The sequence below is a fragment of the Bos taurus genome, chromosome 17 (assembly GCF_002263795.3).
Source record: "Bos taurus isolate L1 Dominette 01449 registration number 42190680 breed Hereford chromosome 17, ARS-UCD2.0, whole genome shotgun sequence".
Lineage (NCBI taxonomy): Eukaryota > Metazoa > Chordata > Mammalia > Artiodactyla > Bovidae > Bos > Bos taurus.
In genome coordinates, this window is record NC_037344.1 from 69,885,888 (window position 1) to 69,988,944 (window position 103,057).

General features: G+C 52.8%; 4 protein-coding genes and 1 non-coding gene across 17 annotated transcripts; 2 read left to right on the forward strand and 3 right to left on the reverse strand.

The window, feature by feature from the left end:
• Positions 1-16,103: 16,103 nt before the first annotated feature.
• TRNAG-UCC (transfer RNA glycine (anticodon UCC)) lies at positions 16,104-16,177 on the reverse strand. The gene has a single exon. It is a non-coding gene; the product is annotated as a tRNA-Gly (tRNA).
• A 33,012-nt stretch (positions 16,178-49,189) lies between these two features.
• Positions 49,190-75,490, forward strand: SMTN (smoothelin). Of its 10 annotated transcripts, none has more exons than XM_059876045.1 (21): positions 49,190-49,285; positions 50,319-50,379; positions 54,499-54,629; positions 59,415-59,563; positions 59,877-60,030; positions 60,122-60,200; positions 60,299-60,396; positions 61,483-61,806; positions 61,896-61,968; positions 62,546-62,617; positions 62,701-63,189; positions 63,382-63,554; positions 66,607-66,759; positions 66,846-66,921; positions 68,014-68,178; positions 68,264-68,326; positions 68,539-68,605; positions 69,537-69,710; positions 69,858-69,975; positions 70,735-70,886; positions 75,183-75,489. In XM_059876045.1, exons 3-21 carry the CDS (start codon positions 54,579-54,581, stop codon positions 75,331-75,333), a joined length of 2,781 nt encoding a protein of 926 aa, XP_059732028.1. In that variant the 5' UTR covers positions 49,190-49,285; positions 50,319-50,379; positions 54,499-54,578; the 3' UTR covers positions 75,334-75,489.
• A 161-nt stretch (positions 75,491-75,651) lies between these two features.
• On the reverse strand, positions 75,652-78,458 carry SELENOM (selenoprotein M). Of its 2 annotated transcripts, NR_144761.2 has the most exons (6): positions 78,243-78,458; positions 77,053-77,146; positions 76,765-76,800; positions 76,533-76,567; positions 76,095-76,173; positions 75,652-76,005 (listed from the first exon to the last, which is right to left on the reverse strand). NR_144761.2 is itself a non-coding variant. In NM_001163171.3 (5 exons), exons 1-5 carry the CDS (start codon positions 78,360-78,362, stop codon positions 75,847-75,849), a joined length of 429 nt encoding a protein of 142 aa, NP_001156643.2. In that variant the 5' UTR covers positions 78,363-78,458; the 3' UTR covers positions 75,652-75,846. The 2 variants fall into 2 exon arrangements, 1 of the variants encoding a protein (NP_001156643.2); NM_001163171.3 differs by lacking the exon at positions 77,053-77,146.
• A 7,488-nt stretch (positions 78,459-85,946) lies between these two features.
• INPP5J (inositol polyphosphate-5-phosphatase J) lies at positions 85,947-96,735 on the forward strand. 3 transcript variants are annotated; one of them, XM_005218149.5, is made up of 13 exons: positions 85,947-86,687; positions 88,574-89,721; positions 90,074-90,190; positions 90,334-90,442; positions 90,654-90,770; positions 91,313-91,488; positions 92,250-92,361; positions 92,501-92,610; positions 92,756-92,939; positions 95,124-95,261; positions 95,419-95,496; positions 95,651-95,755; positions 95,973-96,735. In XM_005218149.5, exons 1-13 carry the CDS (start codon positions 86,505-86,507, stop codon positions 96,480-96,482), a joined length of 3,087 nt encoding a protein of 1,028 aa, XP_005218206.2. In that variant the 5' UTR covers positions 85,947-86,504; the 3' UTR covers positions 96,483-96,735. The 3 variants fall into 3 exon arrangements, with proteins under 3 accessions (XP_005218206.2, NP_001179295.2, XP_059731961.1); NM_001192366.2 differs by having other exon boundaries at positions 86,583-86,687; positions 88,556-88,614; positions 95,973-96,514; XM_059875978.1 differs by lacking the exons at positions 85,947-86,687; positions 88,574-89,721; positions 90,074-90,190; positions 90,334-90,442; positions 90,654-90,770 and adding an exon at positions 90,451-90,653.
• A 116-nt stretch (positions 96,736-96,851) lies between these two features.
• PLA2G3 (phospholipase A2 group III) lies at positions 96,852-102,790 on the reverse strand. Its single transcript, NM_001080910.3, has 7 exons — positions 102,167-102,790; positions 100,611-100,743; positions 100,221-100,355; positions 99,604-99,911; positions 98,817-98,946; positions 98,591-98,707; positions 96,852-98,010 (listed from the first exon to the last, which is right to left on the reverse strand). The coding sequence occupies exons 1-7, from the start codon at positions 102,678-102,680 to the stop codon at positions 97,797-97,799; spliced, it is 1,551 nt and encodes a 516-aa protein (NP_001074379.2). The 5' UTR covers positions 102,681-102,790; the 3' UTR covers positions 96,852-97,796.
• Between the last annotated feature and the right edge of the window lie 267 nt (positions 102,791-103,057).

Genomic DNA, 103,057 nt, shown 5'->3' on the forward strand with positions numbered 1-103,057 from the left:
ACACGAGTTCAGTTCAGTAGCTCAGTTGTGTCCAACTCTTTGCAACCCAATGAACTGCAGCACGCCAGGCCTCCTTCTCCATCACCAACTCCTGGAGTTTACTCAAACTCATGTCCATTGAGTCGGTGATGCCATCCAACCATCTCGTCTGTCGTCCCCTTCTCCTCCCGCCTTCAATCTTTCCCAGTATCAGGGTCTTTTCCAAGGAGTCAGTTCTTCGCATCAGGTGGACAAAGTATTGGAGTTTCAGCTTTAGCATCAGTCCTTCCAATGAATGAATATTCAGGACGGATTTCCTTTAGGATGGACTGGTTAGATCTCCCTGCTGTCCAAGGGACTCTCAAGAGTCTTCTCCAACACCACAGTTCAAAAGCATCAATTCTTTGGTGCTCAGCTTTCTTTATAGTCCAGCTCTCACATCCATACATGACTACTGGAAAAAGCATAGCTTTGACTAGACGGACCTTTGTTGGCAAAGTAATGTCTCTGCTTCTTAATATGCTGTCTAGGTTGGTCATAACTTTCCTTCCAAGGAGCAAGTGTCTTTTAATTTCATGGCTGCAGTCACCATCTGCAGTGATTCTGGAGCCCCCCAAAAATAAAATCTGCCACTGTTTCCATTGTTTCCCTATCTATTTGCCATAAAGTGATGGGACCAGATGCCATGATCTTAGTTTTCTGAATGCTGAGTTTTAAGCCAACTTTTTCACTCTCCTCTTTCACTTTCATCAAGAGGCTCTTTAGTTCTTCTTCACTTTCTGCCATAAGGGTGGTGTCATCTGCATATCTGAGGTTATTGATATTTCTCCCAGCCATCTTGATTCCAGCTTGTGCTTCATCCAGTCCAGCGTTTCTCATGATGTACTCTGCATATAAATTAAATAAGCAGAGTGACAATATACAGTCTTGACATAACTCCTTGTCCTATTGGGAACCAGTCTGTTGTTCCATGTCCAGTTCTAACTGTTGCTTCCTGACCTGCATACAGATTTCTCAGGAGGCAAGTCAGGTGGTCTGGTATGCCCATCTCTTTCAGAATTTTCCACAGTTTGTTGTGATCCACACAGTCAAAGGCTTTGGCATAATCAATAAAGCAGAAATAGATGTTTTTCTGGAACTCTCTTGCCTTTTTTTTTAAATTTTTATTTTATTTTTAAACTTTACAATATTGTATTAGTTTTGCCCAACATCAAAATGAATCTGCCACAGGTATACCCGTGCTCCCCATCCTGAACCCTCCTCCCTCCTCCCTCCCCATACCCTCCCTCTGGGCCGTCCCAGTGCACCAGCCCCAAGCATCCAGCATCGTGCATCGAACCTGGACTGGCGACTCGTCTCATACATGATATTACACATGTTTCAATGCCATTCTCCCAAATCTCCCCACCCTCTCCCTCTCCCACAGAGTCCACAAGACTGATCTATACATCAGTGTCTCTTTTGCTGTCTCGTACACAGGGTTATTGTTACCATCTTTCTAAATTCCATATATATGCGTTAGTATACTGTATTGATGTTTTTCTTTCTGGCTTACTTCACTCTGTATAATAGGTTCCAGTTTCATCCACCTCATTAGAACTGATTCAAATGTATTCTTTTTAATGGCTGAGTAATATTCCATTGTGTATATGTACCACAGCTTTCTTATCCATTCATCTGCTGATGGACATCTAGGTTGCTTCCATGTCCTGGCTATTATAAACAGTGCTGCGATGAACATTGGGGTACATGTGTCTCTTTCCCTTCTGGTTTCCTCAGTGTGTATGCCCAGCAGTGGGATTGCTGGATCATAAGGCAGTTCTATTTCCAGTTTTTTAAGGAATCTCCACACTGTTCTCCATAGTGGCTGTACTAGTTTGCATTCCCACCAACAGTGTAAGAGGGTTCCCTTTTCTCCACACCCTCTCCAGCATTGATTGCTTGTAGACTTTTGGATCACAGCCATTCTGACTGGCGTGAAATGGTACCTCATAGTGGTTTTGATTTGCATTTCTCTGATAATGAGTGATGTTGAGCATCTTTTCATGTGTTCGTTAGCCATCTGTATGTCTTCTTTGGAGAAATGTCTATTTAGTTCTTTGGCCCATTTTTTTGATTGGGTCATTTATTTTTCTGGAGTTGAGCTGTAGGAGTTGCTTGTATATTTTTGAGATTAGTTGTTTGTCAGTTGCTTCATTTGCTATTATTTTCTCCCATTCTGAAGGCTGCCTTTTCACCTTGCTAAAATGAGTATACTACCCAAAGCAATTTATAGATTCAATGCAATCCCTATCAAGCTACCAATGGTATTCTTCACAGAGCTAGAACAAATAATATCACAATTTGTATGGAAATACAAAAAACCTCGAATAGCCAAAGCTATCTTGAGAAAGAAGAATGGAACTGGAGGAATCAACCTACCTGACTTCAGGCTCTATTACAAAGCCACAGTTATCAAGACAGTATGGTACTGGCACAAAGACAGAAATATTGATCAATGGAACAAAATAGAAAGCCCAGAGATAAATCCACACACATATGGACACTTTATCTTTGACAAAGGAGGCAAGAGTATACAATGGATTAAAGACAATCTCTTTAACAAGTGGTGCTGGGAAAACTGGTCAACCACTTGTAAAAGAATGAAACTAGAACACTTTCTAACACCATACACAAAAATAAACTCAAAATGGATTAAAGACCTCAACGTAAGACCAGAAACTATAAAACTCCTAGAGGAGAATATAGGCAAAACACTCTCCGACATACATCACAGCAGGATCCTCTATGACCCACCTCCCAGAATACTGGAAATAAAAGCAAAAATAAACAAATGGGACCTAATTAAACTTAAAAGCTTCTGCACTCTCTTGCTTTTTTGATGTTCCAGGGGATGTTGGCAATTTGATCTCTGGTTCCTCTGCCTTTTCTAAATCCAGCTTGAACATCTGAAAGTTCACCATTTACGTATTGTTGAAGCCTGGCTTGGAGAATTTTGAGCATTACTTTACTAGCGTGTGAGATGAGTGCAATTGTGCTGTAGTTTGAGCATTCTTTGGCACTGCCTTTCTTAGAGATTGGAATGAAAACTAACCTTTTCCAGTCCTATGGCCACTGCTGAGTTTTCCAAAATTCTGGTTAGAATGGCTATCATCAAAAAATCTACAAAAAATAAAAGCTGGAGGCAATGTGGAGAAAGGGGAACCCTCTTGCACTGCTGGTGGTAACGTAAATTAATACAGCCACTATGGAGAACAATATGGAGATTCTTTTAAAACTAGGAATAAAACTACCATATGACCCAGCAACCTCACTGCTGCTGCTGCTGCTGCTAAGTCGCTTCAGTCATGTCCGACTCTGTGCGACCCCATAGACGGCAGCCCACCAGGCTCCCCCGTCCCTGGGATTCTCCAGGCAAGAACACTGGAGTGGGTTGCCATTTCCTTCTCCAATGCATGAAAGTGAAAAGTGAAAGTGAAGTCGCTCAGTCGTGTCTGACTCTTAGCGACCTCATGGACTGCAGCCTACCAGGCTCCTCTGTCCATGGGATTTTCCAGGCAAGGGTGCTGGAGTGGGGTGCCATCCTGAAAAAACCATAAATGAAAAAGACATGTACCCCCAATGTTCACTGCAGCACTATTTACAATAGCTAGGACATGGAAGCAACCTAGATGTCCATTGGACAATGAATGGATAAATAAGATATGATACATATATACAATGGAATATTACTCAGCCATAAAAAGGAATGTTTTTGAGTCAGTTCTAGTGAGGTGGATGAACCTAGAGCTTATACATGAACCTAGAGCTTCATGCTTGTACAGCATGAAGTAAGTCAGAAAGAGAAAAACAAGTTTCATATACTAATGCAAATATATAGAATCTAGAAAAATAGTACTGATGACCCTATTTGCAGGGCAGCAATAGAGATGCAGACATAGAGAACGGACTTTGAACACAGAGGGGGAAGGGGAGGGTGGGACAAATTGAGAGAGTTGCACTGACATAAATACACTATCATTTGTGAAATAGATGGCCAGTGAGAAGGTGCCATATGGGCACAGAGAACTCATCTCGGTGCTCTGTGACACCCGAGAGGGTGAGATGCAGTGGGGAGTAGGGGAGATTCAGGAGGGAGGGGACAAATGTGTACTTGTGGCTGATGCACATTGTAGTACAGCAGAAGCCAACACAATATTGTAAAGCAATTATCCTCTAACTAAAGATTTTTAAAAAGACACACACACACACAAAAAGAATAGACAACAGGTGTGTTTTCCTCAGATGTCTTTTTTTTTCTTTTTCCTACATGTAATTATCACTTTTATTGAACATTGTCTTAGAGACCAGGTTTTCTCAGTTACTTTTTTCTAGAGAGTTTGAGTCTTTTTTTAAGTATTTATTTTTATTCATTTATTTGGCTGCACCAGGTTTCAGTTGCAGCATGGGGGATCTAGTTCCCTGACCAGGGATTGAACCTGGGCCTTCTGCATTGGGAGCATGGAGTCTTAGCCACAGGCCCACCAAGGAAGTGCTGAGGATTCAGGTTTTAAACTCTGTTCGTTTCAATAAATTTTTTAAATGTATAGTGTGTTTATTGTCTATTTAGCCATCATACTTGTTTTCTGATTTTTATTCCACAAGTGACAAAATTTTATTACATGGAAATTTAAAGTTATACCAACTAAGAAAAAGTTCAACCAAATACAGAATGTTCCCATCTCTTACTATTTCGCAATCACTTTATAAATATAGAGCAGTTGGGAGGGGGGTGAAGGAAGATTTTGGTTTTACTTCCATTCTTTTTATTCTATTAATTCTAGGAAAAGTAATTAAAATATTTTAAGAAACTGAGATTCAGTATCTCATGTTGATGAATTAAGGATGATTTTTAAATTTTCACCTTTAGGCATTATGCTTTCTTATACATTTCTTTAAAAACTTAACCATGCATATGCATTATTTTTAAATCAGAAAAACATTGTATAAAAGAAAGCCAGATATACATGTAAAAGGTTGTTTATGATATTGTTCATATAATAAGAAACAATGACAGATGAAACAACTAAAATGTCTGTCAACAAGGGAATGGAATAAATTATTTATACTCCTTTAAATGATGTTGCCATTTGAAAAAATCAAGGTAGACATGTGAAAGGACTTGGAAAAATATTAAAGAAAGCAAATGGCAGAAAAACAAGTTCTCGTTTTTGTCGGGGGGGGGGGGTTAATTTTTTTTTTTTGGAGTGTAGTTGCTTCACAATGTTGTGTACCAGAAGTTCTAAGAGGAAGAAAGTGTCACCAGCAAAGCCCATTAACAGTTCCTAGGAAATAAAATAGAATCTGGGTAATAAAGTCTAACCTTTTCTTTTTCCTTTGTACTTAGTCTAGTTTTACTTGCTCATAGCAGGGCGGCATGCAGCAGCCCGCACCCACACAGCACTTCAGACAAGAGTTCTGATGCGAAATGGCTGCTTCAACGTCTCAGCTCAGCGGAAGGGCTGCGCGCCACAGGCAATTCAAGATGGCGGCGGCGGGCCGTGTGCAGAGACGCTGCACTCGACACGCTGAGCCCTGAGCTCCCCGCTTCCCTACAGATAAGAACTCTAGAAAGCATCCCCCTCGCAGCCTGAGAAGGAGCGGGAGCTACGTAGAGTCCAACACTCCTAGCTCTCAATTCTCCGATGGAACTATAAAGCTTTCCTTTGCTTCTGAATGGAATTCGATCTCTTTTTGGCTCCGAAGACATCAGGCCTCCGAGGACAAGTACCCTTGTTGGGAATGACTCAGAAGAATCAGTGAGAAAAGCCCATCAGTTAACAGATGCTGGGGAACAGACTGTTACTTTTAATGCTTACCAACATAAGTCTATGGTGCTTGAATTTGTTAAAAAAATTTTTTTTGTGAGTTCTATGTATTTTTCAAATACACGAATGTTATCCACATGTGACTAATAATGGATAGACACACTTCTCATACACAAAGAATTTTCTCATGTCATTATAAAACAATACAAGCATTACATAATTTTGCCAGTGATTTTATAGTGGTAGCTGTGTTTTCTTGATTTAATTTTAGATTTAAATGCAGGGCAATAGTGCATAAAATAGTAAAAGAAAATAAGCCAGAAACAAGTAAACAAGAAACTAAAAAAATTAATACATGGAGCTCAACAATTAGAATATCTGCATGCACAAGCCATACACAACATACAGCTATTAAATACTAACTTCAAATTGTTCATTTGAATTTCATTAAGTTGAACTGAATACTAACTTCAAATGACTGAAATGACCTAAAAGAACATGGCACAACATCATATTGTGTGTTCAGTTTCTTATAATGATTAAAAAATGGAGACATAAACTATAATTTTTAACAACCAACAAGGACCTACTATTCAGCACAAGAAACTGTATTCAACATTATGCAATAACCTATACAGGAAAAGAATTTGAAAAGGAATATATTTTTATGTATATATATGTATGAATTTGTCAAATTTATACATAATTTTTAAATTAGAAAGTTGTCTTTATATTATGAATATTACTTTTCTGTATATAGTCACATAACACTTGTTTGTCACCACACCATGTGGCTTTCAGGATCATACTTCCCGGACCAGGGACAGAACCCCAGGCTTTGCAGTGAAAGCACTGAGTCCTAACCACTGGACAACCAGAGAGCTCCCACATAACACTATGTTTTCCTTTTTAAAATGTTATTTATTTCCTGGTTGTGCTGGGTCCTCGTCGCTTTGCATGGGCTTTCTCTCGTTGCGATGAGTGCGAGCTCCTCTTCCTTGTGGCCCCTGGGCTTTTCGTTGCAGCGGCCTCTCTTGTTGTGGAGCACAGGCTCCAGATGCACGGCTTTTGGTAGTTGTGGCTTGCATGTGCTGGAGCGCAGGCTCAGTAGTTGTGGCACCCGGGCTTCATTGCTCCGTGGCACGTGGAATCTTCCCGGACCAGGGATTGAACACATGTCTCCTGCACTGGCAGACAGATTCTTATCCACGGCACCACCAGGGAAGTCCTAACACCATTTTTAATGGCTGCATAAAATAGGACAATTAAATCCTTTCTAATTTTTTATAAGTATAAACAGTCTTAAACATTAACCCTTGTTCATTTTTCCGTTTGATTCTTCTGTGAATTCATCCTAAGTTGGGGGGTGTAGGAGTAGTGGGGTCATATGCATTGTTTGGCAGTTTTCAGATGGCTCAGTGGTAAAGAATCTGCCTGCCAATTCAGGAGATGCAGGGGACTCCAGTTCGAGCCCTGGATCAGGAAGATACCCTGAAGAAGGTATTGGCAGCCCACTCCAGTATTCTTGCCTGGGAAATTCCTAGGACACAGGAGCCTGGCAGGCTACAGTCCAGGGGGTTGCAAAGAGTCGGATATGACTGAGCAACTCAGCATGCACACACATGCATTGTTTGATAATATTTTTGTGAGAATAAAGTAAAATAATGTTCGAAAAGAACATTACGTCCTTAATTCTTTTTTGCCACTGGGCTCAGACCAGATCTAAAGAACCCTGAGGGTTCAACCAATTAATTGCCAAGGCTTGGACTGACCCCTGAATGGGGCATGAACCCTGACCCTGACCTCAGGGAATTCACAGTCCTGAGGGGAAAATGGACACAAGTAATTACCAAAAATGCACCTCAGGTCACAATGGAAGGGCAGGGTCAGAAGTGGTATATGACACTTCTCAAAGTCCAGCCTGCACACAGATCCCCTGTGCATCTTTTGAAAAGCGGATGTAGATTCAGAAGGTCTGAGACAGAAATTGAGATTCTACATTCCTACCAGTTTGGGCTTCCCTTGAGGCTCAGCTGGTAAAGAATTCTCCTGCAATGCAGGAGATCCGGGTTCGATCCCTGGGTTGGGAAGATCCCCCTGGAGAAGGGAAAGGCTACCCGCTCCAATATTCTGGCCTGGAGAATTCCATGGACTGTATAGTCTATGGGGTCACAAAGAGTCGGACATGACTGAGCGACTTTCACTTTCACTCACTCACCAGTTCCCCAGTGATGTTCCAAAGTGTGGTCATTTGCAGACCACATTTTGAGTAGCAAGAGTATAAACAGAAGATAAGCAAAGCTTTCCAGATGCCTGAGCAGAATTTTAAAAGATAATTATGAATTTTCCAGGCAGTTAATGAGGGGACGGGTACAACCCGGCAGAGAGAACAGTTAATGCAAAGGTGCAAAGGCATGAAAGAGCATGGTTTGTCTGAAGCACCAAGTCCAGAGTGTCCGGGGCAGATTAGAAAGACTCTGCCCTTAGGAGCAGCCATGGTGATGGAGAGGAGGAGGAAGAGACATCAGGGTTAATTCACAGGCTGGATAACTGACCAGATATGGAGGAAGCAGAGGTGGGCACGCATGATAGGAGAAAGGTTGCCCCTTTCGAAAGAGTAAATAAAGAATTCAGTGCAGGTTTGAGGATGAAAGTAATGAGTTCAGTTTGAGGTTCAAGGAGTTGGAGGTGGAGGAGTAGGAAGCAGTGAGACACTAGTGAAGCCCTCTGGGTAAAGACCAGGGCGGGAATGGTCAAGTGGTCAAAGCCGTGGTCTGGGAGTGGAGAAGGATTTTCCAAGCCAAAAGAACGGTCCCTCTTTGAATCTCAGAACCACCACTTTGTTGCTGTTCAGTCGCTAAGTCGTGTCCAACTCCTTGCAACCGCATGGACTATAGCATGCCAGGCTCCTCTGTCTTCCACTGTCTTCCAAGGTTTGCTCAAATTCATGTCCTTGATTCACTGATGCTACTTAACCATCTTATCTTCTGCCGCCCCCTTCTCCTTTTGCCCTCAATCTTTCCCAGCCTCATTTCGCATCAGGTGGCCAAAGTATTGGAGCTTCAGCTTCAGCGTCAGTCCTTCCAATGAATACTGGGGGTTGATTTCCTTTAGGATTGACTAGTTTGATCTCCTTGCAGTCCAAGGGACTCTCAAGAGTCTTCTCTGGCACCACAGTTCAAAAGCATCAATTTTTTGGTGTTCAGCCTTCTTCAAATTTTTATATATATATATATATATATATATATATATATATATATACACATATGTTATGTAATCCTGGAAAAGGAAATGACAACCCACTCCAGTATTCTGGCCTGAAGAAGTCCATGGACAGAGGAGCCTGACAGGTTACAGTCCATGGGGTCGCAAAGAGTTGGACACAACTGCGCGATTATCATTCACTCCTGTTATATAATGGGCTTCCCAGGAGGCACTAGTGGTAAAGAACCTGCCTGCCAGTGCAGGAGATGTAAGAGACATGGGTTCGATCCCTGGGTCAGGAAGATCCCCTGGAAGGGGGAGCATAGCAACCCACTCCAGTATTCTTACCTGGAGAATCCCATGGCAAGCTACAATCCATAGGGTTGCACAGTCAGACACTACAGAAGCAACTTATTTTAGTGTTATTATATAACAATAGTATTTGTTATATAATAAATGTGTTTAATATGTGTATGTGTTATATATATGGAAAACATTTTTCGCTCTGTCAGCTGAGAGGGCCTAAAAGAAATGACACTCCAGAAACCTTAAGAATCTGGCCTAATGCCCAGATTTTGGATTCTAATGCCATTCCCCAATAAAAGGAACCAGGGCTCCTTAGAGCAATGGCTGATTCTAAGACTGGAGTAGGAAATATACAAGATGAAGATGAGTCTGGAGTATCTTGTACTGCTAGAGAGCAAGGAAGTGCTCCTAATAATAATACTATCACAGGAACCAACTGAAGGAGCTTTTAATGACCAAAGCTGAAACAATTTGAGCAAAAAGTTAAAGTAGCATTGGATTATGACTCAGAGTAAAAAAATCAGATCAGATCAGATCAGTCAGTCAGTCGTGTCCGACTCTTTGCGACCCCATGAATCAGGCCTCCCTGTCCATCACCAACTCGCGGAGTTCACTCAGACTCACGTCCATCAAGTCAGTGATGCCATCCAGCCATCTCATCCTCTGTCGTCCCCTTCTCCTCCTGCCCCCAATCCCTCCCAGCATCAGAGTCTTTTCCAATGAGTCAACTCTTCTCATGAGGTGGCCAAAGTACTGGAGTTTCAGCTTCAGCATCATTCCTTCCAAAGAAATCCCAGGGCTGATCTCCTTCAGAATGGACTGGTTGGATCTCTTTGCAGTCCAAGGGACTCTCAAGAGTCTTCTCCAACATCACAGTTCAAAAGCATCAATTCTTCGGCGCTCAGCCTTCTTCACAGTCCAACTCTCACATCCATACATGACCACTGGAAAAACCATAGCCTTGACTAGACAAACCTTTGTTGGCAAAGTAATGTCTCTGCTTTTGAATATGCTATCTAGGTTGGTCATAACTTTCCTTCCAAGGAGTAAGCGTCTTTTAATTTCATGGCTGCAGTCACCATCTGTAGTGATTTTGGAGCTCAGAAAAATAAAGTCTGACACTGTTTCCACTGTTTCCCCATCTATTTCCCATGAAGTGGTGGGACCGGATGCCATGATCTTCGTTTTCTGAATGTTGAGCTTTAAGCCAACTTTTTCACTCTCCACTTTCACTTTCATCAAGAGGCTTTTGAGTTCCTCCTCACTTTCTGCCATAAGGGTGGTGTCCTCTGCATATCTGAGGTTATTGATATTTCTCCTGGCAATCTTGGTTCCAGTTTGTGTTTCTTCCAGTCCAGCCATTAATTCATAATGATATAAATGATTGAATAAATTAATGAGGGCCAGAGACGAGATATCCCACATTGGATGGAGTGGGCTGAAGGGTGTGTCCCCAAAACTCAGGTCTCCTGGAAACTTAGAATGTGATTTTATTCAAAAATAGGGTCTTTGCAAGTGTGATTAGTTAAGGATCTCAAGATATACTGGATTCAAGGTGAGCCCCTAATCCAATGATTGCTGTCCTTTAAAAAAAAAAAAATTTGGCTGCAACGGGTCTTTGTTGCAGCATGAGAACTCTTAGTTGCGGCATGTGGGATCTAGTTCCCTGACCAGGAATTGAACCAGGGCCCCCTGCACTGGGAGCAACAAGTCTTAGCCACTGGACCACCAGGCAAGTCCCGACTGGTGTCCTTATAACAAGGACATAGAGATACACAGAGAAGATGACCAGGTGGCGGTAGACTGGAGTCCTGCTGCCACAAACCAAGTGATGCCTGAGGCCACCAGAAAGCTGGAAAAGGCAAGGAACATTTCCTTCCCGGTCCCTTCAAAGGAATATGGCCCTGTAGACACCTCGACCTCAGACTTCTAGCCTCCAGAGCTCTGAGAGGATACGTATCTGATTTTAAGCCATCTAGCGTGTGGTAATTCGTTATGGCAGCTTGAGGAAACTAATACACAAAAGAATTCCAAAGAATTCATGTAGCTACTCTACCCTCAAGGCAGGGGAGCATAACTCTCCCCTTATTAGGCCCAGCCTGTGCACTGGGACTTCTTTCCAAATTGTACAATATGGAGAGAGGAACAAAGTATAATTTGACGATGGAGAAACCTAAAAAACATTACGTCAGCCAGGTGATCGAGGCCAACATCAACAGTCATCAATCACATTGATAGCCCGTGTGCTTGATATGATGTCATGGAAAAATGGAGAGCTCTGAGGTTTCTCCCCACCCCTCCCACCCAAGCCCCCGCCGATAACCTGGTTTTATGAGAAAAACACTGGACAAATCCAGTATCCATTTTGGAGCAGACTCCAAAATACTTGACCGGTTCTTCTCAAAACTGCCAAAGTTGGGGCTTCCCTGGTGGGCCAGTGGTTAAGATTGTACTTTCAATGCAGAATGTACAGTTTCGATCCCTGGTCAGGGAACTAAGATTCCACATGCTGCATGGCAAGGCCAAAAAGTTTTAAGAAAACTGTCTAGGTTGCAAATTCCTTAGCGGTCCAGCAGTTAGGACTCCGAGCTCTCACTGCTGAGAGTCCAGGTTCAATCCTTGGTCAGGAAACTAAGATCCCACGAGCCATGCGGCTCAGCCAAAAAAAAAAAAAACAAAAAACTGTCAAAGTCATCAACAAGGAAATTATGAGAAACTTACAGCCTAAAGGAGCCTGAGGAGAAATGACAATTAAATGGAAAGTGGTCTCCAGGATGGGATCCTGGAACAGAAGAAGGACTAAGAAAATCTAAATAATGGGCTTTGAAAAGTGAAAGTGTTAGTCGCTCAGTCGTGTCCAACTCTTTGCGACCCCATTGACCGTAGCCCACCAGGCTCCACTGTCCAAGAGATTTTCCAGGCAAGAATACTGGAGTGGGTTGCCAGTCCCTTCTCCAGAGGGTCTTCCCAACTCAGGGATCTTCCCGACCCAGGGATTGAACCCAGGTCTCCCGCATTGCAGGCACTTTATTATCCAAGCTACCAAGGAAGGGCTTTAGTTAATAGTAATGTATCAAAATGGCTTATTGATCCTAAATGGTGTACAGTCAGGGGAATTCCTTAGATTCCCTAAGTTGGATCATAATTTTTTATACATTCTGCCAGTCTCTTTTATTTGGTATATCTACACCATTTACATTTAAAGTAACTATTGATGGACTTCCCTAGTGGTCCAGTGGATAAGAATCTGCCTGCCAATGCAGGGGACATGGGTTTGATCCCTGGTCCAGGAAGATTCTACATGGCTGTGGAGCAGTTAAGCCCATGAGCCACAGCTACTGAGGCCTGTGTGCCCCACAGCCTGTGCTCCTCAACAGGAGGAGCCACCGCAATGAGAAGCCCTGAGCGCTGCAACGCTCACAACTCCTCCCGCAGCTCCAAAGACCCAGCGCAACCAAAATAAATACATAAAAGTTTTAAATTTTTAAAAAAATTTAAAGTATCTATTGATGTGTTATGGCCTAAATGTGCCATTTTATACGTATTTCTATCTTTTCCTTCTATTTCTCATCCTCTGTTGCTTCCTACTGCCTTCATGTGGGTTACCTAAGCATTTAGGTATTATTTTTAGAGCTCCAAACGTGACATAGTTATAATATTTTTAGTATATTGCTTTGTATAATAAATGTATGTATGAATATACATTTATATACACATGTATGTATAAATTGGGGAAGGCAATGGCACCCTACTCCAGTACTTTGGCCTGGAAAATCCCATGGATGGAGGAGCCTGGTAGGCTGCAGTCCATGGGGTCGCTAAGAGTTGGACTCGACTGATCGACTTCACTTCCACTCTTCACTTTCATGCATTGGAGAAGGAAATGGCAACCCACTCCAGTGTTCTCGCCTTGAGAATCCCAGGGACAGGGGAGCCTGGTGGGCTGCTGTCTATGGGGTCGCACAGAGTTGGACATGACTGAAGCGACTTAGCAGCAGCAGCAGCAGTATGTATAAATGTATACATAGGGTTTTTTTCTAATTCTGGTTCTCGGTATCACTGTGTAATCCATCATAGCACACTGGTGTCGATGCTTACCACGCTGTGTGAAATGTAGAAACCATACTTTTTTTTTTTTTTAATATTTATTTGCCTGGCTGCTCTGGGTCTTAGCTGCGGTGCTCAGGATCTTCAGTCTTCACTGTGGCACGCAGGGTCTTTACCTGCAGCCTGAGGGGTCCCTCAGCCGTCGCATGTGGGATCTGGTTCCCTAAGCAGGGATCAGACCCAGGCCCCCTGCCCTGGGAGCCCAGAGTCTTAGGCACCGGACCACCAGGCAGGTCCCTGGAAACCATACTTTGGTTTAGATCCCTTCACCCTCTCACTTTTTAAATGTAACTGTCTTAAGCATTTCTTCTACGTACATTGCAGCAGAACCACTCGGACTCCCCTTTGTCAGTTCCTTCTTAGACTCACGTTTTGTCAGCTCAGCCTTCCATGTGAATGAACTGTAGCCTAACTCACCAAGGAACGTGCCCAAACCAGAGGAGTTCCCCATCAGCTTTCATCTGACCTGAAACCCGGAAGAGCGCCTCTCACTAACACAGATGGTTAATGGGCACGAGCCTCCTAGGGGTCAGAAAAACCCCCTGGTTCCCACTGGTGTGACTGTGCTTCTCGCTAGTGGTCATATTTCATTTGTACCTTTAGTAAAATTCAAATTTCCAGTACCCCTCAGCGGCCTGAAATATAGCTGTGAGTGCCTCTGATCATGCATCCGCCCAATCCTTCCTACCTGTATGTATCACAATAAACTTCATAATTGGACTTTATGGAGTTGCCTACTTCATTTTTCAGCCTCAACGTTCCTTCTCAGTGTGGAGGATATTATTCAATATCTCTGCCTCCCAATACCGCCACATCAGATGGCATTATAAATTTTGCTTCAACCACAAAATATGGTTTAAAATCGCGAGGTGAAGAATAGGTTTCTTCTATTTTTGCCCATTCCATTGTTCTTTCATTTCTAAAGGCTTCAGACTTCTTCTGTGATGATTTTCTTTCTGATGAGAGAACATTCTTTAACCATTCGTCCGTGGCACATCTGCTAGCAAGAAGTTCTCTTAGTTTCCATTCATATGACAATGTCTTTATTTCCCCCTTCACTCCTGCAAGATAGTTTCACTGGATCCAGCTCATTTTCTTCAGCGCTGGAAAAATGTTGTGCCATTTCCCTCCTGCTTCCATGGCTTCAGGCGAGAAATCTGCTGTGATCCAAGGTGGTATTCCTATATAAGTATGCATCATTTCTCTCTGCTGCTTTTTAACCTTTTTTCTTTGTCTTTGTTTTTTTTTTTAATGTTTAAATATGAGGTGTCTTGCTGTGGCTCCCTTTGAATTTATCCTGTTTGGGATTCACTTGACTCCTTGTATCTATATTTTTATGTCTTTCACCAAATTTGGAACATGACCAAATATTATTTCCTTGAACATTTTCATCCTACACTTTCTCCTCTACTTCTTTTAAGAAATATTTTACTTATTTAGCTGTACCAGGTCTTAGTTGTGGCATGAGGGATCTAGTTCCCTGACCTGGGCTCAGACCCGGGCCCCCTGCACTGGGAGCACAGAGCCTCAGACACTGGACCGCCAGGGAAGCTCCTTTCTCCCCTTCTGAAACTCCAAGAATACAAAGGTGAAGTCCACTGTTATTGTCCCACAGATCTGCAAGATTCTATTCAATTTTTTTAATCCTTTTTTTTTTTAAAGAACTGTTTTAGCTTCAAAGCAAAATCAAGATGAAGGAACAGGGATTTCCCACATACTCCATGCCCCTACACGTGCACAGCCTCCCCTATTATCAACATTCCCCACAAAATGGTACGTTTGTTACAACTGGTGAGTCCACGTTGACACATCATAATCACCCGAATTACACAGTCACCTTTTTGTTTCATGCGTTCTATGAGTTTGGACAAGTGCATGATGACATGTGTCCAAATTATAGCATTATTTTCACTGCTCTAAAAACCTTCTGTGCTCTGGCTATTCATCCCCCATCCCCCAAGTCCTCATGACCACTGATATTTTTATTGTCTCCATAGTTTTGCCTTTTCCAGAATGTCACGAGTGGAGATCATACAGTATATAGGCTTTTCAGACTAGCCTCTTTCACTTAATATTATGCACTTAAGTTCCCTCTATATCTTTTCCTGGCTTGACAGCTCATTTCTCTTTAACAGTGCATAGTATTCCATTGTCTGGGTGTACCATATTTATTTATCCATTCTCTACACAAGGACATCTTGGTTGTTTCCAAGTTTTGGCCATTATGAGTAAATCTTCTGAGAAAGTCTTTGTATAGGTTTTTGTGTGGACATAACTTTTCAGCTCCTTTAGGTAAGTACCTAGGAGTGTGATTGCTGGGTTGTATAGTAAGAACATGTTTAGTTTCGTAAGAAACTGCCATGCCGTCTTCCAAAGTCACTGTACCATCCTGCATCCCCACCAGCAATGAACAAGAGTTCCCTTGGCTTCACATCCAGCATTTGTTGTTGTCCATGTTCTGGATTCTGAACATTCTAAGTGTGTAGCGGTATCTAACTATTGCTTTAACATGCTTTATATGTGGACATATGTTGTAGAGCATCTTTTCATATGCTTCTTTGCCATCTTTATGTCTTCTTTGGTGAGGTGTCTATTAAAATCTTTGGCCTATTTTTTAATCAGATTGTGTTTGGCTGGTATTTTGTTTGTTTGTTTTTGGGTTTGGGGTTGTTTTTGGTTGCACAGCTTTTGGAATCTTAGTTCCCTGACCAGGGATTGAACCCTGGCCCTCTGCAGTGGAAGCACAGGAGTCCTAACCACTAGACCACCAGGGAATTCCCAGTCAGGTTGTTTTCTTATTGTTGAGTTTTAAATGTTCTTTGTATATATTGGGTAAGAGTCATTTATCAGATATATTTTTTTCGTATATTTTCAGTCTTTATTCTCTCTGTTGTGCAGATTGAATTTTATTGACACATCTTCAATTCACTAATTCTATTCTTTGTCATCCCCACTGAGCCCATCGAGCAAGGTTTTTATTTCAGTTACTGTATCTCTCAGTTCTAGAAATGCTATTTGGTTGTTTTTATAATTTCTGTTTCCTTGTTGAGATTTTCTGTTTTTTATGAGATTAGCATTTGACTTGTTTGTATTTATTTTCAGCTGGGCTGCGTCTTTGTTGCTGCACAGGATTTTCTCTAGTTGCGGTGCACGGGCTTCTCACTGGGGTGGCTTCTCTTGTGGAGCACAGGCTCGATGGTGCACAGACTCAGGAGTTGTGGCCCCAGGCGCTGGAGCACAGGGTCAGTAATAGAGGTGCCCAGGCTTAACTGCTCCAAGGTGTGTGGGATCTTCCTGGACCAGGGACCAAACCAGTGTGCCTCATTGGCAGGCGATTCCTTACTACTGGACCAACAGAGAAACATAAGATTTTCAATTTTTTAATTTGTCCTCTGGGACTTCCCTGGTGGCTCAGTGGTGAGGAATCTGCTGCCAATGCAGGAGACATGGGTTTGATCCTGATCCGGGAAGATCCCACATGCCCTCTCCTCTACCACCACAACTAGAGAAAAGCCCGTGTAGCAACAAAGACCCAGCAGAGCCTAAATAAATACATTTTAAAAAAATATCGTCTCCAGAGAATTTGTTATTATTATCGAAGCCTGTTTATGATAACTGCTTCAAAATCCTTATCAAATAGTTCCAACATCTACTCCATCTTGATATCAGCATCTGTTGATCTTTTCTTATTCAAATTGTGATTTTTCTAGTTCTTGGTATAAACTATGATTTTTTATTGCATCCTGGACATTTTGGTTATTTTGTTAGGAGATTCTTGAGCCTATTCAAATCTTGTATTTTAGAAATCACCCTTTTTCAGCATAGGTTCTGGACTATTTCTGTGGTCTTCAGTTCCAATGACAGCTTAATTTTTCCGAGTCCTTGTAATGTTATTGTTACCTGTTTCATTCTTCTCGTGATGCTGGGGCTTCTGCTCAATTCCTTTTGGTGCCACAGGTAGAAGATGTGCTATTCTGGGTCATCTACTGTCATTGAGGACCTTGTGGCAGAGGTCAGGGTGGGCAGAAGCTGCTGAGCCCTGTAGGTATTCGTATGCCACCGGGTAGAGAGCAGGGAAACACGATTTTGCTGCTGCTGAAGATCCCCTGCAGAAGGGAATGGCAACCCACTCCAGTATTCTTGCCCGGAGAATTCCGTGGACGGAGGAGCCTGGCGGGCTATGGTCTATGGGTCTCAAAGAGTTGGACACGACTGAGCGCATTCCACGTGTGTGCTGCTGCTGACACTGTGATGGATGGGCCCACCCAGTAGTGCCTGGTTGTGGAATGAGAGCTACGGTAGCCTCTCGCTTTGCTGCTGCTACTGCTGCTGGCAGATCAGGCTCTGCATAGACCCCAGTTGTGGACTGAGTTTACCTCACTTTTTCAAAACTCAAACATATCTAGTAGCAATTTAAACTCACCCTGGGAATTCCCTAGCGGTCGAGGGGTGAGGACTTTCACTTTCACTGCCACGGGTTCAGTCCCTGGTTGGGGAACTATGATCCCTTAGTCTTTGTGGCCCTGTGGACTGCAGCCCATCAGGCTCCTCTGTCCATGGACTCCTCCATGCAAGGATACTGGAGTAGGTCACCATTCCCTCCTCCAGGGGATCTTCCCAACCCAGGGATCGAACCCATGTCTCCTGCATTGCAGGCTGATTCTTTACCATCTGAGCCACTAGGGAAGCCCAAGATCCCATAAGCTGCATGGTAATGACCAAAAAAAAAAAAAAAAAATTGATAATAATAATGAACTTGGGACTTCCCTCACGGTCCGGTGGCTAAGACTCCAAGCTCCCAATGCAGGGACCTGGATTCCATTTCTGGTCAGGGAACTAGATCCCACCTGCCACAATTAAGAGTTTGCATGCTGCAACTAAAGATCCCACATGCCTCAACGAAGAGCGAAGGTCCCATGTGCTGCAACTAAGACCCGGCATAGCTGAAATCAATACATACATTTTAAAAAATAAATCTTTAAAAAAAATAATAAACACTTCCCAAAAACCAACAGCCATAATGAAATCACGAGTTTGGATGTCCAGTTTTAAATTTTTCCTCTAAAGCACATGAAATGATAGGGGAAAGTGTTTATCGTCGTTGCACCTGAAATCATTTTTTGGACACGGGAGGCCACTCTGGGGCATCACCCCTGCAGCACGCTGACTCACTGAGGCTCGGTGTGCCCGCCGAGGGCAGTGAGTAGCATTAATCTCCCAAACAGCCTGAGGCTATTTTGTGCTCACAATACTCCAGACTGGGTCTTAGATGTTGTCACTTCACCCGATGACAGGCCGAAACCACAATCAGACTGAAGTTCTGAAAGCAACCTTGGTACATACCAGTGCCGTGTCTGGAAGCTGCGTGTCTCTCGGCAAGCACACACAAACGCTCCCATGTTTGTGCACGTACCCGCTTACACACTGACCAGCCTGCACAATCACTTTTTTGTTTGCTGACTCTCTACAGCTACACACTTACTCCCTGACCTAGTTACTCAATTACATGCGTATAGTCTTCCCAGCCTGTCTGTTCACCTCCTTGTATGCCGCATGCATACCTTCTTGTGCTCGTGTCTTTTACATGCTTACCCTCTCAGGTACTAACACAGTCACATACTCACCTGCTCATCTGCTTACTCTCCCTCTTACCTGTGTAGCCACTTACACATTCTCCAGGCAAGAATACTGGAGTGGGTTGCCATTTCTTTCTCCAGGGGATCTTCCTGACCCAGGGATAGAACCCAGGTCTCCCACATTGCAGACAGATGCTTTAACCTCTGAGCCACCAGGGAATCCCACACAATTACACACTCTGACCCAATTACACATTATGACCCACTTACATATGTCCAGACCCAGACCCAGTGGAACCCCAGCTGCAAAGACACCCCGTTAACAAGGAAAGAGAGTTGGATTGCAGGGAAGGAAGGCTCTTAGTCACGTTCCCAGCAGCCAGGCCCGCTCTCATCCCTGGCTCCTGCCTCCTACCAGCCAGTTCTTGCAAGAGCCCCTGTCTACACGTCTGACAGCTGCCAACACATTTCCTCTGGTCTGAACATTTAAGTGCTTGTCGAGATGGAAGGAAAGCAAGCCACACTCAGGGCACTTGCGCGTTCCCAGCCTCGCACGTAGTGCCCTGTGTACACGCTCCTCCTCGGCTCCTTTGTTCCTGGCCTGGGGGCTTAACACAGGGCAGTCTGGGTGAGTCAGGGCTGACTTGCAACCAGCGGACGCTGGCTTCACAGGTGGCCTGTAAGGGATCTCCTCCAGGGAAGAGCGGCCTGAGTGTGGCTGGTGGAAGGGGAAGAGCCCTGGACTAGGAGTCCACAGGCCTGAATTCAGTGTCCAGATGGGTCTCTTCTGAGCTGCGTGGCCCTGTGCTCAGCCGCTCAGTCATGTCCCATTCTTTGCAACCCCATGGACGATATAACCCACCAGGCTCCTATGACCGTGGGATTCATCCGGCAAGAATACTGGAGTGGGTTGCCATTTCTTTCTTCAGGGGATCTTCCCAACCCAGGGACTGAACCTGAGTCTCTTGCATCTCCAGAATTGGCAGGCAGATTCTTTACCACTAGTACCACCTGGGAACACCCATGAGACCCTGGGGATATACACTTACCCTCTCTAAGTTTCTTTCTCCCATTTATATATATATATATATATACACCACACACACACACACACACACATATAGTGGCAATATATAGCGGTATATATATATATAGCGGTATATATATAGTGTATATATATATATATACACACTTACCCTCTCTAAGTTTCTTTCTTCCACATATATATATATATATATAAAGATATATATATATATATATACACTTTTTTTTAATGTGGACCATTTTTTAAAGTCTTTATTGAATTTGTTACAGTATTGCTTCTGTTTTATGTTTTGGTTTGTTGGCCATGAGGCATGTAGGATCTTAGCTCCTTTACCAGGGATTGAACCTGCAACCCCTGCATTGAAAGGCAAAGTCTTAACCACTAGACCACTGGGGAAGTCCCCTCCTCTCTACATCTCTGTTTCCTTATACAAGAGAAGTGAGTAACTGAGGGTGTTAGAAAGGCAGAAACTGGGTACTTCTCCATTTGTCTTCTATCCCTGATCCTGGTACAGGACGGAACAGTGAATGTTTTCCACTTGGAAGAAGACATCATTCATACTCCACTGAGCCCTACATGAGTGGTACAAAAGCCACGGAGCACCGTTATCAAAGTGGAGTTCCCCCCCACCTGCATCAGAATCATTACAGTACTGGCTCAATACAGATTCGGGGGCCCTGGCACCTCTAGGGACAGGATCCAGGAGTTAGCAATTTATTTAACAACTTGTGTAGAAAGAATCACTTGCATAAGGTGCACTAAACAACTTCCACCATCCTTTATCTACGCATAACAGGTTCTTATTCATCCTTCAAGTGAGCGCTGATCTCACCTCCACCACGAAGCCTTCCTAGACTCACACCAGATAAAATTAATTGCCTCATCCTCTGTGGGCTCATACATAAACTATCTTACTCACCTTTGTGTCCCCCAGCACCAGCCCAGGAGCACATAGAGGATGCTTATATTTTAAATAAAATCAAACCTCCCTCCCCTGGCCTAAGAGGCCCTCGATGATCTGATCCTCCCCATCTCTACCTGCCTTCCACACCCAGCTCAGCCCACCTTTCCCCTCCTGCCCCTTATCCTCAATGCTCCTGCCATATTTGCCTTTGTTCTGTTCTTTAAACAAGCCAAGTTCCCTCCATCCTCTTATCCTTTGCTCTCACTCTTCCTCTGACCAAAACATTCTTCCTTCAGATCTTTGCGTGACTGGCTCCTTCCTGCTCAACACTCAGATCAAATATCACCTTCTCAGAGACATCTTCTTGGCCCACCCAACCCACCCTGAAGAAGTGCTTCAATAACACCTATCTTCTCATTTTAGTTTCATCATACATTGATCATTCTATGATAATTTCTTTTTTTTTTTTTTTTCTCAGCCGTGCCATGTGGATGGTGGGATTTTTAGTTCCCTGACCAGGGACTGAACCTTGTGCTCTTGCAGTGAAAGCTCAGTCTTAATCACTAGACTGCCAGCGAATTCCCATTCATTTCTTTTTTCCAAAAAATATGTTTGTTGTCTTTCTCTTTCCCAGGGAAGGAATACAAGCTCATGAGATAAGAGGTCTTCATTAGTTAAGCTCAGTACTTCATAACCAGGGCCGATTTTTATCCCCAGGGGATATTTGGCATCGGCTGAAGGCACCTTGGGCTGTCACAACTGGGCAGGTGCTCCCCGCGCCTTGCGAGCCGGTGTCGGGAATGCTGCTGAGCATTCGACAATGCGCAGGACAGAACAAAGAACTATGCGGCCCCGAAAGACAGCAGAGAAACCCTTTCTACCTCATCTCTAAAGCCCCAGTGCCTGGACCAGCACCTGGCAAATCTTATCCTGCTCAAACATTTTTGCAGTGTGAACGAATAAAATGTTTAAATTAAATGTTGGATTTAATTTTAAAGCCTAAAACGTCCTTAGAGAGCAATTAAATCACGAGTTTTCACACTCAGCTTCTGGAAGCCTCAGGCTATGGGGCAGAGTTTCAGGAATTCTATATACTCTAAAGAATTTTCAGCTCAACCCTGCAGACATAAATTTCCTGACTATGGTCTGTTTTATATATTGGGGTCCCAATTGTCTGACAAGCTCTCCTGCTTAAGAAAAAAAAAAAAGGAAAACCACTATTCCAAACCAGCCTCTTCATTTCACCGAGCTGCAAGCCAGGACTCAGAGAAGCTGGGGGCTGCTCAATATTATTCCACAGAGAGCCAATCTTGAGTCTCCTGATGCCCAACTGGCCTTGGTCACAGGCTGGCCACAGCTCTGTCATGTGCCAAAGATACGATTCAGGAGCAAAGATGATATGATGTAACAATTGGGAACACTAGAGTCATATTGGGTGGGTTTTCATCTTGGCTCTGGCTCCAGTCAGCTGTGTGACCTTGGAAAAGCCACTTAACCTCTCTGAGCTTGAGTTTTCCCTGAGGATCTGTAAAAATGGAGGTATTAATAGTATGTACTTTATAGGGTTGTAATGCAAATTAAAAGAGTTAAAATGTGAAAAATGTTTAGAACAGTGTCTGGCACATAGTAACTGCTGTGTAAGGTTGGTGACCAACTCATCTTGGTTTACCTGGGATGTTCTTGGTTTTAGCCACTGAAAGTCCTGTGTTCCAAGAAACCCCTCAGTCAGAGCAAAGCAGAATAGTTATTTCTTTCAGTTGTATGTGTATGCTTGATTTTTTAGTTGTCTGCATTAATGTTTGTGCGCGCTAAGTCTCTGCAGCTGTGTCTGACTCTTTGTGAGCCCATGGACTCTAGCCCACCAGGCTCCTCTGTCCATGGGATTCTCCAGGTGAGAATATTGGAGTGGGCTGCCATGCCCTCCTCCAGGGGCATCTTCCCAAGCCAGGGATTGAACCTGCATCCCTTATGTCTCCTGCACTGGCAGGCGAGTTCTTTACCACCAGCGTTAATGCTTAGTAACTCTCTACATTAACGCTCACTTTGACTTTTCATTGCTAAATACTTTCCTACTTAGTCCGTTACATATACCGAGCATGAGGGAAGGCTTACTGACAAATTAATTACACAGATGGGAGAGCAGGGGGCATCTTTAGCCTACTTTTTTTTTTTTCCTTAGAGTGTTCCACATGCTGGATAAGATAATACATTAGGGACTTTTTTTTTTTTTTTTTTGATTGATTTATGGGAGTGATATTTCTTGAGTAGTATTTTTTTTTTTGCATTTTAATATTATTCCCATTTTCCCCTTAGTTTTATTGAGATATGCTGACATTCAGCACTATATAATTTTAAGGTGCGTAATGATTCAACTTTACTTTCTTTTTTAAAAAATATAATAGCCTCTCTTTCAGATGGTCTTTTTAAATGTATCCATATATATATTTATTTATTTTACTTTTTTGGCTGTGCCGGGTCTTAGTTGCAGCCTGAAGGATCTTCCATCTTTGTTGCTGCATGTGGGATTTTTTAGTTGAGGCACTGGGTTCTAGTTCCCTGACCAGGGATCGAACCTCTTGCATTTGGAGCAGGGAGTCTTAGCCACTGGACCACCAGGGAAGTCCTCCTACTTTCAAATAATGAAGTAAATGGTCATTTTTCTATCAGTTCTTGAAAGGAGGCCCACAGCACCTCTACTTGGAAAACGCTTTTATAGTAGTTGGTTTGTTGCTTGAGCTCCTCAAACAAGAGAACTCTGTTTCTTTTTTCAAAAAGTCTACATTCCAGCAGTTCAGCACTTCAGACTAAATTCTCCCCAGTCACACAGAATTTTAGAACTGGAAGGGTTAGGAAATATTTAGTACAACTGTGCCATTTCCCAGATGGGAAAACTGAGTCCAGGGAAGCCCACTCCCTCACATGAATCACATGTGAGGACCCCAGGGCTCGGGCCCAAGGTTCCCAAACTTCTGAGTCTCAGAGGTTCTCAAACTGGGTTCCACACCCAGAAGCAAGTTTAGACAGATGTGGGTGTCTAGGGAGTTAGAAGGAAGCCATTCCGCTGTCGCCCCACTCCTCCTATCCCAGAGCTCCACCTCTACCATTTGGACATTGAACTTCAGCTTAACCAGCCTCTGCAAAACGGTTCATGCTGAAAACTTATTTTTTGAGAGCCACTCAATTATATCACAAGATTGACATATTTTCTTCCCTGGAAAATTTGCTTCCATGGACAAAACTTAACTGTTTGACATTTTTTCTCCCTCTCTAATAGGTTTTCTGTGGTCGGAAAAACAGATGCAAGGGCCCTTTAAAAGCCAGCCGTTCGAATGAAAGGCTCATTCACTCACAGGAGCGGGCTGGGTGAGTTAGGACACTGGGAACAACCGACCAAGATGTGTAATCTCGTGCACATCACTTAGAAAATGTCGCTTAGGAAAATGCAGCCATTTGGGGCCACTCCGCAGAAGCTTAGAAGCAGAGCTCTGTACAGCCTCGAGGTGACAGTCGCCAGGAAGCAAGGTGGAGGGTGGGGAAAATGGCTGTGAAACCATCTAGGCTAGCACCCAGGATGAGCTGTTGGACACCGGCAGGAACCGCTGGCGAGTTATGCCCTCCCTACTCCTTCCAACATGATTTTAAGCAGAAACAGACACGCCTGGCTTTGGAGCCAAGAGAGCACCCTGGGTTGACTCCCAAGTGGGAGAAAGACAACAAGAATGGCAAAGCAAAATGCGTGCAGCCTTTGTCCATGACAGCGCTGGGCTCTCCCTCGAGGGAGGCAAGGTTCGAAGGAAGCGCAGGGAGCCATGAGCTGGCTGCCCAGAGCAGAGAAGCTCAGGCCTCCACACTCAACAGACCTGGGTTTGAATCCCTGCCCAGCCACTCGCCAGCTGTGCCACCTCAGGGGAGTTTCTTCACCTCTCTGAGCATTTTCTCATTGGTAAAACGGTACCTACCTTACAAGGCCAGTGAAGAATTAGAAAAGAGGAGGGCTCTGCTTCTTACAAGGCTCCTGTGCTAGTGCCAAGAAAACAGTTCCAGCTGCTGTTTATTAAGCACCTACTAAGTGCCCATCTCAGGGTGCCAGAGTTCCAACTCCTAGCCACATAGCCTACGGGGCCTCTGCCTACTGAAGATTCTCCTCAATACTGGAGAAGTTCAGAGGAGGGCTGTCTCCATCATAATTTGGAGCCAAAAGAGTTTGGGATCAGAGAACATCCTGGGAGACTCAGAGCTCATCAGTCTTTGCTGTGAATGATTGTGTTTGGCCAGCCCTCCCCACATAGTAAGGGGTCAAGAAATATCTGTTGAATGAGTGACTCAGTGATGGAAGAAATTAATGAAAGACCAAATATTGATGAATGTCTCCTTCTGGATGGAGGGAGATTTAAAAAAAAAATTTCAGGAGTTCATAACATAATGTGGAATGAAATAATCCAGATACAAGAGAATGTTCAGTGTGATGACATTTGTATAAAGTTCTAGACCAGGCAAGATAAATCTATGGTGACAGGAGTTGGAATAATGGCTCCCTGGGTACTGGAGGAAACAACGCTGTTCCCTGTCTATCCTGTATCTGTTCCCCTCTCCCTTACCATGGGTGTAGCTACCTGACAAAGTTCTGGTCCATAAGACGTAAGTGGAACGGTCTGGACACAGTGGCGGAAACCTTCAAGGACTGGTTCATATTCTTTGCCCTTTTGCCCCCTCTTCCTCCGTGTTCCTTTTTGAATATAGATGTGACAGCTGGATCCCTGGCTGCTCTGTTGGATTGAGAGGATTAGAGCCATATACTAAGGTTGGAAGAGCTGGTAACTAGATCCCTAACTTCTCCACGGAGCTGTCACACCAGCCCTGGATTTCTCGCCTGCTTATCTCTAGAGGTGACAGAAACAATTCCTGGGTAAGCCACTGTTATTTTGGGATTTTCTGTCACATGAAATTTTAACCTATTCTCCGTGCCCATCAGCCCTATGAGGTTGGTGTTGTTACTGTTGTACAGATGAGGACATTGAGCTACAGATTACATCCTTGCCCAAGGTCACATGGCTGGAATAGGGAGCACCTAGATGTAAATACAGGCTGTGAGGGCTGCTGAGGGCATTCCTTCTCTGGAGGCTACTGGGCACATGTCACTGCCCTCCAGTGCCCCGTTCCTGAGGCAGATTAGCCCATGATCACAGGATCAAGACAGTCAAAATCAAAGGTCCCAAAATTGAGCCCCACCCACATGACATCACTGATATCTCCCCACTGACTATGGGAGATGGAATCATATCCCCATTTTACAGCTAAGAGAACTGAGGCTGGAGGCACTGAATTTAGGCTGGAGGCACTCAGCATCATAGAGCTAGGAAACAGCAGAGCTGGGGTTTAAATCAAGGGTCCTTACTAGCAAAAATCTACCACATTCTTTGCCCCGCAGCCACACGGCTGTCTTAGAAGCCACGCAGCCCAGTTCCTTATCAGTTTTTTGTTTTTGGCTGCACTGGGTCTTTCTTGCGGCATGTGGGCTTTCTCTAAGTGTAACACTAGGGCTTCTCGCTGTGGTGAGTGAGCTTTCCTTGTGTAGCACGAGCGCTAGAGAACGTGGGCTCAGTCGCCATAGCTCACTGGCTTATCTGGGTGAAGCGAATGGGCTTAGTTGTCCCACGGTATGTGGGGTCTTAGTTCCCCAACCAGGGACTGAACCATGTCCCCTGCATTGGAAAGTGGACTCTTAACCACTGAGCCACCAGGGAAGTACCCACCCTACCCCACCCCCATCAGATTTTGAAAATTTCTTTATAGCCCCTGCCACATGGCTGGCCAGTCTCTGCATACCCTCAGCAACTGAGAGCTCTTTACCTACCTGCCCTGCAAAGGAGAAGTTTAGGGGGAAGGGTTCTAGTCCCTATACAAGCCTCTGCCTCCTCCTTCCTGGCCTCGGCCATCCTGGGACTGCCCTGTCCTGGGGACTTTTCCCCTGAAGCAGCCTTTTCTCTCCTTGTCCAGTCCCTCAAGCTCAGTGGGTGGGGTGGGGAGGGTGATATCTTTACAGTAGATTCTCTCTCTCTTTCATCATTTCCTGTTCATTTGAAAAGAAGGCAAGATTATCCCGGGGGTGGGGGGTAGCGATTTGTAAAAATGTAAACTGTACATACTCTCTGACTCAGCTCTCTTCTTGCACACGTGCCCAAAGATGGGTGCAAGAAGCAGCTCAGAGCAGCAAGGTTTGTGAGTTTGGAAACATCCTAAGCGTCCACAGATAGGGGACTGGTGATAACATCAGAATGTGTCCCGCCAGTGGAGGACACCACAGCGCTTTAAAAGGCTGGGAGTATCGTGTCCACCCAAGAGACTTGAGAGTACACGCCCACACAAAGACTTGGGTGCAAACATTTATAGCAATGTTATTCCCAATAGCCCCAAATTGGAAACATTCCAACTGTCCATCAGCTGGTAAATGGATAAGCAAAATGTCTGTACGATGCAAAATATCTATACAATGTCTTTAGAAAGCAAAATATCTATAAAATGGAAGAGTAGCCAAAAAAAAAAAAAAAAGACAATATACTCTCCAGGATGGATGAATGTCCAAACAGTTATGCTAAGAAAAAAAAGTCAGATGCAAAAAACAATGTGTTATAGGGACTTCCCTGGTGGTCCAGCGGTTAGGACTCTGTGCTTCCAACGCAGGGTCTCGGGCTTGATCCCTGGTGGGAGAACTAAAGATCCCACGTGTGGCCCAAAAAAAGGAAAAAAGAAGAAAAAAAAAAAAAAAATCAAGCAGGAAAAAGAAAGCAATGCAAAGGAAGAGGCCAGAGGCTGCATGCACTCCATCCTCCAACACCTCCTTTTACAATTATCAGGCCCAGGGATTTAGGAATTGGCATCTGTAAGCCGTAAGTTGGAAGTGTCTAGACTCAGGGTTTATGGAGTGGTCTAGTCCAGTTCCTTTGCTCTGTCGGTGGAGAAACTGAGGCCCAGGGAGGGTCTGGGTCCCTTCCAACGCCATAGCTCACTAGGCCCGGGCCCCGGGCTGAAGTCCAGGCTGCGGACGGAGCTCCCAGCTCTGCCCCCGCACTGCACTCTGCGTGCAAATTGCTTCATGGCTCCGGGAAAGGGGAGTTTATAAATTTGGCCACATTTTGGAACAACAGAGCCATAAATGGACATGCCCGCGGGAAGCTGGGAGATACCTGACCTTTGAGGCTGGGAGCCGGGAGACACAGGGAGCGCAGGGGCGGGCGGACCCAGCCATGGCCCAGATTCTTGCATTCAGGGGAAAATAAAACTGGAGAAAGGAGCTTGTCCGGAGGAGGCTGCCGATACAAAGTGGAGGACCTGGTTCAAAATGCCCCTTTTGCCCCTGCCTGGCTGGGTGACCTTAGGCAAATGCCTTTACCTCTCTGAGCCTCACTAGTCACCACACCCCGTGAATGATGAGAACACAGAGAAAAAGTGAAAAATCAGAGGGACCAGGCCCCAATCCTGACTTACAGAGAGTCAGACTCTTCCAGGATGGGGCCACTATATTTTCTAGAAGTATCCTGAGGTTGTCTGCATGGATAGAGAACTGCAGTGCAGGAGCTGATGACATCTAGGCTCTTAAAACAGACTTCCCAAAGTGATTATTTTTAGAGGTATTCGCTGGTGGTACAGCGGTTAGGACTCCACACTCTCATGGCTGAGGGTTCCGATTCAATCCCTGGTCAGGGAACTAAGATCTCAAGAGCCATGCACCGAGAAAAAAACAGATTATTTTTATTAGATTCTGTTGCCTATGGATGAAAAGTCAGACTACTTAGCATGGCATTCAAGACCTCCACAGAACAGCTTTGTCTCTCAGCTCAGCCACGCACATCCATCTCATTGTTTAAACAAGGTGGAGTGTCCTCCCCTGCTGCCAGGTCCCAGCCTTTCCTGGGCATCCAAAGAGGGAATAAATTAAATTCCACACTCCACAGTTCTCTCCTTTTCCAAACACACTCACTATCAGCTTCCAAACCTCTGCACTTCCTTCCAGGTAGAGAACCTCCTCCACCCCACCTGGCTTTCCTTTTGACGGAAAGCCCACCTCACATGCCCTCTCCTGTGAAGTTTTCTGCACCCCTCGACCGAGTCACTGTTCACTCAGGGCTCTCCCCTCCAAGTGGACAAATGCATTTGTTGTTATCGTTCAGCCACTCAGTCACGTCCAACTCTTTGCGACCCCATGGATTGTAGCCCACCAGGCTCCTCTGTCCATGGGATTTCCCAGGCAAGAATACTGGAATAGGTACTTCCTTCTCCAGGGGATCTTCCCAACCTGGAGATGGAACGGATGCCTCCTGCTTAGCGGACAGATTCTTTTACCGCTGAACCACTGGGGAAGCTCCTGAACAAGTGAATGAATGAGCAGAATTCCTGATTGAGTTGCCTCGCAGTCCTGGAACACAATTTGTACTCAATAATGTTAGTTGAAATACAGTAAAATCTGGCTTCTCTCAGCCAACTCTGATGTGAATGCAACAACCACTGAAAAACATTCAGTCGATTAGCACACATTAATTGAGTGCCTACTGTGTGCCTGGCATGTGTAAAAAGCCAGAGCATTCTGAATGGGGTTCAGTGTGATAGGTGCTATGAGAGAGCACCGTTGAGAGATGCCATTTCATAGACAGTGGCCAGGAAGCCCCTTGGAGGAGGTGGCATTACAGGTGATAAGTGGAGAGACAGGGCCAGCCTGCAGAGCCCAAGAGGTGTTGACCTGATTTGGGTCTGAGAAGAACTCTCTGGATTCTAGGTCGTAAGTGGAGATGGGGTGGAGACAGTGGCCAGAGCCAAGTGACGAGATTAACAGCGGTGTGGAGGGGGGGGGCTCAGCCACATGAAGACAGATGCCACCGGGGGCCTCCTGCATGGGTGGGACAGCTGACCTTCCAAACCTTAGATTCTCTGATTATGTCTTATTTATGTTTTAAAAGCACATGCCCATACACACACCAATAAAGAAAACAAAACCCCTCAGCGCCTCTGAAGTTGGCTAAAGCCCATAGGAGGGTCTGTTAATTCTCTTAAAAATGTTTTTTTTTTTTTCCACTGAATCTTCATCAGGGCTGTGTTCCCAGCAGCTGGCACACACCCAAAGGGACAAGCTTGCTGGGACAAACAGGCTTCCGTCCCCCTGTCATTGTCCTCTGGATCACAGCTCGTGGCTGCTAAGAGGGTCATTTCCTGCAGCCTCAGCAGGGCCAGGCCTTCCCACGGATGCAGCCTGGTCAGCTGCATTTCCCGAGAGGACACTGCTCTGGGGGAGAGGGAGCGGCAGCAAAAGACAGCCCTGGAGGTCAAGCAAGTAGCACTGGCCCAACAGTTCATTATTAAGTCCGTCCGTACTCGAGGTTTAACCAAACAATGTGGTGTGGTTCCCAGGCTAACCCATAAGGAAAGCCTAAATCGTTGATATTGGAGTCATGTCTCTAGATATGATAAGAGAGACCCGGGTCACCAGAGGACCTGGGCCGGCTGATTTCAAGACTCACCAAATTCGGGCCTTGTGACCCACAATCTTCTGAAGTGACAGGAAAGCCCCTCCCCCACCACAGACCAAGCAGGGGGCGCTGACTCTGGGACAAGGGACTCCAGACATGGGGCTCTGTGAACCCCATGACCATCCAAACCGCACATACACCTACATTCTGAGTTTCTAGGTTCGACCCCTCTTGGATAATCTGGTTTCCTTTTTTAAAAACATATTTTTAATTATTTTGGTTTTTTGGCTACACTGGGTCTTAGTTGCCACATCCGAGATCTTCAGTCTTCATTGAAAATGCGGCATGTGGGATCTTTGGTTGTGATATGCGAACTCTTACTTGTGGTTTGTGGGATCTAGTTCCCCGAGGAGGGATGGAATCCCAGCACTCTGCACTGGGAGCACAGAGTCTCAGCCACTGGGCCACCAGGGAAGTGTCTGACAGTCTGGTTCCTTAAACTGGTGCTCTGCGCCCAGGAAGAGTGAGGAGGCTGCCAAGGAGGTGTCTGGGCCATGCCCATTAAATTGTTCCCCAAAACCCGTGAATCTTGTCTAAGGATCAAGACACAAGCCACTCTTGTATCTTAAGCCATCTTCCTCTGAAGCCGCTCTCCCTTGCTCATTACCTCTAGTCACACAGGCTCGCTTTGGCTTCCTTCTTCCTGCTTCAGGGCCTTTGCCCCTGCAGTGTCCTCGGCCTGGATCACCAGAGTGCCCAAGGCACCTAAACTCTCTCCTTAGAGCTAACTGGCAATAGTGATTTGTGTGATGCCATCTTCCTCCCAGGACCACAGAAGACAGCCCACCACCCACGTCACGTGGCCTCCCAGGCCGCCTTGAGAGGGAAAGAGAAACAGAAGGGAACCTATAAGCTTTCAGTGGCCTAAGTCTGTGAGAGATGCTTGTCCCTTCTGCTCACATTTCATTGGCGGTAATTAGTCACATGACCCCTCCTAACCGCAAGGGAGGCTGGGAGATGTGGTCTCACTGAGTGTAGAAGAGGAAGACGCAGATGTTCAGGCAGACAGGTGCCTGTGTGGCAGTGGGCAACGTGGTTCCCCAGCATGAGAAGAAAGCGGTGACGGGGACCTGGACAGGCAAACGCCCCGACTACTGCACTGTACACAGCCTCCACATCCTCACACAGGGAGGGGAGGCAGGTCTCCTGGGCCTGTGTCTGTCTTTTCCTGCGAGTGTAAAACCAATTACTGTTCAGACCCCGGAGCAGACACCACCCATATCCCCCTGACAGCTGCAGGATTCAACAAAGGCTGCTTTTGGGGAAGGGCATTGTTCTGGACCCAGGAGCGTTTTGGAGGTCTGCATGCAGGCAAGCCCGAAGTGCCCTGAGAGTTGGCTCCTACCCCTCTCACTCACCCCACCCTCCACCCCCACACCTCAGAACTCAATCAGCAAAGGATGGGTATCCCAGCTCCCTCGCCCCTGTGTTGGACTAAGTGAGGCTCCTCTACCCTGTCTCTGAGAGTTCCTGAGCTCTGGTTTCCCATCACAGCAACTGCCTGGATAATGTTCCCTTTACTGGCTACCCTCCCTTCCTTCCCCTACAAGGATGCCCTGGAATTACCTCCAAGATAGGTTACTTGCTCTTAAATGCTTGTCTTAAAGTCCATTTCAGGGAGAACGCACACCAAGGCTGTTCTCAAGGGCAGGGACAATGACCCACGCTCTTCTCCCTACCATGTCCAGCCTTGTGCTTCATGGGTGCAGGTCACTTTTTTTATTACTTTCAGAAACGCACAAAACACATCAGCGGGTCGCTCCACTTGGCCAGGGCTGCTGCAGATTCACCAAGGAGAAGTCTTCACACACTTGCAAATAAGCCTCAGAGGATTTATCTACTCATCCTGTTTCTTTCCCACACACAGGAAATCCTGGGGAGGCCGAGCTTCCTGACCCCGGGGGAGCTCGCAGCACTGGGTCAAGGCTCTGCTGCTCCTGCGAGGAAATGTTTGAGTGGTTTGAGGGAATCAGCACTGCCTTCCTCGCTGCCCGGAGAAAGGGAAAGTACACAGTCCTGGGTTCTAGTCCTCACTCTGCCCCTCGTTTACTGAGCTGTTCCTTTTCCTCCCCCGGGCCTCAGATTCTATGTGATCTAGAGGCAGAATAATCGTGCTTTGGCATAGCTTAGAACTGCTGCATCTCCTCAGAACTCAGGCCTGGCACATTATTTCATTTCTAAAAATTTTTACGGGGTTCAGAAAGTCAAAACAGACAAGTATTTTGGAAACCAGTATTAGCAACACATAAGAAGAGTTAGAGTGATTTGCCCTGTAGATGGAATTTTCCATGGGAAATAATTTTAAATATATGCTTCCTTAATAAATTGACACTCCACTAGAAAACATTCTCTTTTTTCCAGGCTTGCTGCAATCTTGACATTGCAGTTCAAGTTTGAACCATGTTGCTTTCCAGCTTGAAACTCATCTGTGCGAACATGGTGACTCCTGCAGTGCTTTGCATGTAGCAGATGATTAATTATGGGATTGATTGATTTCCAAGCTATGGCCTGGGAAGATACCCTGGAAAATCTTGTTGGGGGATTTCCCTGGTGGTCCGATGGTTAAGAGTCTATCCTTCCACCACAGAGGGCATGGGTTTGATCTCTGGTCAGAGAACTAAGAAAATATCCCATATGCATGTGATGCAGCCAAAAAATAAGGGGAAAAAAAGCTGGTTATTACTGTATGAAAAGTAAAAGTGAAAAGGCTATGAGTGAAGGCTCAGAAAGCTTACCTAAGAGTAAGTGCTTGGTGTAGGCACTGTGATGCTGGTTTTGGTGCTCAGATGTCCTTTTCTCTCCATTTCAGATTCTAGATAATAAAGTCACTGAATAAAGTTACTCCCATTACGTGAGATGCTCTTGGGCATGCACATTCTATCAGTTAAAGATGCATCAAGCTGCAAGTTGTAGGACACAGTGGCTCAAACTACAAAAATATTTATTATTTGTGCTCAGTCGCTAAGTCATATCCGACTCTGGGACTCCATGGACTGTAGCCCACCAGGCTCCTCTGCCCATAGTTTGCTCCAGGCAAGAACACTGGAGTGGGTGCCATTTCCTACCCCAATATTTATTGTTTGCTTGTCTACAAATCTGGATGCAGGAGACCACAGAGTTGTTCCAGCAGCTTAATGATGTCATAAAAGACAGGGATTCTTCCTACTTTTTCACTCCTTCATCGTTATATTCGAGAACCTCATGGTCCCAGGATGGCTATCACTTCTGTAACCATCATCCTTGTAACCCTTCCCCTGAGTTCTCCTCTTCCTTCTGATTCTTTTATCAGGGAAGCTCCCTAGAAGCATCTCAGCATGTTTTCTCTTACGTCTCATTAGCCGGAACTAGGTCACATGACCATCTGCATTAGTAATCCACTGCTGTAAAACAAATTACCCAAAACCTAGCTGCTGCAGTAAACATCTACTATCTCTAGAAGTTTCTGTGAGTCAAGTATCCAGGAATGGCTTAGTGGGGTGGTTCTAGATAAGGATCTCTCAGGAGTGATCTGTGCCTGACTCAGTTTATAAAGGTAACTGTGTGCCAACATGGGGAAGTCAATATCATTGAAAGAAAAGTTTAATGTTACTTACAGTGCCCCTAGAAGCAGAAGGTATAGTGAGCCACGCAGGGCTACAGGTGAAAGCAGCAGTGTGAGTCAGGAGCCAGAGAGGGTAGAGAAGCTCAAGAGCACAGCCTTTCCTGGGGCTTCTGTGGAAAGGGCAAACCAGGGCAGAGTAAACAGCTTAGGACTGGCTAGCTTGAAAAATCCCAGTGGGCTTTGGGGGCGTAGGGACTGCCCCCTTGCTGTCCAGTGTCTGCCCCTCCCTGGGTTGACTTACAGCGTAGGAAATATTGGTTTGATATGTGACAGTTAGATAAGGAGGTAGTTGGGGGTATGGACTCAGAGTTGGTTGGTTTGTACATGAAGAGTAGGCTCACGGACAAGCTGTTTACTGTGTCTAGGAATGAGCTGGGCTTGGGAGGGGCAGTCTCTTCCCAGACACCAAAGTCCCCAAAGATATTAAAACATCATAAAACATAGAAAATTAAAACTATGATTAATACGAGTATCTCCCTGGGTCATGATGCAGTCAAAATATTGGCCCATACTGTAATCACGTGAAGGCTTGACTGGGGCTGGAGCCACTCACCCATGAGCCTGGCATGTTGGTGCTGGCTGTTGGTGGGAGGACTTAGTTCTTCCCACATGGGCCTCTCCACAGGGCTGTTGAGTGTTCTCACAACATGGCAGCTAACTTCCCCCAGAGTGAGTCATCAAAGAGAGCGGGGCAACAATGGTTTTTGTGACCTAGCCTTGGAAGTCACTCTTTGAAATGAGTCAGGAAGTCCAGCCTATATTCAAGGAGAGGGAGTGAGCTTCTTCTTTTTGAAAAGGAAGGTGTTAAGAAACTTGCAGTCACCAGATCATCCTTGACTGCAGGGGAATTTGGGAAAGCAAAGGAGACCAGAGTTGTCAGGACTAGCTTATACACATATGATTCATCGCCTGGGACCCAATGCAGCTCCAGACAAAATCAGGGCTCAGTTAATGAAGAAGGAGAAGGAAGGCTGATGGGAAGATGGTCGAGTGTGTCAGCCAGTCATGATGACAAGGATGAAAGAGAATAGGGCTGCCAGATAGCTCTCTGTCTCAGTATGCACGAGACAGGGAATTCCCTGGCATAGGACCTCCTCCTGTCGCTGCCAAGGGTGAAAGTTCAATCCCTAGTTGGGGAACTAAGTTTCCGCAAGTCATGCAGTATAGCAAAAAAAAAAAAAAAAAAAATCGCATGGGACATATTTGTATGAAAATACTACTTTTTGTATGTCTGAAAGTCAGACTTAACTGAGTGTCTTCTATTTTCATTTGCGGATACTCTAGCACCCACTCTGTGGGAAATAAGTCTTCAATAGTCACGAAAAGGAGGCCAATGAGAGTATTTCTTGGGCAAAAGGAGACTGGGACTGTCTAGGGAGAGGAACAGACATTTCAAAGCCTGGATGAGGTTTTATTGGGGAGGCAAAGTGGGTGAGGTTGAGGTCTCCTGTGTCCCAATCGGTCTTCTCTGTTCCCACCACCACCACCATCACCTCCACTCTAATCTCAAACATACCTAGGAAGTTTCTAGCCAGAAGCACCTCTCTTCTCAACACCCTGAAAAGCCAACGCACAAAACCAAAGTTGGGGGTGAGGGCAGCGCTGCAAAATGCGTGCACGGGGTGTGGGAACATGGAGACTTGCTGTGTGGCCTCAGGGAAGGCCCTGCCTCTCTGGGCCTCCCTTTCCTTGGTTGCATAATGAAGAGTTGGTCTGAATGGTCTCCAAGGGCCCTTTCACTTGGCCTACGTGTCTCCCTCCCAAAAGGAAAAACTAGAGGGAACAAAAGGACACGGGTGGTTTCTCTGGTCCCATCTCCAAGCCAGATTCAGACGAAAATGTCCGAGTGACATAGATTTAATATAAACAGTGATGCGTTAATACTTACAAATACCCCAAAAGGAGTCCCAGATGGGCTATTTTTATCCCTTAAAACACACACACACTCCAACCCTCAGCATCTCCACCCATGAGAGTTCCTCCAGTTGGTTTTTATAGGAAGACAAGAGTTCCAGTTAAGAGTGCTAATTAAACAGCTCTGACTGTGGGCAGCAGGAGGCTGGCAAAAACCTCCTCTCTGGGCATGATGTCACCGCAACTGTGCATTTCTCATGACCCAAGAATGTGAGTGTGTTTGCACTGCACGTCGAAGCCGGTGATGCAAGCACGGCCTGGTAAACAGGCCCCAGACAGGCAGGCCCTGCAAGGAGATGCGGTGCAGAGGCCTGGCTGAGGCCCAGGTGGGGCTTAACTCCTTCCTGGCAGAACTGGCTGCTGGGCCATGGAGGCTGAGCCAAGGAACCTTCTCTCCTCCGTCCCTGCTTCTCTCCCAGGCAGGGTCCCTGGCGGTGGCAAGCCCTAAATTTAGAGTCACTGAGGCCGGCATTCCCACCTACCATTTGCTTGCTCCAGGAACTTGGGCATGTGATTCCTCTGCCCTGTGTCTCGGTTTTCTCATCTGTATATTGGGGAGAGGAATCAGGTCCTTAACACCTACCTTCCACACCATAGTCCAGAACACCTAGACAACCAAGAGCTTTTCTGTAGCCTCCAGGAAAACTCATTTGGAGGCAAAATCTGACCCAAATGGACTGAAGCTGTGTAGAACTTTTATTTACCAATGCTCACACTTCTCACTACAGCAATATCTGTTGTTTGATTGGAATGAGTGGGCCCAGACCCCACCCCATCACCATTTAAGATTCCCCAAATTTCTGAATTCTGAAACCCATCCAGACCCAAGAGTATTGATCTAGCATTGTGGGCCTGGACCACCAGGCTCTGGTTCTTTGAGAGACTTACCGAGAGATTGCCTTCTGCTGGAAAGTGAGTCCTGGAGGACAGGGCTCAGCTCTCACCCCACTGTGCCCCCAAGCAGCCAGCTCAGTGCCTGGCACACCGCAGGCACCCAACCGATATTTGTTGAATTAATAGCTGAAGTTATTCAAACCCCATAAATTCCATGGTGGTGATGAAGGGGAAACTGAGGCCAGAGCCTCTAAACTGGCCTGCCCTGGATCCTTTCCCCATAGAGGGAGTTATGGCTTTCACCAAAAATGGTAGCTGCTCTTATTTCTCGGCTGGCCAGCTCACAAACAGCTTGATGACCCCCCTCCAACATTCCAGGGCAGCCTCCTCCCTGGCTGGCTGGTTTGTGGGCATCAATGAGTTTTCTTTGGCCAAAGTTTCAGCTGATTTTTTTTTCAAAGTGGGGGTCCATGTGGAAAGCTTGCGGTGGGGAAGGGATGACCATGGGATGTCTGGGGAAGATGGGATCTGGGGGGCAACCTGAGCTTGTGGATGAGACCCCCAGACCTGAGTTCTGAGGACTGTGAATGTATTAGTTTTAGCCCTAGGGCTGGAGAATTATCCAGACCCATGTGGAGCTGCCAGAATGGAAAAGGCCTCTGCAATGTGGTTTGACCCACCCTCAACTGCTGTGGGGCCCCAAGTAACTCTCTTTCCCTTTCTGGGCCTTAGCGTGAGGGAGAATCCAGCACAGTGGCTCCAAGCTGATGTTGTAGACACAGACTTGAGTCCATGCCCAGGCTCTTCCCCTCACTGGGCAGGGAGTTAGGGCGAGTCATTTTCCCTCTCTGAGCCTCAGTTACCCCATCTGTAAAATCAGTTCATTAGTTCATTTCATCTTCCCAACCTCTTTCAGATGGCTGCTAGCATTGCCCCCATATTTCCGAGGAGGAGACCGAGGTTCAGATAGTGAAGTAACTCCCACAAGGCTGCAGAGCTGGTTGGGTAGCAGAGCTGGGATCTGTCAGACTCTTAAGTATTTCATATCATGGCCTCAGGAAAGATCCAGCAGATAATTCACACTCCGTTCCTTGAAGCACTGAATTACAGGGATGTTGTTCTGATGAACGAGTCTGGTACACAGCAATGATAAAGGAATGTTAGGGACTATTACCCTTGGCCTGGATGAGCCTCCTGATCTGATATTCCATGTTATGCACTTATAACAATAATAACCTCATTGTCTGAGCACCCACTATGTTCCAGGCTACATGCTTCGCGAGCATTAGTTCATTTCAGCCTCCCAGCCTCTCTCAGATGGGTACGAGCATGCGTGCATGCTAAGTCGCACTGCCCCCGTGTTTCAGAGGAGGAGACTGAAGCTCAGAGAGGTGAAGTGACTCCCACAAGGCTGCACAGCTAGTGGGTAGCAGAGCTGGAATCTCTGTCAGACTCTTAAGTACCTCAGACCATGGCTTCAGGAAAGATCTAGCAGACAATTCCACACTCCATTCCTTGAAGCAAAAGATTTCAGGCGCGGCCGGGCCACCTCCTGATGTGCTGGGGCCATAGTTCCCCCAGCGGAACTATGAGGAAGGGCCTCCCTGCCCTGCCTCCCCTGCAGGGTGGAGGTGAAACATTGGTGATCTTGAAAAGGACTTTGTAGGCTCTGAGATGGGACGTGCATGCTGTGCATGCTAAGTCACTTCAGTCTTGTCCAACTCTTTATGACCCTATGGACTGTAGCCCGCCAGACTCCTCTGTCCATGGGATTCTCCAGGCAAGACTACTGGAGTGGGTTGCCATGCCCTCCTCCAGGGGACCTTCCCAACCCAAGGATCAAACGAGCATCTTATGTCTCCTGCATTGGCAGGCAGGTTCTTTACCACTAGCACCAACTGGAAAGCTGAGATGGGATAGGCATTCTCAACGTCTCAGTCAGGGGGAGGCAAGGGAAAAAAAATTAATCCTCCCCCAGCCACCCTGGCAAGCGTCAGACTACCTCTGGTCACAGAGGGGCTGAGTAGGGAAGACAAGTGAGGAACAGCTGCCTCCAGACTGGAAAGGCGCTGGATTAAGGAGACTACTCGAGAGCCAGGAGCGGACGGAGAAGTGGGCCCAGCCCTTCCCCAGAACCCAGGTCTCACCGCCATCCAGCCTTCCACGGGGAGCGGGCAGTACTGCCTAGTGGCCATGAATCTGGCCTCCAGAGTCCAACAGGTCAGGGTTCAAGCCTCACCTCTACTCATCTCTGTTGAGTCCGGGGTGGGGGGTGTATTTGTTTTAAATATTTATTTATGTGGCTGTGTTGAGTCTTAGTTTTGGCATATGGGATCTTTCATGGCAGCGCACAGACTCTCTAGTTGTAGCCTATGGGCTGTTGCCTCCTCAGAATGTGGGATCTTAGTTCCCCAACCAGGGATTGAACCCTTGTCCCCTGCATTGCAAGGCAGATTCTTAACCACTGGACCACCAGGGAAGTCCCCTCTGCTGAGTCCTTTGGACATCCACTGTCTGAGTACAGTGTCAGAGAAGACTCTTGAGAGTCCCTTGGACTGCAAGGAGTCCAGTCATTCTTAAAGGAATCAGTTCTGAATAGTCATTCAAAGGACTGATGCTGAAGCTGGAGCTCTGATACTTTGGCCACCTTATGGGAAGAACTGACTCATTGGAAAAGACTCTGATTCTGGGAAAGATTGAAGGCAAGAGGAGAAGGGGACAACAGAGGATGAGATGGTTGGATGGCATCACTGACTCAATGGACATGAGTTTGAGTAGGCTCCAGGAGTTGGTGATGGACAGGGAAGCCTGGCGTGCTGAGGTCCATGGGGTAGCAAAGAGTGAGACACGACTGAGCGACTGAACTGAACTATCTGAGTACAGTCTTTCCAACTGTGAAAAGGGGGTGATCATGATAAGAGCCTCACCAGGACTATAGTACGGACAAGACTTGGCCCATGGATATGAGTTGAACAATTATCTTCTACCTCTGGTCTGCAATTCTCAAGGAGCTTCTAGTCTGGAAGGAGTGACTATATGTCAAAATGCTTGGCACCTTGCAAGTGCTCACTGGATGGAAGGATGGGTGAATGGATGGATGGATGGATGGAGAGGATGAGAGATTTACTCAGGGTCACACATGTCCTGACAACTCACACTGGGCACCAAAGAATGCATAAGAGCTGGTTAGAGAGGGAGAGGAAGTCCGGGCGGAGAGGACTGTGTGAGCAAGGCTTGGAGCTGGGAATCACCACAGCACAGAAGAGACACTGGTCTTGCGTGTTCTCCTTCAGTAACTTGCTCAACAAGATCCTATGAAGAGGGGGATCTGGATGGGGGCTCTCCCAGAGTCCTCTGGGGCAGAGCCAGGAGGCTGCACAGTGAGCAGGGCCCCACAGCACAGAGGAGCAGGCAGGAGCAGGCCCAGCCTGGGGGTCGGACCTCCGAGGGCCTGGTCTGGCCATATTTGGTTTTCAAGGAACTGGGAGGCTTCTCACTGGCTCTGCTGCCCATGCACTGGAGCGAGGCCACCCACAGATGCTGAGTCAGGCCGGCAGCTGGGGTCTGGCAAAGAGGCCCCACAATGGGGTGACTGTAACACAGTGGTTCAGAGCCTGGCCTCAGAGTCAGGAAGACGTGGATTCAAATCCTGCTCGACCACTGATGGCTGTGTGCCTGGGCTGGCCGCAACACCTTCTCGGAGGCTCCATTTTCCTTATCTGTAAAATAAAACAAGAGCAGCAAGGACAAGCATCATTACTGAGTCTGCGATGTGCCAGCCTGTGCTAAGTGCTCTACATTATCTTGTTTAATTCTCATCACGATAGAGAAGTTTCAGCCTGGTCAAAGAAGTTCGTTAGAGTTTTCCATAACCAAGCTTTTTGGCCAAACCAATCTTATGATTGTCCCCTTGAAACGAAACACGTGAGACAAGTATTTCTTATCCAGTAATTCCTAACTGCAAGCCTTCCTCATGCAGACTCCGCCCCCCAGAGTGCTCCTCTCTCTCCAACTAGCTGTCTGCATACTTTGATGCCCTGTGTGAAGGATCAGGAAGAGTTACTTCCTGACAGTGGGACCTGGGTTTCCAGATAAAGAAACTGAGGCACAGAGAGTGAGGTCACATGCAAGTAACAGACAGAGCCAGGACTAGCTAGAAGCCCTTTGCCACTCCCCTGCACTTCCCTGAATTCCATTTCTATTTCTTAATCATTTCCCTATCCAATGCCCCCAACAGCTCCTGTAAAACAACGCTCAGTACCTGTTTCCTCCACATCCAATTCCCAAATTGCTGCCAAAGCCTTACTCAGCCCCTATCAGTCCTATACAGAAGGAAGACTAATATCATTCCCATTTCACAGATGGGGATACCAAGGCTCACAGAAATGAAGCAGGTTGCCTGAGACCTTCGGAGAAGGCAATGGCACCCCACTCCAGTACTCTTGCCTAGAAAATCCCATGGACGGAGGAGCTTGGTAGGCTGCAGTCCATGGGGTCGCTAAGAGTTGGACACGACTGAGCGACTTCACTTTCACTTTTCACTTTCATGCATTGGAGAAGGAAATGGCAACCCACTCCAGTGTTCTTGCCTGGAGAATCCCAGGGACGGGGGAGCCTGGTGGGCTGCCGTCTATGGGGTCGCACAGAGTCGGACACGACTGAAGCGACTTAGCAGCAGCAGCAGCAGCCTAAGACCTTGCAGCCAGGTGGAGGGGAAGCCAGAGCTGGACTACAGTGCTGTCTGAATTCCATTCCAGTGTTCTCTCCCACCACAGTGAGCTCGTTCTGAGCTTTCCTCCTAGCCACGCCATTCCTTGACAATTAGGATAAAGGGGAAAATTATCTGATGTCCACTTAAAAGGAAAAGTCAGGCAAGTCTAGTGAGATATTATGCAAATATATAAAGAAATTGGGGCAGGGAGGGGGGCTTCCCTGGTGGCTCAGTGGTAAAGAATCTACCTGACAATGCAGAAGACACAGGTTCGATCCCTGGTCTGAGAAGATGCCTCATGCCTTGGAGTAACTAAGCCACAACTACTGAGCCTGTGCTCTAGAGCCTGGGAGCCACAACTACTGAGCCCATGTGCTGCAACTACCGAAGCCCATGCACCTGGAGCCCAAGCTCCAAAGAAACCACTGCAATGAGAAGCCCGTGCGCTGCAACTAGAGAGTAGCCCCTGCTTGCTGCAACTAGAGAAAAGCCTGCACAGCAATGAAGACTCAGCGCAGCCAAAAATAAAATAAATACGTAAATTTTAAAAAATGAAGCTTCCTTTGAAAAATCATATAAGAATGAATGAACAAGCTGTAATAGTTTTAAATCAGATCATCTCGTCACAGGCAGGAGACCAGAACTGCTCTCTAAACCCATTAGCTCATCTCACTCATTTTTGGAGGCATCTCCTACCCTGCGCTATGCCAGGAGCTTCGGGAGGAGCCAGGCGAGGGCCCTGCCAAAGGAATCAATACCTGGACAGCGTTCCCCAGACTCTGGGATTTCACATCCCTGAAAGAGGCATACAGTTGCCAACACATTGTTATTTGTCGAAGAACATTAAAGAAAAGGTGAAATAGAGCATTACTTTCTGTCACCATAAAATTTAAAAAGGACTAATCTCAGAATTTAGTAATTTTTGAAAATTATCTTTGTAAGTAACTGTCCCAGTTTTCTCACCAGCTGCAGGCCAGGCAGAACTGTATCGAAGGTGGACATTTGGCGATCCCCAGATGAGAGGGAGAGGTAAAACATTGATGTAAATAACGCAGAGTAGTTATACTCTGAGTATCTTTCGACTGAAAGCCACAGAAAACTATGCTGGCTACCTTAATAAAGATTTATTGGAAGGAGATTTTATCAGAAGCTTGGATTCTGAGAGTTACCTAGTAGACAGCAGGGCCAACCAACCAATCAACTATTCCTGGAAACGATGGAAAACTTCAAGAGCAGATAGAATCAGAGTCCTCTCTTTGCTCTTACCAAGTAAGAATACAATTAGAAAGCTGCTGTCTCAATCCAAGAAATAGGCCTTCAGCAAAACAGCCATGATGGCAGCCTGATCTCAGACTTCCAAAATTGTGAAAAATTAATCTGCTACTTAAACAAGCAAACAAACAAAAAACCACAAATCCAAGCAAAAAAGCCAGATGGAACCAGCTCTCTCTCCCTCCTTCTTTTGCTGTGTTAGCCATCTTCTCTCTCTAGTTGCAGACAGAGTTCCTCCATGTGTCAGAGGACACGATGGCTAATGGCTTCCATATTTCCTATCTCAAGGCTCCAGGAACCAGGAACAGACCAATGAACTTCTCAGTTCCAGTGGGGGAGGGACTCAGTTCCCGTCCCCCTCTGGAACTAAGTGTCCGATTGGCCCAGCAGAGTCAGACGTCTACCCCCTAGACCAATCAACTGTCGCTTGGAGTGTGATCTGTAACAACATGGCGGCTCCTAGTAAGAACATCATGGTTGGAGTCAGGGAGAGAGGAAAAAGAGCTGGACAGTGGGGCTGGGTGGATGATGTCATAGATGTCCACCACGAGGTGATAAATGCCCTAAGAGAGGTGCCAGTAAGGGTCGTGGGATTTCAAGGGAGGAAGACGCAACTTGCCGCGGTAGAGATTATGTAGAGCTTCTTGGGAGAGGTGGCTTTCGAGGTGAGAATAATCTGGAATATACAGAGACTTGAAATATTCTCTCAAATTAGAAGAGAAAAATGAGCAGTGGTAGAGAAGGTGTCATCCAAAGGAGCTATATATTAATGTGTCACTTTGTCAAGACTTTTAGCTTATCTAATTTTTAAAAAATTTTATGCAATTGTAAATGTTACATTTATAATTATTACAAAACTTTAGCTATATTCTCCATGTCTGGTACAATACATCCTCAAAAGGTCTTACACCCAATATTGGTCTTACACCCAATACCACCCACTCCCCTATCCCTACCTTGTCCCCCAATTAGTACCCGCTAGTTTGTTCTCTGTATCTATGCGTCTACTTCTTTATTTTTTGTTTATATATACACACACATATATATACACACACACACACACACACACACACACATATATATATGTCCGACTCTTTGTGACCCCATGGACTGTGTAGCCCACCAGGCTCCTCAGTCCGTTGAATTTTCCAGGCAAGGATACTGGAGTGCTTTGTCATTTCTTTCTCCAGGGAATCTTCCCAACCCAGGGATCAAACCCGGGTCTCCCGCACTGCAGGCAAACTCTTTACTGTCTGAGCCACCAGGGAAGCCCCATTATATTTTCTACATTCCACATACAGGTAACATCATACAGTGTTAACCTTTGCTGGACTTATTTCACTTAGTGTATTGACTTCCAAGTCCATCCATGTTCCTGCAAATGAGAAAATTCTGTTCTTTTTTATAACTGATATATATAGATATATATCACTTGTTTTAAGGAGGTTTCTCTATGGTAAAAGGTATCTTTGTAATTAGTATCTGGTGGGAAGATACTTAAGACTATCTAAAAATGTAAAGTTCTCATCATTTACAATTCTTTTTATTTATTTTTTGGCCGCAGTGCACAGCATGTGGAATCTTTGTGCCCCCTGCAATGGGCACTAGACTGCCAAGGAAATCCCTACAGTTCTTTTTAAAGGTGCTATGTAATGCACACTTTCTACTTTTATTCAACAAACGTCAACTATTCACTCGTACAAGCACAGGTCTAAGACACATGGCTGGCTTAAGTGTAGCTCAATGACCTTGCAGGACCTTAGGATCCTCATTTGTGAACTGGGTGTGATTAAATTTTGCCACACAAGGCTGCTGAGGCTGGAGGAGGACCCTGCTTATGAATGTGTCCTGTAAAGCTAACTGGGGTTTTTCATTCTCTCTTCAAAGCACTCAGCGCCGTCCTCACCTCTGCCTCCTGGCAGTCTCCATTTCTGTTCTGCTTGGAGGTTTCCCTGGTGACTCAGATGATAAAGAATCTGCCCAAAATGCAAGAGACCTGGGTTCAATCCCTGGGTAGGAAAGATCCCCTGGAGAAGGAAATGGATACTGACTCCAGTATTTCTTGCCTGCAGAATTACAGGGACAGAGAAGCCTGGTGGGCTACAGTCCATGGGGTCGCAAAAAGCTGGACACGACAAAGCGACAGACTCTTTCAATACCCTTTTGCACCCATGCCTGCAGGCTTCTGTCTGTCCTCACTGGTCAGACTCCCTCATCCTATTTGCCAAGCCTTATGATGTCACTTAATAAGTTTTGGAGACACAAGGCAAGCCTTGTAGAGACTGACAGATTCCTCCTAGAGTCTGCCTGCAATTTGGGGAGCTGCCTCGTGGTACTGAGTAATGCCTGGGACCTGCGGGTGGCAGGCAGGAGATCCCTTCTCCAATGGCAGAAATGGGAGAAGGAGGAATTGGCTTCCTCAAATAGTGCTCTGGCCCTTAAAGGGAAACTCTTGAGCTCCAGAGAGTACTGAATAAACCTGCGTGGATACTTATGTCTTACTGAGAGAGCTACACAGGCATGCTTTAAATGAACAACTTCATAAATTGAAAGAATGAGAATGGACTCACCCCTGACCTAACCTCTTAATCCAACAGCACCTTTAATCTGAGAACAGGAGTTTAACAAACTAAGAAGGAGGTACAAGTTAAGTAGCAACACTCCTGGGATTGCACTTCACCCTTCTTTAAAGGCAGGAAACTTCCATGCTTGACTGGTGGTTTTGTTCTTTTTGTTTGTTTACATGTTTTGTATAAGATCGTTATGAAGATCAAAAACGATAAAGGGTGAACGTGCTTTGGAACTCCTACAGGGCCGAGTCAATATGGCTGGTCCCAATTCATGCTCTGAGGGCAGCTTTTGAGGAACTGCTTGCCTGGATGGGAGCAGGCGAAGTGAAGGTCCCAGCTCCAACATCCGCCCGGGCCACCCCCTGCCTTCCTTCAGCCAAGCAGATGAGCCTTTCAAAATAGAATCCCCCGGATGTCCATGGTCATCCAGTGGTTAAGACTTTGCCTTCCAATGCAGGGGGTTCGAGTTCAATCCCTGATCAGGGATCTAGGATCCCAGTTGCCTTGAGGCCAAAAAACCAAAACATAAAACAAGCAATATCATAACAAATTCAATAAAGATTGTAAAAGTGGTCCACATTAAAAAAAAAAGTCCCTTAAGTAGGAATCCAGCAGTGTATAGTAGATTCCCTCCAAAGTCCTGAGTCGTTTCCTCCTTGGCAGGTCACAAGCCAGGTTTCCCAGGCCCATCTGCTATGTGAGGAGCAGTCTGCTGTGGGCTGACTCCTCCCCAGCCAGCACCTAAGCAAGAATCAGTACAGCAGCCCAAGACTGCTGATTTCACTGACCTCTCCTCAGTGGACCCTGGGGAACATCTTTCTCCTGGAGATCACGGAGGCAGCAGCTCTTCTAGGAACATTCAGGTATAAGGGACACCTCCCCACCCTCATCACCCAGTTGATTCCTGTGGTCATGAACCCAAACTATAGTGTGCACATGAACCCCCCTGAGAGTCATGTTAAAATACAGATCCTGATTCAGTAGGTCTGGGGCGAGGCCTGAGATTCTGCATTTCCAACAAGCTCCTAGGAGATGCCAAAGTTGCTGACCACGCTTTCAATGAAAAGCTGCAAACCACAGGGCGCTGTTGTGAGGATTGAACGAGGGGATGCACAAACTAGTGGCTTCTCTGGTAGCTCAGCTGGTAAAGAATCCACCTGCAATGCAGGAGACCCTGGTTTGATCCCTGGGTCGGAAAGATCCCCTGGAGTGGGGCATGGCAACCCACTCCAGTATTCTTGCCTGGAGAATCCCCATGGACAGAGGAGCCTGGCCAGCTAGAGTCCTTGGGGGTCACAAAGAGTAGGACACAACTGAGCGACTAAGCACAGCCCATGCACAAACTAGAGGCATGATGTAAATGATCTACTATTCCCAAGCTGGGCTTAATAGCCAGCAGGTGGTATTGGTATCATGTCAACCAACCCCCATTTTACAGAGGAGAAAACAGAAGCTCAGGCAGGTGATGTGACTTGCCGGGGCCACACAGCTAAGGATCCGTGATGTCACCAGCATACTTAGGTCTGTCTTGATTCCAGAAGCCAAGGTCTTACTCTCTCTAGTATTAGCATCCAGGGTCTGAGTGGCCCCTTGCAGCCATGTGACCTCAGGCAAGTCCCTTTTCTCTCTGGATCTCATTTCTTTTCATCATCTAAATAAATGCTTATCTGCCTAGGATGCCTCATGCCTTTTCCTCAAATGGGAAAACACACGGAAAGTGCTTAGCATGGAGCCCAGGACGGACATGTGTGTGCTTAGCAGTAAGACGCTGTTATAACCATCAGGGGCAAGTTGCTTAACTCTCTGTGCCTCAGTTTCTCTATCATCAAATAGAGCCAATAAGAGTCTTATCTCATTGGGGTGATCATGAGGAATAAATGAGTTACCGTGGGCTGACCTTAGCACAATGCCTGGTACGTGTCCACTTCATAAGCAGTTGCTATTATTTTAAATATTCAGAAACCTGTTCCAGGCCAGCATGAGATGATGGGGGATCCCAGCATCCCGCTGGCTGTGGTTCCAGGCCCTGCCTTTGCTACCATTCTGCTTTTATTAGGCCCAGCGTTGTCATCTCAAATCCAGATGAGGAGCTAGAAGGGCGGGCAGGGCCGAGCCTGGCTGGCGGATGGCTGGAACGCTACTAACAGGCCGGTTCGATTCGGGGCCCCACCCCGCCTGCCCTCCCTCGCCTGCAGCGGGCCCAGCCGCCACGTCTACACTTGGCTCTGAGGTCCACACCAAACACTCCCTCCCACCGTGGCCGCCTCCTCTGGGAAGGTTCAGAGCATTTCTACAGCCTCAGCACTTTTCTGCCCGCCCCAGGGAGGCCAGGCCTGTGTGGAAACTATAAATTGGACACTGCTTACCTCGGGAGCCTGCAAAGGGGCCGCCCACCTCCTGTCCAGAGGTCTTCATGCCTCCAGTGAGGCTTCTTGGGTCCACCAAGGGATTGGTTCAAATTCCAGCCCTACCACCAACATGCTGTGTCAACCTGGGCAAATGATTTCCCTTCTCTGAGCCTCAGTTTCTTTCTTTTATTTAATATTCATTTCTTTTATTTGGCTAGGTCAGGTCTTAATTGCAGCATGCGGGGTCCTCGTTGGTCATGTGGAATCCTTCGTTGTAGCACACGGACTCTCTAGAGTTACGGCGCACGGGCTTAGTTGCTCCATGGCAGGTGGAATCTTAGTTTCCTGACCAGGGATCAAACACATGTCCCCTGCATTGCAAGGAAGATTCTTAACCTCTGGACCACCAAGGAAGTCCCTGAACCTCAGCTTCTTTATCTGTAAAATGGATATAATCTTAGCACATACCTCTCATGGCTGTGGTGATGATAAATGACTGAATGGCACATATAGGGACTCAATATGTGCTAACAACTACTATTTCGTGCATGGGTGTGCCAGGCCTTGAGAGGGAAACAAGGGGAGGGTGGGGATCTGGGGTATGGAGTAGTTCCACCTCCAAACTGTTGTGTGACCTGAAGCCTGTTCCTTGACCTCTCTAGGACTGATCACCTACCTAGACCACAAGGTGGGCATCTACGATTCTATGACGCCGTGATTCAGCTGCTGTGCTCACAAGCAGTTAAAAAATATATAAGGCACCATGTAGGCAGAGATCCCAATTGGTAGGTGGCAGGATACTGTGGTTAAGATCAAGGGTTCTGGGTTCTAATCCTGTGTGAGGTGCTGGTGTGGCTTGGCCTCGCCGAGCCTGTCTCCTCTTCTGTATATGATGGAGTTCTACCTCACGGGGTTCAAGCCATGAGGTTCGTAGTAAAAATAAAACTGCCACTCATGTATTTTCATGGTTCCAACCCACTGGCCAGCAGTTATACAGGGCCCCAGCGATAAGCCTAGATGACACCAGGCATCAGGGAACTCCCGGAAGTCACAGGAAGTCCAGGCTGGCCCATCCAGAAGCCTCTCCTTTGTCCGTGAGGCTGTTCTCCTGGAGTTCATCACAGCCCAGTGGGTGTCTCAGGTGCGCTTTGCCTTCACAGGGCTCACTTGCCTCCCAGTTTCCTATACTGAAGGGTCACTCCTTCCCCACCCCTCAGCACCTAGGCCCGGGCCCGCTTCTCCTCCAAGCCCGGACGTTTATCTGACCGTGTCACACAGAGAACACCACGGCTGGATGACATCACAGAGGAGACAGCCTTGCCAAACTGGTTTGCCAAACAGATCCCCAGCCCCACTCCTGGGGCTGCAGGCCATGACCTTGGCGGCCTCCAGTTCTGCCCAGGAGGAAGAGGGTCACAGCCCTTGGGTCCAGCCAACCCCAGCAAGAACCAGTTCTTCTTCTCCAGGGCCCCCCATGCTCCAGCCTCTCCTATATGACCTTTTCCCAGCAAAATCCTCAGAGTCCCACCTGCCTTCCTGTTCTCTCATGCCATACCCTCTCACCACCTCTTCCACATGCCAAACAGCAGGTGAGGGTTCTTTGTCTACAACTTTTATTTATTTTTTTAAAAAATATTGCTTCTGTTTTATGTTTTGTTTTTCTGGCCTCGAGGCATGTGGGATCCTAGCTTCCAGACCAGGGATCAAAACCCACACCCCCTTGCATTGGAAGGCTGCTGGACCACAAAGAAGTCCCTCGACAACGTTTAGAGTCCAAATACCGTCTCTCCCCCTACTCTCATGAGGCAGTGAGACCCCAAGAGCAGGCCCAACTCTGACCCAGCTCTAACCCCTTCACTCCTCCTGGTGCCCAGCAGCCTCGGGACCTCCAATAGGCTCATGGTCTTGGCCTTGACTGGACTTACAGCCCCTTGTGCACACATTCCCAAGGTGGGGTCTCCCTGGAAGTCTTGGAATTGTATGTTGTCTAGTCGATAGGGAGAGGGCTCAGAAAGCTCAGGCCACAAATACCCCACTGTGCAAATGAGGAAACTGAGGCTCCAAGGGAAAGAAAACTTTGCCTGGGCTGCAGCCGGGTCTAAAACCCATCACTCCTCTTGCCTCTTGACCCCAGGACTGGGCTTTCTCTGCAGGACCCCGGATTGGGGGAGGGGAAGCCAGAGAGATGCAGGGATCTGGCACTGCCAGCTTGGTAAAAATATTTATTTTCAGACTCAGAGACTAGAGCAAAATATTACCCTTGGCCCATGAGCTGTTCCAGCCACTGCCCACTCTGCCAGTCTAGAGTTGGACCTAGAGGAATCTGAACCCTTTCTGGGAGGGCCTGAAGTGAGCTGGGCCAAGACCCTCATTTTATAGATGGACCAACTGCAGCCCAGGCCGCCACAGTTTTCACCCTACTCACCTGGCATTTAGGGCACTTCACAAATGGAAGGTCTTCCATCCCCATTTCCTGCTCTATCCACAGCCTTTCTTGCCTCCTTTTCCCACTTACAAACCTCTGGCCTTATTCACACTGTTCCCTAGCCACTAATACCCTTTCACATCTTTCTCCCTCTTCTCCGTGGGATGGATTTCTTTGCACCCTTCCTCATGGATCAGTTTGCAACATCACCTCCTCTAAGAAGTCTTCCAGGATTTCCTCAATCCTAGTCGCAGCAAGGTAAACGAAAGAGGTTTTGGCATGGGACAGAATTCCACTCAGGTCTGAATGGCATTACCAGCTGAATGCCATTCAGCTGAACTGAATGGAAGTTCATTCAGTTCACTTCCGTGAACTTTAGTTTCCTCCTCTGTAGAATTTGGGTTAATACATATCTAGCTCCGTGGTCAATTTGCAACCCGGTAAATCCCATGTCAGGCATGCAACAGGTGCTCAGTAAACCCCAGGGTCCTCCTCTTGGGACGTTTTGCTCCTTCCTATACTGTGTCTGCAAGCTTCTCCAGGACCTCACGGGCCGCCCTTTGATCTTTATTTCACCACCATCTCGCCCCGCCCCTTTCAGATGGGAAGGGAAGGCAAGTAAGATTGGAGGAGGACCCCAGCCCTGAGGGCTTGACGGAGGGGCGGGACCAGTGCTTATCTTCAGTGTTACCAGGAACTAGTGAGCGCGTGAGTGTCACATAAAGTCCACACAGAGACTCACCCGTGCCGTTTCTCCCTGCTGGGGGTGGGGGTGGGGGCGGGGTGAGGAGCGGAGCTAGGACGAAGAAAGCCATTCATTGGAGAAGACAGCCGCCACTCAGGTGGCCTACCTGTGCTCCGCCCCAGAGGGCTATTCCAATGGGCGCGCGAGGTTTGACTAGGACCTAGTTGGCCTTGGAGGGTCCTGACCCTCGTCCTGGAGAATAAAAAGGCATCTAGGTTGGGAATTCCCTGGCAGTCCAGTGATTGGGATTCTGAGCTCTCACTGCTAGAGTGCCCGGGTTTAATTCGTGGCAGGGGAACTAAGATCCCATAAGCCACGTACCCCACCCCACCCCCAAAATAATAATAATAATAATGGTAACAATAAAACAAAGTTTATTTTAAAACATTACATCTAGTTTAACTAGAAAGAGAGTAGATGCGGCTTGCTCGAATTAAAGCGCCCAAACTGGGCTCTGTTTGCTCCTCCTCCCATGTGACCTTAAGGAGTCTCTTCCCTCTCAGCGCTGAGGTTTTCCCATGTGTAAAATGGGATCACCTCTCAGGAATGTGGGGGTGAAATAAGTTGACGTCTTTAAAAGAGTTTCAGAGTGGATACTGCCCCTCTGTCTAGATGGGGGTGAGGTGTGGTGGCGGATGGTCACAGAGGCTCTAGACAGTGGGGCTGAGTCTCCTGATGCAACAGGCTGAAGCCACTTCCGCATAATCCCATATCACAGTGGTTAGAAGCACAGGTTCTATACTCAAAACGTGCTGGTATGAATCACAGTTCCACTACCTATCACGTGTCCTCAACTGTAAAATGAGACGGTAATCTTGGGCTCAAACAGTCATCATAGGGATTATATGCCTGGTACATGGCAAGTACAAAATAAATGAGTTTACATTATTATTGTTATTATTTGACAGACAGGACTCCAGACACCACCTCCCAGGCTCCAAGTCCCTTTGGTCTCCATGGAGACCTGCGGAAGGGACCCTGATCTCTAGTAGAAGGGACTGAGTGGTTTTTCCCAGGGGGGTCTGAGCTCTGAGGTCCCCTTATTTATTCCTTATGTTGTCTTGGGCATGTCGGCTCTCTCAAGGCCTCGATTTCCTCCATTTACTGAATGAGATTCTGGACTTGGTGTTCCAGTTTAAAACCCCAGCGCTGAAAGAGGGCGACCCTGAGGAGCTTGGCAGGGAGAAGTGACAGATAAGGTGAATGTGTGTGCAAAGGTGTGTGGGTTGGGGAAGAGGTGTGTGATTGACTACTGCATCTGAGGCGGCCCCTGAGGTGCCCCCACGTAGGGTCAATGTGCTGCCGGCCACTTAGTCCCTGCTCTGAGGTGGCCTGGACCAGGTGTCCTGAAAGCAGCCTGGGGGCAGCGGCCAAGCCCAGGCACAGAAGCGAGGAGGGGGCGGAGCTGAGGGAGGGGACAGGGTCTCACGAACAAAGAGGAGGGCGGAGAGAGGCTGTCCCGAAGGCTCCGCGAATAGTACTATCCCGGGCCACTTACCCTGGCTTCGCGCGCCCTCCCCGACTTTGGCGCAAAGTTGCGTCCTCCTGGCGACGCCCACTCGACCAGCCAAGGTTGCAGGAGCAGTGGCCCCAAGACTGCAATCCTGTACTTCCAGGGCCCGCGAAGGGCGGGGCCTCCACTAGGGGCGTGGTAGTCAAAATTGAATTTCCCCAATAAGGCAGGAGTGTGGGCGGGACCCTCCCCGGAATTGGCTGGCGCGGGGGCTCGGGGCGGGGTCCTCGGGGCTGCAGGCGCGGCTGGACAGGCGGTGCTAGCAGAATCCCGGGGACGGTTGCTGAGCGGGCCTGGGATCCCGGTCGCGGCGCCTTCCGCCTGACCGCTCCTAGTCGTCCATCTGTTGGATTCCGAACGACCTAACCTGAGCCCGCGCGGGACGGGCGGACCAGACGGAGAGGTGGGTGTGCGGGGCCTCCGGGCGGCAGCAGGACCCCCAACGGGTTAGAGGGTGGCACCCGGATATGTGGACTCCCAGGGTTCTGGGACCCTCAGGTCTGGGAGCTCCCACCCATCCACGGGGGCGCTAAGCGACGGGGTAAAAGTTCTGAGACCCGGGGTAAAGACGCTCACGGATCTCCAGGAGGCTCCACGACCACCAGGGGTGTAAGTCTATGGGGGCAGAAACCCCGAGGAAGCTCCTCCGTTCCTCTGAGGCCCCTCACAAACTTTGGGGACCCCACACTGTGTGACAGGGAGCCATGGGACTGGCGTGGAGCAGCGGCGGGAATTCCTGAAGAGAAAGAGACTTCCCTAGGAGTTCTAGATTCAGCATTAGGGATCCCTGCCCCTCAGAAGACATGGGGGAACTCAGAGTATCCACAGAACCTAAGTCTGGTGACTGCTTATGAAGGACCGCAGCAGAGGGAGTTTGGGAGGTTGCCACCTGTCCGAGACTACAGGGATGGGGAAGCAAGCAGCGACTTGAACAGGCAGAGTCCCACGAACCCCAAGTGTGTGGACTAGGACACCCCCAGACCCATTCACCGGATGAGGTGACTCAAAAGGTGACTGTTCTGGGGAGGGGGAAGGGATGACTGCGGGATGAATCAGCGGGAGCAGGGGCAATCCTGGGACCATTTCAGTCACCGTACAGTAACTGAGCACCTCTGGTGTGTCAGGCCATGGGCCCTGGAGATTCCAGAAAGGTTAGGGCTGCGGGAGGAAGAAAAGAGTTACGCTGGGAAGCTGGGCCAGGATTTAGGGGGCCATTTTGAGAGACAGTAATAGGGCAAGAGGGAGTGTCCTGAGCCCCTGAGGGCACTTTGGAAGGGGACTTCAGAAGCTAGAGGTGGCCAAGTTTAAATCCTTTCCCTGCCCTCTGGGTCTTTGGGATCCTCCATCCTCCGTGACAATCCTATGGCCCTCTCCAATCCTGTTTTTCAAAGTCCAGGAGCTGGGCGGATCAGTTTCTGAATGTTTTTCCAGCTAGGGAACTGAATTCTAAGTGTGGGAATTGGCAGGAGAAGCTGGGTGTCCGGACACCTGGCTTCATGAAGTCAGGGCAGTTGGCATCGGGGGAGGGCGGGAAGGGGAGGAGTGGAGAGGGGTGTGTGCAGAGGGCTGTCCTCAAGCATTGGAAGACAGAATGTTACCTCCAATGGCTTAAGTTACCTGGGGAAGTGCGAGTGGCGCTAGAGCATCAAGGACTTGGGTTTGGGCTTAGTCCATAGCCAGAGGCTGAGCTTTTGGGATGACTGGGGGCTGGGCTGGCCCTGGGGATGGGTGGGTGGGGCAGGAAGCCATGGAGTGTGGCCGGCACCCCCTGGTGGTGAGCACAGCTTGGGTGGGCCTTGCTGGGCCCTGGCTTCACAATCCAGATCCCTACCCTCCCTGTTTGATGCTTAGATATGGCAAGGGCCCAGCTGAGGCCACACAGCAAGCTAGCAGTCCAGGTGACTGGAACTAGGGGCTTCTCCTCTTGGTTCGTTGAGTTTTCCAGCACACACTACCTGAGGGAAGAAGGCACCTCCCAGCCAGGAGTGACATCACAGATAAGAAGGATGGGACACCAATGGATGATCATGGGTTAGAGGGGGAAACTGAGGCACAAGAGCCCAAGTGCCTGTGGTTTCTGGAGGTCTCCGCAGGCCTGACTCACGTCTATCCACTGCAGAATTTCCTGAGCTGGCGTCAGGTGCCAGAGGCACTGGGGAACTCACCGGGAAGGGACGGACGGAGCTCAGGGCCAGCAAGATGGCAGACGAAACCTTAGCTGGGCTGGATGAGGGAGCCCTGCGGAAGCTGGTAAGTGGTCCCATCATCTCTACTATGAGGACAGACAAGCCAGGCCGGAGAGGCAGGGTCTGTCCAGGATACCTCTCAGGTGACGAGAGGAGGTGATGGGGGAGGGGCCAGAGGGAGGGCTCAGGGAAACAGGGCTAGGGCTGTTCCACGTGGCTGATGCAGAGGTTCTGGTGGCATGTGCCCATCCATGCCAGGTGCTGAGGTTGTTCCTCCCAGCCCCCCAGTGCCACCACCTGTTTAAACAGTAACTGGTGAGGACTTGCCCATGTGCAGCCACAGGTGTGGGGAGGCTGGATTTGCCTCTCCCAAGCAACAGCCTGGGCAGTATCCACCCCTGGAGGCCAGCCCAATGATAACAGTAGCAGCAATGATTAATAATACGCCAGGGAATAGCAGGGAGCAGGCTGGGCGGCTAAGCACACTGTCTCGCAGAATGGTCACAGCAGCTCCAAGAACCAGGAGGAGAATACTGTGGCTCGGAGAGGTAAAGTCACCTGCCCAGGGTGACTAGGAAAAGGAAGTCACCTGCCCAGCTAGGAAAAGGATTAGCCAGGATCCAAACAAACCCCCAAAGAGGATCATGGGAGACCAAGAGACCTGGATAAGTCAAGGCCAGAAGAGCTCATCAAGACAGGCCTTGGGGACCCTTAGGAACTCTGTGACTTCTAATCTATCTGTAAAATGGGAGGTGGGGGCAATGTGTGTGAACATAATATCTAGGTCCTTCAGCTGGCATGAGGATGGAATGAGGCATGGGCCTAGATCTTGGTGTGGAAAAAGATGGGCCCCCTATATCCCCTTTCCCTAGCTTCTTCTTGAAGCCCCTCCCCCAACATCGGTACCATGCACAGAGAGGTAGTGGGGCAATCGAGCAGGGCAAGTATGTGCCCACCAGCAAGGGCAGAGAGCAGTGGAACAGGAGAAGGGGCCAGAGCCCCACCCGCTCAGCCCCTGACCCATGTCCAGGGGGTAAATTAAAGATTTACTTTCCCTGGGAGAAGGCAAATGACCCACCCCACCCCCATTCCATTCCTTTGGAGGCAGGGGCTGGAGCCAGCCAGCTCAGCCCAGTCACTGCCATCGTCTGCCCAAGGTACTCGGCCTCGGACAGCACCTCAGACTCTGGGTGTCTGCCACTGCCACAGGCGGCTGTGTGCAACCTGAAGATGGGCTTCCAAAGTCTCCCACCTTGTCAGCTCGACTTCCCGGCAGGAAGTCAGAATCCTAACGCGGGTAGTGAAGAGAAAGCCAGGTCTCCGCGCATCCCCATCTCTAGGGGTCCGCCCAGGCTCACGGCTCTCAGCCGCCACCCCTGCTTCATGCAGGCTTGGGCACTGGAAAAAGGGTTTCGGAGAAGCTGGACCGTTGGCTGTACGCCGCTCATCCCCGACCCCCTCCCTGGGAGAGGACTAGCAAGACCTCGGCCCTCGTCTTGGACCCCGAACCCCGCCTTCCCTTTCCCTAAATCCTTCCCATTCCAGGACCAGGCCCTCCGTGGCCAGGCGCCCGCCATTACTGCGCCCCAGCGCTGCCGAGGGTCCCGCCCCGCGCGCGCCGGCCTCGTGGCAGGAACAGGGGGCGTCCCGAGCCGGGCTCCTCCCCGCGGGGCCGGGCCTTTTAAGGGAAAAGTTGACCCGCGCCTGAGCGTCGGGCCGATTTGGGGAACCCGAGATGCCCTCCGGATGTGCTCCCGCATATGCCTGCGAACTCGGAGAGGGGCTGTGCGGGAAGGGGGTGCCTGGGGCCACGAACACCACGTGCGCCTCCGCCACACACTGGGACGCCCTCCGCCTCGGTCCCGGGCTGGAGATCGGGCACTGACACTAGCTGGGTGACCTGCGGAAGCTGCTTAAGTCCGCGAACCTGTGTTTCCTCTCCATAGCCGGGGATGTTAAAGCAGGCGGCGGCGGGGGGCTTCCTGTCTGGCTGGCTCCGGGCCGGGCGCCTCGGGCCGGGCTGCTTGGGAGAGGCGTGGGCGGTGCGGGCAGCCGCGGTCGAGCGGCCCGCGTGCCTTCAGCGCCCTCTGGCGAGGCCTGGCTTCGCTGCCGGCCGGTCCCTCTTCCGTACCTGGAGGAGCCGGCACTGAGCGAATGCCCGCAAAGTCTCCCCCGTGGTGCTGGTGGGGACAGGCAGACGCCGGGGGCGCCCCCGGCAGCCAGAGTACAAAGTACTCGGAGGCCCAGCCCCCCGGGAGGAGGAAGCACCCTCTTTCCTCCCAGGAGAATCTCACCGGGCAGTTTCGGAAACCGCCCCATCTCCTTCCCTTTCCCCCCGGCGGACAATGGCGCTTTGTACTTCCTTCCCTCCCAACAACAGCCCCCTCCACTCAGGGCGGTGGGGCCGGAGAGGGCTGGCAACGCGGGACACACAGCAGGGACACGGTGGGCGGACCTTTGTCTCCAAGCCCAAAGGGACGGGTCATGCGCGAGGGTCACCAGTGGGGTGGGGCTGTCCATTCCCCAGCCCTGCCCCACCCACGGTGGGGAATCAGACAGAGGCTCCCATTTTCCAGATGGGGACACTGAGGCTCCCAGGGGTGGGCAGAAGTTCCCACATCAACCTTTCTTCAAGGATGAGAACCCCATCTCAGGATTCCAGGGGTTTGGGAAGGGGAACCCAGGAGACAAAGGGCTAGGGCTCATTGCATCTCTGAGCCTCTTTACCCTCTGCACAGGAGGGGCTGCATCAGCTGGCCTCCCAGGCCCACAATCTCCTAGCTTACCACAGAGGGCTTGGGGCCTGAGTCAAGGTCAGGACTGGGGGTGGAGAGCTGAGCTTCATTCTCCACCTGCTCCCGCATAATAGACTCCCTTAAACCCCGGGGCATCTCTAGTACAGGCTGCAGGGGGTCCCCAGTATAGTACGAGGGTCATCAAGATATTCACCATAGTAGACAGACAACAGTCACAGAGCTATCCTCAGCCCAGGGAAGGCCCCAGAGTCATGGTAAGTGAAAGTGAAGTCACTCAGTCATGTCCGACTCTTTGCGACCCCATGGGATTTTCTAGGCAAGAGTACTGGAGTGGGTTGCCATTTCCTTCTCCAGGGAATTTCCCGACCCAGGGATCGAACCCAGGTCTCCCACATTGTAGACAGACGCTTTACCTGGGTTCAAACCTGGGTTCAAACCCTGGCTCAGATCACTTTTCCCTGAGCCTCAGTGTCCTCATCTGTCAAATGGGAGTAATAGAGTGCCTAGGGCTTCTGTGAAGTTGGGACAGTTATGGGACTCAGCACAGGATCTGCACACAGATTCTCAGTAAACATTATAAATGCCTCTGGGGATCCTGTCCTCACTTCCCTCACTTTTCTCTCTCCCCTCTTGTCTGACTCTGGAATCAACCATACACAGCTCTGCAAGGTGGGGGACCCCGAGTCACCTCCTCTATCCCCACCCACTGCCCCGAAGGGGGACCAAGTGAGAAAGCCAAGACTAGAGAAGTTGGGGATATGATTCTGACCACCCAGCAGAGATTGACTGGGGCTGGAGCCAGCTGGTGGCGGGGGGTGGGGGGGTGGTTGTTCTGTCTTGAGCCTCCAGGGACCCTCCCAAAGCTCCTAGGGAATGTGAAGACTGAAGGTTCCCTGGGGGGCTCTGTCACTTGTCTCTGCTCTCTTCAGACTGGTACAAGTGAGCTCATGGCTAAGCTGGGCCAGCCACACCCCCCACTGAAACATCCCCAGCTCCCACCTGACCCCCCAGGGAGCAGGAAGGAATGATGGCGGAGGAAGCGGAACAGAATGGCAGCAGAGGGTTCCCAGGGCTGTCCCTTGGGGACTGGGGGCGGGGGGGTGGGCGGTATGGAGGAAATCACCGTGTGTACACTTGCCCCCACCTGACACAGACCCCACCCTGGAGGCCTATCTCTGCCATTATCGTCCTGGGGGCCCTAAGCCAGTCCTTCTCCCCTCTCCCACAGAGGCTCCGTGGGGAGGATGAGGGTGGGGGCAGTAGGGCTGGCTGACCACCCAGAGAAGGTGCCCTTTCCCGGACCTGGTTAGACCAGTCACCTTCAGTTTGCCAGGGAAGGACGGGCCGAGAAGCTGGTGGGAGCACCTGTCCCCATGGATGCCCTCTCTAGGGCCCTGGGTAGACCCTAGTGCAAGCTGCCTTATCTGTCTGGGGGGTTGGCCCTAACATTACGGGTACCAGCCCCTTTGCCTCTTTAATGGTGGCTGGATCTGGACCAGCGTAGGGAGAAAAAGAGCCCCCGACCAGGCAGGGAGCTCTGACTCCTGAGGGCCTGCCCCTGCCTCAGTTTCCCCATCTGTCCAATATGGATGAGGCTGCCACCCATCAGCAAGGCTGTGGTGCACCGGGACTGTGGGAGTCTCCCTTGCTCACAGCTGGACCCCAGCAGCCCGAATCACCCTTCCCTGCTGAGGGACGCTGTTAGGGGCCCTTAGGATGGCCTCTCTCCTCCTCCACAAATGACTCCGTGGCTCTCGGGGTTCGTTGAAGGGCTCTGAGAGGCAGGAGTAGAATCACAGGAAGGCATGCCTGACTTGGCATCTGGCTCAGGTGGGTGGGATGCCGGCTGCCCAGTCTGTGGATCACCGTGCATGGTGGGCCTTCCAGAAGCCCTGGCCATGATCTGGGTCTCCCCCTGAGACCAGGTTTGAGTGGGCAGGCAGGCACGTGATGGGCTTGGGGCAGAGGGAGCCAAGACAGACCATTCATTGTGCCCCAGGCCAAGCCGTGGGCAGCTGGTTGCCCGCCCTCCGCCCCTGGCAGCCAAAATGACTTGCCCCCCACCCCCCACTGCCGCCTCCGCCTGTCCACAGTTGGAGGTCACGACGGATCTGGCAGAGCGGCGACGCATCCGCTCGGCCATCCGGGAGCTGCAGCGGCAGGAGCTGGAACGCGAGGAGGAGGCCCTGGCATCGAAGCGCTTCCGTGCCGAGCGGCAGGACAACAAGGAGAACTGGCTGCAGTGAGTGTCGGTGGCGGGGAGTGGGGACACACGCAGGTGGGACCGAATGTGCCAGGGCTCAGTGCGTGTTGTGCAGGCAGGCCTGAGCCAGGTGTCTGCTGCCCATCTGGGTGTGCACACGGCCGCATGGGCACGCATTTGGGGTAGTATACAAGGATGTTTGCAGGCGTGGACCACGTGCCTGGCCACACCCGTGTGGTATTAGCACTCAGGTCCCTGGGCGTGCATGTGCCAGCGTGTAGCCAGAGGGTGTGCACAGCTACCTGCCCCTCTGCTGAAGTTCCGGGTACCCTGTCCTGGCCTCCACCCTCAGCCCACATCCTCCAGGACTCGGCCCTGGCCGCGGAGGTGACCAGTTATGGTGTCCCTGCAGCTCCCAGCAGCGGGAGGCTGAGCAGCGGGCTGCTCTGGCACGGCTGGCAGGACGGCTGGAGTCAATGAATGATGTGGAGGAGCTGACTGCACTGGTGAGGCCTGGGCCAGGGGCAAGGGAGGGGGCTGGGCCGGTGAAGACCTGGACTCACAGCCCAACACCCGACACCCACCCCTCACCCGCAGCTGCGGGGCGCCGCGGAATACGAGGAGCGGAAGCTGATCCGAGCCGCCATCCGCCGTGTGCGGGCCCAGGAGATCGAGGGTACGCGCCCCGGCCCTGCTGCACGCTGCCCTCAGCGACCCCTCCACCAACCCCCCGACCCCTTGGCTCTCACCTGACACTTCTCCCTTCCCTTCCAGCTGCCACCTTGGCTGGAAGGCTGTACAGCGGGCGTCCCAACAGTGGCTCAAGAGAGGACAGCAAGGGGCAGGCAGCACGCCGGCTAGAACCATGTGAGGTAAGGGGCGTGGGTGAGGTCCTGGGCCGACCAATGCCAGCACCACAGAGCGCCTGTGTGTCTCTCACTGTTGGGGGGGTGCCCAGCTTGTGTTTGGGGAATACTGGGGCTCTAATCTCAGGCTTCTGCCCCACTCTCCCAGGCAAGCTCTGGTGACATGTCCCCATGCCAGAGTTCATCTCTACCCAGGCCTCCTGAGCAAAGCCAGCTTATCTGCACTGCTCCCAGGCTCCTGTCTGTCTCCCATTACCACCCTGCTGGCCTCCCTGCTCCCAGGCCTACCTCCCACCCCCACACTAGCCATCCAGCCTCCACTCAGCAGACCGGGGATCTCCCTGAAATGCAAATCAGACCCTGGCTCCGGCCCAGCTTAGACCATCCGTGGCCGCCCCTCCTGCTCCAGACAGCCCACATCCTTACCTTGGCTCATCGGGTCCCGCCTTCAGGCCCCAGCTGTTCACAGGGTCTGTTCTCCAGGGCATGTGGGTGAGAGGTCGGGCCCTGCAGGTTCCCTAAGTGGCCGGCAGAGCCACTGGGCCCCTGGACCTGGCAGGGCTGCCCCGAGTGTTAGTCGCTCAGTTGTATCTGACTCTTTGCTAACCCGTGGACTGTGGCCCACCAGGCTCCTCTGTCCATGGGATTCTCCAGACAAGAATACCGGAGTGGGTAGCCATTCTCTCCTCCAGGATCTTCCCAACCCAGAAATCAAAGCCGCATCTCCTGCATTGCAGGCAGATTCTTCACCACTGTGCCACCTGGGAAGCCCCCTACCCCACGGGTTAACCAGGCTGAGGCCAGGGGTCAGGGGTCTCCACTCCAGGAATCTGTTAAGTCTGGGAGTCCCCAGAAGGTCTGCTGCTGTCCCTAACCCCTGACATCAGGAGCTGGTCCTCTCTGAACTTCCTGTGACCAGGCAGTGCCAAGAGGTTGGGAAGTGGGGATCAGAGACCGCTCGTGGTGCGCCAGCAACCACGCTTGCACAGGTGCACCTGCAGGAAGCCGTGCCCAGCCCCTCTGCTTTGCATGCCCTGCCCGGGGCGCTGCCAGCCTAGGGAGCCTTGGCCGCATCCTGTGGGCCTCCCGCAGGTGCCGAAGCCAGAGGAACAGAAGCAGCAGGTGGAGGTCCCAGAGCCAACCCCGACCCCCAGCAGCTCCAGCCGGGATGTGACCACGGTGACGCTCCTGCTGCGGGCCCCTCCCAGGGACACACCCAGCCCACCTGCCTCAGCCGACGGTTCGCCCACCACTACCTCTCCTGAGCCTCCGCTGGAGCCTGCCGAGGAGGCCCTGTGCCCTGCCCCCGAGGCTCTGGGCAGTCCCGAGCCTCCCCCAAGCCCGCCCAGGGCTACCAGCCCTGAGCCCCAGGAGCCTCCAGCCACCCCCAGCACAGACGGGCAGGTGGTCGACAAGGTGAGTCGGGATGAGGGGCGGGGTTGCCAAGCAGGTGAGCTCCCGGGTCTGGGAGTCAGACCCCTGCCCACACCGTGTCTCCCCTGCAGTTCCCGCCCAGCCCCACGGAGCCCCCTGCCGCCCAAGGCCCCACCAAAGGTCGCTCAGACACAAAGAGAGCAGGTGAGGGTTCCGGCAGCAGAGACAGCGCGGGCCTCCCCTTCCCTGCCTGCAAAATGGGTTGTGGTGCCTGGACGGCTCCAGCACCCTCGGGTCCAGGCCCTCTCTGACACTGCCTCCTCCCACTGCCCCCGAGGTGTCCCCGCCCCCCGCCCGGCCCACTCCCCCCCACCCATGGCCAGAGGCTCTCCTGCAGCCTTGAAAGGCAACGGGCCTCAGGCACATTCTTTTCCCCAAAAAGGGAGTGCACCCATCTCCCAGCTGCAGCCCTGGGCAGTGCTGGCCAGGGGAGTGTCCCCCTTCCCCATCGGCAGGGAGGATCTGGGCACCCTTCCTCCGGCCCAAGCCTAGCCCCAGCTCCTGGCAGTGTCCAAGTCATCCTGGGGTCAGCGGGAGGAGGGGCCTGTGAGAGAGAGAGGGACGCAGCTGCGTGGGGAAGCCGGGAGCTGTGGGAGTTGCAGGATGGGCTGGTAGGCTAGAGGGGTGTGGAAGAGAGGACTCCAAGAGGTGGTCTCCACTGTCCACTCTCCTTTCTCTGCCCCGCCTCAACTTGGCCGCTACCGCCTCCCCATGCTGCCAGACCTGGCTGACCCTCGCCCCTGCCAACTCTCCCTGTCTGTGCTCAGCCCCCGCCAGCCAGCCCAGAACCAAGGTACTTGCCTGCTTCCCCCAACCCTGGGCTCTGGGCAGTGCCTGTCCCAGCCAACCACTGACGACCTGCCCCGTCCCGTCTAGAGCCCACCCCCCTCGCCAGCGGACCTTCCCCGTTCCAGCGGGCGGGCTCCGTCCGGGACCGCGTGCGCAAGTTCACATCGGACTCTCCTATGGCTGCTGGGCTCCAGGAAGGCCCACCCCGCGCGGCCCTCGGCCCCTCGACCCCTGCCAGGCTCCCAGGCCCCTCCCACACCAGCACCACCCCTGCCGCCTCCTCCTCCTCCTCCAGTGGCCCCTCCTCGCGGGGAACAGCCCGGCCCCTGGCCCAGCTTCAGAGCTGCCCTCGGGAGGAGGGCCCCAGGGGGCGGGGCTTGGCCGTCAGGTCCCTTGAAAACAGAGCAGGGGGGCCCGTGGCCGGCTCAGAGGAGCCCAGCGCCCCGCTGCCCGTGGCCGTGGGCGCCGCCGAGCCAGGGGCCAGTATGAAGACCACATTCACCATCGAGATCAAGGATGGCCGGGGCCAGGCCTCCACAGGCCGGGTGCTGCTGCCCACGGGCAACCAGAGGGCAGGTAGGCCTCCCCTCTGCCTCCCCACTGCTGGGGGTTGCGTGCCTATGGCCGTCCAGCTCCGCACACAGGACACGTGCCGTGGCCAGGGCTCAGGGTGTCTCCAGAGGGTGCGCTGGAAACGAGGGGCGCCATCAGCCTGGACTGGCAATGCCCCCACCTCTGATCCTGACGGTTGTCCTTCTCCCCCTCCAGAACTGACGCTGGGGCTGCGGGCGCCCCCCACCCTCATTAGCACCAGCAGTGGGGGCAAGAGCACCATCACCCACATCAGCAGCCCTGGGAACCTAGCCCGGCTGGGCAGTGTCACTCACGTCACCAGCTTCAGCCCTGCCTCCCTGGGTAGCCGAGGAGGCTGCAGCATAAAGGTGAGCCCTTGCTCCTCACCCCGTCAGCCTCCCCATCATCGGCCTCACGTGGACGGCTTCAGGGTGTTAGGGCTCGCCGGGATTCTCTCCTACTACACACACGGGAAAACGAGGCCCAGACAGGGGAGGTGCCCCCAGCCCACAACCAGTTGGTGGCAGAGCTAAGGCCAGACCTCACCAATCAGCCACTAGGCGTGTCGGAAGCTCACTGCGTACCGGCCTTAAGCTTCCCATGTGATGATTTCCGGCCCCTACTCCAGAATTGGCCAGTGCATTCCTCATGAACAGATGGGAAAAGTGAGGTCAGGGAGGGTGGTGAGGGCTTGCCCCGCCACACCCACCCCCCATCCTGTAGCGGCCACAGGGGCCCTGCTCCGACCCTGCGCTGGACCTCAGCCCTGAGGTGCAGAGCCGCTCATCTGCTCATCCAAGATCAGCCTGGCCCGTTGGGAGACTGGAGATTAGCGATTGCCATCTGCGTCAGCATCTCGGGGGAGGGGATACTGGGCTGAAGCACCGATGGGGGCACAGGCAGGGGGGTGCCAGTCAGGTGAGGCAGCAGCCCAGCAGGTGCCGTGGGAACTGAATCCGCTGCAGCCTTCCATTATTCATCCTGGAGCCCAGCATCAGCTGGCTGGATGCTCTGCAGGGGAGGGAATCCCCAGTGAGCCACCCGGCTGCCCAGGTAATGGCCTCAGTGCTGCTCCAGGGGCTGAGTGGGACTTCGAAGTGAGAGAGAATAGAGCCAGCTTTAGGGGTGACAGGGAGAGGGCGGGGGCAGGAAGCACCCTTCCCCTCCCAGGTCGGCACTTAAAGCACTCTCTGCCAAGGAGGTGAGGACAGGGTGGCTGAGGCTCTGGGGGTGATGGGAGACACCACCGGGGGCCTGGGGATCTGAGACCACCAACTGGCCTCAGCGTCCCCCTCCAGAAGCAAAGGGAGGCAGATGGTGTGCCTGGGATGCACCTGCTCAAAGCTGTGGTTGGATCTGAGCACAGAGGCTGGCAGAGGACGTCTATCTCAGGGACCAGGCACTCGCCACAGCAGGTTGCGCGAAGTCCTGCCCCCAACCTGCTCGAGGCTTTCTAAAACAGCATGGCGTGAGGGCAGAGCAGAGGATGCAGGCGTCTGGAGCCTGGCAGGCTGGGTCCTCTCCGCTCATGCACACGGGGGCCCTGACAGGCCCGTTCCTTGCCCCCTCCCTGAGTCTCCCCACCCACGGGGAATAGGCAGTGCTTCAGCACCTGGGCAGCCTCGCTGTGCTGCCGGTCTGCGATCTCTGCAGGGCCAGGGCCAGGCCTGGCGGTCCGCCTGCTTGGGCAGGCTGCCCCTCCCCCCACGGCCCCCTTCCAGAGGGAGCCCAGAATAGGTTTCTATTTGGGCTACAGCCCCAGCTGGCGGGCGGCGGGCCGGGAGGCCAGCAGGGGCGGGGCAGGCCCGCTGCCCTTGCCTGCGCCCTCAGGACCAGCTGCAAAGCCCGAGTCGGCCAGCCGGGAGCAGCAGTCCCCAGCACAGTCCCTGGCGTCATCCCACCGCACAGCCCCCCACCAGCACCATGCCGGGGGTCCCGGGGCCGGGCTCGGAGCTGGCCGCAGCCCTCGAGGAGCGACTGGGCTGGGCCTTGGAGGAGCTGCGGGCGGTGGCTGAGGCGGGCCGGGCGGCGGTGACCCAGGCCGCTGAAGCAGCAGCCTCGGCCATGGAGCCGGTGGCCCGGGCAGCCGAAGAGCTGCGGGTGGAGACGGCCGCTCTGAGCCGGCGGCTGGATGCACTGGGCAGGCAGGTGGAGGTGCTGAGCCTGAGGATGGGGGTCCCGCTTGTGCCTGACCTTGAGCCTGAGCTGGAGCCCAGTGAGCTGCTCCTGGCCGCCGCAGACCCCGAGGCCCTGTTCCAGGCGGCCGAGGATGCCGGGACCCCCGTGGCCCACCCACCTGCCTTCAGCACCCGCCGCCGCTCCTCTGCCGGCCCTGCCCACAGCGCCAGTCTCGTAAGTCCCTGTGGGCTGCTGGGGGGGCTGGTTTGGAGCCAGGCTCGGCCTCTGCCGGAGGACCTTAGGGGTGCCACCACCCGTTCTGAGCCTCAGTTTTCCTGTCTGTACAGGGGACTGGGGCGCCGGTGCTCCCAGGCTAAGGCGAGATGGTGCCATGCCCCTGGCCCTGAGGCACGCGTGGCGGCTGCCCTGGCAGCCCCTGGCCGGGGCCCAGCCCCCAGCCCCACCCCCACTCCCTGCCCCAGCCAGGCCGAGCCTCCCCGAAGCAGCTGCCACCTCGTCTCTCCTTACCCTTACAGCAGACCAAGGGGCCCTGCCAGGAGGGGATGGGGCTGTGATAGCTGGGCTGGGGGCTTGTCTGCATGGGGTCTGGGGAGATGCCCTTGGATGGGTAGGAGGCTAGGTTGAGGCTAGAGGGGCCCCTTAGGGGGTGACGTGCTGGGAGTGGGGAGCAGGGGCGAGCTCCAGAGAGGACTTGGCTCTGGGCAGCCCTGGTCAGACACCTGGTCAGGAGCCTGTGGGCCTTGGTCCAGCTCCCTCACCGTGTGGAGGGGGGACACATGCTGCCTGGGCACTGGCCCAGGAGGACCCAGGCTTTGGGAACGGGCAGGACAGGGCACAGCCTGCCTGGGAGGGGGCTGGGAACGAAGCGGCAGAAGGAACTCGGGTTCAGGGGTTAGGCTTCAGCGCAGACGCCGGGCCGCGTCACACTTCTAGAAGGACTGGGGACAAGTCCCACAGCTGCCCTGAGCCTCAGCTTTCCCATCTGTTAGGAATACTCAGTGTTCACACAGTGCTCACTACTGAATGGAAATCACCATTATCGCCACCCTTAGTTGCATCAAGACAGTTCTGGGTACATGGGAAGCCCAGCAACAAAGCTCTCAGTGCCTCTTCCCTGAGCCTCACACCAGCGGGGCCATGCCTGGGCAGACAGTCCAGCTGGCTAGTGGTATCTCAAAGCCTGTGCCAGTAGCCCCAGGGCCTGGTCTCCTGTCCTTTGGAGGCACGGTTGGTTTCATCTACAGCCCTGCTTATAACCCATGCCCTTTCCCCTCTCTGCAGATGGAGCCAGAGCCCGCAGAGCCCCCCTCTGCCGCAGTGGAGGTGGCCAATGGTGCCGAGCAGACCCGAGTGGACAAAGCACCAGGGAGCCGGAGCCCGCTGAGTGCCGAGGAGCTGATGGCCATCGAGGATGAGAGCGTCCTGGACAAGATGGTATGGCTGCATCTGGTGGACTTGGGGTGGGCGGGGGCCCGGGCGGGCAGGCACCAGGTGGGAAATGATGGGGGCTCTGTCTGCAGCTGGATCAGACTACGGACTTTGAGGAGCGGAAGCTCATCCGGGCTGCACTGCGTGAGCTCCGGCAAAGGAAGAGAGGTAGAGAGCCCAATGCCCCCACCCCGCCCCCAGGTCAGCTGCCCCCTTCTCTGGGGTCTATTCATGGACACTCCAGCTCAGTAGCGCCTCCCAGTGTATTCTCTAGACTCAGCTTTGCCTTTTTGGGACCCGGCTCTTGCCTGGCCTCCTTCCTCTGGATCCAGCGCTTCCGTTTTCTAGATGCTTCTCTCCTGCTTCCCAGACCCAGAACCAACTTCTCTTCTCCCTCCTAGACCCCGGTTACTCTCTCCCCCAGAAACTCCTGCTTCCATCCGGTTGCTTCTCCAAGTTCTGTCAACTGCTCCTTCCCTGAATCCAGATACTCCTCCTTCCAGCTGCTTTTCTCTCCTCAAGGTCCACCGATGACCACCTTGGGCTCTGCCTCCTTCCCCAGGCACAGCTACTTCCCACCCCCGGACCCAGCTATTCTTTCTTCCAGCTTCTAGTCCCGTTTGCATCTCCAGATTCTCTCAATTACTCCCTCTCTGGATCTAGCTGCTTCCTGCAGAGCCCACGGATGGCTGGCAGCCTCTATGCCCACCCACCTGCTGCTTCTCTAGGCAGGGGTACGCCTGTGTTACAGAGGATGTTGGGGCAGTTACCCCCTTTGCCAGCTTCTCTCCCAGCTACCCCGTCCCTGGATCAAATGGCTTCTCAGCTACCTCCAAGGACTCCGTCTGTGGACTTCTAGTTGCTCTTCTCCCTGCTAAGACCTATCTGAAGGCCCCTGCAGCTGCTGCCCTCTCTCAGCTTCTCCTCCCTGGATCCTGCTACTCCCTCCCTAACTGGAGATACTCCCTCCCAGACTCAGCTACTCATTCGCACAGACACTCCCTTCTTGGATCCACATACTCTCCCCCTTCAAGTTCAGCTGTTGCTCATTTCCGAGTGCACCACATGCCCCCATTCCCTCCCAGGTTATAGCTCCCCCCTCCCCCTCAGCTACTCCCAGAGAGGGCCCTTGCCCCCGTGTCTTCAGTGTTGCTAACGAGTTGCCCTCCACCCCATCTGTGTGCCCCGTGTGCCCGTGCATATGTGCTGTGTGGGCGATGGTGACCTTTCTGGGCATGCGTGGGACCATCCCCCACCCAGACCAGCGGGACAAGGAACGAGAACGACGGCTGCAAGAGGCCCGGGCCCGGCCAGGGGAGGGCCGCGGCAACACGACAACCAAGACCAGCACGAGGCACAGCCAACAGACGGCTGACGGCTCAGCCGTCAGCACGGTCACCAAGACCGAGCGGCTCGTCCAATCCAGTAAGGGGCCAAGCTGGGCTCAGGACGGGACCACGGCCCCTCCATCCCGCCGCTCACACCCTTCCTCTCACCCCTGCCCATGCAGATGACGGCACACGGACGGCCCGCACCACCACAGTGGAGTCGAGTTTTGTGAGGCGCTCAGAGAGTAAGGCCACCGGGCGTCTCCGCGTGCCTGCCTGCCAGCCCACCTCCTCAGGCTCTTCCTCGAACTGTCACTCCAAACTTTCGTCTGTGTGTCTCTCTGTCCAGCCGTCACTTTCTCTTCTCTGCCTGTGGCTCCCTCCATCCCTCCGCCAGCCCTCCTGCCCCGTCTCCCAGCCCGGGACCTCACTGTGCTCCCCTTTCCCTCTCTTGCAGATGGTGGTGGCAGCACCATGATGCAAACTAAGACCTTCTCCTCTTCATCATCCAAGAAGATGGGCAGGTGAGCACAGGTACCTTCTCCCAGACCACGGAGGAGTCAGTGCCGCAGGAGACCTCATTGCATGCCCATTCTACAGATGGGTAGAGCAAGGTGTTGGGAGATGTTGGGCACACAGCCAGAGAGAGGTAGAGTGGGAGTCAGAACACTCCTGCTTGCCTTGCCATTTCATGTAATTCTCAACTATGCCAAATCGTTGGCGGAGGCCAACAATTTGCTTGGGGTCTTAGCGAGGCCTCCCCACCACACTGAGCTACCTGATGGCACTGCCACTTTCCAGTGTCTGCAGACCACGTCCCATGTCACAGAGAGCATCTTTACATCTTAACCCCGTGGTGGAGGGGTACGCCTATGTTACAGAGGACGTTGGGGTAGGTAGGGTCAAGAATTCAGGCTGGGTACTGCAGGGGTCCAGAGACTCTGCATCAGAGACTTGTGTTCAAGTCCTTGCACTGGTCCCCCTCCCCGTGCCCTCTGAAATCTGAGGCCACAGGCCTCCATTTCCTCATCTCCAGTGGAAGTGGTAAGCTCACCCCTAACCCTTGTGCAATTTAAAATGACATATAGAAAGGGCTCAAGAGACACGAGCTGTTATTATTGTTACCATTGCTGTTAGCACATCGGTGGTCATTATTAGTTGACAGTGCCTGGAATGGGAACACACCTGTAACCTGGGCCTATAATGAGCCTTGGAAGAGAACTCCCCACAGGCAAGTCTGTTGAAAAGAGCTTGGCTCCTACTTTCTATTCCTTTGAGCCTCAGTCTACTCTGTAAAACGTGTGTGATGGGAGCCCCTCCGTTGCTGGCCGGCATTGCCGGTGGTGGAGATACGGGAAGAGTGTAAGGTCTGGAGCGTGACTAGCCCTTGGCGAGTCGGGGTCGAGGCACAGGAGCCGCTCCCGGGGCCCTACCGGTCGCTTACCCACCCCTCAGTATCTTCGACCGGGAAGATGAGGCCAGCCCACGGTCTGGCAGCCTAGCGGCCCTGGAAAAACGCCAGGCAGAGAAGAAGAAAGAGCTGATGAAGGCGCAGAGCCTGCCCAAAACCTCAGCGTCCCAGGCGCGCAAGGCTATGATTGAGAAGTTGGAGAAGGAAGGCGCGGCAGGGTGAGTCGCAGTGGGCAGGGCGGGGCCTAGTGACTACATGGGGCGGGGTCTGGGCTCTGGTGGGCGGGGGCGTGGAGATCTGGCCTACTGGGTGGGCAGGTGGAGAAAGTGCCCATTGTAACCCGGCTCTCTACATGACTCCCGCAGCAGCCCGGGTGGACCCCGCATGGCTGTGCAGCGCTCCACCAGCTTCGGGGTCCCCAACGCCAACAGCATCAAGCAGATGTTGCTAGACTGGTGCCGAGCCAAGACACGTGGCTACGAGGTGAGCCCCAGGAGGCCAGGTGAGGGCCTCCCCACCCCCATATGTCCCCCAGCTGCAGCTGTACCCTTCATAGCCACTGTGTCTGGCAGGGACGATGGGAATTCCTCTTCTGTGACACATAACAGGCTGTGTGTGTGTGTGTGTGTGTGTGTGTGTGTGTGTGTGTTAGTCGTTCAGTCACGTCTGACTCTTTGCAATCCCAAGGACTATAGCCCTCCGGGCTCCTCTGTCCATGGGATTTCCCAGGCAAGAACACTGGAGGGGGTTGCCATTCCCTTCTCTAGGGGCTCTTTCTGACCCAGGGATTGAACCCGTGTCTCCCGCATTGCAGGCAAATTCTTTATCTGAGCCACCAGAGAAGCCTCATAACATGCCCTAGATTCCTGAATAAGTGATAAAGTTGCAGGGCCTAGAGAGGGCCCTTGGATGGTGGGCAGGGTTCAGGACCAGACCCCACTCTTGGAGTCTTCCCCCTCATTGCTCTCTCAATGCACTGGGTGACTATCTATACGTAAGAGAAAGAGTGATGAGGGCATGACCATGGCCTTAGCGGGGTGGTGCTGGGCCTCTTGGTCACTCTGGCCCATTAAGTAGCAGATACAGGAGTTAACAAACAGTGGGAGAAGGCACTGCCCACCTACCGTGCAACCTTGAGCAAGCTACAGGGCCTCTCTGAGCTCGGCTGCCCTAGATCTGGAATGCCAAAACACAGAGGGTGGAGGGCATGGGGGCGCTGACCAGTCCTCCCACTGCCCATAGCATGTGGACATCCAGAACTTCTCCTCGAGTTGGAGTGACGGGATGGCCTTCTGTGCCCTGGTGCACAACTTCTTCCCCGAGGCCTTCGACTACGGGCAGCTCAGCCCACAGAACCGGCGTCAGAACTTCGAGGTGGCCTTCTCGTCCGCCGAGTAAGTGTGGTTGTCGGCTCCTTGCTGGTGTCGGCCGGGCGTCTGGGGCTGGGCGATCTGCGCCAGGCCCAGCCGCTTCGAGGCTCCGTGGAGCCGGCCAGCCCCACTGTCATTCAGCAGCTGAGACCCACCCCCCACCTTCCCCAGAAAGCCCCCGTCCTCTTCCACCCCACCCACCTGCTGCTGAGCGTGCCAGGTGCCCGCCGGAACGAAGGAGCCGGAGGCCCACCTACCAGCCCGGGCCAAGGCCCACCAGGTGGCCCTGTCCGTATCCCCTCCATCCTCCGTCTGCCCCCTTCTCCCTCTCTCTCTGCCCTTTCTCTGTCCTGCTTTCCTCCCACTATCACCAGAGCTTCCTGCTCCCACGGGATCCCGGCTGGAGATTCCAAAAGGAGGCTCCTGGCCCGGGCACCGTGCCCGCCCAGCCTATATAGGTGTTGCCAGAGGCTTATATAGGACTTCCGCAAGCCCTCCACTTTGGAATCATTGCCCCGTCTGCACACCTCACTCTCAGCACCCTCCTCCACCTGTCTCTCCTCCTCTCCTTCTCTCTTTCTGGTTCCCCCCAGATTTCTTCTTCCTCCTCCCCCCCTCCACCTCCTCTCACGCCTTCCTCACCCCCGCTCCCTGGGGCACAGCCCTCCTCTCCAACCCCGGCGCCAATGCCATCGCCCCCCACCCCTCGTTCCCTCCCGCTTGCCCCAAGAGTTCTCTGCACCTGTGACTGATCTGGCCCCCACCCCTGTCTGCATCGCACACCATTAGTGATGGGTAGTTGAGCGGCACGTCCACGGTGGGGAGGGGGCATGCGGGAGGCTGGCAGACTGCGGCACTGAGAACGTAACTGAACTCATGTCTCTGTATGTGTGTGTGTGTGTGTGTGTGTCTCTGTTCTCCTCCCCTCTCTCTTCTCTGCCTCTTTCCCCCACCCCGCTGCCCAACTCGGGCCCGGCCCGCCCCACCCCTCCCCGGCCCCCTACCCTCCCCAGGACCCATGCGGACTGCCCGCAGCTCCTGGACACAGAGGACATGGTCCGGCTTCGAGAGCCTGACTGGAAGTGCGTGTACACGTACATCCAGGAGTTCTACCGCTGTCTGGTCCAGAAGGGGCTGGTAAAAACCAAAAAGTCCTAACCCCTGCTCGGGGCCCCACGGTGAGGAACGCCGCCTTGCTCGCCTGCCCTGTTGCGCTGGATCTGCTCGATGGGGGCTCAGAGAGAAGCCGGGGAGGTCGGAACAGGGAGGGGAAAGCAGAGGGGCCCCCTGAGAAGAGCCAGAAGGAGCCAGACACAGCCTGATCTTCTGGCTGCTCAGTACCTTGCAGATGAGACCATTCTTCTCAATGGGCAGTGATGACCAAGATGGGCAGGACAGAGCTGGAGGAAGCCCAGGAGGCCATGGGATCCCGGGGTTGCGGGGGAGGCACCCGACCCAGCCAGCGGGTCTGGGACAGCTCGCTGAAAAAAGTGCACACTAAGCTGGCATCTGAATACCAAGTTCAGGCTAAAGGAGGGAGAGGAAATCCCGGGCAGAGGGATCAGCCAAGTGCACCGGGGTGGGGCTGAGGGACGTGGAGGGCATGGCACACCCAGGCAGGGGAGGATGTTTGTTTAGTCTGGGTGTGAGGGGGAGGAAGGGGTCATATTCAGGAGTCCGAACTTCTTTCTGAAGACAAGAGTCATAAAAGTTTTCCAAACAGAGAAGGGATGTAGGTAGCATTTTAGAACAATCCTTGGGTGAGGCCTGGATGAAGGACAGGGAGGGAGGGGATGGACTAGCCAGCTAGAGAACCTTAACTAGAGAGATAGGAGTTCTGATGGATCCACTGGGGAGGGAGGAGGGTCCCAGGCCTCCAGTTGGTGCACTGGGGGGTTGGCTGTGCCATGCTCTAAGATGAAAGGCTCAGGAACAAGACCAGTTTAACAGGAAGATGTTTCTGGTGGAGGTCCTGGATCCCCAAACCAGCCGTGGCATTTCCTGTCTGGTCATCTCACATCAGGGTCACAGTAGAGAATTCATATCTTGAGCTTACTGCCCATTACATACCAGGAGCTCAGAGGAGAGAAGACAGTGGCGGACTCATCGTGTGCCAGGGGGTGGTAGGTCAGAGCCGGGGCTGGAAACGGGAACTTCAAACTCCCCACCTTGTGGCTCTTTTCCTGGCCCCATCCCTTTTCCCACCCATTTCATAGAGAGAAGAAAAGACAAAAGGCCCAGAAGGAGAAAAGGGATTGCCTAAAGTAATGTGAATCAGGGACAGAGCTTGCAATGCACCCAGATGCCCCTCAGGGCCTGGAGCCATTGTGAGGGGCCACCCCCACATGCACACATAGATTCAGAGAAGCTGTGCAGGTGAGGGGAGGATGGGCATGGCGCTGTCTCCAGGTCATATATGGACTTGGGAGCTGCTGCCCAGCAGGCCAGCCTGGAGGGAGAGGGGCCCAGTCCGCCCCGTTCCAGCTGGAAAGTGTGACTCAGCCGTGCTGTTGTTCGGATTGCCTGGTGTTTGGCCTGTCACTGGGGCAGCCAGAGCCCTGTGCCGTGAGCCCCGGTGTAAACAATGGCTTTATAAGGTCTCCAGGGAAGACACCAGAGGTGGGAGGGAGCCCCACGATGGGAAAGGCCAGGATACCCCGGGAGATAGCCGCAGCTGGAAGAAGCTACAGAGAGAGGCTGCCTCTTCACCACAGTACAGCTGGAACAGGCCCAGTCTGGGGCAGAGACGACCCCCAGGGCACACAGCACGTCAGCAACAGGGTCAGGAACCTCTTACTCATTCTCGGTGCTTCCAAGGACTCAAATGAGGCAAAGAATGACTATGCTGTTGTTGTAAAGATGGGGAAACTGAGTCACAGGGCAGGGTTTGCTCTAGCTTCCACAGCTGGCCGGGAGTAGAGCCTACACTGAAACGGGTCCCCTGCTTTCCTGGCTTCTTCCCTGAAGGAGTCCTGGAGAAAGGAAAGTGGGCCCTGGCCCTTACATGGTTTGACCTTGAGGGTCTGACCTTGAAGGCGCAAGATGGCAGGTAGTCCTGGGCCCTTGGGTGTCTTGGGAACAGGAACAATTCCTTTCCTCATGCCCCCCCTACCAAAGGAAACTCACTTAACAACAGTGACAGTGTTAACTGTATGCCAGGCGTGGCGCATGGGAGGCAGGAGAGGTCTGGCTCCAGGAAGGGAAATGGAGCCAGGGAGCGCGCTCTGTCTCTGAGCCCTGGGGCTGTCAGTTATTTAGTAGCCGCAGCCCACTCCCCTCAGAGTGGGGCGAGGGCTCCTGCAATATGGAAGGAAGGGGGCCCCAGGCAGGTGCCAACGTCCAGGGCTGGGGGCCTGGATCGCCTCAGGCCCAGACCTGCACCTACTAAGTGGTGGAGCTGGAAATGAATGCCTCTTCTGTTCTGTGAGCTTCCCTGATAGCTCAGCTGGTAAAGAATCTGCCTGCAATGCAGCAGACCCTGGTTCGATTCCTGGGTCAGGAAGATCCGCTGGAGAAGGGATAGGCTACCCACTCCAGTATTCTTGGGCTTCCCTGGTGGTTCAGCTGGTAAAGAATCCGCCTGCAGTGAGGGAGACCTGGGTTCAATCCCTGGGTTGGGAAGATCCCCTGGAGGATGGTCAGCAGGGTGTCCTGGCCCCGAGTGTGATGCTAATGGTCCAGTGTGTACTGACTGGGACGCTCATCTGCACCCCCGTTAAAGAACTGCCTCCCACACATACATACACCTCCCTGGCCTCCGTCTCACACAGCAGGGATGTCCCTTGAGGTAGATGGGGGTTCCCAAGCTGCTCTACAGCAGGTCCCAGGCCAGGGAGCTGGCAGATAATCCAGGGTTCAGGTCACTGAAGTGGTCCTGGATGCAGAGAAGGATTTGAGGCCCCTTGGGTACCACGGTCCAAATGAAAGGCTTTGCCAGCTAGAGTGTACCTTTGGGAGTGAGAAGGAGGCGGCCCTCCAGAGATAAGTGGACGGGGTCTGAAGTCAGGACCTCCCCAGGATTAGGGGTTGAGACCTCGACCCTGCAGTAGGTCCACGGGCCTGGACACAAGGGATGGGGCAGGGATCTCCTCTTTCGCCTCCATTTGCCTGGCCTTGCTCCCCACCAGGGTGCCTCCAGGCGTGGGTGGGTAGGGCCTGGGGTTTCAGCCTTCCTAGAAGGCTTTTCCCCCGGTCAATCGATCTGGAGTCGAGTTTATGCAAGACCCGCAGGCTGCGGCACTGGAAAGACCTTCGAGTAGAGGGGTCGCCGCAGGAGGTGGGGCCGGCGCTGACAATCACTCCTGTGCCCCCTCCCGGCAGGATGCTGGTGGACTGCGTACCCCTGGTGGAGGTGGAGGACATGATGATCATGGGCAAGAAGCCCGACCCCAAGTGCGTTTTCACCTACGTGCAGTCGCTCTACAACCACCTGCGGCGCCACGAGCTGCGCCTGCGCGGCAAGAATGTCTAGCTTCCCCTCCGCCGCCCGCACGGCCGCCCGCGGCAAGCAGCGCCCACCATCCAGGCACCATCCCCTCCCTGTGCGCCTGCCCACCGCTGCCCTGTCTGTCGCGGCACCTTCCCACGCAAACACGCAGCGTTTTGATAAATTATTGGTTTTCAACGACCCGGATTTCTCTCTGCCTCCCTTGGGGGGTTGGATGGAGGGCGGCCGGGCAAGGTGTGCCCACGTCCCTACTCAGGCAGCTGGGAATGCGGGGTCTCCCAGAGGGTATTCGGGGAGCTCTTATTCTTCCCCCGCCACAGCAAAGAAAGAATCGAGTCTCAGTTAAGGCGGAAGGGAATTTAGTGGAGCTGGGGAGGGAAGAGAGAGGGGTTAGGAGGGACCCCCCCCCCCAATTCCATCCCTGCCGGCTCGGGGACGGGGCGTCGGCCCTCAACGAGGGAGGTGCTCCCGGGCCGCTGAGCGCTTCATTCTGTCCCCAGGGCTCAGGCGGGAGGTGGGGGAGTGGCGCCCCCAGACCTAAAGGTCTGAGTGGTCAGGAGCGTCTCCGGCGGGCCTAGCGGGCGCCCGAAGGTACTCCGGGGGCACAGGCTCGTCGGGCGACGCCTTGCGGTAGAAGCCGAGCTCCTGCACCAGCGCGTTGATCTCCTCGCGGGTCATGTCGCTGAGTGGAATTCGCTGAAGCCGGAGAGGGGCGGGGGTCAGGGCTCCGGGCCCCGCCTCCCGCCCCGCCTCCCCCGCCCCCCTCCCGCCTCCCCAGGCCTCACCTCCAGTTCCTCAAAGCGGTGGCCGAGCAACACGAGCTCTGGGTCGGCCCCCGGCAGGTGTTTCATCACCAGGTTGTGGCTGCAGACCGTGTTAAGGCGGATAGTGATGGGCAGAGGCAGGTGGGATCTCCCGGGGGCCTTGTCGATGTGGACACTACTTGGTCTGCCCAGGTAGGGCAGGATTCTCATTTACACATGAGGAAATTAGGGTTCAAAAAAGAGGGCCTCCTCTCTGTTCTTGGGTCTGTGCCGGTCATACCTAATCATTTTCTCTTGCCAACCCCAAGACCACCTCGGAATTCACGGGGCAGCTCACTCTCAATCAGCCCCACTTGTCAGATGAAAACCGCTCATCATCTCTCTCGGTGAAGTCAAGCGGAAGGAGATTCTGGAAGATCCCCTCCCTCTCCTCCCTCCCCCAGAACAGAAGGAGGATACTAGAGTGGGATGTCCTGGGTGACGAAGGCCTTCACCTGTGGAGGAACCAGAGCATCAGGCCCCAACCCCTTCCAGGTACCAACACTGAAGCCCAGGGTCACAGAGCAAGTCAGGCGCAGGCTCGTGACTCCCAGCCCAGGGACCCTCCCCCATCCAGTCACTGGGACCATGCTGCCCACCCCTCAGAAGACTCAGGGAGGACAGAGCTGAGGACCCCTTCCTTCAAACTCACCTCCTTCAGGCGATTAAGCTGTCATCCTCCACATGTCTGGAGGGGGACAAAATGGGATAGGTCAGGAGCCTCTCACATCTACCCTCACCCCCATTTCACCCTCATCCCCCAGCTGGGCTGGGTCAGGCTGTGGATTACTCCCTGGAACAGAGGTTTGGAAGATGTGGAGATGGAGGCAGAAGGGGAACTCGGTGCAGATAGGGAAGCTGAGGCCTAACCACACCAGAGGACAGGAGGAGCGAAGCCAGAGGACAGGAGGAGCGAAGCCAGAGGCCTGAGGGCACTTACCAGCCTTGGAGCTCTGGCCTGCACATCTTACTGACGGTTGTGCCTCTGTGCTAAAGTCACTTCAGTCATGCCCGGCTCTTTGCAACCCTGTGGACTGTAGCCCGCCAGGCCCCTCTGTCCATAGGATTCTCCAGGCAAGAATACTGGAGTGGGTTGCCATTCCCTTCTCCAGGGGATCCTCCCAACCCAGGGATCGAACCCTCATCTCTTGCGTCTCCTGCATTGGCAGGTGGATTCTTTACCACTAGTGCCAGGTTGACCCAAGAGAAATGATCACCCTACTCCCCTGTAGCCCCAAGAATCTCAGGGTGGAGGCCGACCAGAAGGAAACATCTCAGAACTTCCTTGGGAGGCCCCATTAGAGACGCCTACCATCTGGTCCCTGCCTCAGCCCACGCAGAGCCGGCCCTCCCTGCCACCTGCGGCCTAGCCCTGCAGACCATCTGGTTGCTTCCCCGAGAGGCCCCTCCCCATACTCCCTGAAGGGGAGCTAGCTCCCAACGGGAGTCCAGACCCTAGGACTACCATTCTTGTCCTCAGTCCTTCTTTTTCCTCCCCCTCCACCCCCCACTGCCCCCCCCTTTTTTTTTCAGGGAGAAACCTAAAGCCCAGAGAGGGTCTGTGACCATCCAAGTCACACACCAGACAGGGACTTTGGCGGGGCATTCCCTGGCAGGGGAGGGTGGAGGGATTCCTGAGGAACAAGTGTTGGTAAGGCAGCGAGGCAGTTCCCAGCCCCCTGCCCCGCGTGGCAGGGAGGCTCCCAGAAGGTCATCCCTCCCTTCCGGGGAAAGGGAGAGAGACCAACCGGAACTGGGGTGGGGAGGAATTCCAGGAAAAAAGAGGAATGGGGGGGGTGGGGGGGTGGGAAGTTGGGCTCCAGAAGGCAGATTTGGGAGAGTCACTAGCCAGAAGTTAGGGGACACAGCCAATGTGTCGGGGGCCCATTGTCCGGCCAGATGGGGCGCTAGGGAGGGGTTCAGATTTCCAGGCCGCAAGATCGGGTGTCTGGGGCTTCCATGGTGGGTGCTGGGGCGTTCTGGGTCTGGGAAGTGGGAGGGACAGTCCCGGCTCCGAGGGGAACGAGGGAGTCGGGAAAGTCCTGTGCCAGAACGGGCAGTGATTGCAAAGTTAAGGAGTCACGGGGTTTAGGGGCGGTGGTCCCTAGGCTGGGGGGCCGCCGCACTCACCTCTACCCGGGCTCGGGCCAGGCCTTGTAGACGGTTCCAGTCGGGCCGGAAGGTGGTGGTGGCGGCCGCGACTGCCGCGAGGAGGAGCAGCAGCGGCGGCGGAGGCAGCGGGAGGTGCATTGAAACCCGGCCGAAGATGATCCGCAAGCTGGAGGTGAACCGCCCGGCCACTGCGCCACGTCTGGCCCGGAGAGCTGGCCGGGTCTCCGCTGGAGGTCCCGCCCCGTTAGGGACCACGCCTCCTGCTCTCGGTCTCCGCCCAGGACCTGCGTGGGGGCAGCCCGCGCGCTCCCGGCAGGGTTTGGGCTCCTCTCTGGCCCTCAGCCCTTTACTTTCCGGGTCCCAACAGTGTCCACCCTCCCTCTGCTGACCCACAGGATGGATGCTCCGACTGGATGCGTCCAGACAGTGCCCCAGCACGCCGGCAGAGGGCGCAGGCGGGATGCGCACGGGCACCGGAGTTTCTGGGTCAGGCACCCGACTGGAAGATGGGGAAACTAAGGCCTGGAGAATCCTTGCTTGTGTGTTGGTTTTTTTTTTTTTTTACTTCTCTAGATGAGATTCCGATCTGGATTTCAATTTCCTTAGCAAACATTATGGCGATGGGAATATTACGTCGGAGCTGGGAGGATAAAGGGGTTGATACACATGAGAGCTGAGAAGGCGATGGCACCCCACTCCAGTACTCTTGCCTAGAAAATCCCATGGATGGAGGAGCCTCGTGGGCTGCGGTCCATGGGGTCGCTAAGAGTCGGACACGACTTAGCGACTTCACTTTCACTTTTCATTCTCATGCATTAGAGAAGGAAATGGCAACCCACTCCAGTGTTCTTGCCTGGAGAATCCCAGGGACGGGGGAGCCTGGTGGGCTGCCGTCTATGGGGTCGCACAGAGTCGGACTGAACTGAAGCGACTTAGCAGCAGCAGCAACACATGAGAGAGCTCTTTAGAACAGTACCCGCACAGCACCTCAAAAAGGCCCAATGATCTCCTTTCTACAAGTTAGGAAACAGGCTCAGAAAGGTAAACCGATTAAGTTGTAGATCTTGGATTTGAACCCAAAACATTCCCGTGTTCATGTCACCAAGACAAAGACGGCTCGATCAGGATGTGACTTCCCCTCTTCAAGCCTAAGGCAGACACTGTACACTGGTCGAAGTGCTTTTTGCCACCGAATCTGGACTGGAACTCAGAATTCTCCTCAACATCCAGCCAAGGCTGCGTTATGGCTTTCACGGATGCTAGGTAGTTTTGCCTTCCTGGGCCCCTTCCTTTATTAAAATATCTTATATTAGAAATTGGAGGGACTTCCCTGGTGGTCCGTTGGTTAAGAATCTGCTTTGTAATTAAAGACAGAACAAGTTCAATCCTGACAACTAAACCCTAAACCACTAGAGAGCCTGCTGCCCCAAGGAGAGTTCCCATGTGATCGCAAGGAAGATGCCACGTGATACAGCTAGATAAATATTTTTTAATTGAATTTTACAACTGCTTTGATTTTAAAAGAAATGAATATAATCCAGGCTAGGTTCATTATTATTTATTCATTTTTTTTCTTCCGACTTAAAACAAAAATTAAAATTAAAACATTTTTGTGGGCCCCTAAAAGTATGATGGGCCATAGACACTGAACCTCATATCGTTACCTCCCATTCACTGACTTGATTGTGAAGATATAACAGGCTTAGGGCTGTTATTTAATATTCATTATCTATAAATACATGAGGACACAGTAAATATAATTGGCTCTATCCAGATTATTGAAATGATAGGCTATGTCTAACACTCTGTTTACTGCTGTGAAAGTGGGAATTCATCCAAGCTTTCTGAAAGGCAACTTGACACATTAAATCAAAACCCTAAAAATATTTTTTCTACCCAGTATTACACATCTCAGAATTTGACCCAAAGTAATCTTGAGAGAGGGAATCAATGGTTAGGTTAAGATATTTATCAAGACACTGTTTACAATGGTGAAAAATGAGCTTGGACAGAAGCATGTCACAGCAGGGGATGAGAAAAGTAAATGCTGGTACTTGCTTAGGTTGGGATTCCCTGATAGCTCAGTTGGTAAAGAATCTGCCTGCAATGCAGGAGACCCTGGTTCAATGCAGGGAAGATCCCCCGGAGAAGGGAGATGCTACCCACTCCAGTATTCTTGGGCTTCCCTGGTGGCTCAGCTGGTAAAGAATTCTCCTGCAATGCAGAAGACCTGGGTTCAATCCCTGGGTTGGGAAAATCCCCTGGAGAAGGGAAAGGCTACCCACTCCACTATTCTGGCCTGGAGAATTCCATGAACTATATAGTCCATAGGGTCGCAAAGAAGAATCAAGCAGTTGTTTAAAATGATGTGGCATGGTGTTGAATGACATGTAGAGTGTTCACAGTTATGGTGTTAATTTTTTTTTTAAGCTCTAAAACAGTAATATCAGTTGGGAATTGTGATGTTCCAGGTTGCAAGTCACAGAAACCGCAAGTTAAATGGGCTTAAACAATAAACGGAATCTGTTGGTTCAAATAACAAAATAGTTCAGGGAGGGAGGGCTTCACATGAGGTTTGATCTGGTTGATAAAGTCACCAAGGCCTGATCTCTTTCCATTCTGCTTTCCATAACATCAGTTTGTCCTTAGCAGAGTTATCTGCATGGTGTCAAGATGACTGCCAGCAGTAATCACCACCACTACAGACTTCTTCACTTCTATCTAATCAAGGGGAAATCTTTTTTTTTTTTTGTAAACTCCTCAGGAGAAAAAACAAACTTTCTTTCCCAAAAGCCCTCAGCAAAAGTCTCCTCAATGTTCACTAGGTCCATCCATGGTCCAATCAAGTAGCTGGAGAATGGGAACGCTCCCTGACTTCACTGTTTGGGATCCATTCCTGAAAGCCGTCAAGGATATGAGCTGCAAAGGATGTTGTGGTAGCAACAGAGTAGCCAAAAAATTATATAAAATATGTGTATATAAATATATATGCCTAGACCAAAACATAAAGTCTGGAAGGAAACAGCCTAGGAAATCAGAACGGTCATCTCTTGGTACTTGAATCTATAGATGAATCTTTTTCCCTCCTTTACAGTATTTTTTCTGTAGTAGGTATGTATCACCTGAACAGAAACAGTAATCTTTGTTTACAAAATTAATGGGTCACAGCCTTGGGTTCCCACTACCCCACACCATACCACAGCAAGGGCCCCAGACTGCCTGAAGCCAGAGGCCCCATGGAGCCTGTGGCTTTTCCGCTGACAGAGCCAAAGCTCGGTGCCTCGTGGGCCCACACTGTTCACTGGACAGGTGCCACCAAACCACTCTCGTTGCATTAACCTGGACACTGTGGTCTCTGGAGGGGCCAGAGCCTGAGCCGCTGAGCGTTGACTAGCCAGCTAGTGGAACCAATGGTAGAGACGCTGGCCACAACAGTGCCGGGAACATTCTGGCATCGGCAGCCACAGGAGGCCCAGGTTCTCCCAGAACAGATCTCTGCTCGTAATCCACACCCCGTGTGGCAGTTTGGAATCTAGGCCAGCAGGCTTCCTCAGGTGGGGCCGGTGCTGGGGTTTAGACTGTGACAATGCCAGGCTCAGACAAGGTCTGGGTCAGTTCTTAGCCTATGGCCACATTCAGAACTGAGGCTGGGGCTGGAGTCCAGGCTCAGTCAGTGATGGGGATTTGGTCTCAGTGACTAAGTTCAGCGGTCAGCCTTTGTGCACTAAGTTCAGTACACAGTTGTGTGACCGGAGCTGTGTGACCAAGGGTCAGGGCTCAGTCTGAGACCGGGGTTCAGCGTGTGACCGGGTTCAAGACTCAGCCTGCCACCAGGTTCAGTTAATGACCAGACTCGGACCTCAATCTACACCTGGACTTGGGACTCAGTCTAAAACCAAAGATTAGCCTGGACCAAGGTTAGAGTTCAGTCTGTGACTGTGGCTCAGTCTTAAGCTAGGATCAGGGCTGGATCTGGGTCCAGAATAGAGGCCTCAAGTTGGAATCAGGCTTAATCAGGCTTGGATCAGGCTCAGTACTTGACCAGACACAGTCAGGGCTCAATCTAGAGATGGGGCAGAGGCTCATTCTTAGTGTGGGATCGGGGCTCAGTTAACACCAGATTGGGCTCAAGCTGGACCTGGGATCAGGGCTAGGATTTAGTCTGGCTCTGTGCTCTGTTCTGAGCTCTGATAAAGACGTTTCCGGAGACCTGGGAGCCAAGGGCAGGTCAGCATTGCAGGAAAGAAGGGCCCCCAGGCAATCTTCCGCTGCTGCTTTAAACCTCTCCTTGCCTGCAGAAGCCGGTTGTCCTAGAGCCTTCTAACCTACATGGCTTTGCTGCCCGAGATCCCCTCGCACCAGAATAAAAATAGCCGCTCACTTCAAAGCAGCTGACAGCAGTGCCAGGCTGCCTGGGAGGAGGGGGAATTGAGGAGAGAGAGGATGGATGCTTGAGCTGGGCCCCAGCTGTGTGACCTTGGGAAAGTCACTCTTCCTCCTAGAACCCCTTTTTGAGGGCCAGGGTGGGAAGTGAGGATGCCACCTCCCCCAGAGGGGACAGTAATATAACATGTGGTACTCGGTACCAGTAGGTAACTCAGGAGTGAAGCCTTGGGAGGAGAAATGCTCCAAGCCCAGTATGCTTCCTCCTCCAGGAAGCCCTCCCTGATGCTTACCTTGTCCACCTTCCCACCGTACTCTGTAGCATCCTCTACATCTCAAATAATTCCTCAGCTAGTGGCCTTCCTCACAGTGGGCCTGGGTCAGGTGACCAGGGAGCGAACCAAAGGTGGACAGACTCTTCTGTACCATTACCATCCTCAGGTACCCTGGGAGGTGGATTGAGGAAGAGGAAGAAGAAAGTCTCTCCCTCCCTTCCCTGCTTCCGGGGGATTTACTCTGAGCCAAAGGGCCATGCGGGCACGTGTCCATCCTTTCCCAGCCAGAGCCTGGCACACTCTATCTTTGCACCTGCTTCTCTCTCTGCTTCCCAGGGCGTTTCTTCCCTTTTCAGTTTGGCAACACAGATTCTCCTCCAAAGAATGGGTTCACGGCTTCCCTGGTGGCTCAGTGATAAAGGATCTGCCTGCCAGGTCAGCAGACACAGTTCGATCCCTGGTCAGGGAAGATCCCACATGCCAGGATGAGGGGATGGGTGTGGTGGGGAGGGGCGAACTAGGCCTGGGAGCCACAACTACTGAAACCTGTGTGTTCTAGAGCCCACCACAACTATAGAGAAGCCCGCGCAGCAACACTCAGCACAGCCAAAATGAATAACAAACAAATTTTTACAACTAATATGGCTGAATCTTTTTTTTTTTTTTTTCTAAAAAATGAAAGGGTTCAATGGGAACCTGTGTAGGGGAGAATTGTCCACCATCTACCTGAGAACTGCATGCCCTGTCCCCTCCTGGCTGGGTAATCCCTAGGGGGACTTCTTCCTCTGTCAAATGGGGATCTGATTACCAATCTCACAGGGTTACTATGGAGTGACTGAGCTAATGCATCAGCCACCTCCTTTCCTGTCCCTGACCCAAACAGCCTAGAGGGGAACACTAAGATTCCCAGGGGGGCGGGACGAGATGTACTCTCTGCCTTGGAACACCGCCCCCTACCCCCAGGAGTGAAGGATGGGAGCTGGGAGCCACGAGGTGCCTCCGGAGACAGCCGTCTCCAGGGGGGCGGTTCTCCCTGGCAGCTGCCCCCAGCCTGCCGCCCTGAGCCCCGGAGCCTGTTATCAACCTCCTTAGTCATCACGCCAGGAGCTCAAATATAGCTTTTACCCTGTTCCTTTCTCAGCCGGGGTCCGCCCCCCGCCCCCTTCCCATGGCAAGGCCATGTCTGGGTCTCAGAGCCTCTTTTCCTTCCCCTCCCCAGGAAGACAACTATGCGGGGTCTGTTTCGTCATCCACCAAATGTGCAGGTTAGAGATGGTGGTGGTGGTGGTGGCGATGCTAACTCCAGGGCAGCTACCTTCACTGAGAGCTTGCTCGTGCCGGCTGTTGCTGCTGCTATTTTGTCACTGGGTCGTTTCTGACTCTTTGTTACCCTATGAACTGTAGCCCGCCTGGGTCCTCTTTCCATGGGATATTACAAGCAAGAATACTGGAGTGGGCTGCTGTTCCCTCCTCCAGGGCATCTTCCCAGCCCAGGGACTGAGCCTGCTTCTCCTGCACTGCAGGTGGGTTCTTCACCATTGAGCCACCTGGCAAGCCCTACCTGTGCCAGGCTCTGTGCTAAACCCTTCATATGTATTATACGGTTGAATTCTCACAGCAACCTTAGCAGGTAGCTCCTGCTTTGAGTCTGCATTATACTCAGAATCTGAGCGACTCTCCAGGTCGGTCAGTGGCAGAGCCAGAAACAGAGTCCTCTGCATGATCTGAGAGATGGTGGAGACCCTGCAGAGGACCCCTGTGCATGCTTATTTGCCTGACATTTGCCTGGCTTTTCAAAGGCATTGATGTTCCTGTATCAGCCCTGGTGGCTGAGCCTTAGGACTGGTTCCTGGGACCCAGATCTGTCCTCTATCACTTCCAGGGTTGCAGCAGAAGCCAACTACTCCTGAGGGCCTAAGTTTTCTCATCTGTAAAATAGAAGTCAGAGGGCTAGGCAGGGTCGGTTCCAAATTCCTTTCCATTTCTAGCGGCCTGAGCATCACCACCACCATCTCCACACTCACGTCTTCCCTCATTGCCACCCCACCTTCACCTCCAACTCCACCATCGCCTCGTCTTCCGTCAGCGTAACACCCCCAACGCCTCTCCTGCCCACGTCTCTCCTCCACTTTTACCATCACCCTTATCAGCATCTCTTCCTTCTGCCACCTCCACCATCACCCAGCTTTGCTGTTACCTCTACCGTTGCCATGACCATCACCTCCACTATCCCTTCTATCACATTATCCATCCCATCACTGCCGGTCCTCCCCTTCCATCGTCATAATTATGTGCAGTTTCCTCTCCACCCCTGCAGTCACCACTGTTGTCACCTCCCTCATCACCATCCAAAGACAACCTTTCTACCCCAGGACCCTACTGCAGCCTGGGTCTCTGCCTCTTCAAATTCCAGCCTCACGAAGACACTGGGCCCAAACTCAGACTAGACCAGAGACAGTTAAGCAGAGATGGGAAGCCCATCCAGGAGAGGGGAAGGGGGCATCTGTCCACATGACCTTTTTGCAGGGGGCCACAAGGGCCCATGAGGACACAGAGGGCACTGGTGGCCAGCAAGGAGCTCTGGGTGCAAAACCGAGCATTTTCTGCCTAAACGGAGGGAGAGCACTCCTTTCTAAGCAAGCTAGCAGTTCTGGAGGAACTGAGATTTCAGGGACTGCTTAGCAGACAAGAGGGAGAGTAGGGAAGAGGCAGAAGCAGAGCCCACAGCCATATCCACCCAGATCTGAAGCTTGTCACTCGTTCACACTTCTCATTGATTGATTGGTCCATGCACGCAGCCAACACTTCCCTAGGTGTGGGAGAGACAAGGCCCTGTGCTGGGTCCTGGCCAAAGAAGTTCCCAGGCCTGTTTTTGACCCTCTCACCATCTGTTTCCCACCGCTTGGCTGTTCTCCACCCTAGTCCCCTTCCCCCAGAAACCCCAACTGGCTCTTGTGGGTCACAGAGGCAGCTCTCTGTCCTCTCTGAGACTCAGAGGACCTCCCCAGCTCACCAGATGACCTTGAGAAAGTCCCTCTCCCAAGCCACACCCAGTGAGTCCTGGAGAAGGAAAGCTGAGGGGAGCTGTGGGGACAGGTGGGAAGGTGTCTACAGAAGAGGAGGGGCCGGTGTTGAGGCTGAGATGGCAAAAGGGCTCCAGTTGCTGGAGCCTGAGTGTCTGGCTCTGGGATGGGAAAGATAGAACCAGGAAGGGGGCCAGGCACCAGGGCCTGAAAATGGGGCAAAGGTGGGGGCCAAGGCAAGCCCTGAGTTGGCAGGGAGTCAGGAAGGCCACAGGATCAGGGCCAGGACCCCCGGTGTCTCCGAGGCCCTGGAGAGGGGGCTGACCTTTGAGTTACCTTACCCTCAGGTATGTCAGCGCCCCTCCCTTGAGCAAGGGCTGGCCAGGCCTACTGGAAGGAGGGTGAAAACAAGAAGAGAGCTTCCACTATGCTGGGACCTGTGCCAGGCCCATGGGCCCACTCCCCACCCTTTCCTCTCCTACCAAGACCATTCCAGGTTCAGCAGCCAGTCCCCAGGGGGTAGGCCACCTTGCCCGACCACCTCTAGGTTGGAAAGTGGGTGCCTGTGCCTTTAAATTCTCAGCAGGTTGAACCGACTGATGACATCACTGGTTCCCGGGAGCGGAGGAGCTGGAGCTGGAGCCGGGAGGGAACCTGGGGCTGCCTGGGCTGCAGACATGGAGGGCCGGGGCGACGGTGGCAGCAGGAGGCCAGGGACCCGGGCTGGCTTGGGCCCCCTGCCCATGCCCCATGGGATTTCACAAACTGGGGCACCTTCCAAGGTAAGACCCCTAAAGCTAGTCTCCCCCATTCCTGATCCTTGGTCCCATACCCCACACACATTGCAGGCACCTTGGTGCCCCCAACTGAGGGGCTGGCATTCTCCTCTGCCCACCAAGCAGGGACTGGGCAAACAGGGTACCCTAGGGTCTGAGGAGGTAGCGATGAGACGCCCAGAGAGAGATGGAGTTAGCCATCTCCAGGAACCTACGGAAGAGCCCTGAACTGGGTATCAGGGGACCCAGCCATGCTTCAGCTTTGCTGTGTGACCTTGGGCAAGTTGCTTGTCTTCTCTGAGCCAATGCAAAATGAGGAGGCTTGTCCCTGAAGACTGAAACTGTGACATCTGGGATGTCTAACTTGTTAGTACTGGAGGCGGTGTAGTGTTTGGGGGGGGGTGTGGAGTGGGACACTAGAAACCAAGGAAGACGCCCAAAATGCAAGCCTCAAAGAGCTGAGTTTGGGGACAGAAGTGGAGACAGTTCCAGGTTCTCTGAACTGAAAAGGACGCGGGATACAGGCAGGACTGCATCTCTGGAGGCAGGGATGGGGCCGCCCCAGGGTGAGTGCAAACCTTCATCTGCCCTCCCTGGCAAAGGACACTTCATCCTGACTTCTGGAGACAGGGGCATCAGAAACAGGACAGATGGGAAAGGGAGAGGGCCTCCCTGCTGGGCCCAATGCCCCCAACTCCACTGCCAGACAGGAAGAGGGTACATGCTGGCCTGCTCTCCCAGGAGAAGTGACGAGGGTAAGAGGGTACAACTTGTGCACAGACGTGTGGCACCGGGATCAACAGAACCCTGGACTTGCTCTGGATGTTGAAATCACACTTGGGAGGATGGACAATTCCCTGGAGCTCAAATGCGATCCTAGCAAATGAGCTCAGAAATGCAGAGAGATGAGACCGGGCTCCCCAGGATCAGTGTGGCCACAGACCCTTCACGAGGTTCCTTCACTTTACAGACAGGGAGACAGAGGCCCTAGTCAGGGAAATGCTAGCCTACGGTCACACAGAGCTGGGCTTGGGATCAGCCAGTCCCAGCAGGGCTCTTGCTCCTGCAGGGGATCTGGGTACAGGTAAAGAGGACAGAGGGGACCATGACCAAGGAGTTGGGGATGTTTGCCGGGGGAGAACATGAGGGTTCCTAGGTACAGTGGAGGAAGGGGGGCTGTTTAACAGGCTGGACCCAGGATGTCCAGAGTGGGCAGACCTGGGGGGTCAGATCAGTAGCCCTTGGCCAGGCAAGCAGCACGGACTGTAGGGAGAGTGGGGCAGTGCTCAGGGAAGCTGGCTCCAGCCCCCCAACATTCCAGGGTGGCGAGGGAGCAGATGCCAGCCAGGAGGTTAAGGGGAGCCCACAGGCCCAGGCTTACACTCTGCTTCCTGTAAGTCGGGGATTTTAAACTCTGCATCTATGAAAGAGGTATCACAGGTGAGGGAGGGGATAGGTTTCCGTGTCCTGTTTCCTTTAAAAGAGAAACTGATTCACAGCAGAATCGACTGAGGTGAGAAATTAGGAAGAACTTCCTCAGAAATATATGCCTTTTCTAGCTAGACAGAGTCTGCTATGATCTCTATGGAGTGGAGGACTGCTTAGGGTCGGTTGACCCTGAGTCTCTGCCTGCTCCTACAAGATGGGGGTTTCCCAGGTGGTACTAGTGATAAAGAACCCACCTGCCAGTGCCGGAGACGTTGAGACGCGGGTTCGATCCCTGGGTGGGGAAGGTCCCCTGTGGGAGGGCATGGCAACCCATTCCAGTATTCTTGCCTGGAGAATTCCATGGACAGAGGAGCCTGGTGGGCTACAGTCCATGGGGTCGCAAAGAGTCAGACACGACTGAGTGACTTAGCACGCACGCGTACAAGATGGACTCACGTTTTCAGCTCCCAGCGAAGAAGTCAGCCCCAGTGCCCTTGGAACCACGGTTGGCTCTGACGCCTGTGGGGCCACGAACAGCAGTTCCACCTTCCTCAGAGGGTCCAAGGCTGGCTCTGGTGTCTCCCCGACCCATCTTGGCTCCAGCGTCCACCCCTGGAGGGAAGAAAACAGCTCCTGCCCACCGCCGCTCCGGCCTAGCTCCAACATCCGTGGGCCAGTTGGTGATGTCTGCCTCGGCTGGGCCGAAGCCTCCTCCTGCGACCTCAGGCTCAGTCCTGGCTCCGACGTCCCTGGGGCAGCTCCTGATGCCTGCCTCCACTGGGCCAAGGCCTCCCTCAGCTACCCCAGTGCCTAGGCTGGCTCCATTGTCCAGGGACCAGAAGCAGGTGCCACCTGCCTCCATGGGACCCAAGCCAGCACTGGCTGCTTCAGGCCTGAGCCTGGCCGTGACATCTGAGAAACAGCCCCCACAGCCCTCCTCCAGCCCTTCCGCAGGGCCCAGTCCAGTTCTGTCGCCATCTCAGGAACAGGTCCTGGCTCCAGCATCCGTGACACCAGCCCTGGCCTCCACAGGGTGGACACCAGCTAAACAGAGGGACGCTCCAGCCCCTAGACCTCCCCCTCAATCTGAAGGGCATCTCCCGGCCCCAGCTCAGGCATCTGGTGCTGTGAGCTCCCCATCCTTTATCCAAGCCCCCCCAGATCCTCGGGTCTCCCCGTCCTTCAGAGCCCGGCCCGAGGTCCCCCGCAGCAGCCCTGAAGATCCTGTCTTGCCCCGGCCACCCCAGACCCTGCCCCTGGATGTGGGCCAGGGTCCTCCAGAGCCTAGCACTCGCTCCCCGGGACTTCTGTCCCCCACCTTTCGGCCAGGTGCCGCCTTAGCCCAGACCGGGCCCCCACCTCTGCCCAAGCCACCCCGGTCTCCCAGCCGCTCCCCCAGCCGCTCCCCCAACCGCTCCCCAGGTGTCCCCCCAGCTCCTGAGATGGCCCTCCCCAGGCCTAGCAGCCAGGGTGCCGGGCCTGGTGAGCGTCTGAGTCCCAGCCTTCAGCCCAGAGAAACTCCGGTCCCGGTGACCACCTCCTCTTCTACACCCACCTCGTCATCCTCCTCTTGGTCAGCCCAGCCCACCTGCAAGAGCGACCCTGGCTTCTGGTGAGGGCCTTCTCCCGAGAGGCTGGCTGCCAGGGCTTGAGCCCTGAGACAAGCAATCCTCTGGTGGTGGGCCCTACTCTGCCCCAGCTGACCCCCCTGAGGAAGAGTCCCTGGGGTTGTTAGACCCACTCTGGGACCCTCAGAAGACAGCAGTCCCCTCGGAAGGGACTTGCCCACTCCTGCCTCAGTTGATCTCCTCTGGAGAGTCTGGTGGGAGGGGTCCTGGGCCCACGGTGGGTCCTTCTGAGGGCATTCACCCACAGCTTGTCTCCCCATTAAGAGCCCTGTGGGAGGGAGCTTGAGGGTAAGGGGTGGTGCCCAGTAGTAACCCCTCCCGTACCCCCATCCCCAGGATCACTGTGGTCACGTGGAACGTGGGCACTGCCATGCCCCCCGACGATGTCACGTCCCTTCTCCACCTGGGCAGCACCAGCGATGACAGTGACAGGGCAGACATGATCGCCATAGGGTGAGGGGACAGGGCGAGCGGACCCCCCCCTGAGCCCCTGGGGCCTCCCAGTCCCTTGCCCGTGGGAGGGGTTCCTAGGGCACCCCCCAATCCGAACGCCGCCTCGCCATCCGCCCCCCACTCCGCGCCCCCCCCCCCCCCAGGTTGCAGGAAGTGAACTCCATGATCAACAAGCGGCTCAAGGACGCGCTCTTTACGGACCAGTGGAGCGAGCTCTTCATGGACGCTCTAGGGCCCTTCAACTTTGTGCTGGTAACGCCTCCCTCAGCTGCCCCCCTGGGAGGTGGAGACCCCTGGCTTCCCAGTACTAGCTCTGCCATGACTCACTGTGGGGCCCGCTGAGCCTCTGTGGCTGGGTTCCTGAAATAGGAGGATGGAGGAGCAGACCTTTAAGGACCGGAAAAGGCGAGGGCGGGGTGGGAGCCGTGTCCCGCCGCTCAGCCTCCTCTCGCCTCTGCGGCAGGTGAGCACCGTGCGGATGCAGGGCGTCATCTTGCTGCTGTTTGCCAAGTACTACCATCTGCCCTTCCTGAGGGACGTGCAGACTGACTGCACGCGCACTGGCCTGGGAGGCTACTGGGTGAGCGTGGAAGGGACGTGGGAGAGACCAGGGACCTAAGGGGTCTGTAGATTAGTCCCCGCCCCCAAGCAGTGGCAACATCCCCTCCCCAAACTCCACCCCTTACTCTGAGACCTGCCTCTCCCCACCCACTGCTACCTCTCCTTTTCTAGACCCCGCCCCTTTCTATAAAACTTTCCTAGGTGGCGAAGTAGTCAAGAATCCGCCTGCCAATGCAGGAGACACAGGAGATGAGGGTTCAATCCCTGGGTCGGGAAGATCCCCTGGAGTAGTAGGACATGTCAACCCACTCCAGTAATCTTGCCTAGAAATTTTCATGGACAGAGGAGCTTGGCGGGCTTCGGTCCGTGGGGTTGCAAAGAGTGGCCCCTTTCTATTCCCACCACTTCCTAGTGTTCCATTCCTTTCCTTAGAACCCACCCCTCTCCAAGCCTGCACCAGTCCTGAGCCACACCCGCTGACCACGCCCACCCCAAACCCCGCCCCAGGGCTCACCTCCCTGCCTAAGCCCCGCCCACGACCCGCCCAACCTGTCTCCCCAGGGCAACAAGGGTGGAGTGAGTGTGCGACTGGCTGCCTTTGGGCACATGCTGTGCTTCCTGAACTGCCACCTGCCGGCCCACATGGATAAAGCGGAGCAGCGCAAGGACAACTTCCAGACCATCCTCAGCCTCCAGCAGTTCCAGGGGCCTGGCGCTCAAGGCATCCTGGATCACGAGTATGGGCCTCTTGGAGCTTGGGTGGGGCTAGGGGAAGAGGCTGGAGAAGGAAGTGGCAACCCACTCCAGTATTCTTGCCTAGAGAATCCCGTGGACAGAGGAGCCTGCTGGGCCGCTGTCCATAGGGTCGCACAGAGTCGACTGAAGTGACTTAGCAGCAGCAGCAGTGGAAGGGGAGTGGTAGAAAGGCCCTGTAGGGAGAGGCGGGGCCTGTGGGGGCGGAGACACGATGTCTAGGAACCGGAATGCGGGAGGGCGTCCCTTATCCGCCTGCAATGCAGGAGACCCCGGTTTGATTCCTGGGTCGGGAAGATCCTCCGGAGAAAGGATAGGCTACCCACTCTAATATTCTTGGGCTTCCCTTGTGGCTCAGCTGGTAAAGAATTCGCCTGCAATGCAGGAGAACTGAGTTCGATCCCTAGGCTGGGAAGATCCCCTGGAGAAGGGAAAGGCTACCCACTCCAGTATTCTGGCCTGGAAAATTCCATGGACTGTATAGTCCATGGGGTCACAAAGAGTCGGACACGACTGAGTGACCTTCACTTTGATCGGGAAGTGGATGGATCCTGCAGGATGGATATTTGCTGAGGGGTAGGACCTTGCTGGGAGTCAGAACCTGACAACCCACCCACCCACCCACCCCCCTATGTCATCACTGGGAGCAGCCAGCGCTGTCAGGTTGGATGGGGGCAGAGAAGATGGAATTGGGCTCTTCTTCCCATGGACCCTGCTGAGCACCCCTCTTACCTTCCTGGAACAGCCTCGTGTTCTGGTTCGGAGACCTGAACTTCCGCATCGAGAGCTACGACCTGCACTTTGTCAAGTTTGCCATCGATAGTGAGCAGCTCCACCAGCTCTGGGAGAAAGACCAGGTGGGGGATTGCAACCTGCACCCCAAACCCCAAGCACACAGAACACGCCCTAGGACCACCTGTACCCTAGACGATGGTCCTTGCCCTCACCTGCTCTGCCCAAGCTCTTGTCCAATTCTCTGCTTCTGGACCCTCGCAGCTCAACATGGCCAAGAACACCTGGCCCATCCTGAAGGGCTTCCAGGAGGGGCCCCTCAACTTTGCACCCACCTTCAAGTTTGACGTGGGTACTAACAAATATGATACCAGGTGAGCTCAGCCCCAGGATGAGAGGTGGGGATGTGGGCTGAGACAGGATAAAGGGGATAAAGGAATAAGGATAAAGGAGAGGAAAGGGGAACAGGGGAGCTTGAATCACAGCCCCTGATTCTCAGGCTACTCCTGCCCATCGCAGTGCGAAGAAGCGGAAGCCAGCCTGGACAGACCGTATCCTGTGGAAGGTCAAGGCTCCAGGTGGAGGTCCCAGCCCCTCAGGAAGGGAGAGCCACCGGCTCCAGGTGACCCAGCACAGCTACCGCAGCCACATGGAATATACCGTCAGTGACCACAAGCCTGTGGCTGCACAGTTCGTCCTGCACGTGAGTCCTGGCCTCCCCTCATGACATCCCCAAGCCCAGCTCAGCATCCCACTGCCCATGGGTAACCCCAGGCCCTCACCACCATCCACTTATTATAACAGACTGGGAGTGGGATTATGGTCTCCATTTTTAGATGAAAAAACCCTGAAGCTCAGAGACACAGCATCCGTTTCCTAGGGTCACATGGTTAACAAAGGGAAGAGTTAGGATTTGAACCCAGGCTAGGCTGATTTCAAAGAGTGTATCTTTTCCATTCATTTCTAGCTCTCCTTTTCCAAGAAATGGTTAGGGCAATTGTGTTAAAATTCACATATACAGTAAGACGAGCAAACTCAAAATATATACTCAAATGCCATGTAGTGTTCATTCACATTCACTTATTATTTATTTACCATCTTACCATATGTGGTGGGGAGAGGGAGTAGAGATATAAAACAATACACAGCTAGACTCTGAATAGTTACTATAAAATTTAGCTTTGTGTTTGGATTGAGGCCCCTACTTGCGACAGTAAAAAGGGAAAATCCAAAATGTCAGAACTGGATCATAGAGATCACGTGATCCAACTCTCTGTTTTTTGTGTTTGTTTTTGTTTTTTCAGGAAAACGGAGGCCCTTAGTTGGGTAGGCACGAGCCCCAAGTTGCACACAGGCTCAGCGGCACAGTAGGGTGGAGCCCACTTTCCAGCCCTGAAACCCAACTCTGGGCTCTCCGATTCTCTTGATCTGATAAGATGGAGCCCAGCAAGCCAGAGAATATTTTCCCAGCTAACTTTGTCATATGATCAGTCGGCTGGACAGCAGCCAGTGTCCTCAGCTAGGAATGGAAATCTGCCTATGTCCGGCCTCCCGTGACCTTTGGTAAAAGCCTTGAATGTGAGGTTTAATCCCCAGTTAGGGACCTCACCTTGAGAACCACTCCTTGTGGGTGCTCTATCCTGCATTCTTTATCTAGAACTCTCCCTTATAAAACATTGCCTGTCGAGTGCCTCCTCACCTCCTCCTCTGGCTTTGCGCCTGAGCTGTGTAGGATACGTCAATGTGTCATCCTTTTGAATGTACTGGTAAGCCCCAAGGATGTCCACATTCTCCTCCTGGTTTCACTGATGAGGGAAACAGAGCCCCAGAGAACTTCAGTCTCTTACCCAAAGCAGCACAGAACAGAGCTCAGCAGGAGTTTTGACCCCGCAAGGCCCTGGAGGGTGTTTCCAAGACCCCAGCCTGGCCACCCAGCCTGGTTCCTGCTGTCAGGAACCCAGGGGCAGGGAGAGGAGGTGCTGGTTTCTTCTGAAGCAGCTTGGCTTAGAAGATAAGGTGGGGAAGAAAGTGGAGACCAGATAAACAGGGGAGCCAACGAAAGCCTGAGGCTGGCACCCCCTGAGTCCTTCCCCGAGGGACAGAGATGGAGCCAGCACCCTGGCCGCCTACCACCCCAGCAACCTCATCCCCATGGTGACCCCCCGATCAACCCGGGGTGACCCTTGGAAGAGGAGACTCATGGTTATCATTTGTCTCCACGGACTGGTAACAAACAAGGTTCATAATGGTGCCTTAGTACGGGTGGGGAAGCTGAGTCTCACTTAGGGTGTCTTGGGACTTACCTGAGGTCATGAGCAGGTTAGTAGCAGAGCCCAGAAGGTCTTCAGGCTTCTCCCCAGAGCTCTACTTGCCGGCTCAGGGGTGTTCAGTTTACCCCAGGATATCCAGGGCATCATGGGACTTTACCTGTCTCTTGTTAGCATATAAGTGAGTCATTCATTGAGCACCTACTGTATATTGAGACGTTTATAGGATGCTTTACATGGTATCTCTCTGAATCTGCAGAGCAACCCCAAGAGTTAAATGTGATCCATCAGAGTTTACAGACAGGAGCCCAGGTATTCAGAGAGGTCAAGAAATTTACCCCAGGTCACACTGCATGCCAGGGCCAAACCCACAGTCTACCAAGGGTCAAAACTGTGTTCTCATTCACTCCTCACGGAGGCTAAGGACAAAAGGAGCCCTAAGCTGGGAGGCGGGGAGCCTAGCATTTATCCTGGACCTGCTCCTCCTCCTGTTTCCCAGTCGGTGCAGCGGCCTCAAAGGCCCTTCATCTCAGCCTAACTGTGCCGACTGAGGCCCAAGGGCTCTAGGTGCAGAGAATGCTAGAGGGTCTCCCCTGATGTTGCCCCCTGCCCCTGGGCAGTTTGCTTTCAGAGACGACGTGCCTCTGGTGCGGCTGGAGGTGGCAGACGAGTGGGCGCGGCCGGAGCAAGCCGTGGTGAGGTACCGCATAGAGACGGTGTTCGCCCGCAGCTCCTGGGACTGGATTGGCTTGTACCGGGTGAGAAGGGCAGGGGCGGTCAGCAGATCGGGGAGGGAACTTGGGGCCTGAAGGGGCAGCCAGGGACCCATACAGGACTTCTCCAGAGTTTTATGTCACCCAGGGAGGCTGCTAGGGTCACCGTTACGGGTCACGATCCTGATTGCTCTCGCCCCAGGTGGGTTTCCGTCACTGCAAGGACTACGTGGCTTATGTCTGGGCCAAACACGAGGATGTGGACGGGAGCGCCTACCAGGTATTTTTTTTTTTTTTCTTTTCCTACCAGGTATTTAAGGGGAGGGAGAGTGGGAGGAAGCCCTCATTGCCCTTGGGGGCTCAGGATTCCGTTTCAGGGGTCCTGAGGCTGCCTCCCTCACCCCAACCTGGACCTAAACCTCCCGACCCACCAGGTGACCTTCAGTGAGGAGTCACTGCCCAAAGGCCACGGAGACTTCATTCTAGGTTATTACAGCCACACCCACGGCATCCTCATCGGTGTCACTGAGCCCTTCCAGGTGAGTGGTCCTGGCTGCAGGGTTTGAGGCTGGGGGTGGGGAGGTGGCGCCAGAAGACTGTTCAGATCCTCTAGCGCCTCTGCGTTCTCTGTGAGCTCTTCAGTAGCCTGACCTTCCTGGGCCTGCCAACGGGGAGGGCGGGAGGGGTTCCCAGAGGCCTCCACAGCCTGTTAGGGAGAGGGGCACCCCAGTGAGCAGCCTTGCTCCCCGCCCCCAGATCTCGCTGCCTACCTCGGAGCCGACCAGCAGCAGCACAGACAGCTCGGGCACCAGCTCGGAGGATGAGGATGACAGCACCCTGGAGCTGCTGGCACCCAAGTCCCGCAGCCCCAGCCCCGGCAAGTCCAAGCGGCACCGCAGCAGGAGCCCAGGCCTGGCTCGCTTCCCCACCCTTGCCCTGCGGCCCTCGTCCCGGGAGCGCCGGGGCACCAGCCGAAGCCCCTCGCCCCAGAGCCGCCGCCTGCCCCGGGCAGCCCCTGACGGGGCCGGCAACGGTGGCAGCCGGGGCAGCAGTGAGGAGGGGCCTCCTGGGCTGCCGGGGGCCTGGGCCTTCCCGCCATCTGTGCCTCGAAGCCTGGGCTTGCTGCCTGCCTTGCGCCTAGAGACTGTAGACCCCGGTGGGGGTGGCTGCTGGGGACCTGATCGGGAGGCCCTGGCCTCCTCCGGCAGCCTGTCTCCCAGCCCCCAGGGTCGGCAGGGGCTAGAGGAGGGGGGCCTGGGGCCCTGAGGGTGGGGTGGGCGGGCGGGCCCAGGGGTCCCCCACTCTGCCTCAGTCTTCTGCAAACCCACCTGCCTCCCACCGGCTGCTGCTCCAGCTTGATCTGCACCTGCCACTCTGTTCTGGCCAGGGGTGGTCCCTCAAACTCAGTCCTGGCACCTCAACTGTGACAATCAGCAAAGCCCTATCCTGGCCCCCATCTGGGATGGGGGGCGGAGCAAACCCAGAGGTCATTGTTTAGGAATTAAATTCTCCAGCTTCACTCCCGACTCCTTCCTAACTTGCTAGCAGTCTGGGGTGGGGAGCAGGTGGTCGGAGGAAAGGACTACAGAGGCGAGAGGATGACAGGTCTGACAATGACTAGGCACCAGCTGTATACATTACACATGCCATCTCCTTTAATCAGCACCATAAGCCTGAGTTGTGGCACTGAGTTCAGTGCAGTTCTTAGCCCCATTTCACAGATGAGCAAACTGAAGCCTTCAAGAGGTGCTATGAACCTTTGCAAATCAGTTGTCTTAAGTGCAGTTTGGCTGGGTGTTGGAGGGAGAGAACATTTACTGGGTGCTGAGTGCTGTCTGGGAATTGGTTCACTTAATCCTCAACAACCCTATGAGGTAGCTCCTGTCTACATCCCTCTTTCTCAGAGGAGGAAACTAAGGCTCAGAGTGAAGGAGGTCTCTTGCCCAAGGGCATAAGGAAGATCTGAATTTAGGTTTAGGGCAGAAAGAATGGGCCAGGGTTGGGCTGGGAAGGGCATAGCAGCTGTTAATAGAAGGGGTCCCTTGAGGAAGAGGGGAGTTAAGAAGCCCCTCTCTAGCTCCCCCATCCTGTATTCAGACACAGGCACTTCTGTGACATCCCTCCTTCACCACCCTCTGCCCCCAGACCTCAGCAGGCAGGCTCTGGGGTTTTCCTGGACAACTCTTTTGAGACGTGTGTTAATTTCACAACATGGACATATGTGTACCTCCTCCTGGTACCTCCTGGGGCTTCTGCAATGTTACCCTCTCCTCTTTCCCATCTGGTTGTTAACTCCCTGGGAAGGCCCAAGCCTGGGGCAGCAGAATGAGCCTCCTGAATACCACATCCAAGCACAGAGAGGTTGTGTCACCAGCCCAAGATCACCCAGCACAGCAGGAGACATGGTCCAGCATTTGGGCCTTGGCCGTCCCCAACCCTACCCATGGGGCCCTCTGTCTGTCCACAAGAGCCTGTCCATGCTTCAGTCTCACAATGGAGGGAAAGCTGAGACCTGCCCCCTTCCCAGGGCCCAGCAAAGCCCTGGGTCCGATCTAGTGCCCAGGAGAACAAGAAGTGAGGTCACTGGTTCCAGGGTTTCTGCTGCCCTTTGGGTCCTCTGGCTCCCTGGGTCAGCTGCAGGCACCGGTCGTAGAATGATGTGGGGGCCTTTGGGTGCTCTGAAGGCCTTGCCTGCCTGTGGTGTGTGCCTGACCCCTGGAGCTGGCGTCGCCTCTGCTGAAGTCGCCGCAGGTGCTGAGCTGCCACTCTGATGGCCCTGGGGTCACTGGAACAGCTGTGGGGACAGAAGAGGGGGACAGGGGGTCATAGCTGGCAAGAAACCCACCCTGCTCTGCACACAGGGCAACCAAGGCCCAGAGAGGAGCAAGGATGGGGCTGGGGTGGGGAGTGGTTATACTTAGCAGGGGGCAGAATAAACCTAATCTGGTACCTAGAGGCCGGGGTTCTACCCTAGATGACTGCAGAAACCTGGGCCACTGAGCCTCAGTTTCCCTACATATGAAATAGGAAAAGAAACAAGGAGTTGGTTTTGAGGATCAGAATCGAAATGATACTGTGGCTTAGGAGGAAGAGTTCAGGAGGTGCTTCACTAGCTGTTCTGCAGGCCTTGCCTACATACATCACACACAACATGCCCTGGTGTCTACCTCCATTTCACAGGTAACAAAATGGAGGTATGGACAGGGGATTCAGCTGGCAAGATCACACAGGAAGTAGAAGACGGAGCTGAGATGCAACCTATGTGGGCCCTTGACCCGCTCCATCGCCCTCTCAGCCCAGGTGCATAAAAAGGGGAGAGGCAACCCACCCCCTTGGAGAAGACCCCCGTCCCTCCTGGCCCTGCCATCACCTACTCTTTGACCTCAGCACAGTCCAGCGGAGGGGCCAGTTTGAAGCAGGTCATGCCCAGCAGCTCCTGATGCATGATGGCGCCCACAGGTGGGTTGTGGAGCCTCAGGAAGCGGGCCAGCCTGAGGGCAGAGGCAGGTTCAGACTAGGGCAGGGCCTTTCCAGCCTGGAGTCCCTTCCCAGTGGCTGGCAACAGGCAGCCCATCCCCCAGGGGTGCGAGCAGGCCTCACCGGCGTGTGCAATTGCAGTGGAAGAGGGGGTCCCGGGCGCTGTTGAACAGCTGGAACTTGGTCTCCTGGGGCCCGATCTGATGCTCACACCGGTCCAGGCGGCGGAAGCTGCGGCAGGCCTGGCGGACGCCTGGGGGCAGGGGCAGTGGTGAGGGGAGCCCCGCCCCACATCGAGGTCTCACTGGTGCCCGCTGCCCTCTGGCACAGGCTCAGTCCCACACACACAGTGTCCCTTCATCTGTCCTCTGTGCTCTCAGAGTGCTTCACACGTAGAGGAGACGCACACACACACACACACACACACACACACACACACACAGAGCAGTGCTGCCATGGGGGAAGCCCAGAAAGGTAAGAGTGCTCAGAAAAGGTTTCCTGGAGGCAGAGGCTGCTAAGCTGACGCTGAAGGAGGAAGACTCAGGGAGAATGCCCCAGGGAACAGGAGTGACATACGCAAAGGCCCAGTGGCGGGAGAGAGCAAGTGGCTTCAGAGGAAACAAATCCAGTTTGTGCAGGTGGAATTTTGACTGGGGAGTAGGGTTTGCAGGACCAGCACCCAAAGACCCCTGGGTGCTGGAACACCGTGGAGGGGGCTCAGCGGGGAATCCCCTGGTCAAGATTGCAGCTTATGAAAATCCCTCTGGCTGTAGTGTGATTTGATGGGTGAAGTTGGGAGTCGCTGGAAGTTCAGAGCAGGAAAGGAAATAACACAGGGTGTCCCCAACCCCACACAGAGGCTCCTCTTTACCTCAGGCGCCCCCAAAGCTAGGTTAGGTTCTGCACTCACCCTGAGGTTTTAAGCCACCCTGAGGCCCCTGGAGACCTGGATTGGTGACCTCCGACTGGACTCTGGGGAGCATGGCAGGCCCAGGGGAGGCCGCAGGTGCCTGGAGGGCTGTGGCCTTGGCTTGACTGGGGTGCCTAGACTCTTTCTGCTGTGATGGCCACTTCTGAGGATGCTGCATCAGCCGAGGCTGGCTGGGGGCTGTGTTCTGGGGGCTGGGACTTGACGGGGTGGCAGGGGAGCTCCAAGAGGCATTGTAGAGTGTCCTGGGCTGGAGACGAGCGAGGGACACAGAGCCGTACCTTCTACACCTGGGAGGCAGCACATGGTGGCATTGGTCACCCAGAATCATCCCTCCCAGAGGGCCCCAGGCTCATCTCCATGGAGATCGGGGCTCTGCCAGTCCCATTCCCTCAGCCCATAGCCCACTGGGTTGTACGGGGCACCAGGGAATGTCTGTGTCCTGGGGCCCCCACCCCCTCCCCGAGGAGAGGACAGGGAGGACAGGACGAGACATGGTTCCCTGGAGGACGGACATACAGACAGGCCTCCCCCCCAGCCTTGGAGCCCCAGCTCCCCCACCCTGGCTGGGAAGGGGGTCAAAAGGGGAACCAACATACCCGCCCCACCAGTACCACTCCACACAGGCCTCCTGCTCCTCCAGCACAAAGCAGGGGATTGCTAGCACGTTGAAGAAGACCACGCCCACGATGTCGGAGACGGAGTCCCACTGGTTCTGCAGGCACTGCTGGAACCTGCCCCAGAGCCGGCGCTCAGTCCCCGGACCTGAGAGGGCTACCTGGCTCCTCTCCCAGGCCACCCAGCCACCACTACCAGCCAGGTGACGTGAGGTCCAAGAATCCCACATCCTGTTAAACCTCAGCTTTCCCACTGCACAGGGGAGTCTGGCTGGCTGATCCTTTGGGACCCTCTGGAGCCCAGACTCTGCACCCAGTAACTGGGTAACCCCACCCTGAGCTCCCAGCCCTCCCTGCCCACCGCTAACTAACCTGGCATCACAGCTGCAGTGGGAGATGGTGTGGAATCGGTAGTTCCGGATGCCGTAGTTGTACTGGAAGGGCGAGACCGTCTGGGGGCAGTGGTCATGTTCCTGGCAGCAGAGGTCAGGGCCCTGGAAGACCCCTGCAGGGAGCAAAGGGAGCACTGGCTCAGCGGTCCCAGGACCCTGGGCACCACATGCCAGCTCTGCCCACGTGGTGTCGGGAGCAGAGACACCTCTGTGTCAGCCTCTGTGGGACTCACGGTTCCAACACTTGAAGAGAACACCCAGGTACAGCCTATGCTGGGCAATGCCAAGTGCCAGGCAGCCCACCCAGGAGCCCTTGTCCATGGAAAAATCTTCCTCAGGTGAACAGGTGTCTGCCTCTAGAGTTCTCAGGCTCGCACCCCAAGTGAAACTCCAAAGTTCCGAATGTGTGTGAGATGGGAAGGCAAACAGTAGGGTGCAACCTTGCTGGTGCAGTGAGGCATTGTCAGGATGCCAACCTGCTCCAGTGTAAGCGCCAAGTCCTCCCCCAGCCCTCTGCACGTAAGCGCAGACAGCTGTACCGAGAAGTGCAAAAAAGCCATGCATGCTTTCCACCTCCCGAGCTATAACGCCCTTTGCTGAGCATCTTCCAAACGTCTGGCACTTCCCACCCCAGCACACAGCAGGCCTGGGAGGGAGCTGTCACTTTTACTGTCCAGGTTCAGAGAGGGGAAGTGACTCATTCAGCTTGGAAGGGCTGAGCTGGGATTTGAACCGAAGCCTTTGGGTCTCCTCGTCCAGTTGGCTGGGCATTCTGAGACCATAAATCCTCCTCTTGGGTAATGGCTTTTTGGCTCAGCCCAACCCATGGGCGCAGTCCATGGGGTCGCTAAGAGTCGGACACGACTGAGTGACTTCACTTTCACTTTTCACTTTCATGCATTGGAGAAGGAAATGTCAACTCATTCCAGTGTTCTTGCCTGGAGAATCCCAGGGACGGGGGAGCCTGGTGGACTGCCATCTATGGGGTTGCACAGAGTCGGACACGACTAAAGCGACTTAGCAGCAGCAGCAGCAGCAACCTGGACAGCCAGCCCCAGCCAACCCCCACCCTCAGATGGTGATTGATGATGGCTCCCAGATGTGAGTAGGACATTTCCCATCTATAACCTCATTTGAGCACCCCACGATGAGGTTTATGGTCACCCCATTTTACAGAAGGTTTCCCTGGTGGCTCAGCAGTAAGGAATCAGCTTGCCATGCGGTAGACACGGGTTCGATCCCTGGGTCGGGAAAATCCCCTGGAGGAGGAAACAGCAACCCACTCCAATATTCTTGCCAGGAGAATCCCATGGACAGAGGAACCTGGCGGGACAGAGGAGCCTGGCGGGCTAGTCTATGGGGTTGCAAAGAGTCGGACATGACTGAGCATGCGCGCACATTTTCCAGATAAGGAAACTGAGATTCAGAGAAGCTAAGTCGCTCCCTCAGGACACGCAGCCTGGGAGAGTGGATGCCAGGGCTAAAGCCTGCGCTTCCTCCCCCACCAGCCCCCCAGTCCACACCCCGAGGTCTCACCCAGCTCCGTGGAGTTCCCGGCAGAGTCCCCGACTCCACACCACAGCGTGCCAGGCATAGTCCAGCCCCTCTTCACCCGCTGGTGCCGGATGCCAGGCGCTCCACTCTGCCCTGCTGCTCGCTTCTCCCTGGTCCCTGCTGGACTCTCAGCAGGCCCTTGGCAGGCCTCCCACTGGCTCTGAAGGATGGCCAGGGCTCTCTGCAGCTCAGGTCCAGGGGTGTGGATGAAGGAGCCCCGGGTGAGCTCACCAGCACAGAGTGCACGGAAGGCTGCAGTGAGCTCTGGCTCATCCTGCCGGCTGCACACCTGCAATCTCCCGTGCCCATCCCAGCGGGCATGGAACAGAGCTAGTCCCTGGACATCCTTGCCCAGGAAGCTCAGGGACCCCAAAGGGATGCTGGCGGTGGGCCTGGCCAAGTGGCAGGAGGTGCTGTGCAAGTGGAGGGTAGGGGAGCCTCCCGGAGCCACCCCCAGGAAGCTCAGCACCCCCAACAGTGCCACCAGAACCCCCATCCTGCCCTGGCGCAGCCAGACAAAGCCCTCGGGAAGCCTACCCTGGTGGGCCCACGAGGCAGCAACTCTGCGGCCGCGGAGCGGAAGCGGTGCCCAGCCGAGCCGGTGCTGCGGCACCAATGAATGGAGCTTTGGGAGGAGTAGGAAGGAGGCTGGAGTATGGGGTGATCCGGGGCTTGTAACCGAATCCACCGGCTAGGCAGGCCGCTGATTGGCTGAGGAGTGCACTTGCCGGGGCCCACGCCCCCACGCAGCTGGCCTTTCTCCTCCACGCCTTTCAGTCACCTGCCGCCGGCCCAGCCCTCCTGGATGGGGACGGTAGGAGCCAAAGCCCTGGGACCTGGGGCGGGGGACAGGAGGAGTGTCTGCGTCTCCCT

Excerpts from the sequence above, each read along its gene's own strand:
- SMTN (XM_005218159.3), top strand. The coding sequence starts at position 54,579 with ATGGCAGACGAAACCTTAGCTGGGCTGGATGAGGGAGCCCTGCGGAAG. Across the intron at positions 60,201-60,298 it reads GCGGGCCCAGGAGATCGAGG|CTGCCACCTTGGCTGGAAGG; the intron begins GTACGCGCCCCG and ends CTTCCCTTCCAG. Across the intron at positions 69,711-69,857 it reads GAGAAGGAAGGCGCGGCAGG|CAGCCCGGGTGGACCCCGCA; the intron begins GTGAGTCGCAGT and ends TGACTCCCGCAG.
- INPP5J (XM_005218149.5), top strand. The coding sequence starts at position 86,505 with ATGACATCACTGGTTCCCGGGAGCGGAGGAGCTGGAGCTGGAGCCGGG. Across the intron at positions 92,940-95,123 it reads CTGCACAGTTCGTCCTGCAC|TTTGCTTTCAGAGACGACGT; the intron begins GTGAGTCCTGGC and ends GCCCCTGGGCAG. Across the intron at positions 95,756-95,972 it reads GTGTCACTGAGCCCTTCCAG|ATCTCGCTGCCTACCTCGGA; the intron begins GTGAGTGGTCCT and ends CCCCGCCCCCAG.
- PLA2G3 (NM_001080910.3), bottom strand. The coding sequence starts at position 102,680 with ATGGGGGTTCTGGTGGCACTGTTGGGGGTGCTGAGCTTCCTGGGGGTG. Across the intron at positions 99,912-100,220 it reads GAGTGGTACTGGTGGGGCGG|GTGTAGAAGGTACGGCTCTG; the intron begins GTATGTTGGTTC and ends GCTGCCTCCCAG. Across the intron at positions 98,011-98,590 it reads GACTGTGCTGAGGTCAAAGA|CTGTTCCAGTGACCCCAGGG; the intron begins GTAGGTGATGGC and ends CTGTCCCCACAG.